General features: G+C 47.0%; 1 protein-coding gene across 7 annotated transcripts; it reads right to left on the reverse strand.

Annotated features, from left to right (window-relative positions):
- Window positions 1–24597: 24597 nt before the first annotated feature.
- Window positions 24598–120268, reverse strand: LOC139361431 (disco-interacting protein 2 homolog C-like). Of its 7 annotated transcripts, none has more exons than XM_071090025.1 (7): window positions 114235–120268; window positions 106351–106600; window positions 104846–104994; window positions 86813–88149; window positions 41342–41468; window positions 30316–30570; window positions 24598–27894 (listed from the first exon to the last, which is right to left on the reverse strand). In XM_071090025.1, the coding sequence occupies exons 4-7, from the start codon at window positions 86876–86878 to the stop codon at window positions 27749–27751; spliced, it is 594 nt and encodes a 197-aa protein (XP_070946126.1). In that variant the 5' UTR covers window positions 86879–88149; window positions 104846–104994; window positions 106351–106600; window positions 114235–120268; the 3' UTR covers window positions 24598–27748. The 7 variants fall into 7 exon arrangements, 6 of the variants coding, with proteins under 6 accessions (XP_070946126.1, XP_070946125.1, XP_070946124.1 ...); XM_071090024.1 differs by having other exon boundaries at window positions 106420–106600; window positions 114211–120268; XM_071090023.1 differs by having other exon boundaries at window positions 114211–120268.
- Between the last annotated feature and the right edge of the window lie 5772 nt (window positions 120269–126040).

The following is a 126040-nucleotide window of genomic DNA, read 5'->3' on the forward strand; positions in this document are numbered from 1 at the left end:
CTTCAGGTTCGCATGGTGCGCACTGGGGCCCTCGTCTGTGAAGTGAGTCAGGAGAACTAAGAGGCATAAAGACTTGGAAGCAGGGAGATGCTTGATGTACAGAAGACACAGGGCCTTATTTAGAACATTTTAGGAAATGTACAAACAACCAGAAATGATGTGAATTTTGCAAGCATGCAAGATGGACTCTTCGCAACAGATGTATACAGATGCCCGGTGGCCCATGAGAAGTGCTCACCAGGGAGTCATTGAGTAAGTACAACTTAAACCCACGAGGTTCCCCTTCACAAGAGTGGAGAAGGGAGGACAGTAGCAGGTGTTGGTTGAAGATATGACAGACTGGATCTCAGACTGAAGGAGACTTAAAATGGCACAGCCACTTCAGCAAACTATGGCAGTTTCTTTAAAATGTGTACACTTACCATATGGCCCAGCAGGTATGCTGTAGACGTTCACCAAGGAGAGCTGAAAATGTGTGTCCTTGTAAAAGAATGCACATTATCTCCAGAGTAAATTGTCATAGCCAAGAACTGGAAACAACATAATTCTCTCTCATCTGGAGAAACATGAGGAAATTCTGATATGTTCATACATTGTCCTAGTTCCCAGCAGGAAAAACGTACAAAATACTGAAACCAAAACAGACAACGGGGATGAGTTCCAGATGCCTTGAACTGAGCAGAGAGTGAACACCACGCCGTGGAGTCCATGTGACAATGGAGAATCTATGCGAGTCTCGGGTGACGGAAGAGCGCCAAGAACACTCCTCGAGAATGAACAGTGGCTGTCTCTTGAGGGCTGGGATTGACTGGGAGGGGACTTGTGGGAACTTGGATGCAAAAGATTTGATTAGGGTAATAGATTTCCATTTATCGAAATGTGCCAAGTGTACTCAAGATCTGAACATTTCACTGTGTATACTTTGTACTCCCTACCTTCCAAAAAAAACAATGAAAACAATAATTACAAATGAGCACTGAAGTCGATCGATTTTTCACAGTGGTATTAGATAGCAATTCTGAAAGCATTTCTTTATCTCCAGGCTTAAGCAAATAAGCTTAATAAATCAGTGAATATATTGAGTGCTACAGGTGCCAGGTTTCTTTCTTGGTAAGAGGTAGAAATAAGAAAAGGCCAAAGCCTGGAATGGATCACGTGGGATTAGGTTGCAGCAGGAGGTACAAGTATAAGCTGGTGGCTCCCGACAGATGTAGACAGGGATAGAAGTGCCTGTGGATGGGTGTGGGTGTTCTACTTGCCGGCAATGCCCAGCAGCACCCGGTGCCCACTCTTAGCTTCCAAACACCGTTCTTCACTAGAAGGAGCCCTGGCCTAAGGGCTGGGGAATCTGGTGTCAAATCTGGGACCAGTTGAGCAACAGAACAAACCATTGTAACTATGAATCATAACCCACCAAGCCAGACTCCGTGAGTACATATGGACATATGTAAATGAATGCTGAAAGATAAAATAATTATTTTTCAGTGAATATGGAAGATCTAATGATTTAGAAGGAATGACAGGAAATCAGTGGTTGCTAAAACTAGTAGTGAAGAATTCATGGACAACAGAATATGCACATAGTGTCAGGGTGTCTCCTCCCAAATCTTAATTTCAACGCGAGAAGTAGCATCTTTGCTTTGGAGGCACTTAAGCACCACCTTCACTGAGTTGCCGATGTTAACATTGTCACACAGGACAGACTTCTGCGGTGTCCCGGGTAAAATGCATACTCGTGAGTCTAGTCCGGAAGATAGCAAAATAAAGGACAAACTGTAAAATAACTGACCTGTATTCTTTCACATTTCCAATTTCAAGAAACACAAAAGCTGAGAAACTTGGATGCTGGACTGGTAAAAATCACATGACAATTCATGATCCTGGATTGGATCGTAAAAGAGGACGACAAAGTAAGAAAATTATGGAGACAGTTGACAGCATTTGAAAGTGAACTTCGTATATGACAGTTAAATTTCCCGATCTTGAGGAAAATGAATGTGAGAGCATATCCTTGTGTTTAGGAAATACATTGAAACATTTAGGTATGGAGGGGACATAGTATCTGATATTTATTTTCATTTGACTTAGAAAATTCATGGGGGAGGGGGGAAAGCAGTGATGTAAGATAGGAGCAGCTGGGCCTAAGTTGAGCCTGGTAAGTTATGTGGGAATTCACTACGCTGGTCTTGCAGATTTTCTGTGTCTTTGAAATTACATTCAAAAAGTTTAAAACGGAGAATACGCAAAACAAAAAGCGATTTGTGCAAGTGAGTGGACTGTCACCTCATTGATCCCTTCAGTTTTCGGCCATGAGCCAAATCAGTCACACAGTGGTTTTTGACCTGGGAATTAGAAATAGTGGCCAGATGACCAGGCTCTATATCTAGTTAGGGAAAGAAGTGTGCACAAAGGCTGACCAAGACCAAGCAGTGTGATGAGCTGCTTGTGGGCGTGATGCTGAGGGTCTGGGTCCTGTCTCAGGTGGCAGCTTGGGGGGTTTAAGCCAGAAAGCCACGTCCGATTCCCTTTCAGTGGGATCATTCTCGCAGCTTCAGAGAAAACTGCCCCAACCCGTCTTCACTCACGCTGGCCATTTTTGGTGGTGGTGGTTTTATTCTGCTAACACCGTTCTCACTGACAGTTTAGGGCCTTTGAGCGGATTTTTGCCTGTGTCTCGAAGATTCTCGTCTTGACAGCCGGTATGTTTCATTCCTGTTGTTCTGATTCTGTGTTAAGAGGGTTCTTCCCTGGCTTCACAGTTTGGAGTTGCTGCTGCATCTGTCTCTGCTTTAATTCTCTACCCCATCTATCACTTGTCTCATCCCTTAACAAGTGGCCAGCGTGAGATGCCATGAGACTGTCTGCCTTATCACCACTGCGACCCCAGACCATAGGGACTTACAGAGAAGGCATTCAGTGAATGTGTGGAATTAATGTAATGGGTTAATAGCCACAAAATGTCTTCATGGTTGTTTTAGTCCATTTCCATGCTGCTGATAAAGACATACCCGAAACTGGGAAGAAAAAGATTTAGTTGGCCTTGCAGTTCCGCATGGCTGGGGAGGCCTCAGAATCATGGTGGGAGGCGAAAGGCACTTCTTACATGTCAGCGGCAAGAGAAAACGAGGTAGAAGCAAAAGCGGAAACCCCGATAAGCCATCAGATCTCATGAGACTTATTCACTATCACGAGAATAGCACAGGAAAGATGGGACCCAATGATTCAGTTACCTCTCCCTAAGTCCCTCCCACAACACATGGGGATTCTGGGATGTAGAATTCAAGTTGAGATTTGGGTGGGGACACAGCCAAGCCATATCCATAGCCAACACAGTCCTGGCCCATGGCTGGTGTCGAGCTGAGCTGCGACCGTGGCTGTGTGAGTTGGGGTGCAAGGCGTGCACACGCCTCTCAGCGGTACAGTGAAAGGATTTGGAGGCTCAGACGTGTGACCTACAAAGAATCTCCAAAGATCAAGGTTCATTCACCCTAAAAAGAAAAATCTCAGTGCAGTTTACACCCAGTGTTTGCTTGCGGATATGGATTCTAAAGTATTAAAATGAAAAAGTCTGTGAATAAATTTTAATGTCTTTACTGGAACTGTAACCACTGATTTTCTTTCCTCACCCACCCATCTGTTGGTGAGTTTCAGAAGGTGGATGAACCGTGCTGCGGGGACAGAGAGGAGGGTGCAGCTTGGCCTCTGGGACCTCAGCTGAGCACTGACTGAGCTCTCTCCGTTTCAGACGTCCACACGGAAGCTGTCCAGGCGGCTCCAGACACAAAGAGCAGAAGATGGCGGTGCCTATGCCTTCCAAACGCAGGTCCCTGGTCGTGCAGACCTCCATGGACGCCTACACCCCTCCAGGTAAGGGACATGCTCCCCGACGCTGCCTCCTGAACATGCTGGGTGCCTCAGAATTGACCACTAGCCCAGTAGTCGGGTTTCTGCCTTCAAAGTCATGGTGCAGAAATGCAGATTTTGTGAACCAGAAGTCCGAAAACAGTGTATGAAAAGTAACATTATGTATCTGTATAAATACACATTTTTAAGTTTTCATCAAGATTCATACATACGATACATACCAGTAAAATCTCACACAGTTTTATTCATTTAATTCCTTGTAGGGAAAAGGGAAGAGTTCAAACCCTCTGGGTGGAATTGGACTTTTCTTCTGATTAGGCTGGTGCATGCGTGTTCTCATATTTTCAGGTAAGTGTGCTATATTGTTGGATTGTTTTAGAACAAGTGAATTGGACAGTTTCGGCAGCTACCCGAATCAGGTCATAAGCTTTGCCTGCAAGGTGCCAGCTAGTATTTTAGTTCCTGCAGGCCATAAAGTCTCTCACAACCACTCAACTGTGCCCTCATCCATGGGTGATAGCAAATGCGTATGGCTGTGTACCCAGAAAACTTTATTTACAAGAACAACGGACCAGATTTGGTGCACGGACCTGCCAACCCCTGATCTAAATTACTGAAGGTAATAGCCAATTTATATTTCTGCTATATAATACTGCTTTTCTTTAATCTTGAATTTTATGTAACTACCCCAATTCTCTCTTTTCTCTGCCCAAATAATTATAAACTACATTTCATGATCTTCACACCCAAGTAAAGCAGAAAGTTTAGTTATCCAGATACTTGTTAGAGACACGGATTGAACCTATGCTATTTGGTGTTTAGTTTCTGTGATTTTGATTCCAACATTATTCATGCCGTTGTTGCAAGCTTGTCTTTCAAAGGACCTGAATCACCTTACATCCCACGTTGAAGCTACATATACAATATTTGGGGGAGTATTTTTACTTCTGAAGTTTAGCTTAGTCTCGGCAAGCAGTGAGACAGAAGGACGTGCTTCAGATCAGAGCTTAGGTCAAGTGTATGTCCACATGACTGCAAGCAGTTCCTGAGTTTCACCTTTACATACCTTTACAAATGAAGGTACTGGAATGTAAAGGACAGAACTTAGAGTGCATCACTTTGGGTTTTCGTTGCTTTTTGTTTTGAGACAAGGTCTTGCTCTGTCACCAAGGTTGGAATTCAGCATCATGATGGCAGCTCTTGGCTCACTGCAGCTGCGGCCACCTGGGCTCATGCGGTCCTTCCACTTCAACCTCAGGCAGCTGGGACCACAGGTGCTCGCCACCACACCCAACTAATTTTTAAGTGTTTGTAGAGACAGGGTGTTCCTATGTTGTTTTTGTTTTTCATTGACACATGACGTGTTCTTCATCTAAAGAACGCAGTGCCAGCCAGGCAAGGGAGTGAATGCCGTGCTAGCAAGTTGTTGACAAGGGAGCCCTTTCTGCCAACGTGCTCCCTTGGGCTCCTCCATTTCCTTATTTTAATATGAAGCCACAGCACATAATTAAGGGCTGGGCACGAGAGCTCATGCCTATAGCTCCAGTAATTTGGGAGTCCAGGGCAAGTGTATGGCTTGAGCCCAAGGGTTCAAGGCCAACCTGGACAACATGGCAAACTGTACAGAAATGCCTTTTGTACATCTTGTCTTCACCAAAAGTACAAAAAATCAGCTGAGCCTGGTGGTGTGCACCTGTAGTCCCAGCTAGTTGGGAGGCTGAGGTGGGAGAATGACTTGAGCCCGGGAGGCAGAGGTTGCTGTCAGCTGAGATGGCACCACTGCACTCCAGCCGGGGCAACAGAGCAAGACCCCCATCTCGATTAGAAAAAAATAACGATAATAAATACAGACTCTTTAGAAATGATTAGGCCAGGCATGGTGGCCCATGCCTCTAACCTCAGCAGTTTGGGAAGCCAAGGCAGGCAGATTGCTTGTGTCCCAGCATTTGAGACTAGCCTGGGCAACATTCCAAAGCCCATCCCTACAAAACGTACAGAAATCAGCCAGGCATGGTGGTGTGTGCCTGTGGTCCCAGCTGCTTGGGAGGCTGGGATGGGAGAATCACCTGGGCTGGGGGAGGTTGAGGCTGCAGGGAGCCATGATCGTGCCACTGCACTCCAGCCTGGGCAACAGAGCTAGACCCTATCTCAAAAAATAAAATGCTTAATCCTGTTTCTTTAGTTTATAATTTGCAAAAACTTATGGAAAAATTGCATTTGTATGTGTTCTTTGTGTAACTAACAACATGGACGTAAAAGGATAACCCACTTGAAATATTTTAAACCAAATTTTTGGCACTAACCAGTATGTAAGGCAACAGGCATTTTTCTTGACCACTTTTTATAAGAGAAATGACTTTGAAATGGAAGAAGCATTGCGGTTATTTGCTTATTTCTCGTATTGAATCCAACCGCTGAGAAATGTTACTGGGTCATGCATGATGAATAACTTAATTGTCTGCAAAATATAAAAGAATATTTGAATTGTTATTTTTGTGAAATGTTTGGATTTGACATTTTAATATAAACCATAAAGCATCCTTTGTAAATTTTCATCAGGAGTCCTCTTGATATCACATGGGGCAGTTTTGTAAAATCATAAATGTCAATATCATAAAATTTTTTTACTCCCAGCCTATTTTGTGCTTAGCGATAGTTTGCATGTTTATTACCGTAGTTACTAGGTCCAAATCTTAGCTGCATTTTCTTACCTAGTTTTCTTGGTTGCTGGTAACAGTGGTTAGATCTTACTCAGTGTCATTGCCCTTCAGAGAATGTTCTTGAAGTTTATCCTCTATGAAATGACTGGCTGCTGACCTGGCTTGTAGTTTCTGGAGAAACACTCATTAGGATTGTGGCAACACTAATATTCTATGGGTGAAACTTTCCTTTAGTTTTCACATGTAAAGATATAGGAATAATTTGCCAAAACTTGTTCTAGCCATGATGAGGGAACAGGGACCGAAGTCACACATCTGCCATAAACAACTGTAAAGCTGCATAAAATGAATGAGGTGGCTGTTTTTAGTCTGTGACCACAGCTGTGCCAGCCAGAACCTGAGGGCAAGGGCAGGAGAATGAATGAGACGCACCCACAGTACACTTGTCCTCTGGAGTACACCTGCAGATCGTGGCACCGAGAGCTCAGGTGTGGGCGGGGCATGGCCATCCTACCAGGTCCAGGAGGGGGAGATTGGAGTGGGTGCAGGATTGGAGCTCTCCACAGATTCACACCAACAGCGAATCCAACCAAGCCTGCCCATGTCACGATGACCCAGCAGTGCCTGTGCTAGCTGCTAGAACAGGAGCTGCAAAGCTTCAGAGGAAGGTTAGGGATCCTGAGTGTGCTCAACAAGTTACCCACGTGTAATATTCAGCAAATCATCACTGCATACACAGAGAAACAGGAGGTAGAATCTGTGGTCAAGAAAAAGGCAGTAAAATAGCGCACACACATGCAGGGTGGTCTCTGTCACTCACCACATGCGGCGGCTGAGCACATGAAGTGGAAAGACATGCCAGTTACTATAAAAAATAGAAAATACTGTATTTGTGTATGTATGTATATTATATATATATATATATATATATATGTAGATTTTTTTTTTTTGAGACGGAGTCTTGCTCTTTCGCCCAGGCTGGAGTGCAGTGGCGTGATCTTGGCTCACTGCAAGCTCCGCCTCCCGCGTTCATGTCATTCTCCTGCCTCAGCTTCCCAAGTAGCTGGGATTACATGCACCCGCCACAACGCCTGGCTAACTTTTTGTATTTTTAGTAGAGATGGGGTTTCACCGTGTTAGCCAGGATGGTCTTGATCTCCTGATCTCCGCCTCGGCCTCCCAAAGTGCTGGGATTACAGACTTGAGCCACCGCATCCGGCCTATTTGTATTTCTTATCGAAAGTATAGTATGAGCATTTTGAGTTAAAAATATACTAGTTTATATATTTATATGAGGCTACAAGGAAGGTTTCAAGTTCTATAACAGGACTCTCAATTCTGTTGGAAAGTGCCAGTCTACATGGCTGATACAGCAGAAAACTGAGTTTTTAAATCTATAATTATAAATATTTAGGGAATCAAAGTACAACGTGTCAGAGAATGAAAACCTTTTAATTCTTGAGCCAGAGGAAGGGCAAACACTTTTCACTATAATGGAGTTGGGGAATTTCAGGTTCCGTACACGATAATCTTGAGAATTGTCACTCCTTCCTCACAGGTAAAAATCTGAGCAAACTGAAAAATCAGCAGTTCTTAAACCTGCAAGAGACGTGAGGTCACCGGCAAGCCACTGTCCCCAGATTGGCTGGACAGGTAAAGCAGATGAATCACCATACACTGGAGCACAATGCTCCAAGGAACCAACGCTGGGATTGGAAAGCCTGAACTGGAATTGACAAATTGCTGCAGTGAGGTGCGGCCACGTCTGAGAGTTAAAACCTCCAGGAGGCCTGTGCCTGTGGGTCTCATGCTTTTTGTGAATTGTATCATCAGAAGCTCAACCAGGTTCTCGAAGTGTAAATATCAGAGAAAAATCCCCTCATACTTACTACAGGGGAAAGAGAAGAAGAATCATTTTTCAATAGGTGGGTGCACTCTTCACTAGGTCTACCTTCCAGAGAGACTCACCTGGTGGGATTTTGTCAGAGCCTTCTGACCTGGGGGAAAGGCAAATACCCAACTCCAACCTCCAGAACTGAAAAGCAAAAAAGAACAGAGTATCCAAGCACTATGGGACTTCCACAGAGGCAGAAAATATGCATAACGGTAATACAAGGGGGAAGAAAGAGGAACAGAAGAAATATTTGTAACAGTAATAGCTGAATTTCCTCCGATTAATGCCAGACACCAAACCATAGATCCAGGAAGCTCAAACACCTAGATTCTCTAAAATATTAATATTGTAATTGTAATATGTAATATTTAAAAGTTATAATTACAATGTAATAGTACATTTGTGATATTAAATATTACAATTACTTAAAATGCAAACTAGAAACAAATGGTTTCTAAAAACCAAGACGTGTGGATTCTAGGAAGCTGATTTTTTATTCTCTCTATTCTTAATTCTAAGCCTTTCAAAGAAGAAAGTACTCACACATTAATAAACTACAGCAGGTGAAACAAATACAAATGAGGCCGCCCTCTGTGACACGGAAGGCCCTATGACCTATTCCACCTCTTTTAACACCAAGTGTACGGTTTCTCACCCTCTCTGGACACCAACTGTGTATTCTACAACTGAATTCAGGTCTGAAATTAGGGCAGACCGCACAGGTCAAGGTCTCAGACCCATGAGACGGCCCCGCTTCACCAATGGCAAGTTTCAGGTCTCCCTTGCTTCTGACCGACCACCTAAAAATCAGGCTTGCCATGTGCTCCTACTTAAGGTCAATAACTTGCCAGACTGGCTCATGGCACCCAGGGCAACACCTTTACCTACTGTCACCAGTTCACTATGAAGGACCTGTGAACAGCCAGATGAAGAGGTGCATTGCTCCAGGCCTGGGGGGCGGGGGCGGGGGCGGGGGCGGGTTCCAAGTGCAAGCGCTTCTGTCCCTGGGGAGTGGGAATGCTGCCCTCCCAGAACATCAAGGTTTTCCCCAACCTGCAAGCTCTCCAACCCCCACCATTTAGGGTTTTCTAGAGGGGTCACTATAGACATGGTTGATGACATCTTTGGCTATTGGGGATTGACTCAGCTCCAGCCCTCTCCCTCCAGGTGAGAGATTGGGTTGGAGACTGACAGCTCCAGCCCTCTAGTCCCGCCTTGGTCTTTCTGAACCCTAGACCCACCCTGAGGCTGCCTAAGGGTCCCCAGCTCCCAGGCCTGTCCTGAGTAAACAAAGGCACTCTGACACTCTACAGATTCCAAGGGTCTTAGACCCTCTGTGCCCAGAACCAGCCGAAGACCAAATAGCTACGTCTCCTTGGATGGTACAATCACAAGCTCTCATCAGCTGACGGTCCGGGACAGGTGTGCTGAGAGAGCTTTGCTGTGGCCCTGTTGCTGGGAATCTTTGTTTTCAATCCTTGCTGGGGCAACAGACGCTTTCTGGTCATTCCCCAAGCTGGCTGAATTTACAGTCTTTTCCGTTTGATTCCACTGTTCTGGCCCAGTTCTGCTGAAGCCTCTTTCAACATCGTTGCCTCACCTGGGTGCTGAGATCCTGTGGCCCTCACCCAGCAGGAGAGATGGATGCCAGGATCCGGCTACCCTACTTCCAGTTGGATTGTGAAGCAGCCAGCCCTAAGCCTGCCCTTCCTAGGTCTCTTTCATGCCAGAAATGAGACGTTTTATTTGTATTTCATTTTAGGTCGATACGAGTGACATACAAATTTGAGTTGGCCAGTTCACTTGCCAGGCACCTGACTCTTCTGGATAAGAAGAGTCTGGATAAGAAACAGGCCCCACACTGCCAGGACCCCACAGGGTCTTGACAGAAAACCACAGCTCCCGCAACGACAGGAATTCTACAGATTTTCACTTAGAAGAAAATGCCACCCAGGAGTGCCCACCCCGATTAATTTTCTCAAAAGTGGTTTTGCAAAGGCTCAGAAGAAAAGTCAGGACACAGGGCGCCAGCCAGCCCCACCTTCCCAAAATCACTTGCCCCGGGGCCACCCACCTGCAATCAAACTGTTAGAGATGGGTTTTTCTTCTCAGCTGTTACCAGAGCAAATATTCCTGGAGAAGCATGCATTCGAGTAGGGTGCCTCTCTACAGAGGTCCTGGAGAGGGAGGCTTCAGCAAGTCACTGGCCAGGGACCCCGGGAACTTCACAGTTGGGGGGCTGGAGGGTAGAGGGGGCAAAACCCTAACGGTGGGTGAGTTGAAAATGGGAGAGCATTCTTCACCTCAGAGTCTCCTGGGGCCTTTCCCTTCAGGAACTGAAGGGGTGAGGAGGGCTGTGCAGTCTCAGACAGGTGATACCTGGGCTTTGAGAGCCGATGCATCTGTCCCCAGAGCTGGGCAGCCGCCTGCCCAACCCACCCTGTAATAACTGGAGTCTTTTGTCCCCACCCAGCGCCAGTCTGGGGGTCTGGTGCACACTGTACTTGATCGACCCATCCCATACATGAAGTGCTGATGTCACTTTCGTACTTCAACTGCCCCCCCCAAAGTATACCTTCCGGACATTGGAAAAAAGACAGCCCTTGATGTAGCCCCAAGGCCTCTGCTCTCCATGAACCTCCTGAGGGCGACTGCAGCATGGCGAGCAGGGAGCCACGGGCTTCTTGATAAAAGTGTAAAATGAAACTCTGTCTGAAAGCACCCCCATCTGTTAGATTTGGAAAACATCTAAAGGCCGTTTGCTTTTCACAATGAGTAGACTCTTAGGAATGTATTCTAAGGAAAGGCAGAAGATATGGAGAAACAAATTCAACAAGAATATTCTTTGCAGCAATAGCCAGGGAGGAAGGGAGGGAGAGAGAAGAGAGGAAAAGGGGAACAGAGAAACAGGCAGACGAGACAGACAAGAGAAAGAGAAACAGAGAGAGCGAGCGCACCTAGCTCGTTTTCAACTTGACCTCCTGGGAGAATCTAGCAGGATAATAGAATCCTCAGCACACTCTTGTACTGGGGCAGCAAAGTTTCCCAAACTACAAGGTAACAAATGCTAAGACTGGAGAAGCTGTGCACGTTCTTTTCCAGCTCCTTTTTGCAGCATCAGCAGAATGGGGCAGGTTACTGCGTTCATTCTAAAAATCAAAACTGCAAGAGGAACCAGCTGCAGAGATGGGGGTGGGAAGTCAGATGTTCTCTTGCTGACTGAGCTCACACCCCGGAGAGCGCCAGCGCCTAACGCCGCCTCCACAGGTTCCACGGAGGACACAGGAGAGAGTGCGGCCATGTGAAGAGCAGCCTCACATTTCTATGGTTCCCTCTCTCTATGAGCTGTATCCCATGAGTCCTGCTCGCTCCCCTCGGTCCCGATGCCCTAGCCGTCAGCATCTCTGCCAATCTTCATGAAAGAGCCTGTTGCACCGCAGTCCAGCAGGGCCACAATATTCAGAATGAAAATTATAATGATCACTCTTCTGACTGCAAAATCCCAAGAGTCAGAGAACTTCTCTCACTAAAGGAGAGGGGCGGGGTGGGGCGGGGTGGGGCGGGGTGGGGCGGGGCGAGCTGGACAGAGAGAAGCTGCCCTGGCTGTTGGGTGCTGAAAACTGTGACACTGCCTGGCACCAGCGATGAGGGACTCACGCTCGACCCCAGAGGAGGCTCGTCCAGGAAGAATAACAAGGGGCCACCGTGGGTCTCCCCCAAGCTTCCAGCTGTCGGGAAATCTTATCCAATCACCCACCTGGCCATGCTACCTGCTCACCTGCATTCTGTAGAAGTAGTAACGCATCATTCACGTCCCAGCAGGCCAAGTGCGCAGGAAAATGGGGCCAAAAAGTAGAAAACCATGACCGTAGAAGGCAATGGCACGTGACTGAGCTTTCTGGGTTGTGCGTCCTTGTGGTGATAAACACAGTCCTGAGCTGAACACCAGAATGAAAACGAACCATCCTCCGTGCTGAAGTCGGAAGAGGTGTACTTGGCTATCCGCAGTGCCTGCCTGTTTGGGTGGTGATTACTGCAGGTCACAGGTGCTGTACAGGAGGAGGGCAGTGAACTCTGGAGCCAGGCTGGCTGGGTGCAAGTCCCAGCTCCATGGCCAGCTCTGTGATCTGGGACAATTCACCTATGTCCTCCGCCTCTCGATTTCCTCCTCTGTAAAATGGGGGTAATAGTCGCATCTATCTGAAAGGGCTATGTGAGAATTAAACGACCTTGTAAATGTAAGGGGCTGAGAACAGTATCTGTTCTTGGTGAGCAGAAGGATGACCAGGAGGTGACCAGCAAAATACCCCTTTCGAAGCCTCAATACTGTTCCGTAGTGAGCAAAGACACAGCTCCTCTACTGACGAAGCCATTAATAGTCGATCCTGGCAGGCAGAGGGCAGATTCCTTCGAATCAGAAATTTGAACTCTGGCCAACGACTGCTGTACTGATTGAGTAAATCTTAGGATTTGTTGTTAATGGTAAAGTAGTCCACAAAAACAGAAACAGTCTGAAGGAGTTTGAGAGGGTGTGGGCTCAGCTGCAACCTCTCCTCCCAAGGCTGTTGGTCAACATCTCCAGCCCTGTGGAAAGACAGAAGCAGTGAAGAAAATGTCGGACAAACATTTGGTGTGTTTGTACACTTCTCCCAGAAATCCTCAATGCTTTGCATGTTTCAGCTAATAATTCATTAAAATGGATTATGCTGACCATTTTATAACCTACTTCACTGCTCTCCTGTCTAAATCCATCCCTTTGTGACAAATTTTTTACACTTGGCTCATTTTTTCAATTGTGTTTGCTGTCTTACCCCCATGTAAAGGATAAACGTGCATGTTTATGTTGATTTGACTGAGACAGCTAATGCTACATATGTCTCTGTTCCTTGAATGTTGACTTGTGAAGGTGTCATTTAAGTCTCTTACTTCTTTTTCACCTTGAGTCAGCAAAATATTCCATGTTACTTTGAGCAAAACTTGCTCACTAGTGTTATGGAGGGTATAAAAGCAAATGGAATAAGTTTCCTGCCTTCAGGAGGATTGAAATCTCAAAGTCGGTATGACAGCATGGATGGGAGTCAGGTCAGTTTGCAGCTTTTAAAACATGTTGGAATCTTTCCTCTGCCACTTTTGATGGTGAGACCCTGAGCCAATCACTTCCACAAGCATCAGGCACTCCATCTATGACATGGAAGTAAAAAGAGCAATCTTGACAAAATTGTGATGACTACAGACATGTAGCTAACCTCTTATTTACCACCTCCCGATAGAAGATATTGTAACTCATCCCATTTGAGAGCTGGTGATGATGACCCCATCCTGTGAGATTCAAGTATAATTATCTGGAATCCCCCCCATCTTCAGGTGAGGAAGACCTAGCAGCCCTCACAATGTCTTCTGGAAACTGGATTTTGTTTGAAGGGTGAACTGACTCCAAGTTTCTTCTGTTTTCACGTATTGTCCTTCCTACGTGTCTCCTGGGGTTTTTCCCTACCTCCCAATCTACATTAACCTGATGGTAACAGCCAGCTATGTTTTCTAGAATTCCCCTAAATTGACTCATGCCAAATACTGAATACAGTAGATTGGGAGGGTTCATTAAATCACGATAGAGCATCCTAAAGAAGGAAAGTAGACACCTTTGTTCTTAAAGGGTCTTCAGCCATCCCACCCTGGAGAAGGTTGCTGATTGTCTCTTCTCCTCAGGCAGTCTTGTTACTATGCATCACTTTTTTTTTTTTTTTTTTTTGAGATGAAGTCTCGCTCTGTCACTCAGGCTGGAGTGCAGTGTCATGATCTTGGCTCACTGCAACCTCCATCTCCCAGGTTCAAGTGATTCTCCTGCCTCAGCCTCCCGAGTAGCTGGACTACAGGTATGTGCCACCACACCCAGCTAATTTTTGTATTTTTGGTAGAGACAGGGTTTCACAATATTGGTCAGACTGGTCTTGAACTCTTGACCTCGTGATTCATCCACGTTGGCTTCCCAATGTGCTGGGATTACAGGCGTGAGTCACCGCACCCGGCCTGCATCACTTTTTATGCCTCGTCTTCATCCTTACAGCTTCTCCTTCCTAGGGGTCTCAACTCCCAACCCCGGAGGTAAGGGTCACAACTGTCCATCTTCATGTAACACAGCTTAGTTCCCCTTCTTCTCCTCCCCACCGTGCCCTATGGGCTGCTTTTCTACAACCAGAATGGGGACCCAGGGAGAGCTGCTAAACTAAGACAGTTCTCACCCCTGGGAGAAAAATCTACTTCCCAGTTCTCAGTCCTGCTAAACTATTGTTGAGATAAAGAAGAACCATGATAAATCCTATTGGCTAAGAGAAGAACGTTCTCCAGGTTGCCGTAGGATAAGAGAGGAGGTGACAGAATCTGCAGCCATTTGGTAGAATATGTGATATGTGAGTCATTCTGAGGAATACGTTAAAATTCTGTAGTCAGATCTGGGAAAATGATATTTCCAGTAGAGGGAATAATGTAACAAAAAACTCAGGCAGAAAACAAATAAGTGTGTGTGGAGAAGAACAATAATGTGATGTGAATGAAGGGTTCGGTGTCATGAGTGAGAAATGGCTGACCGAAAGTAGGGAGATGCAGAGAGGAAAATACCACGGGAAGACTGAACATCATATTAAGTGATTTAGGTGATTCTGCCTGCAGTGCAAATATTTTGGGCTCTGAAGTGAAATCATCAAAAGGTTTACGTCTGTAATGGAGGATTGGTCTAGATAGCCTCTCGGATCCCACTCGGCTTTGAGATCCTTGATTCCGGGTCACACCTGCGGGTCTGGAGGGCAGTTCTGCAGGGTCATGAAGGAAGGATTCCAGGAGGCTGGAACACGAAGGACATACAGGTGACCACATCAAGAGATCGAGTGGGGTAACAAGAGCCTGAACTAAAAGGAATGCAGTGTAAACATGAAGAAGAAAGAGGAAATGGGAAACTGATTAGAAACGATAAGTAGAGAAAAAGGGGAACGTGTGATTCCAAGGTTTAGAACAGTATTTGTAAGTTATAGTCCCACAACTTCTCGCATAAACAGGATCTAAGAGAGTCATTTTAAAAAGAAGAGCAAACTTCCAAGTTCCACTGAAAGACACCAGCATCTCTGTGGAGTGAATTGGGGAAAGAGAATGAAGAGGTCTGTTCAACTTTTAGACACACAAAATGTGAATTGAATTGCATGAGTGACACCAACAATGTGAAGATCTTTAGCAGGAGCTCTTTTTTCTCTTTTTGGCCTATGGTATTTAATCCTTCTATCATCATTGTCGTCCTTTCTCTCATTTAATGTCTCTGAACCTTTATTCAAAAATCCACTATGTATGTGTAACATGTTTGTGAGATTATTACTAGACCCTCTAGGAGGTTTCATTAACCCGGTTTTCTCTTATTATAGCAATACCACACTATCTTGATAGTTCAGGTAAGTCCTCCACCGTTTTGTTCCAAGTTGTCTTAGCTCTTTTGGGTTCTTAAAATTTCCGGACACATTTTGGAATCCGCTAGTTCATTTCTACTTAAAAATAAATAAATAAATAAAATCATGCTGGGATTTTGATTGGAATTGCATTAAACCTCTGATCCTCAAGGGCAGAACCAATATCTTAACAGTATTGAGCCTGCTGATCCATGAACACAGTATATCACTTCATTTATTTAGCTCTTTAATTTATCTCAGCATCACGGCCTGCTTTTCAGTGTATAGATCTTACACATCTTTTCTCAGATTTAGTCTGAAGGATTTCATGTTTTGATGTGCTATAAAAAATATTGCTTGGTAAATTTCCATTTCCAATTATTTCTTTGCCAGTGTGTAAAGAAATAAATATTGCTTATGTGTTTAGCTTGTGTCTTGCAAACTTTCCAAACTCACTTATTAGTAAGTAATTTATTATTATTAGTTTTAGTGGCTTTTTGTGATTTCAGGAGATTTTCCACACAGGTGATCACGTCACCTGCAGATACAGATAGTTTTAAATCTTATTTTCTAATAAGCGTGCATTTTATATATTTCAACTTGCCTTATTGCACTGACTAGACTCCAAAAAAATGCTGAAAAGCAGTGAGAAAAAAGTCATCAGGTGGGATGGTAAATACAGCCCTTGTTCTTCCATTTTGACCTGAAGCACCCAGTGTGAGCATTTTCTCATTTGATTTTTGTGAGGACTTTTTGTTTCCTTTTTTTACTTTATTTTTTAAAAATACACTTTATCTTTTAGGCAGTTTCAGGTTCACAGAAAAATTGAGGGAAAGGTGCAGAGAGTCCTTCTATATGCCGCCTTCCCTTCCCCCACGTGCACAGCCTCCCCCACGTGCACAGCCTCCCCCACTAACAACACTCCTGCCCAGAAGGAGTATTTGCAATAATTGAAGAACCTACGTTGACATATTGTCACCCAGAGTCCACAGGTTACATGAGGGCTCCGTCTTGGTGCTGGTTCTATGGGTTTGAACAAATATGTCATGACATGTATCCACCGTGATAGCATCGTACAGAGCAGTTGCACTAAAATCCTAAAAATCTCCGTGTTTCACCTCATCATCTCTCCCTCTTCCCAACACCTGGGAACCACGGATATTTTCACTCCCTAGTCTGGCCTTTTTCGGAACGTCCTTTAGTTGGAAGCTTACAGTATTTCAGAATGTCCTTTAGTTGGAAGCTTACAGTATTTAGTCTTTTCCGATGGGCCTCTTTTGTGTAGCCGTGCATTTTTTAAGTTCCTACGTGTCTTTTCATGGCTTGACAGCTCACTTCCTTTCAGTGCTAAAGAATATTCCATTGTTTGGATGTATCACAGGTTATTTATCCACTCACCTAGTGAAGAACATTTTGGTGTCTTCGTTGCCTCCAAGTTTGAGCAATTATGAATAAAGCTGGAATAAAATGAGCAATTATGATTAAAGCTTCTATAAATGTCCATGTGCAGGTTTTTCTGTGAACACAAGTTTTCAACTCCTTTGGATAAATACCGAAGAGTGCAATTGCTGGATCACATATTAAGAGGATATCTCGTGCCCATCAATGATACACTGGATACACAAAATGTGGCATGTATATACCACGGAATACTATGCAACCATAAAGAAGAATGGGTTCCTGTCCTTTACAGGGACATGGATGAAGCTGGAAGCCATCATTCTCAGCAAACTAAAAGAGGAACAGAAAACCAAACACCACATGTTCTCACTCATAAGTGGGAGTTGAACAATGAGATCACATGGACACGGGGAGGGGAACGACACACACGGGGGCCTGTTGGGGGGTGGGGACAAGAGGAGGGAGAGCATTAGGACAAATACTTCATGCAAGCAGGTCTTAAACCCTAGATGATGGGTTGACAGGTGCAGAAAACCACCATGGCACATGTATACCTATGTAACAGACCTGCACATGTATCCAAGAACTTAAAGTAAAATTTAAAAATAAAAAATAGGGAGTAGAGTTTGGTAAGACAATGTGATAATTTTACAAACACAAAACATGTCATACCCACTTCCCCACCTCCCTCAAGTGCTTTCAACAGCATCCTATTGCTGTTATTAAGAGAATAAAGCATCTACCATCATCTCCCAGCCCCTGCCTGCCTTCCTTCATTCTTGTCTTGTGCCACTTTCTCCGGTGTTTACTTCCTTGAACGTGCCTGTTTCCTGCTGCAAGAGGCATTCTGCACGCACCCCCATCTCTGTTTAGACCGTGCTGTCCCTACACTCCACCCCCCTCAGCAATCAACCTCTACTTCTCTCCAGACTGCAAGGGGATCATACCTTCCAGAATGCATCGGTTTTCTACCTCTCATCCCAAGATACGCCAGATTCTTTTACAGCATAAATTTAGAGAATCCCGCTTCCCTTTCTTTGGTGCGCTTCTCTCAATTCTTCATCAGAAACCCATTAGAGTGATTGTCACATTAGTGCCCATTCTCCCCATCAGGCCGCAGGTTCGTGAGAGCAGGGGCCACGGTCATGTTGGTGAACCACGGTATTCTCAGTGACTATCCATGTGCTTAGAAAGTATTGGCTGAATGAGTAAATGGGTCTGCAGTTCCAACCAAAGCTAGAAGCTTGACTTTGGAAGAATGAAAGTAGATAACATCTCCAAAGCAGACCCCATAGCATGAGAAAAGAAGGGAAGAAGGGAAGAATGGAGGCAGAGCTGAAGGATGAATATCGGCACAGGAGTAGGTGAGAGTTCCAGAAATGCTGGGTTTTCACGTGTTTTTATTTACCTCCTATCTGTGTTTCCATCTCTGTGTAGCGTGACTCTCACATCCCTCTCAATTTCTACATTTCTTTACTGACAGGGACAGAGGTGGTGCATTGGACACACTACTAACCAGCATACTCTCTCGGACTTGCAAGAAAATGTAGAGAAAACAATGTAGAAATGATATCTCAGAAGAAAAAAATATCAAAAATATGAGAATAAATGTGGGAAAACAAAATCAATGTTGAAAGACAACTTCTCAACATATTTAGGTATCTCTGGGACCTAAAATGTCATCAGGACTCCCCACACTTCTTTTTCTTTACATTGCTCTGTGTGTGTGTGTGTGTGTGTGTGTGTGTGTGTGGGTGTGTGTGTATTCAACAGAAATCTACAAAAAAAAAAAAAGAATGCTATTGCTAGAATAATGCTACTACAGGGGAGAAAAATGTAATCTTTTCTTCCACCCATCTTAGCTTCATTGGCTGGGGTTCCTATAACAAAAGACAGATGAACCCCCAAAAAAGCAAACGGAGGCTTATTAGCATGTGTATTTCATATATACATGGGAGATACACAGGGAATGAGGGAATCTCAAAGAGACAGCTCAGACCTTTCTTTTATATAACATCTTCAACAAGGATAATAATGTTTATAGAAGTGCCAAGACAAAGTAAAAGGACTTTGGGTCATTGGGGGCAACAAATTGTGGGAAGGCCAATAAATGATAGATTTTTGTGTAAACTCCTCTGGTGCTGTTTCCTGAATGATAAGAGTCTGAAGTTGTGTACAGAGATTGACCTGCGTCCTTTCTGGCAGAGAGGGGAGAAAGGGCACCTTTGTCTTTGTATAATATGATTATGTTGTATGCTTTTCAGAAAATAGAGGGAAGGCCAGAGTGCTTCTTAATTGCCTTCAGCTCAAAATATTTTAGCATGGCGTGTTGTATTCTCTGCACTGTTCCTGCTGCAGATATCCCCAAAGGCATCAGTCACATCCACAGCACTACTTGTGGGGAAATATTGAGCAGAACTGGAACCAAATGTATAATTCAGCCCCACAGAGTCTCTGAGCCACAGGACAGAGTGAACTGCCCGGGAGTCAAAGCAGACACTGAACAGCTGACATTCTAAGAGTCTCCTTCCAGTAGATCGGCACAGAAACTCAAGTTCTTTTCACAGATTTGTCTGTGTTTCTTTTGTGGAAAAAAACATAACCCTGTAGCTAAAATGTCTACTTCACAGTGCACGAAAACATCTAGAGCCTTAGCCAGAAGCAGCACAGACCCAGGCAGCCTGGTAATGTCTGGCGGGGGCAGCCCACAAAATCCATCAGCATGTGGCCCTGCGAGCCGCCACCAGTAACATATGTTTACATGCTAATGATTGTCAGGCTCATTTAGAACAAATTTGCATCCATCAAAGTCAAACAGCGAGCAGAGCAGCACATTTTCCTGTGTGTCAGTGGCCCCTGAGATACCAGGGAGAACTTGAATTGCCTGACCCCTTCAACTTCCAAGCATCCCAGAGGGAAAATGCAGACCCCAGGAAAGGACTGTGCTGGAAACCATTTGTTCTTACAGATGTCCAGAGTAGTCTTGTGACTGACCCAAAGACTCCCCTCTGAGGGTGGGGGAGACCTAGGTTAGGGGAGGGTGAACCGTGCTGCCTTCTAAGACCTTCCTTCTAAGGGAGGGTGGGGAGACCTAGGGTACGTGGAGGTGAGCCATACTGGCAGGAGCTTCCCTCTAAGGGAGGGTGGGGGAGACCTAGGGTAGGTGGAGGTAAGCCATGCTGGCAGGACCTTCCTTCTAAGGGACGGTGGGGAGACCTAGGGTACGTGGAGGTGAGCCATGCCAGCAAGACCTTCCTGCTAAGGGAAGGTGGGGAGACCTAGGGTAGGTGGAGGTGAGCCATACTGGCAGGACCTTCCTTCTAAGGGAGGGTGGGGGAGACCTAGAATAGGTGGAGGTGAGCCGTGCTGGCAGGACCTTCCTTCTAAGGGAGGGTGGGGAGACCTAGGGTACATGGAGGTGAGCCATGCCAGCAAGACCTTCCTGCTAAGGGAAGGTGGGGAGACCTAGGGTAGGTGGAGGTGAGCCATACTGGCAGGACCTTCCTTCTAAGGGAGGGGGGGGGAGACCTAGGGTAGGTGGAGGTGAGCCGTGCGGGTAGGATCTTCCTTCTAAGGGAGGATGAAGTGTGCTTTGCTAGACTCTACACTTGAGTCTCAGCTTGGCCGACCCAGATGGGAGCAACTTACTTTTATACTATGATTCTGGGTGTCCTCATCTGTCATGGAAGGTTTGGTTAAATGAGCTTAAAGTCACTCCAGTTGCAAAGCTGTGTGACTTGTAGATACATGCCAGTGCGAATGACTCACTTCACTTTTACAAGTTGCACAGATAGCCAGGCTTCCCCTTGTATCAGTCAGGAGGTCCCAGAAGACTTTGTCACAGGCAAAGAGGTGATTAAAAGGAGTCACTGACGGGATTCTTTGGAGATCGGTGGGCAGGGCCCAAGGGAAGTGAGAATAGCTCTCCCCAGATCATGGGCAAGGGATGCCTGGGGAGGGGCTGCTAACGTGGACAGGCATGAGTAAGAGAGGACTGAGGACAGTTCCTCTCCCTCCTCCACCTTCTACCTGCTGCCAGCAATGAATCCAACCAGCAGCCCTAGGCCAGGCCAGGCTCCCAGAGTCAGAGCCAGGAAGAAGCCAGGCACATAGAGAAGCCACTGGTCCCCACCAACACCAAGGATGCAGTAAGAATTTTGATGGAAATATTTAAAAACTCATTCAACAACTTCCTATCTCCCCAACCAGCCTCTACATATGATTCCACCTTTTCCAACTCCTGAGCCATCTGCAGGGATGTCACAGGGGTGGGGCTGCCTGCTCTGCCCAGGGCTCGGGACCCTCCAACCTTCAGAGGTCTGGAGTCCCCTCTCCCATCCCTGGCAGCAATTGTCTTCTCTGCTGTCAAATTACCACTTCCATCCTCCCACAACACATGAGAATTTAAGACAGGATTTTGGTGGGGACACAGCTAAACCATATCAAAGGGGGGGGCCCCCTCATGGGGCTCTGGCATGAGCTTGGGTGACACAGGTTATAAGACCCCATCTGCTTCAGGTTTAATTGCATACCCCAAGATTCCCAGGTTGTAGTCCTAACCAAGGACCTCAGAATGTGTCTGTATGTGGAGATCGGCCTTTTAAAGAGGTGATTAAGGTAACGAAGTCATTAGAACTGATGCCCTTGTAAGAAGAAGAGATCAGGACACAGACATCTATAGAGGGACAACCGCACGAGGACACAAGAGAAGATGCCATCTGACAGTCAAGGAGAGATGCCCTAGGAGGAGCCAGTCCTGAACTCACCTTGACCTTGGACCTCCAGACTCCAGGACTATGAGAAATACATCTCTATCTTTTCACAAAACTGCCTGTGGCAGCACAACCAGAGCCATGCGCCATCTTTGGTTCTCAGAAATTCCACTTGTTTTTATACTCCTGGATTTTAGGAGGCCCCTGGATGACCAGCATGTGGCTAAAGTTAGAGAAGGAGTTACCTGTGTAAGAGAGCCCCACACATCTCTGAGCGGACACCGTACAGCCCATGAGATATTGGGTGTAGTATCATCCTCTCTTCCCTAGGATATTAAGAACAATATCATAGGAGGAGTGTACAGCCACAGCCCCTGCGTTACTGGGAGCAATAGCATCTTCTCCCCCTCTCAATATAAGGAACAATATCCCAGGGTGGGGGTACATCCCCTGTGATATTGGGCGTAATGTCATCGTCTCCCAATGCGGATATTAAGTATAGTGTCACAGGGGGTGTATACCTTCTTCGCTATCGGGAATAATATCCTCTCCCCTCAGGACTGTATGCAAAATATCGAAGGGGTTTTACAACTCGTGCGATATGGGCAGCAATATCATCCTCTCCCCACCTAGATGTTAGGAACTCTATCACAGGCGGCCGTACATTTCTTGCGATATTGGGAGTCATATCATCCTCTCCCATCATGGATATTAAGAACAATATTACAATGGAGGTGTACACCCACGGCCATATTGAGAGTATTATGCTCTCCCCTTCGGGATATTAGGAACAATATCGCAGGAGGTGTGTACAACCCCTGCGATATTGAGAGTAATATCATCCTCTCCCCCTGAATATAAGAAACAATATCACAGGAGGATGTACACCCCCTGTGATATTGGGAGTCATATCATTTTCTCTTCCTCTGGATATTCGGAACAATATCACAGTGGGTGTGTACACCCTCTGCGATTTTGCCACTAGTATCATCATCTCCCTCCCAGGATATAGGGAACCATATCACAAGGAGGTGTACACCCCCTGCGATATTGGGAGTGATATCGTCCTCTCCCTCCCTGGATATTAGGAACAATATCACTAGGGAGTGTACACCTCCTGCAATATGGAGACTAATATCATCCTCTCGCCCCCTGGATATTAGGAACCATATCATAGGGGTGGTGTACACCCCCTGTGAAATCAGAAGAAATATCATCCTCTCCACCTTTGGATGTTAGGGACAATATCACGGGGGAGGTCTATGCCCCCTGTGATATTGGGAGTCGTATCATCCTCTCCCACCCAGGATATAAGGAACAAGACGACCGAAGTGATGTACACCCACTGCCATAGTTTCAATAAAGTCATCCTCTACCCCCTGGCTGTTAGGAATCACATCACAGAGGGGTGTACACTTTCTTCGATATTGGGAGTGATATCATCCTCTCCCCGCAGGATATCAGGAACAAGTCTATTAATTATTAATATTAATAAATATAAGAAAAATTAAGAGTAATCATCGATATTAATAATCACAGTAAAGATAGTAAAATACTAGTTAAAAATGTTAATGATTAGCATTAATCAATAGTAATATCACTATTAATAAAATAATGATATCAGCAATTAATGTTACTTAAATCAATACTAAGTGATGCTGGTAATAAGAATTAACATTAACAATTATTTTAAGCATGTATAATCGTATATTTAAAATAATTATCCATAATAATGGTATCCTATCAATAGTATCATTGATAATTGTTAATATCGATCATAGATGTTTAATAATTAATCATATTACTCCTAATACCGCAGGGGGTGTACAACTACCTGTGATGTTGTTCCTAATATCCAGGGACAGAGAGCATGGGATGTTGTTCCTAATTATCAAGGAGGGGAGAGTGTAATATTACTCCCAATATGGCAGGGTGTATACATCCCCCCCAAGGCATTGTTCTTGCCATTCAAAACGAGAGAGAATGACATGACCCCAGATATCGAAGAAAGTGCAAACCCACGTATGATATTCTTTCTAATATCCAGAAAGGAAGAAGAGGATAGTAATCCTCATATGGCAGGAGGGGTACACTCACTCTGATATTTTTCCAAATATGCCGGGGGGAAAGAGGATAATTGCATTCTCAATATCGCACCAAGGGTTATACACCCCGTGTGAGATGGTCCTTCATGTTTCAAGGCGGGAGGGATGATATTATGACATATATGGCAGAAAGCGTACACTCCCCAGGGATATTGTTCCCATGATCCTGGAGGGAAGGGGATGATATTACTTTAAATATTACAGAAGGTGTACACGCCCCCAGTGATATTGTTTCTAATTTCCACGTGGGAGAGGAAGATATGACACCCAATAATGCAGGGAGTAGAAACAATCCTGGGATATTCTTCTTAACGTTCAGGGAGGAAGAGGATGATATTACTCCCAATACAGACGGGTGTACACCCTCTGACGGTGTACACACTGAGGGTATACAACCATCTGTGAAAGAGTTCATAATTTCCAGAGGGGGAGATGATATTATTCGCAATATCATAAACAGGCTGTGAGTCCACCATGGCCCCTAACAGCCAGTGGGATAAGGGGTGGCTATTAGTCCCCACCTTGTGGGGGGTGCCTCACCCCCCTGCGAGGTGACTCCTAATAGCCAGAGGGGGAGAGGGGGTGGTGATTAGTCCCCATCTCGCGGGGGGTGCCTCACTGCCCTGCGATGTGGCTCTTAATATCCGGGGGGGAGAGGGGGTGGCTGTTAGTCCTCACATCGTGGGGGCGGTCCTAAAATAAAATGCATGTTAACTATTTAAAGGTGTGAATTTTATTACATATAGAAAAATGTGTGTTTAGCGTACAAATGTGTGCATTTATGTCAAATACATGAAAACACATAATCCAGGTGTTTCGGTTCATACCACTGTAGAGACTTTTCGGTTTCTTTTCATACAACTGCCCAACTGGGGCCCAGAACCAACACCCACCAGCTGTGTCACTGCATCTGTTGTTTTACTGTCACACACCGGCCCTACCCCACAAAAAAAAAAGGAAAAAAAAAGCCATGGCACGTAATTAATAACTAATTTTACAACATTATTAGAGATGACTTGTGGTCGTCTTTGAAGAGATTGCAGCATGTGAAGAATTTCAAATACAACTATGTTCTGGGTCTCCTGATCTAAGGACCTGTCCACACTGGTGGCTTTAGCAGTGCTTCATGCAAACTTCCAGAAGGCATGTGTGTCATGTCTAAGAGCAAACTAGAGTTCACGCCTCAGCACTGTGTGCCTCCTCTTTCTTCCGTCCCACAGGCACCGTCTTCTCCCAAGGAGCTGGTGCTGTGCTCTGAGGCTCTGTCCCACCAGTCCCTGCCAAGTCCCTGGTGCCATTGTGGAGAACCAGTCTCCGTCTGTCAAAGTGTGTTGTGCAGAAAACAACTCATCCAAATCTGTTTAAAAACCACACATTTGCGACGCCTATAGGCCTCAGAAGGTGGAGGCAGACAGGTAAAAGCAGCTGCCATGGGGGCTGAAGATCAAGCCGGTCTGTCTGGCGACTGATGGGCACTGTCGGCAGTGAGCCACTGTACATTTAGCGAGGCTGTCTGGCCCCTCACCTCTGCCAAGCCTCCACCCATCGAGTCTGGCCTGGATTCTCACACGCCTGTACAGCCTTCATCTGGTTCATAACTCAGCTCACAAAGGGCCCCATACAAAGGCCCCCGTACCGCGGCAAGGATGGCGGTAGTCACGCCTGTGGCCGTTTATCCTCTCTGCATCTAGCTCCTCTTCCTGAGGCAACAGCACCTCTGAAGTCACAGTCTGGCCTTCCAACTCTCCCCCGTCCAGGGCTTCTTGGCATGTTGCTCTGCTGCACACACCTCAGCAAATACTGCTGATTAGCCAGAATCACCCAGAAATCTCTTAACCTCGATTCTGACTGCTTTTATAATTTGTAATATTTGTACTTCTGGTGTGATTTGAGGAACAACAAATTTTAAAATTAGAGAAGATGTGGTTTTTATTCTCTCCTTTCTACTTGCAACCTTGAAAATTCAAGTAGCAGCAAGGGTTTGTTGAAAGTAACTTCCACCAAATAGAACCTATTCCAAATGTACTACAGAGTGTCAAATAACCACATAGATGTAAAATAGACATGCAGACACAGATATCAAATCCAATGGTTAAACCAAACTGAGAAATGCTTGCCAGTTTGATAGGACTTCTGAAACTTGACAAAAATGTTGGCTAAGGGATACAAGATGCTATGAGATGAGTGAAATGTTTGGCCTAGAACCACAGGCTCTCTCCTCTTTACAGCAGAAAATCCATAAGGAAGTCAAATCTAAAAGAACCAGGTACCATTGAACGGCATAATCAGTCATCCTTCCCATCCCTGGGCCAGCTGCGGTGAGTACAGCCAGTCGTTCACCAACATCCATCATCCATCCTCCAGGCCATGGCTACACTTTACTCCCAGGCTCCCTGCCATTATGTAGATTAGGTAAATCATGGCCACTCTCGCCTTAATCCTACCCCCGCCAGCGTGGCAATCACTCAGTCCCAACCACAGCCAGGACAGCCGTGTCCGTGGGAACACAGAGCAGGGGTCTGAAAGGAACCTGGATCTCTGAATACCTCATGGAGCAGTCACCAGCCTGGAACATCCTCCCTGACAGGTTTGCAAGAGAGAAAAACTCCTTGGTTCCTCAAGCTACAATACTGCAGAGTCTCAGGTCACAGCATCCTTACCTACCCTCGTCAGGAACCGTTCATGCTCATCAAGATATGAGAACAAAACTGGAGTGGCACAGTCACACACACCCAGAACGCAGACCACCTGCTGCTCACATTCATCGTATTAACACCAAAAAGCCACCGTGGTGGATATCCTGGATGTGGACACTCGGCGGCTTTTTGCTGGAGATGCGCTTTGTGCATTTATCGCATGACCATCTTGGCATCAGGAGCTGCTGCGCAGATGGCAGCTGTGCACGTCACAGGGAGTCTCACTCGCTGGACTCTCAGCCAGCTCCCACTATCAGTGCCCGCAGAGTCCTCTCCTCTGGGAGAACGTGCTTAGACGCCACAGTGTCCTGTGGATCCACACAACCGCGCTGTCCTCCCTGGCCACTGTGCCTCTCCACTGTGTCCACACAGGCCTCCCTGTCCTCTGTGCTTATCGCGGCTCCAATAGTCCTCCCTGTCTACCTGTTGGGGCTCGGATAGGCCTCCTTGTCCACCTGCGAGGCCCGTGCACTGCAAGATTACACCATTCCAAGGCTGCTCGATGAGGCTTCACACAGGGACATTGTATTTCATTCACTGCTAGGTTCTACACTGACTTTTATGACCCCAGGGAAGGACTAAGACTTAAATAGAACAGGGGCTAGGTGATACAAACCGCCGCTGTAATCAGCACATAACAAGACCAGGCCACAGGAAGCAAGAAGCAGCCCTCGGCCACAGCCTGTTACACAAGTCGCTGACATCTCTGTCCAACATGGATAAAAAGACCTTCTTTCCTCCGAAGTCTAAAGCAACATATCCCCCCATCTGACAGTAATTCTGTTGTACATTTAACTTCATCTTGCTCTTCTAAGTGACTGTTCACGGTCTTAACACCTGTACAAGAATTTCTCAGTTGCTGAACCACTGTTAGTTATTCAGCAGATAAAATGGCAGCAGATTGTACCCCAGGAAGAAACACACCCAGTCACGGGCGCAGAACGGGACATCAACACAAACCGTTTCCCAGAAAAAAACGCATCTCTGCTTTAGGACATACCATCCCCGGTCTCCATGAGCTCCGCGTTGCCATACTTGTGCGCTGTCCGGGACCCCGTGGAACCCTGTGGTCGCTCCATCTGTATGGAGTGCTCTGAGGTGTACGTGGTTACGTCAGGACGTGCAGAATGATTTTCTGTAAAGAAGCACATCATGAGTGTTTCTGGTGGTTGTGGCATTTGCTCTGCAGGTTGAGCAAGCCATAACTTAGGAAGAGACCGGAGCGCGGGCGCTCACCCTGGGGGTGCCGTGAGAAGCCAAAGCCGATCTCAGCCATGTCTGCCACACACATCCGGCACAAAGGGGGACCCCAGCATAACTCATGTTGCCGAAAATGGAGCAGAGTTCGGTGAAACCTCAATTTCCTAACAGGAGCCACGTCAGCGGCATTTTAACTAGAATAACGTTAGACCGGCAATGGCAGGGCGCCAGGAAGCGTGTGTGTGTTCATGGAAGGGTCCCGTTTCCTGTCGGCCACCGTCCACACAGCCCAGGGCTTTACTCGCCCTTTGGAGCCCAGGGCCTGGAATTGGAAACCCAGCTCTGGAAACTTCTGGGGATTTGGGGATGTCCCTTAAGCTCTCCGTGCCTCAGTTTCTTCATCAAATGGGAACAGTAATGGCTATGACCATGTAGGGTCCGGGGTGGGGTTTGGCCAGTGTGACTATGTTGTGACTGGACTCCTTAGAACACTCACGCACACGCACGATCACAGATGCTAAGTTCTCGTTCACAGGCTTCTGATTATCTCAGAAGGTCAAATGCATACCTGACTTTTTAATTCTCTTGTTTTGCCACACAAAATATTTCTCCTCTTCAAGTTTCATTATTTTGTCATGGCTTTTCCAAAAGACTCCCAAACTTATAGAAAATTTCCAGATAGTCTAGGAGGATTATCTTTGTGCCCAATTAGAAATTACCGGAACGCGATCACCCGAGAGTTACATTTGGGTCACACTGAGCCCTGAGGTACATGAGTTAGGAGCCCCTCATAGTTTGGATAAATTAATTCTTTGTACTAAAACTTCCTCCAGTATTGAAAGGGTAAACCCACAAAGGGAGGCCCAAGTGCAGTGATTCATTTATTCAAAAGTACGTGTTTTCCTTGGTAAGATTCTGTGTATTTTCTTAAAATTGAATGAAATCCGAGGATACAAATGCTTCCACCAAGAGGCAGAGGTGGTGTCTGGCCTCCCCGTTCACGTCTGGCAGAGCCACTATCCTGCGATCCAATATACACATGGAATTTTATTATGGAAAAATATGTAGCAGTCACACATTTCTGTTCAATGTTTAGCCTACTGTGATTTCAGGTAGGGTTATTAATTCACATAAACGAGTGTATATGTTCCTGAAACTGTCAAACTGAAGTTTAATACTGCTGTGCATTTGAGTACTACTTTGCAAACTTTTAGAGAGTATTTCTGTTTTCTCCTTTATACTCACAACAGTTGAGAGAGAAAAATTATTTTTTTCAATTTTTTTTCCCTCACTCAAAGCCTAAAGCAAGGACAAAGGACTTCAATAACCCAGCAGCAGTTATTGGGAAAAGTGAGACAGACCCAGCTCTCCTGACAGCAAACTCCTGTTCCAGACAGAAAACAGCTGACGCTTTCAGTGTCAGTGAGCACCGAAGGGGCTGGGACCCAAGTCAATCCGAAACGCCTCTGGGTGTCAAGGAGTCAGTGATCTAGAAGTGAACATTCTGGGGTTCTGGGGTGTCTGTCGGCTGTCTGATCACACGTCACGTCCACCTGCTTCCCACTGACGGTTTTGCAGAGATCAGGCTTTCCTGTGGTAGCTGGTGCCGGGAGGGTCTGAGCCTGTGGCTCGTGCTCTGTTATCGGCGACTTGGTTCACAGTCGTCTCCGGTTACTGCTTTAATAGAGACACACACCAAATCCTATTCAACCCAAGTCCCATACTTGATGGAAAACATTTTCTCCTGAACCATTCAAAGGCAGAGCGACGCGAGGCTCATCATGGCTCCCCTACGCGTGGGCTCTACCTCTAGTAATTCTCACTTCACTCCTTTTCCACGGCATCTTCAAACGTTGTAGGGCAGTGATCCTAACTTCGTTCTTTTTCTAACACAGAGGATCTCCCTTGTCATAGAACCTACACAAAACAGTGCGCCACGCCCAAGAAATCTGAACACCTGTGGCAGACAGCAGCGTAAAGCAGCCGTGGTTAAAGCCCTCGTTTCCATCAATGACTCCCGTGGTCAGGAGGAGCACACTTTAAAACCCTGTCCTATTGACTGGGACTGTTAAGGTTTCACAAAGGAGCATAAGTGAGAAGAAAAGATGGGAGTGGATATGGCTGCAGGATTCCCCAGTAGAAAGGCCCCTGGAATTCCAGTTGTGGGAGGGACCTGGGCATGAGAAGCAGTAAAGGAGCTTCCAGAAACAATCCAACCAAAGCACCCCAGGGGCCAGAGGGGCTCTGCGCTCTTTCCACCAAGGGATTCCACAGCCATGATGCAAACAGAGGAAAACCTGCACCCACAAAGGCATTTAGACAACAGGCACAGAAAGACACGGTGAAGCGTGCTCACCTATGTGGGTTTGGGCCATGACCTCCGCCAGCCTGTGGGCAGCCCCGCTGCCCCTGCTCTGCATGGAGGACGAGGAGGTCGAGGAGGTGGAGGAGGTCGAGGAGGTGGAGGAGGTCGAGGAGGTGGAGGACGTGGTGGAGCCATGGATGGCCTGACTGATCCAGTGCTCCATGTTGATGCAACCCTGGCTGGAGGTCGGGGTGCCTTGGGAGTCCCCCTGCACTGAGTGTTCGTCTTCTGAGCCAGGAGAGGTATCTTTGTAAGAAGAAAAACGATTTGCTATGTATTGCAGCAGAAACATGCACCACAATCTCAGTCCCTCAAACACAGATTTACTTCACGCAAGTCTGAACAGTTGTTCAATGACTTTTTGCTGTAGACACTGTTGAGAATTTAAACCACTTTTCAGACAATGAACCATTTAACTTTAGCATGATGAATTTTGCTTCCAAAACACCTTAAACAAACGTGCTATAAGATGATTGATACTGTCATCTCAAAGGTGCACTGACACATTTCCTCTACACAGTAGTTTGGGAAGAAACCAAGTGTTTTCTTGTGTCAGTCAGAAAGTGAGAGGGCAAGGGGAGGCGGAGGGCCTGTGTGGCTCTCAGGAGTCTCAGTGTGACTATGTTTACCCCTTGTTAGTCCTGAGATGCTCTTCTGGGCTCTGATTTATTTCTACATTGGTGTATGTGTTACATACTCATGCAGGTGATTTCTCCGTCTGTGTGTTAGTTACCATACAGCTGATTTATTTGTATGTCCGTGTGTTAGATGCCCATGCAGCTGATTTATTTCCACATCGGTGTGTTAGATGCCCATGCAGCTGATTTATTTCTACATCAGTGTGTTAGATACCCATGCAAGTGATTTCTGCGTCACTGTGTTCGATACCCATGAGGGTGATGGATTTTCTACGTCTGTGTGTTCAATACGAATGCAGCTCTCTAAGGATCAAGACGCTGATGATGGTAACAGGAGAGAAAGCAGAATATGCCTCACATGGAGCGGCCCCTCCACCTCCCCATTTTCCTCCGGGGCACACGACAAACCCTCATGTCACATTTTACACTCTCATCTACTCACTTTTACAGAATTCGTCTCTTATACATTCTCATTATTGATTTTTCTATCTACAAATTGAGTATCTTGGATTATGATAAAATACATCCATTTTTTCACTCTAATTCAGGAGAACATTTTTCATTTAATAACTTTTCATGCAGTACCAAGGTTTTTGGGAATAAATTGCTGGTGTATTTGTTAAACTTCAACCTAAGAATGACACTCAGAATCCTACTTACAGGTGAGTGATGGGAGGTGCTGGCTCACGTGAGCAGCTCCAGATCATTGGGTGAGAGGAGGAGTCACAGCAAATAAGCTTAAAACACAGGTTTGCTTCTTAAAAGACACTAATAGCAAACAATATTCACACTTATTACCACTGTCACATGACTTATGCTGTCTGGGAATTTTTAAAGTTTACTTGTTAGACAAGCAATGATATTAGGAGCCTGAAAATTCTCTATCACCTTGCTTTTTTTTCTTTTGAGACAGAGTCTTGCTCTGTTGCCCAGGGTGGAGTGCAGTGGCATGATCTCAGCTCACAGTAACCTCTCACTCCCAGGCTCAAGCGATTCTCCTGCCTCAGCCTCCCAAGTAACTGAGATTACAGGCACGTGCCACCATGCCTGGCTCATTTTTGTATTTGTAGCAGAAACAGGGTTTCATCATGTTGGCCAGGCTGGTCTCAATCTCCTGACCTCGTGACCCGCCTGCCTCGGCCTCCCAAACCGCTGGGATTACAGGCGTGAGCCACTGCGCCTGGCCCACCCTGCCTTTTAAGAAAACTTACACAATTTATATCAAAGTAAAAGTAAAACTGACACAGCCTTGAGACTTTTGAGAAAGGTACACAACCAGGTGTCCATATGGCGCACAACCATCTCCCCAGAACGTCTTCTCACAACCCTTTCCAATCTTTCATTCCTCACTCCCACCTACCTTTTCCAAGAAACCTGCAGAATAATGTGATATAGACACTCGACAGAATAGCAGCAAACCAAGCAAGCAGCATATGAAATGCAAGCAGCATGACCAGTGATGACTAGAATTACACAGCATGGGGACAGGAAGTTGATTTAACATTCAAAAGTGAATTAATGTCATACACAATATAGAATTACGGAGTAGAACCGCAAGTTGGCCTTAAGAGACATAGAAAAGTACTGACAAATTCAAGAGAATGAAACTCAACAAACCAGGAATAGAAGGCAATTTCCTCAACCTGTTAAAGTATATTCGTGAAAAGCCACAGCTAACGTTGTATTCAATGGTAAACAATAGAATGCATTTTCCCTAAGATGGAGAACAAGACAAAGATGTCCCCTCTTGCCACTATTATTCAACATTATCTGGTAGGTTCTAGCTGGAGAAATAATTTAACAAATTTAGTAGTAAAGACATTCCGATTAGAAAGGAATAAAAGTGTCTTTATTCATAGATGACAAGACCTTGAGATGTAGAAAATGGCAAGAAATACACCAAAAATGTTTGCATTACTAAAACAAAGTTTGATGAGGTCACAGAAGATAAAGATATACATACACTAGCAATAAACAACCTGAAAATAAAATTAAGAAAATCGTTCCATTCACAATAGCATCAAAAGCATGAAATACTCAGCTGAACTTCTAACAAAAAGGCGCACAATGACAACTATAAAACATTACTGAGAGAAATTAAAGATCCAAATAAATGGAAACTAAATAAATGGAGGCAGATTCATGATCGTGAATTGGAAAACTCAGCATTATCAAGACAATTCTTCCCAAACTGTTCCATTAATTCAAGGCACTGCCTAATAAAATCCCAGAAGGCTGTGTGTGAAATGGAAAACTTATTCTCAATTTTATCTGGAAATATAAAGGACCTACAATAGCCAAAATCATTTTGAAAAAGGAAAACAAAGTTGGAGGACTTCACTATCTGATTGCAAAACTTAACATAAAGTCATGGTTATCAAGGCAGTGGTATTAGCACAAAAATAGACACGTACATCAAAGGAACAGAATTAAACTCAGAAATAAAGCCTTATATTTATGGTTAATTTATTTTTGACAAAGGTCTCAAGACAATTCAGTAAGAGAAAGGTAGTTTGTTTTTTCAACAAATGTTGCTGGGGCAACTGGGTACCCACACACCAAAAAGAAAAAGCGTGGGAAAAAAAATCCCCCAAACCAAACCAAAACAAATAAAAATCCCACTTAGATCCCTACTGCACACACAAAAATTAACTCCAAATGGATCACAGACCTAAAGGAAAGAACAGTAAGACCATGAGACTTCTAAAACTTCCAATAACACAATCCATAAAAATCAGTAAAATGGACTTCATTAAAACAGAAAACTGAAGTTTTAAAGGATGATTATCTCCCTATAGCTAATGTAACAAATTACCTTGATCTTAGGGGCTTATAACAAGACACGAATCTATTATCCTACTGATGGAGAAGACAAAAGTGTAAAATCTAAGTGTCAGCAGAACTACGTTCCTTCTGGAGGCGTCAAAGGAAAATCCATTTCTTTACCTTTCCCAACTTCTAGAGGCCACCTGTGTCCCTGACTCCTGGCCCCTCTTCATCTTTAAAGGGCATCACTCCAGTCTCCAGTTCTTTTCTCTTGTAAGAACCTTCTTGATTACAGTGGGTCTACCGACTTAAACCAGGATAATGGTCCCATCTCAAGATCTTAAATTAATCAGCTGCAAAATCCCTTTTGCCACTTCAGGCAACAGGTTCATAAGTTCCGTGGAATAGGACCTGGGTATCTTGGGGGAAAGGCTTTGTTCTGTCTGCTACATAATAGTTTGTTCTTTCACTGAGAAACGTTACATCTGTAAAAGTCTTATATTCAGATTGTATAAGGCACCTATAACCCATAAGACGACAACCAACCCATTTAAAACGTGAGCAAAAAGCCTGAACATTTTACCAATATATACAAATGGCTATGGATAGGAATTAGCACATTAAAAGCTAATAAGCACATTAAAAATGCTTAGCATCATTCATTGTTGCAAAGTAAATACACAATGATATACCATTTCACATCAATTAGAATGGTAAAAATCAAAACATCAACAATAACTATCGGTGGTGATGATGTGGAGAAACTGGGATGCGCATATGCTGCTGGTGGAAGTGTGAAATGGTGCAGTTATTTTGTAAATAATTTGGCAGTTTTTAAAAAGCTAAACCTAAACTTACAATAAGACTCAATCATGCTACTTGGCATCCACTTCAGATAAAGGAAATTATATGCATACACAAAGATATGTACCTAAATGTCGACAGCAGCTGAATACTGGAAACAATGAATAACCAACTGGTAAATGAATAAACAGAATGTATCATATCTATCAAATAGAATATGAATAAATATTAAGGAATAAACTACCGATGGATGGTACAGCAAGGACTTCAAAACAGGTAAAGGAGGCATAGAGAAGCATGTACAATTTATGATTTTATATCATAAAATTGTAAGATCATTAAAAAACAAAAGCCATAAAATCATAGAGTAAAATATTCTATGATTTTATATGCTACAAAATTTAGAGCGCACTGTTATGATTTCTAGGGTTCTTTTTCATAGAGCTAACCTTTCATCTGATATCGTTTGCAATCAGCCAAGTACATTCTTTAGCACGTTTATAGTGTAGTTCTGCTGATAACACATTCTCTCAGCTTTCATGTTTGGGAATGTGTTGTTTCACCCGTTTATAAAGGAGATTTTCCCTGGATATGAGTTGACAGGCCTTTCTCCTGCTTTTAGTGCTTTAAAAAATGTCTTTCCATGGTCTTCTGGTCTCCACTGTGTCTTCACAGAAGTCACGCGTTGTTCAAATGCTTCTCTGGTGTGTCACGTGTCTTTTTCTTCTGAGTCCTTTCGGGATCTCCTCTTCATCTTGGGATTTCAGTACTTTGGCTATCATGAACGTGGATGTGATTTTTGTTATACTTGTTCTGCTTGGAATTCACTGAACTTCTCAGGGCCGGACACAGGTGGTTTGACATCAATCTGAGAAAATTTGGACTCCTTTTTTTCAAAGGTTCCTGCTCTTCTCTCTCTTTTCCTTCTTGTATTACAAGTATATTGACATATCACAGGAGCTTGAGGTTCTGTTGGCTTTTCTTTCATTTTGTTTCTCTGGGCTTCACCTTGGTTAATTCCTTTTCATCTTCCTTCTCCAACCTGTTAAGCCCATCAGCGCCATTTCATCTCAGTGTCATATTTTCCAGCTTTACAGTGATGTCTCATGTATACCCTATATAGGTACACCATCTCCTATCATCGACATTGCCTACCAGACTGGTACATTTGTCACAACTGATACTTCTACAGTGAAACATCATTACCACTCCAACTCCATCATTCACATCAGGGTTCATTCTTCGTGTTGTACAATATATGGGTCTGGACAAATGCATAATATGTATCCACCATTACAGTATCATACAGAGATCACATGATATTAAAAATTCTCCTGCTCTGCCTATTCATCCCTGCCTCCCCCTGGCAACCACTGATCTTACAGTCTCCATAGTCTTGCCTTTTCCAGGATGTTGTAAAGCTGGAATCATACAACAACCTTTTCAGATTGGTTCTTTCACTTAGCAATATGCCCTTTAAGTTTCCTCCGTGTCTTTTTATGGATAGCTCATTTATTTTCAGCCTCAAATAATATCCCATTGTCTGGATGTACCACAGCTCACTTATACATTCACCTACTGAGGGGCACTGTGGTTGCTTCCAAGTTTTGGCAACTATGAATAAGGCTGCTCTAAATATCTACGTGCAGGCTTTGTGTGTAGACATAAGTTTTCAACTGCTTTGAGCAAATGCCAAGGAATCTAATTGCTTTATCATATGGTGAGAGTATATTTAGTTTTGTAAGAAACCACCAATCTGTCTTCCTAAAGGCCGTTCTATTTTGCATTAAGACCAGCAATGATTGAGAGACAATTCCCACAGCTCCACGTCTTCACAGGCTTTGGTGTTGATAGTGTTCTGGATTCTGGCGTAGTGATATCTTACTGTTGCTTTAATCTGCATTTCTCTATGACACATGATGTGAAGCATGATTTCATACGTCGATTTGCCATCTCTATATCTTCTTAGATGAGGCATCTGTTAGTCTTTGACCCATTAATGTGATGAATTACGTTAATTGGCTTTTCAATGTTAAACCAGCTTTGGATATGTGACATTCCATGTGGTTTTAGTGCACAATTTTTGTTAGATTTAATTTGCTAATATTTTATTGAAGATTACTGCATCTATGTTCATGAGAGATGTTCTGTAGTTTTCTTGTAATATTTTGTTATTAAAATGGTATTTGATATTAAAATGATGCTGGCTCTATAGAATGAGTTAAGAAGCATTCCTCAGCTTCTATGTTCTGAAAGAGATTGTAGATAATTGGTATAATTTCTTCTTAGATATTTGGTAGAATTCACCAGTGAACCCATCTGGGCCTGGCACTTCCTGTTTTGAAAGGTTATTAACCACTGATTCAATTTAACAGATAAAGGCCTATACAGATCGTTTCTTCCTGTTCAAATTTTGGCAGATTCTGTCTTTAAAGAAATTGGTTCATTTCATCCACGTTATCAAATTTGTGGCCATAGAGTTGTTCATAATTTTTATTATCCTTTTAATGTCCATGGGATCTGTAGTTATGTCCCTTATTTCATTTCTGATATTGGTAATTTATCTGCTGTATTTTATTTTTTCTTGTTAGAGGCTTACAGATTTTCTCTCAAAGAACCAGCTTTTGGTTTCATTGATTTTTCTCTACTGATATTCTGTTTTCAATGTATTGATTTCTGCTCTTTCATTATTTGTCTCCTGCTCAGAATTTAATTGGATGTTCTTTTTCTAGTTTTCGAAGGTGGAAGCTGATTGATTTTAGATCTTGTTTTTTTTAACGTATGCATTTAAAATCTATAAATTTCCCTAAAAACATTACTGTCATTGCAGCTCACAAATTTTTAACAAGTTTTCATTTTCATTTACTTCAAAAATTCGAAGAAATCTTCAGATTTCTTCCTTGAGCAATGTATTATGTATAAGTGTATTTTTTAATATCCTAATATATTTTCTCTTCATCTATTATTGATTTCTACTTTACTGTGGTTGAGAACATACTTGTTTGATTCCTATTTTTTTAAATTTGTTAAGGTGTGTTTTATGGACCACAACATGGTATTGTCTTGGTGAATGTTGTGTATTCTGTTGTTGTTGTTGGAGGAAATAGTCTATAAACGTCAGTTATATACAGTTGACTGAGGATGCCGATTTCAATTTTGTCCTTACTGATTTTCTGGCTACCGAATTGGTCCATTTCTGATAAAGGGGTGTTAACGTCTCCAACTATAATAGTGGGTTAATTACTTCTCCTGGAAGTGTATCAGTTTTTGTTTTGGCATTCTGATGCTTTGTTAGCAAAAATACATTTCAGGATTGTTATATCTTCTTGGAGAATTGATCCCTTTATTTCATAATAGTTATCTCTGGTAACTTTCCTTGATGTAAAGCCGACTCTGTCTGAAATTAATATCACCACTTCCATTATCCAAAATGAGTGTTGGCCGGGTGTGGTGGCTCATGCCTGTAATCTCAGCACTTTAGGAGGCCAAGGCGGGATGATCACCTGAGGTCAGGAGTTCAACACCGGCCTGGCCAACATGGTGAAATCCCATCTATACAAAAATAGGAAAAAAAAAAAACCAATCACCCAGGCATGATGACAAATGCCTGTAATCCCAGCTACTCAGGAGGCTGAGGGAGAATCACTTGAACCTAGGAGGCAGAGGTTGCAGTGAGATGAGATCAGGCCATTGCACACAAAAAAATTAGCGTTAACATTTGTATCTTTTTCCATCCCTTTACTGTTGATCTATATGTATGTCTTTATATCTAAAGTGGATTTCTTATAGACAATATATAGTTTGGTGCATTTGGACTGACACTGAAAGTAATGATATACAGTTGAATTAACATCTACCATATTTGTTACTATTTTCTATTTGTTGCCCTTGTTTTTTTTTCCTTGTGGTCTTAATTGGGCATTTTCTATGATTTATTTTCTTTCCTTTTTTAGCATATCAGTTACTCTTTTTTTTTTTTTTTTAAAGTGGCTGCCTTGGAATTTGCAATATAAATTTACAAGTAACCCAAGTCCACTTTCAAACGACACTACACTGGTTTCTTGATAATGCAAGCACACTATAATAACAAAATAATCCTAATTCCTAATTGCTCTCTCCCATCCCTCCATCCCTTGGGCATCACTGCTCTCCTTCATTTCCCTTATATTTAAGTGTGTGTATATGACATATACATAAGCATGTAATATACTGTCGCTATTATGAATGAACTGTTATGTTAGATCTATTAATAAAAATGAAAGATTTTCTACTACCTTCACTATTTCTTCTTTGATGCTTTTTGTTTTTCTATTTATTTTTTTAAACAGACAAGGTCTTGCTCTGTTGCCCAGACTGGAGTGGAGTAGCATCATTATAACTCACCGCAGCCTTGAACGGGATCCTGGGTTCAAGAAGTGACCCGTCTCAGCCTCTCAAAAGTAGCTGGCACTATAGGTGTCGGCCACTACGTTTGGCTTTTTTTTTTAAATGAGACAGAGTCTCACTACGATGCCCAGGCTGGTCTAAACTAAGCGGCCTCCAGCTGTTCTCCCATCTTTGCCTCCCAGAGTGTTAGGATGACAGGTGTGAGCCCCTGTAAACAGACTGTGCTCTTCCTTTCCTTATGTACAGCTGAGTTACTGACCTCTACTATTTTCTCTAAAGAACTTTGAACAGTTTTTGCACGGCAGGTCTACCGGCAACAAATTTTGCAATTTTTGCCGGAGAAGGTCTTTACTTTTTCTCCACTTTTGAAAGATAATTTCACAGAGTATAGACTTCTAGGTTAATGGAATTTTTTTCCTCTCAATAGTTTAAATACTTCACTCCATTTCTTGCTTTCATGGTCTTTGAGGGGAAGTTGAATATAATTCTTATCTTTGATCCTCCATAGGGAAGGAGATTACTCTAGTTTCTTTGCTTTTTAATCTTTGATTCACCATAGTTTGAATATTTTATGCCCAAGTAGAGTTTATTTTTGTTTTGTTTTTGTGGTCCTCGTTTTTACATTTATCCTTCTTGGTGTTTCTTGAGCTCCCTGGATCTATGGTTTGGTGTCTGGCATTAATCTGAGGAAATTCAGCTATTACTGTTACAAATATTTCTTCTGTTCCTCTTTCTTCCCCCTTGTATTACCGTTATGCATATTTTCTGCCTCTGTGGAAGTCCCATAGTGCTTGGATACTCTGTTCTTTTTTGCTTTTCAGTTCTAGAGGTTGGAATTGGGTATTTCCCTTTCCCCCAGGTCAGAAGGCTCTGATAAAATCCCACCAGGTGAGTCTCTAGTTAACTAGCTTCTCTGGAAGGTAGACCTAGTGAAGAGTGCACCTGCATATTGAAAAATGATTCCTATTCTCTTTCCCCTGTAGTAAGTATGAAGGGATTTTTCTGTGATGTTTACTTCGCGAACCTGGTTGAACTTCTGATGATACAACTCACAAAAGCATGAGACCCATATGCACAGGCCTCCTGGAGGTTTTAACTCTCAGACGTGGCCGCACCTCACTGCAGCAATTTGTCAATTCCAGTTCAGGTTTTCCAATCCCAGTGTGGGTTCCTTGGAGCATTGTGCTCCAGTGTATGGTGATTCATCTGCTTTACCTGTCCAGCCAATCTACGGACAGTGGCTTGCCTGTGACCTCAGGTCTCGTGCAGGTTTAAGAAGAACTGCTGATTTTTCAGTTTGCTCAGCTTTTTACCTGTGAGGAAGGAGTGACAATTCTCAAGATTATCAAGTATGGAACCTGAAATTCCCCAACTCCATTATAGTAAAAAGTGTCTTCCCTTCCTCTGGCTCAAGAATTAAAATATTTTCATTCTTTGACACGTTGTAATTTGATTCCCTAAATATTTATAATTATAGATTTAAAAACTCGGTCTTCTGTTGTATCAGACATCTAGACGGGCACTTTCCAACAGAATTATGAGTCCTGTTATAGAACTTGAAACCTTCCTTGTAGCCTCATATAAACAGGTACAATTAATTTTACTAGTATATTTTTAACTTGAAATGCTCATACTATACTTTCAATAAGAAATACAAATAGGCCAGGTGAGGTGGCTCACATCTGTAATCCCAGCACTTTGGGAGGCTGAGGCGGGTGGATCACGAGATCAGGAGATCGAGACCATCCTGGCTAACACGGTGAAACCCCGTCTCTACTAAAAATACAAAAAATTAGCCAGGCGTGGCAGAGGGCAGCTACTTGGGAGGCTGAGGCAGGAGAACGGCATGAACCTGGGAGGCGGAGATTGCAGTGAGCCGAGATCGCGCCACTGCACTCTAGCCTGGGCAACAGAACGAAACTCCGTCTCAAAAAAAAAAAAAAATACAAATACAATATTTTCTGTTTTTTATATTAACTGGCATGTCTTTCACGCAGCAAGTCCACTTCAGACCGGGCGCACTTTATGTGCTCAGCCGTCTCATGTGGTGAGTGACAGAGACCACCCTGCATGTGTGTGCACTTTTTACTGCCTTTTTCTTGACCACAGATTCTACCTCCTCTTTGTCTGTGTATGCAGTGATTATTTGCTGAGTATTACACATTGTAGGTAACATGTTGAGCACACTCAGGATCCCTAACCTTCCTCTGAAGCTTTCCAGCTCTTGTTTTAACAAGTAGTACAGGCACTGCTGGGTCATCGTGACATGGGCAGGCTTGGATTGATTCGCTGCTGGTGTGGATCTGTGGAGAGCTCCCATCCTGCACCCACTTTTGAAGGCAAAAACTCGACTACTGGGCTAGTGGTCAATTCTGAGGCACCCAGCATGTTCAGGAGGCAGCGTCGGGGAGCGTGTCCCTTACCTGGAGGGGTGTAGGCGTCCATGGAGGTCTGCATGACCAGGGACCTGCGTTTGGAAGGCATAGGCACCGGCCATCTTCTGCTCTTTGGGCTTGGCCAGAGCCGCCTGGACAACTTCCGTGTGGATGTCTGAAACGGAGACAGCTCACTCAGTGCTCAGCTGAGGTCCCAGAGGCCAAGCTGCACCCTCCTCTCTGTCCCCGCAGCCCGGTTCATCCATCCGATACTCACCAACAGATGGGTGGGTGAGGAAAGAAAATCAGTGTTTACAATCCCAGTAAAGACATTAAAATTTATTTACAGACTTTTATTTATTCATTTTATGACTGTAGAATCCATATCCAAAAGCAAACACTGGCTCTAAACTGCGCTGAGATTTTTCTTTTTAGGGTGAATGGACCTTGATCTTTGGAGATTCTTTTAGGTCACACGTTTGAGCCTCCAAATCCTTTCACTGTACCGCTGAGAGGCGTGTGCACGCCTCACACCCAAAACTCACACAGCCACGGTCGCAGCTCAGCTCAACACCAGCCATGGGCCAGGACTGTGTTGGCTATGGATATGGTTCGGCTGTGTCCCCACCCAAATCTCAACTTGAATTCTACATCCCAGAATCCCCATGTATTGTGGGAGGGACCTAGGGAGAGGTAATTGAATCACTGGGGCCCATCTTTCCTGTGCTATTCTTGTGATAGTGAATAAGTCTCATGAGATCTGATGGTTTATCAGGGGTTTCCGCTTTTGCTTCTACCTCGTTTTCTCTTGCTGCTGACATGTAAGAAGTGCCTTTCGCCTCCCAACATGATTCTGAGGCCTCCGCAGACATGCGGAACTGCAAGGCCAACTAAATCTTTTTCTTCCCAGTTTCGGGTATGTCTTTATCAGCATCATGGAAATGGACTAAAACAACCCATTTTGTGGGTGAAGACATTTTGTGGCTATTAACCCATTACATTAATTCCACACATTCACTGAATGCCTTTTCTGTAAGTCCCTACGGGCTGGGGTCGCAGCGGTGATAAGGCAGACAGTCTCATGGCATCTCACGCTGGCCACTTCTTAAGGGAGGAGACAGGTGATAGATGGGGTAGGGAATTAAAGCAGAGACAGATGCAGTGGCAACTCCAAATTGTGAAGCTAGGGAAGAACCTTCTTAACACAAAATCAGAACAACAGGAATGAACCATACTGGCTGTCAAGACGAGAATCTTTGAGACACAGGGAAAAGCCCGCTCAAAGGCCCTAAACTGTCAGTGAGAACGGTGTTAGCAGAATAAAAACACCATCACCACCAAAAATGGCCAGCGTGAGTGAAGACGGGTTGGGGCAGTTTTCTCTGAAGCTGTGAGAATGATCCCACTGAAAGGGAATCGGACGTGGCTTTCTGGCTTAAACCCCCCAAGCTGCCACCTGAGACAGGACCCAGACCCACAACATCAAACCCACAGGCAGCTCATCGCACTGCTTGGTCTTGGTCAGCCTTTGTACACACTACTCTCCCTAACTAGATATAGAGCCTGGTCATCTGGCCACTATTTCTAATTCCCAGGTCATAAACCACTGTGTGACTGACTTGGCTCATGGCCAAAAACTGAAGGGATCAATGAGGTGACAGTCCACTCACTTGCACAAATCGCTTTTTGTTTTGCATATTCTCCGTTTTAAACTTTTTGAATGTAATTTCAAAGACACAGAAAATCTGCAAGACCAGCGTAGTGAATTCCCACATAACTTACCAGGCTCAACTTAGGCCCAGCTGCTCCTATCTTACATCACACTGCTTTCCTCCCTCCCCCATGAATTTTCTAAGTCAAATGAAAATAAATTTCAGATACTATGTCCCTCCATACCTAAATGTTACAATGTATTTCCTAAACACAAGGATATGCTCTCACATTCATTTTCCTCAAGATCGGGAAATTTAAATGTCATATACAAAGTTCACTTTCAAATGCTGTCAACTGTCTCCATAATTTTCTTACTTTGTCTTCCTCTTTTTCGATCCAATCCAGGATCATGAATTGATTTGTCATGTGATTTTTACCCGTCCAGCATCCAAGTTTCTCAGGTTTTGTGTTTCTTGAAATTGGAAATGTGAAAGAATACAGGTCAGTTATGTATCTTCCAGACTAGACTCAAGAGTATGCATTTTAGGAGGGACACCGCAAGTCTGTTCTGTGTGACAATGTTAACATCAGTAACTCAGTGAAGGTGGTGCTTAAGTTCCTTCAAAGCAAAGACGCTACTTCTCACGTTGAAATTAAGATTTGGGAGGAGGCACCACGACCTTATGTGCATATATATTCTCTTTTCCATGAATTCTTCACTACTAGTTTTATCATCCACTGATTTCCTGTCATTCCTTCTAAATCATTAGATCTGCCATATTCACTGAAAAATATTTATTTCATCTTTCAGCATTCATTTATATATGTTCATATGTACTCATGGAGTCTGGCTTGGTAGGTTATAATTCACAGTTAAAATGGTTTGTTTTGTTGCTCAACTGGTTCCAGATCTGATACCTGATTCCCCAGCCCTTGGACCAGGGCTCCTTCTAGTGAAGAACGGTGTTTGGAAGCTAAGACCGGGCACCGGGTGCCGCTGGGCGTTGCCGGCAAGCAGAACACACAACACGCATGTACACGCATGTACACCCACACCCATCCACAGGCACTTCTGTCCCTGTCTACATCTGTCAGGAGCCGCCAGCTTATACTGGTATAAGGTCCCACATAGACATTCGGCATTTGTGAGGATCTGGCACCGTGACTCACTTCTACAGATTTAACATGTTTATGTATAAATTACAATGGCTCAACTATATGAAAACTGATAGCAGTAATGGATCAATTCCCTCATTTCTCACTTGGGCCACACTTCCTGTTTCTGCAAGAACATATCGCTTGGCTAGAAGACACGATGTTGACATTGAAAGGAAAAAGGACCTTGTATAAGAATAATGCAAAGAATTCTTCTCAAAGGCCACTGGGACACACACTGTGTTGCTGATCAGCTGTCCACCGGTGCAGCAGCGAGAGAGATAGAGCTCCACGCGTGAGCAGTCACGGCTCCCGTGACCCACACAAAGACCCCCAGGGTGACGACAGGCCAACCAGCAGCCTTGGAATGGACACTTCCTTCCCGAAATAGCTTCCTGAGAGACAACAAACAGTGATAATGGCAGGCATTTCTATGACTGGGAAGCAAGAAACCCTCCCAGTCCTGTTCCTTCTACACCACATCCAGAACAGGCGTACACCCAGTGTAGAAAGCTCCCAAGGCCTGAACATCATTCAAATCTACTTCACACTGACCTAATCTCTGCAGTGCAGTCCTACAAACAGACTTTCCAAAAGTTACCAAACCACTACCTCAAACCTCATGCTTTCTCTGCTTCGAAAGAGGACATGCGGCTCGGTTTATACGGCCACCGGAACACACACAGGGTATTATCTTATTGCCCTTCAGTGCCAAGTAGAATCATGTGGTCTCTCGCGGTAAAAGCAAAACCACATCCACCACAACCCAGCTTTTCACGTTGCAGGGGGTTTTACAGCCTCTTTCTATGTCGTCTTCCTTTTTGCCCCAAACTGGATATTCTTTTTAATTTCTCCTTATTTCCTGAATATAATTTGATCAATACAATTAAAGTGCTTGTGTTAGAAGTAACTTTACTTAAAAAGAATTGAAAGAACTACATCAAAATATTAGGAGTAGCCATTTCAGGATGACAAGAGAACAATATATTGTTTTTATTCATTCTTTTCAACATTTGCAAAGTTTTTTGCTTGAGTGCAGTCACTTTTGCAATCAGAGGTTACAGTGCTTGACGGAATGAGGCCAGGAAGCGCACACACCACCGAGTTTCTGACACAGAGCAATCTATGGGGAAGGTTGGAGACACAGGAAAGGTTCATTTTAAAGCAATGCAGGTGGTTTTTTTCATTAAGGCAAAAGACATTTTTAAAAGTCTTTGCACCATACACAAGTCTGCTAAATTTGGTCAAAAAACAGAGAAAACAGTAACAGAAGAACACTTTAGCCCAGAAGGAGACCAGCACACCCAGCTCGAAGCCACTCCAGATGAGGACGGAGAGTGGTTTCCTCACAGCTGACCCGTAGGATCGGGTAATACGAGCAGGAGGGAAACGTGGGGACCACAAAGACGTCAGACTGTGGACTGCACAGCAAAAGACAGCAACACAAACTAGCAGAGTAATTAAAAACTATTGTGAAAACATGTCCACATTCTATTTTAACCTGAAATCGGTGGCACGGTGACACTTCAAAACATCTATAAACAGCACCCCTGAAGATTCTGTCAGACTCTACACTGAACAATGTTAAGACGAGGAACAATAACAGGATAGCCTCCCCACATTGTATGGTGGAGTCTTAGCACAGACCCTTAGAGCATGCTAACCCCTCCATGTGCTAAGTTGTTGCTGTGTTTAATAATTCCCGTCCAACTCAAAATATCCAAGGCAGAAAGCAGCATCCAACCACGAACACCTAAAAGAACGATTAAGTGGGCAGCACTTTATGGACAGACTTTTCCCAACGTGACACCTGGAGGGGACAAGAAGGCAACGCATGCCACGATGGCCCCCCTGTTCCACTCGCTGCTCCTCCTGCATCCTCAGCACAGCCAGGTGCTTTGCTAGTGCCCTGCTGCAGAGAAAACACCCCAATGCAGCTACTGGGGAGGTCTTCTCCTATGACATCCAGCTTAAAAGCTTAAAAGGCAGCATGTCCACTGGCCAGTGGCCCAAATCCCACACGTGAGGGGAGAGATCCGAACACCGGACACAGGGAGCAGGATGGACCCATCTCCCATGAGAGCCAATGCCAGCGGGTCACAGGGAGTCCTGGCCAGTCTGAGGCCTGGGTGCGAGGAAGGGGGCAGTGTTGGATGAGCACACAGTGCTGGAAAGGGTATGAGCTGAGAACAAAGACGTTTACAAAGCTCTGCATAAAATCCAGATCATTCTGAGAAGAGCTCAGAAGATGAAGAACTTTTAGGAAAATATAACATGGGTAAACAGGTTGCTATAAAACAAATATTCCCTTGAAAACACAACATCCTTTTCACAAAATGAGCCACTAGATGAAAGCCAGCACCTGTGCAGCATCAGAAATCCATGAAAGCATCTGACCAAGTGCCCTCCAAAGCCTTAATTACAAATGCCCTGAATACAGTTTTACCCAGCCACGTCAACGAGACATCAGATGAGAGGTCATGGACTGGAAACCATGAGAAACGGAAACATCCGGGGTAAAGGTACCAAGCAGGATTGCAGAGGAGTCAACAGACATGTATGCGGACGGCACGAGAGTGACAAGATTCGCTGGTCATGCTGGACACACAGACAGTGTCACGGACTCCAGCAAATGCCTGAAATGCAAATGCTTAAAAAGATAGGAGAAAATCATCTGGAAGCTCAGCAGTTAAGACAGAGAGCAGTGACTTTCTAGTATTTCTAAGTATCTTTGAGGATAAGCATCGAAAATGGTCAAGGATGTTTCTAGCTACGGAGAGGCCGAGAAGTAAAGGCTTGCAATTTCACGTAAAGAGAAAATGATTTTAGCCCTGGTGCGGTGCCTCAAGCCTGTAATCCCAGCACTTTGGGAGGCTGAGGGAGGCGGATCACAAGGGTCAGGAGATCGGGACCAACCTGGCTAACATGGTGAAACCCGGTCTCTACTAAAAATGCCAAAAATTAGTCAGGCATGGTGGCGGGTGCCTGTAGTCCCAGCTACTCAGGAGGCTGAGGCAGGAGAATGGTGTCAACCCAGGAGGCGGAGCTTGTAGTGAGCCGAGATCAGGCCACTGCACTCCAGCCTGGGTGACACAGCCAGACTCCACCTCAAAAAAATAAAGATACTGATTTTAGCTTGGGATCCTAAAGCAGCATTAATGTCTTATCACAACAGAGACAAAAAGCAGGTGCATAAATACTGAGTGAGAAGGGGATGAGGGAACGAAATGGGTACTGCTGGACTCGGGGCTGTTGGGGCAGACACAGCAAGGGGGCTCCATGGAGACCAGTGGCCTGCAGCTGTCTCAGGCAGGGAGGGCTCTTGCTGGAGAAGCTCCTACAAAGCTGTCAGGGCTGGGGGTGAGCTGCTGCTGCCATGCAACACAGGGGCCAGAAACTCCAGCAGAAGCAAGACCTGCTAGAGCGTGTGTGCACGGCCCTGGGACTAAGAAGTGAAACCACTGTCCCGACATGCCTCTGCCACACTTCACCAACACAACTGAACAGAATTTGCAGGACTCAGATCCATGGTTTCTGAAGAAGGTAATAAAGGGTGAATGTGGAGCTGAGAGGCAATAAGTTGATAGAGGTGCATTTGGTGACCCCAAAAGAGGCAGATCTTTCTCCTCTTTTCTCTCTGCTGTGGCTGTTTATGGCTCATTCCCTTTAGGCCTTTAAGAACCCAAAAGCATCCATCTATTAAGAGAAGGGATTATTCAGGATCAGCTTCATGCAGCATTGAATAGATCACTATTGTGAGTAAAGAATTTGTTGGTACTTCTTACATTTATAGCGTTAGGTAAATTGGTTAACTAAAATACATTTATTTAACGACATTTCTTAAAGTACTAAAAATGGCAATAAACTACGTAGTATGTCACACGATGTTGGAGAAATAAAAAATACCGTCTCTGGCAAGAGTTTATTAAAAGTTCAACATCACAGTACACACATTACGTAGCCATTCCGTATGTTTCCATCTTCTGCAAGCACCCCTTCCTAAAATAATGAAAATGAAACATTCGTTTTTCTTTCCGTTTAATTCTGCAAGCTGCGATTCCGTCTCGCTGACAGGAGGCTTCGAGGGACTGGCAACACCCCACGTTCCTGCATTCCAGGGAAACAGAAGAATAACTGGATTAAGAGTCCAGGCTTTGGCATCAGAATCCCAGCTCTGCCACTTACTCACACTGAGTAAGTTCTCAAATCCCTCGAAGCCTCCTCCTTGCATCGTCTGTAAAATGGGAGCAATACTGGAGAGCTGCCCTGAGAGTCACATATGACGAAATATACAAAGCAAACTACTAGGTCCTGGGCACACAGCCACACTCAGTGATGGCTGCTTTTATAAATACCTTGAAGCAACGGATTTGTTGCCAATTTCCAAACCTAAAAAGCCCGAAAGGATTAGACTGTTGACACATCCCACCTCATCCTCCGGTGCGGACGACACAGATTCCTAGAGCGGCAGGACCACGGAGCACACATGTCCTGGAGCCGCCTGGGATTTAAACACACCCATTTCACACAAAACTGCTGTCATAACTTGCTAAAATCTCTTTGGGCAAGCATAATTTCTCCAGTGTGTCCTGGGAGCTAGAAATCCCTCCTTCACACAAAAAGGAAAGAAGTCCCACCCTGTAAAAAGACAGCTCTGAGAAGACTATGCCTTATTAAACACAGCTACTTTCCTTTCCCATGACATTCTCAATGTTGCAGATCTCAGGCCTCAGCAGTAAGTTGGTTTTACTGGATGCTGTATTTACATTTTTTGGTGTTGTGGGGAGGGAGAAGGGGCAAGGTAGGGACAATGCAACCCAGCTACCGTTATTCCCAGCTAGACATTGAGATTGACATGTAGAAGAGGACCTGGTATGGCCTGGCGCCTGCTGTGGGCCTCATGGCTTGAGAGCAAGCCTCTCACTCTCCACCCCCTGCTCCCTGACAGACAGAGGGAGAGGTCCCCTCGGAGATTTTTCTTCAGATTGGGAAGGAACATGAGCATGAGGACAGAGGGACAGGGGAAAGGATGGAGGACGATCATCCACCTACAAAGTCGGGGTCTTACTGCAAACTTTATAGACAACCATGTCATTTAAGCATTCCACGAGCACTGTCATCCTCGTTTCACAGATGACAGCCTCAGCAAGTCCCAGACGCCTGCCAAAGGGCTAGACTGCTGGCAACAAAGTCATAATGCATAACCACCTGGCCCAGCGGTGCCAGCCCACCCCTGACTACGGGAGACGCTTCAGACTCCCCAGCAGGGAGAATGTCACAGCCCTGCTGAAGGGGGAGGACGACAACTAGAAGAAACCAACGTCCACGTCACTTCCAGGATCTGAACAGTCACACTGGACCACCCCTAGGTGAGAAGTGGACGGTCTATCTCGGATGCCAGGCCACAGGGAGTGGTTACAACCACGTACCACGTACCACGTGCCACGTGCCCTTCGGCATCAGAAAGTGCTTTTTAGGAAACAAAACTGCTAAGGCATTGAAGATGGAATCGCTTTGACAGCAGAAAGAAGTGGGCTAATCTCAGTCAACACAAAAGCTCATGCAGTCCAGAGTCCTAAACCCCAGGAGGAGCCCATCTCTGTAATCAGAGCTTCACGGTCACTGCGTGTTCATGCCAGAGCCAGAGGCCTGCAGTGAACGGGGGCCAACAGAGCCTCCACTTTCCACAACACATCAAGCATTGTCTTCCTGTTTTAGAAGCACACACTCCCTCACCCAGAGTCTGACTTTAAGTCTTTACAGAATCATTTAAGCAGCTGCGTAGTAGCTACAGCTTTACTGCTCAGTTGCCTTTTTACGTCAAAACTCCCAAGAGTCAAAGTAATCCAAGAGGCTCCTCAGCCAGTCTGTCTGCAGCGTGAGAAAGCATAACTCAGAGGTGGCAGTAAGCGGTCAGGCCACCTGTGCCCACGCCAGGAAACCCAAGGGATATAGGAATGTAAATTCTGCAGTGTTGGCAGATGTGGAGCAAAGGAAACCCTTGCACGCCATTGGTGGGAGTGCAAAGCAGCACAGCTGTGAACTAGTATGGAGCATCTTCCAAAACTAGAAACAGGACTCTGTGATCCATCAGTCCCACGTCTGGGTAAATATCCAAAGGAATATTGAACCATTAATGGAGAGATGCCTGCATGCTCACGTCCACCACAGCGCTATTGACAGTCACTTAGACGTGAAATTGACCTACACACCTGTCAGTGGATGAACAGATAGAGACATTGTGGTGTATGGACACAAGGCGTACAATTCACCTTAAAGAATGACATTCTGTCATTTGCAAAAACATGGATCAACCTGGAAGATATTTTGCTAAGTGAAATAAACCAGGCACAGAAATACAAATACTGCATGATCCACTTATATGTGCCAAACTTTTCCTTTAAAAAGTAGCATTTGTAGAAAGAGTGGAATAGGGATTAGCAGGAACTGGGATTGGGGAAATGGGGAAATGCTAGTCAATTCTGGAGACCGAATGTACAGTGTGGTAACTACAATTAGTCACAACATACCATCTGCCTGAAATTCAGTTAACAATGTAACATCTGCCTGAAACTGGGTAAGAGAGTGGATCTTCTGTATTCTCACCACACACACAAATTAACTACAAGGTGAGGGAATGTGTTATCAATAGCTTGAACTGGGAGATGAAAAAAAAACCCTGAAACCCTTTCCCTCCTCCTAAAAACTATTTGAAGATTTTGAACATTGGTCTGTGTGGAAAAAATTCTGTTTTTCTTCCAGTGAGTCTCTTAAAGAAAAATAAATAAAGCGTGTTAAAGTACAGTCACCCTCAGTGTCTGTGGGAGCGGGTTCCAAGGGTCAGAATCCCAAAGTCTGCGATGCTCAAGTCCGCGATAGAAAATGGCGCAGCATTTGCATAGAATCCACGTGTGCTCTCCCGTGTACTTACAATCTCTACATTACTCGTAATAACGCAAACAATGTGAGTGCTGTGTTGTACTATCTTGTTTAGAAAATAATGAAAATTGCAAACTCTACATATGTTCAGAACAGGTTAGGACATTCTTTTCCTTCTGAATATGTTCACTTTGAGTTTGGCTGAATCCAGGGCTATAGAATCCATGAACATGGAAGGCCAACTCTGCATCTCGGAAATTTTTAACATTCAGCAGGTTGGGGAAGGAATACAGGCTCTCCCCTCCCACATCCCTCAGTACTTCCTGGTCCTTCTGCTGTCTCAGCTGCTTCTCTTTTGACCAACTTCACAATCTTCATCAGCAACGGGGCAGCTCTGGACACGGAGAAGCAGACATCCTTCACTTGCAAACTGTGTTTGCCGTGCCAGTGAGCTCAAGACCGTGTCTTCTTCCAGACACTCACCCGAGGAATCCGAACCGTATGTAGTGAGGATCAGTCCTGCCACACACAGAAATCTCTTGGACGCAGTGAAGCTGAACAAGTGGCCAGGTCTCCTCTGATGCACACGAGGCCATGTGGAGAAGCATCCGGTAACGTTACGGCACCTGGCTGGTTCCACCATAAAGATGGGACGCAGAGCAAGAATTTCTTGAAGCAACATTCATACGTTTGGAGTTGAAACGCAAGCGCCAAAAACACTAGCTATTTTGGAGTAGGTTGGGACAGGGAAAACATCTGTCATGAGATTGAAAACAAATTTTTCTTGAGACAAGCCTGCCTCTGTCACCTGTGCTGGAGTGCAGTGGTGTGATCATAGCTCACCGCAGCCTTGACCTCCCTGGGGCCAAGTGATCCTCCCACCTCAGCCTTCTAGGTAGCTGGGAACACAGGCAGGCACTATGGCACCCGGCCGACTATGTAGTTTTTGCAGACATGGGGTCTCGCTGTGTTGCCCAGGCTGGCCTCAACCTCCTGGGCCCAAGTGATCCTCCCTCCCGGGCTTCCCAAAGTGCTGGGATTACAGGCATGAGCCACCAAATCCAGCCCCTGTCATGAGAGTTATAAACACAGTACTTGAATTTTTTCCAACCTCTTGCTATCCAGCCAGCTTCCCTGGCTGTGGCGAGGGTGATGTTACTGCTGTTGTGTCTTCACGAAGGGCGGGGCAGCAGATGACAGGCACACGCCGTACCCAGGGAACGACTCGGCTCCAACAGGAGATGCCTCAGCTGAAGGAAGTCCTCAGAGCCCCTCGAATCTCCACACCTGAGAGAACCGATCTCACTCACAGTCAGCAGTTCGTGCCACAGAAGCAGGCACCAGTAGAGACGCTTGCCTCTCCTCTGGGGTCCCGGCTGAGAGACCCCACACCAGGACGTGTAGAACAGCGGAGAGTCACGCTTTCTTCTTTCTCCCTGCTGCCCTAGGGTCTCTCTCAGAGGGCACGTCAGAGATGCACCTCTGTCAAGGGATGACTGACTTCCCTTTCATTTGTCTGAAATGAAGTTTCTGCCCGTTCCTTCTCAGCAAATACAATTTTTCAATGAAGAAGTCAGCTCACCCCAAGACTCTGGGCTCAAGCATGTCCCGACCTCCATCCCTGAGTACAAAATCTCCTCTCACCTCCAGGGTACCTTGGAAAGAGCCAGGACCCCACTCACTGCTCCCCAGTAACACCCCCGGCCTGAAAAAAGCATCTGCAGTGTGGGCAAATTAAGGAGGCAATGTGCATTTGTTGAGTCCTGCCAGCTAATTATAGATAAAACACGCTTTTTGAGAGCTGTGAATGTTACTTATCTGCAATGCTGGCATTTCTCACCAATGTCCCTCTGTGCCGCGGAGCACTGCTGAGTTCTGCGAACAACTTCTGCTTTCCTTGAGGAATTCTCAACCACCAGTTTTCATGCAAGGCACTGACTCTGAAAACTTTAGCACTGTTAATATTTTTTACCCTTTTTCAGACTTTGAAAATGGGCTGCTTAATGAGAACAGCACGGCTAAACCCCTCGACGGCCACACGGCTGAGGTTCACCGCACACGATGCTGATTGACTCCCTGTCAGCATCGCAGGTGCGACCCCTCGATGGCCGCATGGCTGAGGTTCGCCACACGTGGCACGTGTTGGCATCACAGGCCTGACAGCAGCATTCACACTGTCACCTCCTCTCTCTGTGGATTGCTGGGCTGCATCAGTGTTTTCACGCTGATATAAAGAACTGCCCAAGACTCTGTAATTTATAAAGGCAGAGGTTTCAGTCACAGTTCCACATGGCTGGGGAGACCTCAGGAAACTTATGATCATGGCAGAAGGTGAAGGGGAAGCAAAGGCACGTCTTACACGGTGGCAGGCGAGAGGGAAGTGTGCAAGGGGGAGGAGTCCTACACTTAACGAAAAACCAGATCTCGTGAGAACTCCTCACAATCGCGAGGACGGCAAAGGGGAATCAGCTCCCAGGATCCAATCACCTCCCAAGGTTTTGCCCTTGGCATGTGGGGTTATGGAAATTACAATTCGAGATGAGATTGTGGTGGGGACACAGAGCCAAACCATATCATGGGCTTTACTGACACCTTTTAAAGGAACTCTGAAATGTCCAGTTATCATCTGCCAAATTGCTGACTTTATCATAGAGCGAGCATGGATATACTAAGCCCCTCGAACCTGTGAGTAGTCGAGGTGCTGACTAGGACTTATCTCCAGTAACCTGGCCCTGCCACACTGGGACCGGGGAAGTGGCCCCAACCCTAAGCCACCCAGCTCTCACTCAGGTGGATTCTGAAGGCAGACAGGGCCATTGAGAGCAAGTTCAGACTCAGGGAATAAAACTAGGGACCCCTCAAGCAAGTGCTGACTCCTGCTAGCCTTCACAGGAGATGTGGGTTCAGCCAGGCACTCCCTCCATCTGTACATGCCGGGGACCCCTGCAGGCAACATGCACCTGCTTCCCTGACAAGCGCCTCCCTGCTCATGAACATCTGGGGCAAAGGTGGGCTCACAGCCAACACCTGCCCATCTCAGGAGCAGGGCCCACGACTGCTTCTGTGTTCTCGTCCTGAGACCTGTGGCCACCAGCCCTTGGCTGCTCCGTCAGACATTATACGGTACTACTTCACAGCAGGTCCCGTGACCCCACAAATCCAGGATGGATGAAGAGAAAGTGACTGCTGCTTAGCAATCACATAAATACTGTAGCTTTCACTTGGGCCTTGTTTGGTAACACCGTATGTGCCTAGGCTGTACGTGAGAATCTCCAAATGCCGTAGAAATTATCCTGAACTTTGTTTCCCAGTTCATTCATTCATCCCCCAAATATTTAATACCTACTGTGTGCCATGCAACGCACAGAGTACATAAAACAGAAATCCTACACAAAACAGAGAAAGCGCACAGAGAACACAGACATAATATCGCCAAACGTTTGCTGCATAAAAGATTTACAAAGTTATATTTTAACTTAAAACCTTTTAAAAGCTGGAAATAAAGGGATGCTTAATTCAATGACTCCAGTGATTTTCTTTAATCACCATATCTGGGTAAGCAATGGAAAACAAAACGGGACAGGCTAGGTACCTTCAGGACAGGAATGATTGCGCTGTCTCCTGCCACAGATTTCAGGCTTCAGAAGATGCTAAGATCTTTCTATCATCCTTAAAGCTGTATTTTTTCTCTGACAATCTTGCTTTCTGAAATAATGGCTCAGTCCCGAAAAGACTTACGGTTAATTTAAGACGTCTGAGGTTTTCTTTTGGAGAGTGGAGGGGGCAAACGACCTACCAGAAGATGTATGTAATAAGCTTAAGTTATTCCAGAGAAGTTCGTGCACACGTTACGACTTTCTCTGAGGCCAGTGAGCTGCGGGCATCCCTCCAGGAAACACTGAGGCTTCCTGTGCACTAACTCAGATCGCGTCAAAAATACCGAGTTGCAGGGAGGAAAGCAGAGATGATTCCTGGTGCAACATGTAAATGTGATAAGATTTTGAAGGTTTCACTAGCTATTTAAATAACAATGTTGATAGTACAAACTTTGATTTGTGGAAACATCCTTTCTAAAACATCTTGCCCAACGTTTATTAAGTGGCAATGATTAAGAATATTCTTTATTTAGAAGTCAAATAAAGTAGAATGTATGCAATCCTATACTCACTGATATATTACGAGAAGTAGAACTTGTCAAGATCTCTGCTTTGCAACACCAACTCTTAATAAAAGAAACGTCTGTCTATGTAAGCACCTGCGTATTCAAGGATTTTTATTATAACATGTTTATGAAGAGACATGTGTTGGTACCATACATCCCAATGACCGAGGGAAGATGAGAATATCTTAGAGCGAATGGGGGGGAAGGGGGATTTCTTTCATTTAAAATGAAAAAAAAAAAAAGGTCAATAATCAAAGTGCAAAACCACTTGAAGAACGTGATCCTATTACAAGGTAACTTGTAGAACAAAGCAGTCCAGAGAGGCAAAAGGACTGACAAAGAGAAACACGAGTGAGTGAAATTAAATTTAATTCAATACATAGGCACTGCAGTATCCTTTCACTCAGGAATATGCGTTACGCACCGACTGCGGGCCAGGCAATGTCAGGTATGTGGCAATATCAGAACACAAAACATAAAACCTCTGTACCCTCGTGGCACTTCAATTCCCAGCCAGGTACGCTGGCTCACGCCTGTAATCCCAGCACTTTGGGAGGCGGAGGTGGGAGGACCACTTGAGGCCGGGAGTTTAAGACCAGCCTGGGCAACAGAGTGAAACTCCATTCCTACAAAAAACAAAATTAATTAATTGGGTGTGACAGCATGCACCTGTAGTCTTAGCGACTCAGGAGGCTGAGGTGGGAGGATTGCTTGAGCCTGGGAGTTCGAGGTTGCACTGAGCTCTGATTGTACCACTGTACTCCAGCCTGGGCGATGGAGACCCTGTCTCAGAAACTTTCAAATTCCCACATAATTTTTACAACACCAATATACCATGCAACCATCTCCCTGATAAGCTCAATTATTTACTGGTCAAGGCACAAAATGTGAAGATATTATGAGGCACACGCAGGAACTAAACCTGCATGAATTTTTATCTTTTGCTAAAATGAGATTTGAGTGAACTAAATAAAACCACCATGAGTGTTCAAAGGAAAGTAATTGTCAACTGAACTGACACAAAAATTAAAATTTATGAATTGCAGCCAAAATCATGATGGGAACTAAGCTTATAGCACGAAAGGCTCATATTTGAAAAAAAAGTAAGGTCTCAGGTCCATAATCTAAGCTGCCATCTTCAACTCAAAACCAGTAAAAGTACATCACAATGAGCACAAATAAAGGAAACTGAAAACAGAAAGGAGAAAACTCTAGTCACACCAAAAGCCTACGTATAAAAATTCCCAAGGAATCTACAACCGTCAGTCCTAGATCTAATAACTGAGTTCAGCCAAGTCACAGCACACAATCAAATCTTACTCTACATACGGGCAAATTAATATTTGGGACCTAAATTTTAAAAACCACACACTCACAGTAGCTATATAAAAATCGCGTAGGTATAAATCTAACAAAGCACACAGAGGATGTGTATGAAGAAAACCACAAAACGCTAAAGAAAGAAAAGAGCTACATCACCTGAGCCACAAGTCCAAGGAGAATCGGCAACATGGTCAAGACGCCAATTCTCTCCACATTGACCAATAAACTTAACGTAATTCCAGCATAAATCCCGGCAGGACACTGACCTGCAGATGTAAAATTCCAACATAAATCCCGCCAGGACTTTCTGTAGATAAGGCAAGCTAAAAGTTACATGAAAGGGAAAGAAACAGAGGACAATAAATATTCCAATTAAAAAAATTGGCAAAGGTCAGACAGACACTTCAACGAAGTGGATGGACGTAAGCACTAGGAAACTAACAGAACTGCCCACAAAAGAGTGGCAGTGCTACTATACATAAATTTAAAAAACAAAATAAAACTGCAAGGGAGAAACAAATGGAACCAGGGGCTACAAAGATTATCTTATAGTTGGCAGAAAACCATGGAAGCGTTCCTTGCATCTTTCTCTGAGAGCGCCACCTGACCACCCAGGAGACATCGCTGGCAGACCCAGAACCGGTGGACACTAACCACAGCTTCCACGCTGAGAGGAAGGAGTCATTTGAAGAACATCCAGAAACATTCCTTCGGCTCTTACCATTCTGCTGTGCGAACTACCGAGTTAAGTTTGATGGCCTCTATACGAACACCGAGGTCCGCATTTATAATCCACTTTTTCAATCTTTCAGGACAGGACAATCCTCCTTTATCCCCTACCGTTTTCATCACATTTCTATACATACCTGAAAAACTCTGCCACCTACATCAGATGTTTTGTCTAAACACGTTACTGTGACTTACCCTAAATTTACAACCGTTCATTTCAATTCCAAGTCCAAAGACTCATTTCCACAGTAATTATTTGACTCAGAAATTAAATTCCAGCTCCTCATCACACTTAAAATCAACTGCTTTCAACTTCTGGGTTAGAAATACAACTGATCTAATTCTCTAAACACAGGATTTCATGGAAATACTCTCTCTTCATCTCACGACACGTGCGGGTGTCACTTGCAGTCTTCAATCCAACTCCCTGCCACCCAGAGCATGAAAGAGCAGCAAAGAATATTTATCCCCATCTCCTTGGGCCGGAGACCCACAGCATATCAATCACTGTCAAATCACTATTGCGCAAAAATCAGTTCCAACGCCCCATGGAGAATAAAGGCCATGCTGGAAGCTGAGGCCGGCCACCCGCTGATACCCTGGCTACCACGGAACTATTCCAGGCATGAACCACCTGCAAGTCCTGGGGGACAAAGCCAGCATGCAATGTTGCCATCAGACCTGTGAGTAGGATCCCTGGCATGGCCACATTAGCCTGGGAGAGTGAGGACGGGACACGGAAGCTGCAGGGTGACCGTGTTGAGAAGTACCCACGGGCTCCGTGACCAAGTCACAAGTAAAAAGATGAGACGCTTCCTGTGTTCCCATGTTGTGTCACTTTATCACTAAAAATTTAGTGCCCCTTCCTTTTTCCTAAGAAAGCACAAGGCCTGAGTAACAAGTGACCACTAATCTGGTTCTTTTCAGCCTCAACAGAAGGCAACAGCTGCATAAACCAAATCACTAGAACATCACACTTTATGGCTACATCACAGCTTTTATTGCATGTCAAACCCCTCAGCTCCAAGCGGCACTGACCCCAAATTGGACTCCAAGAGAACAGGTGAGCTCTTCAATCTCCATTTCTCAACACTCAAAGCCTTTTCTGTATGAGCTCATGTGACTCTCAGTGCTAAGTTCGTTCGTTCATTCATTCATTTAGCAAAACTGCCGTGAACCCGCGGGATCCCCACCCTGCCCTCCGAGGGATACTGTTCTGCTGGGACCTGTGTCCACACCCACATAATTGCAGCCCAGCACCCTTCCCGGAACCGTGCACACCTCCCCAAAAGAAAACTGTACAGAGAACGGCAACACGTCCAGTCATGCTCGGAGGAGCAATTTCAATCGCTGATGTTTTAAGGCAACAGACTGATAACTGGCACCTCATCAATACAGAGTTACTAACTTTCCAGCAGTGTCTCTAGTCCCTCTACAAGGATATACAGATATATATGCAGGAGCTATCTTAGGAGTTAAAAAGACGCTGTTCAGGGAAACAGGAGAAAGCAAAACGTTTGAGGAACGGTGGGGGGAACGTCCACCTTCTACTGCCACAATTTGTGTTTCAGTGATCAAGCCAAGGTTCTCAACCTTTCCAATCTATTAACCCCCTGCCTGAGGCTCTGGGCTGAACCCCAGCTGCACTTCCTGGCAATAAACAACCTGCCCAACTGTGATTCCTGTGTGCACCTGGCACCAGTGGAGATGGAGCCACCTGCCCAGCTGTGCTTCCTGTGGGTGCCCCTGACGACACAGGAGATGGGGACCACCTGCCCAGCTATATTCCCTCTGGGTGCACCTGAGACTAGTAGGATCCTGCAGCATGTGCCTATACTGACAGCTGCTGCATCACCTCCTGCTGTAAAAGCCCCCTTTCAGAGGTAACAGGACAATGGGGCAGGTTTTTTTCCTGGAGAAGTAAAGAACCTGAGAAATCCAGAGATTTGAGAAATCCAGGGGATTACCAACACAAGTGACAAAGAAAAGGAGGCTGTGACATCTACACGACATGACATTTGGCAACACGAGAGTGTACTGGTATTCCCAGAACCACCTCACACTGCATGGCATTGACATGTTTCCCATGCTTGTTACCTTCGGACGACACATTCAGGTAACCTTGACTTGCTAGGTTGCAGGTGGAGAGAGACTCCTGGAGACCACCAGGTGGAGCCAAGCCTCCATTATCTCCTGCTTGCAGCACTTCTGCATGAAGCTAACGCCTCCAAATATGCGTAAGATTTACGAACAGCAGACAAGCTCCATGACATCTTCTGAGAGGGAAGCTGTGCCATGTCAGGGGTTGAGACAGCAGCAGCAAAGGAGATCAGCATGAGTACTGGGGAGACTCAGCCAGGAAATCTCGGTGTGTGTAGCCCTGGGGTCTGAGGCCTCCAACTGTCCATGTGGCTCCCACAGCTCAAGTCCAGCGTGTGGTCATGACCCAGGGCAGGGCCACTCACAGAGCACAGTTCATCTCAAATATGATGGGGATGCTGAATGATCCACCAACATACCGGAAGAGAATCGCCAGAACTCACATGCAGAAGGCATGGATCAGACCACTCCCAGCAATACACACGCCCTCACCACCCTGCAGCTGCCTCCTCCCGCCCCCACACACAGCAGCCTCCTGGGACAACATCCTACTTGCCGGCCACAGCCTGGAGCCCCCAAAGCATGGAGGGGTTTAGCGAGCCACACAACATTCCCCCTTCACACCTGGGAAGTCAGCCCCTCACTGAAGTGGGTCCTGTACCCGCCAGCTGTGCATGATCAGAGGTGTGAGGTCATGGACCTGGTCACCCGCTGTGCACGATCAGAGGTGTGTAAAGTTCCAGACCTGGTCACCCGCTATGCACAATCAGAGGTGTGAGGTGATGGACCTGGCCACCCACTGTGTACGAATAGAGGTGTGTGTGATTAGCGACCTGGTCACCAGCTCTACACAATCAGAGCCATGCGAGGTTACAGACCTGGTCACCAGCTACACCCAATCAGAAGCTTTTGAGGTTAGGGACCTTGTCACCTGCTGTGTCCAATCAGAGCCAGGCAAGGTTACAGACCTAGTCACCAGCGGCGCCCAATCAGAAGTTTTCGAGGTTCCGAACCTGGTCACCCACTGTGCGGGAACAGAGGTGTGCGAGGTTAGGGTCCATGTGCGTGGTGATGGACCTGGTCACCAGCCAAGACACTTGACATTTCCAGGGTCATCCCGGCTTCCTTCAAAACTTGAAAAGTCTTTAGATATTTCCCAAAAGCTCATCCATCTTTGAAAATGATATGCGTGTGCACAGGTGATACCGATGACTGAAGATTGAAGGTTAGAGCATTCCAACCCTCTGCCCATGTCCCATTCCATCTGCGAAAACTTGAGCATAAACATCCCCCTCTCTGAAGCTCCCTGAATCCCGTGGCAGGCCTGGGACTCAGGTCCAGTGTCCTGTCAGTTACACTGAACAAAATGTAATTCAACACTGGCCATGTGCCTTATGCTTTAAACGTCTAAAAACCACATAGAAACCTCCCAAAGAACTACAATCTATGAAAGCTTTCATGGCTAGTATTTTAGGAAGACGGACCAGTCTTGATCTAAATCAAAGCCGACACTGCCCAAATTAACTCTGACCCCAGCTTCGTGCAAAGACAGCCATCGCCTGGCCGTCGGTGTGACCAGCAGCCTGGGCACAGACAGGACCAGCTCCGGTCCATCCCTGCACCTTAAGTGGGCTTCTGAGCTGCTGTCCATGACCAGTGATGGTGACACCCAGAGCAGCTTTCCAGGAAAGCAGTAAACCTTTCAGGTCCTCACCTCACGAGGATGGCCATGTATAAATCAACCGCCTTTGTTACTGCCCTGCCATTCCCAAAGAGGGAGTGGGTTAAACTTCTTCCTCCTCCACATGCCCAACAAAAGGCACACCTGCCCCAGCACGAGGCTCATCTACTTATTCCCGAGAAACTCACACAACCCACAGAGGCCGTGCGCAATCAGAGGCCGCAATCAGAGACTGAGTACAATTGGAGATCACACACAATCAGAGGCTGCACAGAGACCACACACAATCAGAGACCACACACAGAGGCCACGCAGAGGCCAGAGGCCATAATCAGAGACCACACAAAATCAGAGGCTGCACAGACAACACAATCAGAGGCTGTGCATAATCACAGGCCACGCACAATCTCTGCAACCTCATCAGAAACTGTTTCTGACCATTCACCTGAGGCCACCAAGTTTAAATGAGAGGCCCAGGCTTTAAAAGACACAAGGAGTTCTCTGAAGGCAGACTCCGTGCATTCCACTATCAGCACCATTTGTGCCTGTCACTGTCAGGAAGAACCACAACCACGTATCGTTGCCCTTGCAGTGCAGGGCGCTGCGTTTCTCCCCCTTTCCAAGCCCGCCGCAGCTCCTGGCGACCCAGGGCCTCTGCTCAGCCAGGCGCCCCCAAGGCCTTCCTCCCTCACCTCACAGGGGAGCTGTTGCAGCCGGGCTTTCTGGCTCATCACTCCAATTCAATCACTTACACCCTCATTCCAGGCTGAAAGTCTCTTCTGAAAATATCCAAATCTCACCCACGTCAGGCTCCATCTTTTCCCTAGAGCTGCTCCCCCTCTGCAGAGCAGCAACTCTGGTGCCCGTGCAGCCGGGGCCTGGGGGCAGATCCGTGGGTTCAGAGTGCCCAGCCCCTCAGCCCCTCTGTGAGTCCCCTTACTCCCTGCTCCCTGGCATTAATGCCCTCCATCCTCAATTTCCTGATAGGCAAAAGGGGGTTAATTTTAAGAGTGCTAACCGAATTGGATCACTTAACACCACGTCCGGCCCAGAACACCCTTTGATCAATGACAGGTATTGCTACGCTGTTACCACTGCGCTGCTTCCGGTTTTCCTGTGAGCCCTTTAGGCTCTTTGCCGTAAAGACCACTCAATGGTCCTGTCCATGCCTGTCTGTGGCAGATGGACAGGCGAGTGGCCGATGCACACGTGTGATGCTGAATGGGATCGTTCAAAGCTGGCCCCGCGTATTTTGGTCAACGTAAGGAAAACGCCGCCCGTGCTTGCTTGCTGTCGCCCTGCGGTATCCAGTAGGAGACGCTTAAAGGCAACTGCGCCACACCTACCTTCTTGGAAGGAGACGGCAAGACCAGATTGGCTGGAGCTGGGAAGTTGTGCGCTACAGATCAGGGCTGCGTGACCCAGGGAAGGCATCACTCGAAATACCTGCTGGAGGGCGGCCAATCCGACCCGACCGTCCACCTCCAGTGTCAGCCACGGGGCTCCTCTTGATGTGTCATCCTGATCACCCCTCACAGAGCAAATGAGCCTTTGACTTCAGCCTGTCCTAGGTACAATACCGACTCCCACCTCCCACGTCCTGAACCAGCCTGTCCCGGGGATTGCTGTGGACATAGAGGAGCAGGCCCAAGACATCTAGTGGCATTTCCTGGCAAGGACACTCACGATGCTTGACCGTAAAACTCAGGGTCAACTGGTTTTTCGGACAGACTGGAATTTACTTGTGGCACGCATGGCTTCTGATTGACCCAGGGATGGGCAAGGAGGCTGACGGAAAACCCACTGTGACTGCGCCAGGCATTCCTGCACACAACGACATCTTCAGACTCGGGCGGCGTCCTAGTCTTACAATCAAATCGAAGCCCACAGAAACGAGGGAGCTTGTCCAAGACCTGCAAAAAGTATGTGGACAGCTGGCATTCAACTAAGTCCTTCCCTGGATCCATCCATGCTGCTCCCGGCCCCTACTCCCACCACCCCGCCATAGCCCCCGATAGACACAGCAGGTCTGAACATCCGGCACCCCAAAAGCAGAGTAGGGAGCAGAGTCGGCTTCCGCAGGGGGAACTCACATGCAGCCCACTCCCCTTCTTGCCGAATGCCTGGGGACTCTATGCGCTAAGGTCTGCAGATGTGGCCTCACTCTGCGCCAGGAGATCCAGGTGGCAGGCAGCGTTTTGGAGAGTGCGCCTCTAGACAGGAGAGAGGCATCTGACAGGGCTCGTCGGCTGATCCATGAGACACAAGACACCTGAGAGAAGGGCCGACAAACCCCACAAAGTCGCTGCCCACGCTTCGGACAGGTCTTGCTGCAGACTGTGGTTCTCGTCAGGCGCGAGGAAGTTTCCCAGGGCAGGAGCTCTCGTTGCACAGCAAAAGCGGCACAGGCGATGCAGCAGGGCGTACTTCAGCCCAGGGCTCAGGAACCACGGGGTGCAGCGCGGCCTGCAGCAAACCAGACACATCAGAAGCGAAACTCCCACCTTTTACATTCAGTGACATTGAACGTAGCGAGTTATCTGTAGCAATGATCCTCCTGGGGGACCCGTACAGCATGCATGACCACCAACACTGACCACGAGTACTTCCTAGATCCTGGGGGCTACCCCACTTTACATGCACGGTTCCATTCACAAATCTATGTGGGGCAGTTGTTAGCCCCAGCTTAGAGATGAGAAAAACGCTGCTGGAAAAGTTAAGTGAGAAAATCAGACTTCAGCACACCTGCCATCTCCAAGCCCCCTACTACTGTATGTCCTAGGGTCTCAAGGTTGGGTGTGCGGCATTTTAAGTGACTAATCATAGGTGGTTTTCTTCTCTTCTACACTTGTTTAGCCTGTACGCGCAGGTACATGCTCTGCTGCAGGTGCACTGTCGTACGTGGACCAGCAACGCTCTTTTCTGCTTCAGGTTCTCGTCACTGCCTTCCGGAAAGCTCTCGCCTGCTTTACAGCCATGCCAGGTAGCCCTGGTCAGCTGCACAGTCAAATTCCTGCAGTGTCAGAGCTAAGTGCTGGCTGAGACTTTAACAGCGAAGACAGCGGAGTAATGGGGATAAACTGAACAAAACTGTATTGTAACGCAGATGTAGGTCTAGAAGCAAAAGAAGCTGACACCCCTAAGAGATCAGGCCACTGCGTCTCACTATGATGTTAATAGCAGCTTGCTGTTTCCAGTGCCTCCCTGTGCCAGGGTTTCCAGTCAGCGTTTGTGTTTAACTGCTCCTGGGCTACCTGATCAAAGCTCTGCAGAGATCAGGCATATCTAAATTGACCCGGTATTTGACCATAGCAAAGTCATTAGCCTTCGAGATGCATTTGAAACATCAACTTGCGTTCTTCAAGAGGTTTAAGACACACATAAGTCTTTCTTGCCATGCTCAACACACACAGCCGGCTGTTTCTGAAGTCAGTGTTTCTGGAACAAAAGCCTTGGCCTGCCCCAGTGAACATTCACAATGAGCACACTGTCGCGAGGCTGCTTGGCCAACCAGCAGGGGGCAGGAGAGAGCCACAGGGGCCACGTGGGGTCTCTGCAAACCCCTCTCACTCCCTCAATCGAGGGCGGTGCCTCCTGCCAATCCAGCGGCTTCCTCCAAGGGGAAGAGGCCTCTTCAGCTGCCACCGCACTGATTTCAGGCGGCTCAGCCAATGGGGCAACAGATTCAACAGAGTTCCATGTTGTTAAAGGAAAACTTGTGTTACCAGGCAACCTTAGGGTCAGATTCAACGAAATATAACCAACAACATTGCTTCCAAAACAACATGCTACTAGTGTCTTATCCTTCAATGCTGCTTAAACACGGAAAAGTATGAGGAAAAAAGAACATGGCACTTACTTCTTAAAAAATAACCCCTCTTCCAGGTTCATTTTACCCATATCAGAAAGACTTAGAACTGTGGATTGCCTACAGGAACGCGGAGTGAGGGTGGATCCCCACGCTGACCCAGCCTCACCCCAGGTCAGTCATCCCCCCACCATGGGGTTCACACCTCTCCAGGCCCTGTCACCTCATGAAGGAAAGGTAGCGTCTCTGAGCTCTCTTCGCAGGAAGCACCCAAACACGAGCTAGAGACACAGACACACCCACAACTGCTTTGAAATCCTGAACATATTTAAGGACTTCATTATAAGTTTTTTAAAACGGTAAGAACAAAGTGAGCCTGGTTTTAACGTCTCAGCCACAATAACACCGTGTACATCTGTCTTTTACTGCTTGTTCCTTCTCCGGCAGCTGCTGCCTGGCTGGCCGACTGCAGAAGAACAGCCTCTGGTACTCCCAGGAAGCCCTCCGTAAAAGCGTGACCACCACGATCACGTCTCAGGACGCCGCACACGTTAGGGTCGCCCACAGACCGCCATTCCCACTGCCTAGAAGGCACTGAACGGGCCTCCTGCTCTTTGTCAATGTCAACCTTCCTAAGCTATGTTGTGTTGAAAATTTTTAACCGCAGTCCACACATACTTCTTTGTGTCTTGCTTTTATCGTAGAGGAATATTTTTATGGAAAATTAAGCTTGCAAAGTTGAAGGGTTTTCTGAAAGTCGACTCCTGGAAGGAAAAAAAAATGGGCCAGATGTGGTGCTCACGCCTTTAATCCCAGCAGTTTTGTAGGTTGAGGCCAGGAGATTGCTTGAGCCCAGGAGCTCGAGACCAGCCTGGAAAACATGGCAAAACCTTGTCTCTACTAAAAATATCAAAAAAAAAAAAAAAAAAATAGCTGGGCGTGGTGACATGTGTCTAGTCCCAGCTACTCAGGAAGCTGAGGTGGGAGGATCACCTGAGCCCAGGAGGTGAAGGCTGCAGTCAGCCAAGATTTCCATCACTGCACTGCAGCTTGGGCGACAGAGTAAGACACCGTCTCGAAAAAACAAAAAGCAAGAACAACTGTATAAATCATTATAGAAGGGAGCTGGCCGGGCGAGGTGGCTCACGCCCTGTAATCCCAACACTTTGGGAGGTCGAGGTGGGCAGATCACCTCAGGTCAGGAGTTTGAGACCAGCCTGGCCAATATGGGAAAACCCCATCTCTAATAAAAATACAAAAATTAGCGGGGCATGGTGGTGGGTGCCTGTAATCCCTGCTACTGGGGAGGCTGAGGCAGGAGAATCACTTCAACCCAGGAGGCGGAAGTTGCAGTGGGCCGAGATTGCGCCACTGCACTCCAGCATGGGCAACAAGAGCGAGAGTCCACTTCAAGAAATAAAAATAAAAATGAAGGGAGCTAATGTTTTTCATTTAAGGGAAGGAAAAGAACATTCAGTATTTATACCTCTCACGCACACATCTGCAGTGGTGTCCTAAAGTATTCAATATACACACTCCTACAAATATAGCTCAAAACTACTCACCAAGTTACATGCTAAAAGCACATGCATTGTAAGAATGCTACATTATATTTTTTAAGCATCTGTATCCAATATTTTAGCATACTGGCAGTTTTCCCTTCAGGTGCTGTATGCCTAAATTATTACATGTTTAGTCATTCATTTTAGAATTTATGACTTGCTTTAGGCGAAAAATATGTTTAAACATAAGCTACTAAATTAATGACTTAGGGGAAAAGTTACTAAGTTAACTTGGAAGTTAAACTTTGCAAACTGAATTTGTTGGACCTCATGCAAGCTAGACGATCAGTTTTTTAAATTGTTTGTTGTGTGTTTCCCTCGAGGATGGAAATCTCTTTACTCTCATCCACTGTGCACACTGCAGCCCCGCCTCTCATCCACCGCGCCACACTGCAGCCTGCAATTCACCCTGTACCACGCTTTCCACACCTTACCTGAAAGTCACTAAGTATAACCAAGAAGGAAATGAAAAGCAGATAAATGACCTCCACCCCCACATTTAGCATGCAAATGTTAAAAGTTCATCAAAGTAAAACCAAAAACCCACGTTAGCTCACGACTGTAACTGGGAGAGTTATGTACATGGCAATTTGAAAAGTCTAGTTAAATAAAAACCTAATTGAGACTCTCAATACATACAGTTTATACAAAAAGACATCTGCAAACATTGACAGTGAGGAGAGGACTTCACTCTGCATCCAGCCTGTCCTGGAAGCCACGGCCAAATGCCAGGTTGTATGGATCCGAAAAGCAGAGAAAAACAAGTGTTGAAATGTGTACAGTCTCAGCAATGTACAGATTCGATGTAGGATGCTCAGAAACCTTGAATTTTCAATCAGAAAACAACAATATGAACAAGTTTCCCAGCAGTGCCCACCTTCTGCCTACGGCACGTGTAACAGGAACGCTGGCCACCTCCGGGGGGACAGAGGCTTCCTGGTCACATTCGCTCTGGCAGCCGCACAGCTGGCCCACCACAAACACCTGGCTAATACTGAAGAACCACTCGCTCCCTGGGCTTTGCTCACTCTAGCCGGGAGAGCATATTCACAGAGTACTTTATCAACTGAGTCCTCGTTCAATGCGTCAAGCTTGTAGAAGGCAGGGCAACCCCATTCCTCGCCCAATTAAGTGAACTGAGCAGAGCAACTGCCCCCAGTTGGACGGCACTCAGTCACGACAGCAGGAGCCACTGTTCACAGGGCGCTGGCTTCGTGCCGGGAACAGTTTCAAGCGTCTTTTCTCTGTCCGAGGAATATGCACTGCAACCCTGTGGGGCCGTTTGCAACGTCCACCAGAGTTCTGAGGCAGCCAAGTCCATGCTGTCTGTGGGCCTCGCCACGTGGCCGTCCACATCCCCTGCAGACCAGACCTCACTACAGGGACGGCGGGTTCCAGGGCTGCCTTGAGGCACATGCTCCCTTCGCCACCTCCTCCTGGCCCCTGACATCAACCCTCACCACTGCTGCCAACACTTGATTTTCTCATGGCTCCTGAGGGGCCTGTTCTGCTCTTCCCTGCTCCCTGCGTCCGGCTTGGAGGGTGCCCACATCAACGCCAATGCCAAAGCTCACGTAATCACCAACCCTTCCACGGGGCTTGATGCCTAGGAGTCTCAATATCAGAAAGTCAGATTTCTGTGCTTGTTGGAGAATTGCTTCCCATTGTAGAAGTGAAGGAGATAAAATTCTAGGTGCCTGCAATAACATCATTTCCACAACGAAGCCACTTCTGTAGCACAAAACAAACAAAAAAAAAGCTTTTTTAAAAACTTCTTTTATATAAGCTAAATACAATTTAATTTTTACATCCACGTTCTCATCAGCTCCCACCTGGCGAGCAGGCAAATAGTAATTTTCAAAGAAACAAATTGTTCCATAAATTTAACACTTAGCATTTTCACTATTAAGCAAGAATTATCCCAAAAATACACGAAGATCTTGTTCTCACCTTCAAAAATTGATTGTCACACAGTGAAATAGCACTTAATGCAAAGGAATTTTCTTTTCAGGTTTCTGTTCTGGAAAAGAAAAAAAAAAAAGATTTCTGGCAAAGAGATAAACACTAATTATGTCATAATCCAAAATGTTTCCGGGAAAAATAATGTCATCCAATTAGTTCTTTGAAGTGTTACAAATACAGCTGAGTTTTAATAGTAATTTGTCCATAATTATCAAAAGAATCTTTTAAAATCTTAATACTGAAAGAATAACCATAAACGGATATAAAACACAAAGCAGAAGGGTTAAAATTTTGGGGTAGATTTTGGCCCATATTTTTAACATATGCATAGTGATTTACCTAGCTGAAGCTTATCCGTCTCCTCCTAGGCTCTTCAAGACTGATTTTCAAACATAGACTGGCTTTTGGTACATGAAGGCAGCTTTAAAAGATGTCAGGATCAGGCTGGGCACAGTGGCTCAAGCCTGTAATCCCAGCATTTTAGGAGGCCAAGGTGGGCCGATCACTTGAGGCAAGGAGTTTGAGACCACCCTGGACAATATGGCAAAACCCAGCCTGTATTAAACATTTTTGTAATTAGCCAAGTGTGGTGGCACACACCTATAATCCCAGCTACTTGGGAGGCTGAGGCAGGGAGAACAGCTTGAACTCAGGAGGCGGAGGTTGCAAGTGAGCCAAGATCGCACCACTGCACTCCAGCTTGGGCCACAAAGTGAGACGGTCTCAAACAAGAACTTAGCCCTCAGGAAAAGCGTTGAGCACCACCCACCCCAACCAACCCAAGGAAACACATGGCAATCGTTATCATCTGATTTTGACACAATAAAGTTCTATTCCCTTCTTTAAACACAATGGTAAACACCTGCCGTCAGTCCACAGAAACTGCCAGGACCCAGTAACACTGGACTAGCAAGATTAATGGGCCACGTATGCAGGGTTCAGCTGCAGAAAGTGAAGACACCAAGAATGGTGTGTGCTCAAACCAGATTCCTTGCTTTCGGGGTGGAGGGGCTTCCCAGGAAGATCTAGTCCAGCGGGATGGTTTCCACTTCCACCGAGAGGAGGAAACAGAGGGTTTCCTGAGGGCACTGACAGGACTTGGGTCTCTGCCCCTTTGTCCTCTGTCCTATTATGGGATGAGGGTGGGCTGAAGGCAGGTTCTCCCTACATCTTCCGGGCAGGAGAAATGGAGCTGACAAGAGGACGATGGCTTTTCCAAAACATTCTCATGTTTATAACCTGTTATCAACCTGTTTTCCCTGGAGATCAGTGAAGCAGCATCATTGATTCTCTTCCATTAGGGACAACCCGGTGTTACGGGAGGCAGGAGACAGCATGCAAGCTGGGTCAGCCTCTGTGCTGTTCTGAGTCAGTCACTTGTGTCTGATCCTCAGCGTGCTCGTCTATCAAATGCACGGCCCCACAGACCCAGTGACTTTCAACCAGAGTTCCATGGAGGTTGCCCAAGGACAGGGAGGGGGAAGAGGAGGGAGGCGGGGGGAAGAGGGGGAAGAGGGGGAAGAGGAGGAAGTGGAGGAAGTGGAGGGAGGGGGAAGAGGGGGAAGTGGAGGGAGGGGGAAGAGGGGGAAGTGGAGGGAGGGGGAAGAGGAGGAAGAGGAGGGAGGGGGAAGAGGAGGAAGAGGAGGGAGGGCGAAGAGGAGGAAGAGGAGGGAGTGGGAAGAGGAGGAAGAGGAGGGAGGGGGAAGAGGAGGAAGAGGAGGGAGGGGGAAGAGGGGGAAGAGGAGGAAGAGGAGGGAGGGGGAAGAAGAGGAGAAGGGAAGAAGACGAAGAGAAGGGAAGAAGACGAAGAGAAGGGAAGAAGACGAAGAGAAGGGAAGAAGATGAAGAGAAGGGAAGATGAAGAGAAGGGAAGAGGAAGAGAAGGGAAGAGGAAGAGAAGGGAAGAGGAAGAAGAGGGAGGAGGAAGGGGAGGAAGGAAGAGAGGAAGGAAGAAGGGAAGGGGAAGGAAGAAGTGGAAGGGGCGGAAGTGGAAGGGGCGGAAGTGGAAGGGGCGGAAGGGGAGGGGGCAGAAGGGGAGGGGGCGGAAGGGGAGGGGGCGGAAGAGGAGTGTGGAGGGAGCAGTGTGCAGGGAGGAGTAGAAGGGGGGTTCTCTGAGGAGGAGGACCAAGTTTCTGAGGTGTCTTGGAGTCAGAGTTGGCAGTGGCTTGGGCTCTAGGCCCTCTCTTGCATAGTTTTAGGCTTTAACTATTTGTATTTGTGGACTCTTTAAAAGATTTAATTTGAAGAAAACCGGAGTTGGGGATACCTTGCTTCTAAAACACAATTTCTCAAGCCTGAGACTAAGTGCTAGGAATTGCTCATTCTGTTTCCATCATTTCCTCCTATTTAAAATCAGCTGCACACCCCCAATCTCCCTTCAGTGTAAACACCACCTTTTCCGAGGATCTCAAACGGCAGAGCGAGCAGCCCGTGACCCCGGCCGTGGGCACGAGGAGCGAAGAGCAGACGTGTGGTGAGGGCTACGGACGACATGAGAGGCAGAGGCCCGGCACCTCCCTGCACGGGCTGTGCTCCTCCAGGCCTAAAGGACACCCTCGCCTCGGGTGAACAAGCAGCACAAACTATCAACACTTATTCCAAAAGAATAGGAAGAAAATTCAAACGAAGTTAACACAGTTATGCCAACACAACGCTGCAGCAGCCCAGAAACAAGAGGACCAGTGAGCCTGAGGTGGGTGGTTCCAATAGCGGGACAGTGACGTTGGCATTAGGGCTTTTTGACAAAAAAAAAAAAAAAAGACACAAAAGGTAACATGGGACACCCATTATTTCCTGCCAGTGGAAAGACACCCACAGGCCTCCAGATGCCAACGGCCCCCTGGGAACGAGCTCACGCAGCGCCTCGGGTCTTCACACAAGTCGGCACGTGGTGTCCTCAGCAACCCCGCCCATGACACACACACCACACTTGACTCCCTTACCTGAGGGTCCAGGGGAATGGCAGGAAGTTCTCGGAGGACCGGGCATCCTGTGAGGGCACTGCACGACTATGCATCTCAGAGGGGCCCCCGGGCAGGTGCTCTCTCTCCAAAGGATGAGCCGGATCCTGACCACACGCAGATCGCGCTGGCCTCCAAGCGGAGCGCCAACATCTCACGTCCAAAGGGATGCGCAGGTGCCTGCTGCGCGTGGAGCCCAAGCCCCTCCCAGAGCTCAGGACGAATCCAGTGTCCAGGCCTGGGGCCGTCACCAGCCAGGAGAGGCGTCCAGGTCACTTCCCAGCGATAGCAATGGGAAGTAACAACTCAGGCCCATCAGGGGCTTCCTCACTATGCGGGTGTTAGAAGTAGAGACAGAGGTTCAGGTCTAATGCCACAAACATCGACGGATCCCATGGAAATGCGGGCGCAGCCCCTCCATCCCAACAGCACGCCTGGCTGCTCCATTCTGCTCCCACACACACGTCCCCACCCAGCCAAGCCCCTTCTCCTTTTCCCCACTGGATTCATCAAATCACACCTCACTGTCCTTGGCAAATGTACCATTAATTTACTTACTGCCCAGTAGAAAAGCACACTTCTAGTTAACATGACACCCCCGCTATAATAGAACAAGCCACTCAGGCAATGGTGTTTCGTTACAGCAGCCTGAGCTACCTGAGATGACGATGCTCACCGTCCTACAGAAACGGCTACTCCCCTCTCCCAGAAAGAGGGGCTTAATTAAAATCCCTGTCTCTCCTCGCGGCCACCACAGATCTCACTCCCCCACCCCGTAAGCCAGCAGTTGCTAGGATTAAAGGAAACAGAGGATCGTTTTAGACCAGACCATCCATGTCGGTCCGAAGCCTGTAACTTTGCCCACTTCCATGGCGGCTATGTCACCGCATTCCCCATGCCAGCTCTGTGTCTGCACTGTGTAACAGGCTCTACACAGACTCCTCTAGCTGCCATCTAGCACAGCCATTTCCCCTTCTCCTTTGCAGGTTGTCCTTCGATATGCAACCCCCAACCTTTCTGCAACCCAAGGCCTTCCTGGCATTCGGGGTGAGCTCAGCCATGTACTGGAGTCCTTGACTCAGGTAACCCAGGCCAAAGGTGTTGGCACCAACGATCTACTGGCTGTGGGGTCTGCACAGTCACTAGCTGCCCCAGCCACATCAGGGCCCGGGAGGGGAAGCAGAGGAAGCTGTGAAACTTCCAACAGTCATACGGGAACAGGGGCCCCTGGAATGAGGAGGATGCCATGGAAGGAAATTCAGAGAAAGAAAGAGCCCCAAGGCTGGATGGGTCATGCCCAAAGCCTGCAATGCTGAATTTTCTAGGTTTCTGAACTCAATCACTGACCCACACAGCACGTGTTTCCTGAGTGCTGACCCCGCATGGCATTGGATATGGCAATAAAGTAGGACCCCCACTTCCCCCTTCCCCGACACATACACAGGGCCTCCGTCCTTATGGGAAATCAGGCCTGGGCGCCCAGCTGGCACCGTGAGCCTGGGAAGGGGACCGATTCAGACGGACAGTGGGTGCAGCCTTGCCAAAGCCCAGCAGTCACCTGCACTGCCACAGCCAGGCTGAGTCCGGATCAGCCGCACAGAAACCTGACCCTCTCAAGGGCACGCCTGAGCTCATTAGGGACAGACACCGTCTCTTGCTTATCTCCAACACTTTCTCTGCATGTCTGCTTACACACGGATGACACAGTCTCGGAAGCACAGTTATGATTCTGGAGACAGATCCCAAGCCTCCCCCTGCTCCTCTCCGTGGTGCCATTGATGGGGAGGGGCCGGTATGGCCACGAGACCACACACCCACAGTCACCCTGCCACGGAGACGCGGGCCTTCGACGGTTACTTCTGCCAAAGAACCCTGCTGCGTCTTGGAGCACACCATGGTGGACGGGAAGCTCCACCCGGAGAAACAGCGATACTTCTCCCCAGAGCCAACGGAGGGCACCCCCCACCCTGCATTCAGCAGATTACTTACATTCTGGAAAACATCTGAATGAATGGGGAACACTAAAATGAAAAGGTCACGCTAGAAAGGTTAGAAGTCTGTGTGAAGTCTCAGGAGGTCCAAAGATTTCTGAACCAAGACTGCTGTGGTCAACAAGCTTACAGGGAAAGTTTCCACATGGGCCTTCAACAACCAACGCTCAGCAGGGAGGAGCCACGTTCTGCGCAGAACCTCAGAACCAGAACGTCGGACACCACAAAGTCACAACAGAGCCAACAGCAACTGAAATACAGCGCTCTCCTAAGATGTGTGCGTTACCTGCAGAAAGTCACTACACATTAAGACGGGGGAAGAAAAGGATAAGGTTAGAAACACATTTGAAGTAATTTCTGCATACAAAAAATTTCTACATCGACTGGCTTTCTTTCTGGGAGTAACAACTTTTACATGAGATGCACATCCCAGTTGGAAGGAGTTTGGGTTTTCCGTGGGCAGAGACAAGGGCTCTCCAAGAAATGTGAACCTTTTCTCAATCACTGAGCCGCGTATCCTGAGGCCACCCTGGCCTCCCTGATCACCTCCCTGCTCTGCCTCCAGCCAGCTCCTTCCAGCACTCACCCTGCTGCTCCCAGAGCCTGCACTGGCCCTGCTGTCAATCTTCTACTGCTGTCAATCTTCCATTTTAGGGCAAATAAGTTGGAGACTAGAAAGTTATAAGACCCCTTGACTGTTTAAAAATTTGTCTTCTCAGAAAACAAAGAATACTAATTCTACTTTTATGGTTTAATGTGTTGCCGCCATCTGCATGTCGATGGATATGTGTTTTTATATATATTTTACTCAATATTTATAAAAGCATTCACTGTTGGCTACATTCAGTTTAATTATATTTGATGTAAGAAGATTTAATTTCAGTGAATTCAGGCACTCAAAATTTAAGCCTTCTGACATCTATTAATCAAATGGAAAAATGACAGGTAGATACTACAAAAATCAAGAAGTGTTTAATATAAATCCTGGACTTTTAGATATTTCCACAAATGTAATGTATACATTAGTACACGACTTTGAGCATTTTTACAACTCTCTGAACTCAAATTCTATTCTTAACTTTTATTGGTAAATCGACATCCATATGTGATTTTAAGCAGCTCAAACATCAGCTCTTAAAAACAACCAGAAATGCTGCGGGCAAATCCCACCGAGCAGCAAATAACGGAACTGCACCCAACAACCCAGGTACCTCCCCTGAGGCATCTGGAACTTGAAGATTACGAGCAGCCTTTGGTTTCTGAGGTGCCCAAGAGTGGGGACTCCCAACTCCCCAAGTCTAAGAAGGTCTCAGCGATAAGGACAACTGATCAAAAAGTCATCCCTGCCGGCTCCCTGCCATGGGCTCCTCCTTGCCTGCCCTCAGCCACGTGCTTACAAGATCTCACTTCCTCTCTGTCCCGCAAAGCCTGACTCCGGAGATTCCAAGCCCTACTGCTTTCTGGGATGTGGCCATGGATGTCAACTGCACCTGTAAGGGGAGAAGCTGGTCAGGATACAGGATCCTGGCCATCCTGGCAGCGCTCAAGCTGATACTGTCACTTTGTAGTGAGTTACTTAATGCAAAGGTTTAACTTTGAATAATTTAGATATGTGTATTCTAACAGGGAAATTCTGAACGTAGAACACAGGCCACACCCTCACACAGATACTGTCTGGCCAGTACTCTTTTGTTTGCCTTTTCAATAGACGTTTTTAAAAGCAATTTTCGGTTCATAGCAAAATCAAGAGGAAAGTACAGAGAGTCCTCACGTATCTCCTTTCCCAGCACAGGCACAGCCTCCATCATTCTCCTGCCCTCGCCGGACCAGCATGTCTGTATGACCGACAGACCCGCATCAACATGGTACCACCACCCACAGTCCACAGCTCACACGAGGACTCGGCCTGCTGCTGCTCACTCTGTGGGTTTCACAGACGTGGAACGGCATGGATCCCCCATGAAAGCCCCACCTGGTGTTGTTTCCCACCCTACACATCCCCTATGCTCCTCCCATTCATCTCTCCCTTCCCCAACCCCTGGCAGCCTCTGACTGTCTCCACAGCTTTACCTTTTACAGACTGTCCTGTGGTTGGACTCAGACAGCAGGCAGCCAGTCCAGATTGGAGACTCACTTAGCAACATGTGTTTAAGATCCTTCCGTGTCTTTTCATGGCTTAGGGGTCCAGTTCTTTTTAGTGCTGAGTTTGATTGCTCCTGTTGTCGGAGAGCTTAGTTCCAAGGAAAACCACCACGCTGCCTCCCACAGCCGCTGCCCCACTTCCCCCAGTGATGAGGGAGGGTCCTGATGCTCACACACCCACCAGCACATGGTGGTGTCGGAGTTTGCATTTTGGTCAGGCTGATGGGTGTACTCTGACGCCTCACCCTATGACATAAGACGTGGGCCATCTGTTCACGTGTAGATTTGCCATCTGTGTATCTTCTTTGTTGGGGTATCTGTCCAGGTCTTTGGTCCATTTTTAATCAGGTTATTCATTTTCTTGTTGAGTTTTGAGAGTTCCTCGCACGGTTTGGATAACAGCCTTTATCAGATGAGTGTTTTACAGATATGTTCTCCGCGTCTGTGGCCTGCTCTCTCATGCTCCTGAGACACTATGTTTTTTTATTATTAAAAACACTTTAGACAGAAGATGGACCTCCCAGCCCACCACGGTTCTTATTTTGGCCGTGATCACCACCCACCCAGCCCTGGTTCCCACCTTTCCACGATCTGCTGGTCCTATGGGTGTCAATCCATACTAAGTCCCTAACATATCTCCAATGATGGCAACGTCCAAGCAGGCAGTTTGCAGGTAGGAAGGAGCTGATGGAGGCCGGAGACGAGTGTGAAGGCCAGTAGATTCATCCCTCGGGGACTGGCAGGCCTCTCAGATGTCTCCCTGTGTCACCTCCCAAATGAAGTACCTGCTTTGGCTGTGAGCGGAAGCAGGACCTGGCCCAGATCTCAGTATATTTGACCTGGCACGGCATTTACAGGTGAGCCTCTGTAACCAGAAACTCTATTCTCTGGGGAGAATGCGTTTTCATTATGAAGGCTTTTAGGTTTTTAATTAAGAAACCAAAGAGCAGTGCCTGGAGTGAGGATGCAGGGACTCTGGGTGACCGACACACTCATTTCCACCTGGCGCAAAGGACCCTGGAGTGAGGGTGCAGTGCCTGCTCTGAGTCACCAGCACACTCATCGTTTCTACATAAAGAACCCTGTGAGTCTGTCCCAGGGCTTTTTAGCCTACACCTAAAAATTCGCAGCTCAGGAAACCCTAATCATTTTAGGAACCTGAGAGGTGGGCCAAGGGGATCTCACAGAGTTTGGTGCTGGCTGTGGGATCAGCAAAGGGCAACTGGGGCTTCCCGCAAGCACTTCCGGGAGGCCATGCACTGGCCCGAGGCTGGTTCCGCCTCCTATCCTCTGTTCTCATGCCCAGCCGTGAGGGGAGCCCCCTGCTTCAGGAGCAGTCCCTGGCTCCAGGCCCTAACGTCCATGTCCAGGCCCCTAGGGAAGCTTCTACCCCAGGGAGGCTGGGACTGGAGATAACCTGGAGCTCTAGGCAATCCTGGCAACCACGTGCTTCCCGAAGTGGCTGCAGACAAACTCCTGCTTCCAAAATCTGGCACGGGCTGTGTGAGGCCTGGAACGCGGGAGGCTCATTTCTCAGGGTCCCCGCTCACATACAAAAGCAAGGCTAAGGGCAGGTAACTTATTTAATTACCCTCTCATGGTTATCAAGTCAAGTCATAGTCGCTTAGACCTATGTGTGACTAGAAGTATACACATTATGCAAGTGTATGTAAATGTGAATACAGACACGCTTATTTTTTTATATATACCTTACGTATATGTATACACGTGCATATGTATAAAACATGGATGAAAAAACCATAGTTAATATTTCAAATCTCAGTCACAAAGATCTCAGAAGCAAATTATTATCCTTAAATTCTAAACAAAGACGTAACGTTTTACATACTTACAAACAAAACATTCTCTATTAGCATTTTATTTTAAAAACTAAGAATGCATTGCACTCTCTCAATCTCTATTTTGAACTCAGCTCACAAAGGCCCCTGTACCAAGGCCTCTGTACCGCCGGAAGGACGGCGGTGGTCACACCTGTGGCCATTTATCCTCCCTGCATCTAGCTTCTCTTCCTGAGGCAACAGCACCTCTGAAGTCACAGTCTGGCCTCCCAACTCTCCCCGCTCCCGGGCTTCTTGGCGTGTAGCTCTGCTGCACACACCTCAGCAAATACTGCTGATTAGCCAGAATCACCCAGAAATCTCTTAACCTTGATTCTGGCTGCTTTTGTAATTTGTAATATTTGTACTTCTGGTGTGATTTGAGGAACAACACATTTTAAAACTAGAGAAGATGTGGTTTTTATTCTCTCCTTTCTACTTGCAACCTTGAAAATTCAAGTAGCAGCAAGGGTTTGTTGAAAGTAACTTCCACCAAATAGAACCTATTCCAAATGTACTACAGAGCGTCAAATAACCACATAGATGTAAAATAGACATGCAGACACAGATATCAAATCCAATAGTTAAACCAAATTGAGAAATGCTTGCCAGTTTGATAGGACTTCTAAAACTTGACATAAGTGTTGGCTAAGAGATACAAGATGTTATGAGATGAGTGAGATGCTTGGCCTAGAACCACAGGCTCTCTCCTCTTTACAACAGAAAATCCATAAGGAAGTCAAATCTGAAAGTACCAGGTACCGTTGAACGGCACACTCAGCCATGCTTCCCCATCCCTGGGCCAGCTGCGGTGAGTGCAGCCAGTGGTTCAACAACATCCTTTACCCTTTACTCCCAGGCTCCCTGCCATTATGTAGATTAGGTAAACCATGGCCACTCTCACCTTAAGCCTCCCCCGCCAGCATGGCAATCACCCATTCCCAACCACAACAAGGACAGCCGTGTCCCTGGGAATGCAGAGCAGGGGTCGGTAAGGAACCTGGATCCCTAAATACCTCATGGAGCAGTCACTAGCCTGGAACATCCTCCCTGACGGGTTTGCGAGAGAGAAAAACTCCTTGGTTCCTCAAGCAACAATATTACAGAGTCTCAGGTCACAGCATCCTTACCTACCCTCGTCAGGAACCGTTTATGCTCATCAAGACATGAGAACAAAACTGCAGTGGCACAGTCACACTCACCCAGAATGCAGACCACCTGCTGTTCACATTCATGAGTTGTGAGCCAGCCACGTGGCCTGGACAGCTCACTTAGCCACTGAAATTACATCATCTAAGATTTTGTGGCAGTTACTTTGATAAATTATCCCTCCTGTTATGAAGAGTAAGGTTTGGCATTTTTTTTTTTTTTTTTTGAGTCGGAGTCTCCTGTGTCACCCAGGCCAGAGTGCAGTATGACAATCATGGCTTATCGCGGCCTTGACCTTCTGGCTCAAGCAATCCTCCCGCCTCAGCCTTCCAAGTAGCTGGGACCCACAGGCGAGTTTGATTTCTTTGCTAACGAATTCCTAATTCACCTTGCAGCGGGCCTGTCAGGGCCATATGCCCGGACATCCACCTTGCCGACCGGCCCTGTGGTCTCTAAGGTGGATGCACTCCGGTTGCCCGGGCTCTGCACGCGATGCTGAGGCTCCAAGTCTGCCGCTGTATAAGGGACTGACAGCCCTGAGCGTCTCGACGTGCCACCGTGAGCTGGGCTTTATTCCACAGGGCAACTCTGCTTCCCGTGACGAGATGCAGCATGTGAGCACAGATCAAAGGGTATCAGCAACTAACCCATTCCCCAGGTGCTAAGCAGAGGACCAAGAGTTTAGTTCCTTACTTACTTGCTCCGAGCTTGATTCAAAACAGCTTTCTGGGATCCTGGGGACAAACATCTCTAACTGGTGAGAATTCTGGCTTTAGTAACGGAAGAATCACCTAATGCCCATTTTGTAACTGCTGTTCTCATCAGAACTTGAGGTCGAAGGGTAAAATAAAAGGGGAGCCAAGATCTTGACACCCCAGTTTGCACAAGGCTAACCAGCGTGCTTCAGGGGTGAAAGGAGTAGGATTTTTAAAGTGCTGAGTTTTAAAAACATGGCTGTAGGCTGGGTGCACTGCCTCACGTATGTAAGCCCAGCACTTTGGGAGGCCGAGGTGGGAGGATTGCTTGAGGCCACGAGTTCAAGACTAGCTTGAGTAACACAGCAACACTCTATCTCTTTCAAAAGAAAAAAATATTAAAATAGTAATAAAAAGGATAATACAATAAATTACTATATCAACATGGCACCCCCTGCTGTCAGACGAGGTGCACTCTCTGTGGCTACGATGAGGTCCGGAGAGAAATGTAACTGGCATCATAGGGAAGGTGGAACCAAAGCTCCATGGCACTACTCCTATACAGTCTGTTAACCAGCATGAAGTCTCCCCCACAATCAGAAGCCCCACGCTAGGACCCTGCCGGCAGCCCCAACTGGACAGAATGGCCTCGTGAATGTCCCTTCCGGCCACAAGCTGCAGACCCTGAGCCAGTCCTGGCTGTGACTGAGGCTGCGCATAAACGTCTGCGCCCAACAGCTCACCTTTGTACATGACATATCCAGTCCACCTCATTTCAAATGTTACACTTGCCCCAAGGTGAACATGGATGTTACAGGTTAACTCACTGCATGTGTGCTAGACTTTCCCTATAAGTGTTCAGACATTGCACGAACCAGATGAACAAACCCCACTTTCCCTGTAAACATTCCGACATTCCATGAGCCCGATGAACACACACAGCCAACAAACCCCGGAACGTGTAATGCCGCGGCCTCCTCCCCTCCTGAGGGGCACGTGCTTACAGCTCCCCCGAGACCACATTTCCCAAAGCACAGAGTGTTACTCGGAAAAGAAAACCTCCTTTTTCCTTCCTCTGTACATCTCGTGGTCATGTTAACAACTATTGCTACAAATGCAGAGAAACGAGGTATCATCTGTGCCGGTCACCGAATTCCTAGCACCAAAGCTTCAGGGTTCAGGTGAAGCTTCTATCACCCTAAAGCCAACTCTGGAGATGAAGGCCGAACTGGGGAAAGGCTGTGTCACCGCAAATCCACACCACGGGGCCCTCTGCAGTTGTGTGTAAGCAACTCTTGGCCTGTCCTGGGGTTTGGGGAGATCAGGATGCAAGCAGATACTGTACGCTCTGCCACGGGACCGTGAAGTCTGCGAAACCTCAGAGGAACACAGAGACAAATGGCTGCACGAGTCCCACAGGCCGAGCCTCGATGGGCACCAGTGTCAAGAACATAGACACGCCAGGAGGGGCAGCTGATGCAGGCAACGCCTGCAACCCCAGCACGCGGCAGCGTACAAGAAGGGGGTCTCTGGCCAGGCTCCACCACAACTGCCATATTCTGTAGCAAAATTTTAATCATAGGTTGTAAGTAGTTATAACTCTAACTTGTTTTACAGATAAACAGAACACAGGGTACCAACAGACTCCAAAGTACTTCGCCTAGAACCAAGTCTAGAATGCAGATGGCTGCTGCTCCGAGTGTGATGAGTCCCCTGTAGTGCCATAAATCCTAGATCTAGGTGACTAAGTGCTCTGCCTAAACCAGATGGCACCCTGAGGCTCTGAGGGCACCCTCTCTCCCCAGGCCAGTCCATCAGCCCCGGCAGAAGCTTCTAGAGTAAGAAACTGTGGATTTGTATTGGACAGATGTAAACCAGGCCAAGTCACAGGGACTCATCCTGGAAGCCCGTCCGTTTACCCACTCATGCCCTGAAGAGCCCTGCCCCCAGCTCCACATCCGCAGTCACGCTGAACCACAAGAACTGGCTTCTAGGCCCTCAAGCCACTCCCTCTCGCCCCCGGACAGACCCATCTAAAACCGTGAGGCCCAGAGGAGCCTTAACAGGTGGTCCCAGCAGAACTGGCCTCTGCATGTATTGATACTTTGTGTGTGTGTGTGTGGGGGGGGGGGTGGTTCTTGTTCTGTCACTCAGGCACAGTGCACCATAAGTACAGTGGTGCTATCAGGGTTCACTGCAGCCTCAACCTGCCAGGCTTGGGTGATCCTCCAGCCTCAGCTTCCCGAGTAGCTGGGACCACAGGTGCACATCACCACTCCTATTTAATTTTTTGTAGAGTCAGGGTCTTGCTATGTTGCCCAGGCTGGTCTCGAATTCCTGGGCTCAAAAGTGAACTGCCCACCTCAGCCTCCCAAGGTGCTGGGATGACAGGTGTGAGCCACTATGCCCAGCCTAGAATTGGTTTTTCTTAAACCTGAGTTTGACACATGAACCCCACTTACATAGATATCAGCACACTCTCACAGCTCGAGGGTTTTTCTGAATCCCGATTCTGTCCGTTCAAAGTCAATATCTAAGATAGGGTCAGAACTGACCCTCCCTCAGTGAAGCCTAAGGGCAAATGCAGCAGCATCTCAGTGTATGAGGAGACAAAGTAAGAAGGGTGGAAAATACACACTGAAATTCTAGTGTTAGAATCATAATCACCAACACTTTAAGAGGTAATCTGCTTTCCAAAACATGTAGCTGCTGGATTAACTCCAAAGTCACCAGATTCCACAGGCAGGAGCTCAGAGGGGCACAGCTTTCTAAGGCCGCACAGCCCAGGGCAGAGTAACAGCCTCGGGGCAAAGCAAACTAAACAAAGGCTTGGTTCTCTCAAGGATGAAGGTGCTCAAGTCCTTCCAAATAGATTCTTCTTCTAAGTAAGTTAGATGCCTCCTACAACACTGTTTAGAGTGCCAGTGTGTTCAGAAACATGCCGTTGAAAATACATCTCAGGACCCCAAAATCACTAAGCTAAAGGGACGTCAACGTGAGGAACAGCTTAGGGCAAACCTACCTCCCATGCTCTTCCGAACAGAGACAGCTACTGGGGGAGAAGAAAAAAAGCCATGTACCTCCCTCACAACCGATCCACAAGGAAATTCCTCATGACAGAGGAGAGAACCCAAAGTCCCCATCTGCACACGGAGATAAATGCGGATCTGACTGCTTCCTCTGGAAAGGTTCACCAGAAACGCTTTTGTCTGATCTACCTGTGACCCGGAAACCCCTCCCCGCTTCGAGCCGTCCCTCCCTTCCTGGACCAAACCAACGTACATCTCACATATATTGTTGTCTCACATCTCCCTAAAATGTGTAAGACCAAGTTGTGCCCCAAACACCTTGGGCACGTGTCCAGGACCTCCTGAGGCTGTCGCAGTGTGTCCTCAACCCCTCGTGAGGCTGTGTCTTTAACCTTGGGAAAAGGAACTCTCTATGGGCCGAGAACCGTCTCAGAGATCCTTCTGGTTTACAGGAAGCATTCTCTCCTGCGAGTATAACGATGAAATCATGTGGAATTACAAAGTGCCACTTTAGTAAAGGCCAAAGGAATTAGGGTTCGATGTGCTTAAAAAACAAACAAAAACAAGTAACGTTCTGTCAATGGACCATGACGGCCACACCCCCTTTTGCAGTGAAGATGTCAACTGGGACGAGAGGCCCCTCCTGCGGATGCAGCAAAGGCTACCCTCTGACCCCACTTCCCAGAGTCTAGGTTCCCACTGCTCAGGGAAAAGCAACCCCAGCTTCACGGGGCTCAGGCCTCCAAACCCAACTCCCACCCATGCTGGAGAATCACCCCCAGGGACTAGCGAAATGGCAGGTGCAACTCTCACCTCATCCCCTTAAAGGGGAAAAGGCACCTTCCCGCTCCTCTTCCTGCTGGTGGGAACAGGGGCAAGAGCTGGAGGGGCAGGAGCTGGACGGGCAAGAGCTGGATGGGCAGGAGCTGGACGGGCAAGAGCTGGAGGGGCAGGAGCTGGAGGGGCGGGAGCTGGAGGGGCAGGTGTCGGGCAGCAGGAGGGAAGCAGCCTGGGTCCCTGCTAGTCACAGATGGCAAATGCCAACCATCCCCGACCTTCACTTTGAAAAGAAATCCTTCTCTTTTGTCAGGTCCCTGGTTAGAAGTTTGCACCCATTCCTTTACAACAAAACAAAAACAAAAACAAAAACAAACATGAAAAAAACCTCAGATACAAAATGGGTGTCTTCCTGACAATATTTCAATTATCTGGAGGCCTTGGGTCAAATGACGGCAAAACAGGAATCTGAACACTTATTCAGGAAACTATCTTCCACAGCCCCATCTACCCTCCCAGGCTATCACCTTATGGTGTTTGTCTGCTAGATGATTAACAATAATTGGTTTTAAAAACTAGGTGTACAGAACAGACAAAAGTCAGCTCGGGTTGAGGGGAAGCAGGATAAGACCCCCTTCCCCGCAGGACGGTGGAGGAGGAACCTTCAGCACCTGGGTTTTCAGGATGCTGGCTGTCTGAGAGCATCTCTCACAGCTCAAGTACGGCCAGACCCTCCTCTGACACAGCCTATTCAGGCGAAGGTGGCACCTGCCCTAGAGATCCACAGCCCTGCGCGGGGCTCAACTGGAGCTGAACTTTCCTCCCTTGGTAAGAGTCAGGGCCAGGGGTGGGGAGAGGAGAGAAGTAGCAGGTCTGAGGGGCACTGTGGAAACTCCATGCCACGCTAACTCTCGTCTGACGTGCTCCGGCCTAAGCCACGCTTCTCGGAGAGCATTTCCCTTCACACATCCGGAAATCATCAACGTCTAGTCTCCCCACAGAACAGATCCTTCCCCAGGAGGCAGACACTTGGCTGTAACACGGGGTAATGAGGGACGCGCCTTCGTGCCCATTCTGTAATGTTTCCCGTTACCTATTTTACCTTAAGCGACAAATGATTCCCATTTACACGGGACACAGTGACACAGACAGCAAAACACATGAGATTCAGTGTGATCCCACACCCGTCACTGCTGACCTCAAGTTCTTTGTTCGTTTTGCTTCTAGAGTTTGTACTCTCTCCCGGGGTTCCAGGCCTGTGGATTCAACCAATCATGGATCAAGAATATTTTTTAATGTGTTTGTACTAAGCATTCAGAATTTATTATTCATTAAACAACTACTCCCATGGCATGTCCATGGTATGGCTGTTACGAGCAACCCTGACATGACTGTCTGCAGGAGGATGTGCGTATGTCATATGCAAACACCATGCCATTTTAGAGCAGGGACCTCAACACCCACAGACCTCGGATTCCATAGGCAGTCCTGCAGCCCACCCCCATGGGCACTGTGGAATGCCTATAATAGAAAATGTGGAGGTTTTAAATAGTTATGCACTAAATCTAATCTTTTATAAAGAAATTACTGTGTATCATGTGTATTATTTGGAAGTCCTTCATGGCCCAGAGACTTGACATGTTCTTCTCTTTTTGTCCACTGATCATTTCAGTAAGCTTATTGAACACAAATCAATTTTACAATTAAATTCTTACAGGAATCACACTCAATCTGTAAGTTGCTTTGGTTTTTAAAGGGAAATAACCAATAGTTTTGCAAACCAGCTATATCATAGAATAATAGGACAAAGCAGCCCCATGACATGCAAAAACATGAGGTTTCAAAGCTAACCAGTATAAAACACGTTACAAACCCCTCAATATGAAAACGTTTCACACCACAACAGATATTCCAGAAAAAAAACAAGATATTCAAAAAAGGCCTTTGCAGAAAAGCACTTTCCCCTTCATTTTTCACACGGTTTCCAGAAGCTTGTGTTTGGCAATGACCATGAACCAGAAGCAGCGTCCGCTGCAACTACTGCTACCGCAACACAGAATATTAAGGCAAAAAAAGAGAACACATTGATGAGAACAGGTAGAGTGTTATACAAATAAGTGTGTTCTAAAGTCAACAATGTTCAAATTCTAGGTCTCCCGCAGACACTAGACGGTAACCGCCAAAGCTTATGTACTTGACAACGTTCAAGGAGACCAAGTTCAGAGCTGTCACAAGGCAGCACCATCCTCATGCAATTATCTCAGGCGGGTTTGAGGACAAGTGCCCCCGTCACAGCAGGAAAGCTGCCCAGCCCAGCACTTCCTGTGGTCACAGACCTTCGCCCTCCCATGTCTTCAATACGTCCTTCACACTGGGAACCAGACAGCAAAAATTAAAACACTTCCTCAAATCTCAAGACAGTCTTTAGAGCTCTTTTCCTTGCCCTTTCTCTTACTGAAAAAGCCTATTATGTAAGCAATCTGTAGTGCTTACCAGAGCTGGGGCAGAAAGAGAGCTAGTGTTTGGTAGATCGAGTTTCAAGCATGAGGAGACCAGGAAGTTCTGGAGATGGATGGCGGTGATCGCGGCACGACAGTGTGAACACACTTAATGCCACCAAACCATACACTTAAAAATAGAGTGCTATGTAATTTTATCACAATCAAAAGACTGAGAAAAGCCATCTATAATTACTGTCACTTCTAATATCTTACATCCTGTAAGTTTCATTTGCTTTTGGAAATCCTCAGAGCAATCATGAAAAACTAATACCCTGTCATCTCTGAAACGCAGGCAAAGTCGTTCAAGGGTTTTGATTATAGGAAAGTAGCTGGAAAGCAAAGCGCCCGTTAGACACGGCAGCTGTGGTAGGACAAACACATGGTAGGAAGGTGGTGGTCATGCTACACACAGATGGGAAGGGTTTGGGGAGCCAGAGCACCCGATGCTCGGGAGGCACCTGGGCAGGAGCTGAGAATGAACCAAACACGTTCGATCACGCAACATTCACGGACCCTGAGTCCAGCCACCGCCGCTGACATCCACTGTGGCTGGGGTGTCCTCTGCCACAGAGATACACACCCTGCCAAGGATACTGTACAGATTAAATGTCAAAGCACAGACACGCTCAGGTCCAGCTGTTCAGATAGAAGCAAACACAACACATTTCCCAGACACCAGCAGCAGGACTCTCCACCTGACTGCGTTCGGAATAACGATCTTCTTTGCCAGGGCTGAGCCATGCTTCCCTCTCACCTGTCCTCTGCCTTCACCAGCTTCGTGCGCGTTTCCGGGCAAGTGTTTGTGCAGGTGCTATCACTTATTTCTACAGCGAGAATATACACAGACACCACACAGAAATGGGCGACCCCGTTAGGAGCTGTGCAGGGACATCTAACTCATCAGATGTGCCAAATTCCTGTTGCCATGGAAATTAGACTAACTAAACTAACGTTGCTATGACCTCATCTCTTACTGCACCACTAAAGATCATCCGGGTAAGAGGAATGTGTCTCTGCATAGCATTCAGCTCACGTTTACATGTCGTTTTTCCCTGAACATGGTTATGTGAGATAGAAATCAGTAAGATGGGGTGTAACATCTAGTATAGGATCGTTGTGTCTCCTAGGCTCACACACTTCCTTTAAGATCCTCAGAAAATGAAGTTTAACTCTGGGGACGTGAGTTACATAGTAAATTGTTTTGGATACTGTCTCTTTCACAATCCAAATATCAACACCAAAGAAGTTCTTGAGTTCCTTTTGAAATTGAAAGGAATTTACAAACCATAAAAGCCCCAATATTAAAGGATACAATTCAGTCTTTTTAGCATATTCTCAAAGCTGTACATCAACCACTAGTATGTAATTTCGGGACTTTTTCACCACGGGCCGAAGAAACCTTGAACCCATTAAGAGTCAGCACCTGCTCCTTCCTTCCACCAGCCCCTGGCAATCGCCAGCCCACTTCCGTTTCTCTGGATTTGCCCATTCTGGACACCTGTTGTGAGGAGAATCGTACAGTGCGTGACCTTCGGTGCTGACATCTTTCACGTCCAAGGAGAGTGGAATCTCACAGTGAGTGACCTGTTGACAGATATCTGGACTCTTTCTACTATTACGAATAATGCTGCTATGAAGACTCTTGCATAAGATTTTTTTGGCAAAAATATTTTCAATTTTCTTGGGCGTATGCCTAGGAGTGAAATTGCTGGGTTGTACGGTGATTTCATGCTTCACTTTTCTGAGAAACTGCCAGACTTTTCCAAATCAACTGTACCATTTTACTTCCCCTTCCACTAGCAATATATCAAGATTTCAGTTTTCCCAAATTCATCACCATGTCACTGTCCAATACTGGGGTTTTACCCATCCCGGTGGTTGTGAAGTGGTGTCTCACGGTAGTTTTGATTTCCATTTCTAAGATGATGAATTCTGCTAAACATCTCATGTGCTTTTTAAGGCATTTATATGTCTTTCTTTGGAGAATGTCTATTCAAATCCCTTGTCCATTTTTAAATTGGATATTTACTAAGAGCTTTTAAATATATTCATGATATCAGGTCCTTATCATGATAATGTATCCTGTTCTGTGGGTTGTCTTTTTACTTTAAGAGTATCCTCTGAAATGAACATTTTTAATTTTGATCCCGTCTTTTTCCCTTCAGTTGCTTGTTACAGCTTTAGACGTCTCAGCCAAGGAAACATTGCCTAATCCAACGTAGCAGTTTCACCAGGATTCTTCCCTAAAGGTGTCATGGGCTGAACTGTCCCCCCTTCTCAAGATTCCCATGTTAAAGTCACAACCCCGGAAATTCAAAATGTCACTGTACCTAAGTGTACAGGGCCTTTAACTTGGAAATTTAGGTCACATAAGATCTTGAGAGTAGGCCCTGATCCAGTATGACTGGTATTCTTTTGAGAGAATTTAGACACAGTCCTCAGTGCTGCATGCACATAAGAGAAACCTGTGAGGACACAGAGAGGATGCCGTCTACACAGCACGGGGTGAGGCCCCAGAGAATCCAACACTGGCCGCACCTTGATCCCAGGCTTCCAGTCTCCAGATAAAAGGAAATAAGATGCTGTTGTTTAAGCCGCACGGTCTGTGGTGTCCATTATGGTACCCAACAGACTGACAGAATGGGTCTCACAGTCGACTCCTTACGCTGGATCCATTTTCAGCTTTGCGTGTAGGGTGAGGAAGTGTGCAGTCCATCCTTTTCCATGTGGATACCCTAGTTGTCCCAGCACCATTGAGTTCTGAAAGGAAAAAAGTAAAGCAACCCTTACCGTCCTTTCTCCATCAACAGATTAGAAGATACACTGAAAAATCGTGGACAATTTTCTCAGTTTAAGCCAGTAGTTTTCAAATTTTTGGGTCTCAGGAACCCTTTGCACTTTATTCAAGATCACAAAAAAGCTTTCTCATCAGGCCGGGAGTGGTGGCTGCTCATGCCTGTAATCCCAGCACTTTGGGAGGCAGAGGCAAGTGGATCACTTGAGGTCAGGAGTTCAAGACTGGGCTGGCCAACATGGCGAAACCCCATCTCTACTAAAATACAAAAATTAGCCTGGCATGGTGGCGAACACCTGTAGTACCAGCTACTAGGGAGGCTGAGGCACAAGAATCACTTGAACTCAGGAGGCAGAGGTTGAAGTGAGCTAAGGTCACACCACTACACTCCAGCCTGGGTGGCAGAGTAAGAATCTGTCTCAAAAAAAAAAAAAAATAGTTTATTTTACAACGATAAAGTCATTACATCTTAACACAGTCTTCAAGAAGAAACCATTTTCCAAAATAAGTAGCAGCGAGGCAACAGTTTGTGCTGCTGTGAAAACACCTAACATCTCTGCACCTCAGACAGCAGGGTTCTCATGCCTGCATCTGCATTCAGTGGGCTATAGAGCCGTGGCTGAAGTTTATGAAAGAAGTCCGAACCCACGCTGATATACAAGTAAGAAGCAGTATTTTCATTGTGTTTTCAGATCATTTTAGGTATTCTCTGCTGCCAAATGTAACAAGTGGCACTTCCGTACAGGCCGTCTACAACGCAGAGACTGCGCTCTGGTCGACGGGCCTTTCTGCCCCAATTCCTTCTGAGTCGACTGGTCCGTCCTGCACTTGAATGGTTTCTACCAGCACACGATTTTGTAATCACACATTGGTTAGAAAACACTGGTTCAGAATTATGAGCAACTTCCACATTTCGTTCTATATCAAAAAACAAACAAAAACACATCAATATCACCATTGATCACATGAGAAAGTGGTGGACACAAGATTTTTGTATTTTAATACTCATTGGAAAGCTCAAATGTCTGTCATTGGTAATAATGTAAGGTACTTTCCTTGAGATGAAAGTCATTTTGTTCATTTTTCAGGCCACACCTGCAAATACCTCCATCTGAAGTGGCATAGTTTGCAAGTCATTCTTTCTATAAAGGCGGCCGTTAGTGGAAGAAGTGGTTCTGCAGGTTCATAGCTCAGAGGCACCAGTGCTCTCTCAAGATAACCATAAAATCCGCAGAAGACGCACCTGTGCACACTTCCTGTTTCTCACTCAGAACATTCCAGAAGGAACCCAGAATCCCGATGCCGCAGTGGGACTGAAGTTTGCTCTCACCCACACAATAAACCCAGCGAGCTCCCCCAGCCCCCACCCCGAGGCCACAGCCTTGGTCCTCTGTCTGGTCTAGGAGGGCTCCTGCAGCTCCAGCCTAACAGGGAAAAGCAGGCACCCACATGTCAGAAAGCCCTCCCAAAGCCCGGCGAGCACTTCTGCTTATGTGCCAGCTAAGTGCGTTTGAGACGGATACAACCAGCTGTACGGCAGGCAGCGAGGTACCCAGCAAATACTCAGGGTTCATGTTACTGAGGAAGGAAGGTAAACAGCGAGATACCCAGCAAGTACTCAGGGCTCACGTTATGGATGAGGAAGCCAGGCAGATAATGAGGTACCCAGCAGGGTTCACGTTTCCGAGGAGGAAAGGAGGGTGAAGACAAGGGGGATGGAACAGCCTGTCATAAGCTTTAGCATTTACAAGGCTCACTGAAGATTATCCGATTTGATCTTAACAGCTCACAAGATAGGCAGAGGCACGGCTCTTTCACTTCATAAAGAGATCCCGAGAACTGATGTTGACCGCGTGCTCTTCCCACAGGCTCCCAGAAATCATTCTCAAATCATCTCTCAGTTGTATACATGTGATAGTATCTCAGTCACGTCCCCTCTCTGCAGGGGAATTTTAATGCCGCCCTGCTGTTCCTTTGCACCCCTGCCCTCTCCTGCATGTCAGCCATGCCCACCATCCATGGGGAGTCTGCAACACCCCACCCCCGCTGCTGCTGAGGGCGTGGATCACCCTTATCTTTCATTTCTACCTACAGGGACCTGTTCTTCCTTCAAATGCAGCTCAAACTCTCTCATTGTTTGAAGCCTTTTCCAGCCATCACAACCGTCATGTGTAAAATCAGTCTGTGGAATGCTTCATTCAGGAGGTACTTATGTTGACTCATCGGCTGTGATCAGGACCAAATTCTGAGCAAACCAGGTGGTCCCCGCTCCCCAGCTCTGCTCCAGTGCACTTAAAACAAGGATTCCTGGAAGCACCTTTTTAGCCCAATTCACGCATGAGTCTGCCCCACACCCTGCAGAAAAGCCCTGGTGGTCGGCGGTCAGGGCTCGGGGCCCCCAGGTGGGTAAGGAGAGCTTAGTGCCCTCTCTGGACTTGTCGCTCAGAGACCCGTGGCTGGAAGGGAAGAACTTGAATCCTGTGAAACATCCAGGACCCGAGACCCACTCAGGAGCAGAAAATGGGGAAAGAGCCTCGAACACACCCCCGGGAGGGCAGACAGCAGGAGTCACGGAGGCCACCAGGAGGGAGGGAGGCAGGCAGTGAGGCCAGAGGTGATGTGGCCAGGAGGGAGTTGATGTCGCCAGAGGTGACGTGCTGTGGGGAGGAGATGTGGCCAGAGGCAACGTGGCCAGGGAAGGAGACACAGCTGGAAGTGACAAGAGGGGTCTCCAGGCCTCAGACTGTGCCTCATTTTTAGATGACATTTTAATTAAGATGTTATATCTAACTTTAACGAAAAATAGCAATTTAGAACCGTTGTGTACATTTAAAGCACGATACAAATAGACCACATTTCCCAAACCAAAGAACAGTGCATTAAAGGAAAAAATAGCAGCTCACCAAAAAAAAAAAAAAAAAAAAAAAAAAAAAAAAAGGTGAGTAAAAAAAAAATTTATTTAAGATCAGAAATAAAGAGATCCTACAGCTCTTCTAGTCCAATCCCCACCCTAACGTGAATGGGGGGAAAAAGAAAGTAGATCCTAGTCAGTCAGAATTAAAGACAAAACCGATCCAATTTACCTTCCACTTGACAGAAAGCAAGAAGCTCATCAAGGAATCCCTACAAACAGTAGCTTTAGTAGTTCCCAAAATGCAAAATTCACCTACAAGTTAAATCAACTGCTAAGTGTGTATAGAGTAATTCTTTTCATTATTGCCTTCCTCATCCCCAGGGACTTTTTTAGACCTTTTTTCCCCAATTGCCTCCAACACCCAGGAAATTTAAACCCCACAAGTAAACCGTGTCTCGATTCATCCACAGCGTCCTTTAGAGCAGACAGTCCGTTGCTCTAAGACGTTCTTGTCACCTAAGCACCGATTACAGCCTGAGAACGCACAACACCGTACTCACACGAACTCTGACAGACAATAGGTAAGATATGGCACATGAGGAGGAAGACAAGATAAATGAGCTTCACCGACATCCCAGATCCGAGAAGTGAAACAGGCAGCCTGCTCGGGTGCAGGTGACTCCTGGAAAACAGCCAAGGGCAGCATTTGGAGAAGCAGCACCGCAGGCCAGGAGGGTCTGGGGGCTTTAGAAGGGAGGGGCGCCCCAACCAGGTACTGGGGGATTCAGAAGGGAGGGGTGCCCCGACCAGGTTCTGAGGCCTCAGAGGGGAGTGATGCCCCAATCACTTGCTGGGGGCTTCAGAGGGGAGGGCCACCCTGACCTCGTGCTGGGACTTCAGATGAGAAGGCGCCCCGATCGGGTCCTGGGGGCGGCAAGACAAGCCCAGGGTTCCGTCGTCACTTTTCACTCCCTACTTCCGAATCTCATCCTGAAGTTGCAGCCAGTCCAGATCTTCATTTACCCATAAAATTATGTATCTGCGAGTAACACAAGTCACTAATCCACACAGATCTGAGTCCACAGATACCTCCCAGAGATGCCACCATCCCTTCTGGTAGAAGAGCAGCCCAGGGGCCCACGCTGCTAGGAAGGGAGACTGTCTCCAGCCTGACGCTGCAGAGTCCTCAACACAAAGTCTACCTTCGGGAACATGCCGTCTCCTACAGAAGCAACTAGGGGCATGTAGGGTTTTTTTAAATCTTTTTTGTTCTTATGACAGAGTCTCCCTTTGTCACCCAGGCTGAAGTGCAGTGGCTCAATCTCGGCTTGCTGAAACCTCTGCCTCTCGAGTTCAAGTGATTCTTCTGCCTCGGCCTCCCGAGTAGCTGGGATTACAGGCGCCTGTCACCACGCCCGACTAATTTTTTATATTTTTAAGTACAGATGGGATTTCACCTTGTTGGTCAGGCTAGTCTTGAACACCTCACCTGACCAGCAGTGAGGGTGGAAGGGGCGCCATGTGAGTGCCCCTGAAAACACACACAAGCCTGGCTGCTTAAAAGGAATGAATATAGCTCAACACTCCTATGTGAACATTGATGTGTCTACTGCCTTACAGAATCCTCCTAGCTGAGCTGCAGGAATCTTCCTTGGAGCCTTTTCTCACCTACACTGCCTACAGGTGTCCACTGGGCTCCCTGGGCAGTATCGTGTCTTTGTTTAGAATATCACAGTATTTGGAGGCCTGTTTAATCCCAAGTCAGAGCCTTATCATAACTCAGACACCATCCCTCAGGGCTTGTGGGCCAACTTCGGCTAACGCAGGCTGCTCCACAGTGCCCTGCAGATGGGCTTGGTGCATCCACACGATTTTAAGATTTAGGGCTGCCGTGTTCTGCAGTCACAGATGCGGACTTACATATTCATCATGACTGAAGGCAGCACGTGTTTTTATGTTCCTTCTGTAATGGTAATAATCATGGCAACATTTCCTTGATCCTTAAAAAAGCCTCCTAACAGCAGTTGCATTCCACCCCCTTCCTTAAAATTAATAGAATTTACCAAACTAGGTGAAATCAGTCTTCATGAGAAAGTGACAAATCAGTGTTCACTCAATGGCATAGTAGCTGGGCATAGAGTGTACGTCAACATCCCAAACTAAGCACCCATCACAGTTATTCCTAACTCGCAGGAAAGCTAGAAAAATTAGAGGGCTTAAAACATACTTATAAATGAAAATAACAAGAAACCAACGTTTCTGAGGAGCATTTGTTAGCCCAGCAAGGAAAGCCATTAACCAGTGCTGATTATATTGCATTTGATTACAGCAGCCAAAGACGTGTCCAGAGGAAGAGAGTTTTAAAGATTAGTCTTGCGGTAAGAATGGTTGCTTAACAAGTTCACACTACTGGGCTACACCAATCGTCAATTACAAAGCAAGGCAAACGAGCGTGAGTCTTTTTCCTTAATCCTTAATGTGTCAAAAATTACCACATTGGCCAAGCTGGTCTCCAACTCCTGATCTCAGGTGATCCGCCCGCCCCGGCCTCCCAAAGCGCTGGGATTACAGGCATGAGCCACCACGCCTGGCTGAGAAGTGTTTGACAGAGGCTGAGTGGAGGCTCCTGTCCCTTCCTGGGACATCCACATCCCACCCAGTTTCCCATATCGACTAGGACACTCGAAGCATCACAGCAAGGGCAGCTGCATCCCCGCAGTTCTCTGCACTAATGCCACAGTTGCGTGAGCAGCCACAGCCCTGGAGCTGCCACTCAGCCTTATCGTGCTGGCACAAGCACAGCAGAAACTACCAAGCCCCCAAAAGAGGGAGGAGTGGGGACCCAGGGGAGTCAACCAGGAAGGAGGAATGCGGCTCAGGAGAGTAGGGAGGTGTGGGGGCCCAAGGCAGTGAACCAGGAGGGAGGCGTGGGGGCCCAGGGCAGTGAACCAGGAGGGAGGCGTGGGGGCCCAGGGCAGTGAACCAGGAGGGAGGCGTGGGGGCCCAGGGCAGTGAACCAGGAGGGAGGCGTGGGGGCCCAGGGCTGTGAACCAGGAGGGAGGCGTGGGGGCCCAGGGCAGTGAGCCAGGAGGGAGGTGTGTGGTCCAGGGGAGTGAGCCAGGAAGGAGGACGGAGGAATGAGGTCCGGGGAATGAACCACGAGGGAGGAGTACAGTCTATGGGAGTAGGGAGGAGTATGATCCAGGGGAGTGAACAAGGAGCCTCTAGGGGTAGCAAGTTCACACACCACAAATACCTCCCAATCCATCCGCGTGCAGGGAGGGGACGGAAACCACGCAGGACCTGCAGCGCTTTCTCCTCGCAGAAGAGGAGTGAGGATACCGACTTATGCATGAAATCAGAGCTAAAGTTCTACCACGGTGGGGAGACGCTTCACAGCCCAAATGGGTGCAAAAAGAAACCAATCATACAAGATCAGTGGATGGAACGGGATCAGAAATTTAAGCCTGTAACAAGCTTTCAGAAAAATCTTCACTTGATCTGCAAGATGACTCCAGCTCTGCTTGATCATTTCTGCAAGTGTCTAACTTGTGATGAGCCATCTCAGAGCCGTTCAAGAGAAGTAACAAAATCAAAACGCCAAGGCATGCTCCATATTTTAGATAGCCTGCGACAGTATGGAAATGAGCAGCGGTGCCAGAGCTTTCAAGTTTGTTTGAAGTAAATTCCAGCATGAGGGGCAGCATCTTCCTGGCTGAAGCAATGAGGTGGGCTCCTGCTCACCGCATGGGAGATCAGCTTTCACCTCAGCTGCTGTCAAGGGTCTGCAAACCATGATCCCCGACTGAGCCTTGGCCAGGGAACCAGAAGTGGTTTTTACACTTTGAAGTTTTAACAAAAGAAATATATGCAGAGACTTCTGTGACACACAAAACATAACACGTTGCCTACCCTGCCCTTTACAGGAGCTTCTAGTTTTGGAGTCAGTTACAAAGTGTTTCTATAAAATAATGTCACTGATTCTCAAGCATGTCAGGAAAAGTCACACTTCTCAACAACCCTCAATGGACATGCACCATCCTGTGTGTTTCACACAGATTTTAGTTTTTTAAAAGCCAAAATAAGGGAGGTAATTCAGCTAAGTATTATAGTAACACAATTTGAGATACTTAATGATGTGTGACAACAGAATAATTGGCATTCCTGTGACACAATAAACTAGCTGAAACAAAAAATAACAAATCAAAGCATGTTTTGGCATCTCAGAGTGATCAGTGAAATTGGCAATAACATTCAGTTAAATGATACTTTAAAAAACAAAAAGCAAAAGCAAAACAAATACCACTAAACCATCACTCCTTAAATGTATTTACCTACTGCTGCAAAATAAAGTGGAGAGACTTCTTAGTGCAGGGTAATAATCAGCCATCATCACCATGAAATAGACCACTGTGCAGGCTCAGGCCCTCCAGCCCACAAAGGCAGGGGGAGGGAGCAGAAACGATGGCCAGAAAGAAAGGGACAGGGCAACCATGACACTCAGCAATTGTACCCTCCCACCTTTCTTCTGGACTTACACTTTTGGAGCCATCTGGGTTTACCTTCCTATGTCCATAAGTCAGCAAGTTCTCGAAGCCAGAAATCTACAATGCTTCTGGCCGCCAAGTCCTCTCGGCCTTCCCCCATGTTTTAGGGCCCCATCAGCTCACCCCTGAATAGTATCAATGGCCACAGAGATCCAGTCAACCTTGCACTCCACAGACTGAAGTATGCCAAGAGCCACTCGAGGCTGCCACTGCCATGATTAAAGGTTTTCAGAGACAGTCGCCAGCACTGCACAAGTCCATGTGGCTTCACCGGGCGCAAAGCGGCTCCAGCATTCCATCCAGTCTGTCGCTGCTACCATAGCTGTGAGTCTAGGATGTGTCAGGAAGGGAAGGAAGACACCATGTAGATGATCTCATTTAAGCTTCAATGTCACAAGGTGGATTTTGCTGTGTCCGTTTTATGGATCGGGAAAGCTTTAAGGAGGGCAAGCACAGGGCTCTGCTGACACAGCAGCAAGCTCCTCAGAGGCCTGGGCATGACCCCCGCCCCACGCTCCCTGGGTCCTGATGTCCACTCCTCCCCCGTGGGAGCCTGATCCTGAATCTGCCTGAATTGCTACCATTCCTAAGACACGACTCATGTCTGCCCACCTCCTCCTTTATCTGTTTCCCCCAGCCCAGAGGCGTGTGCTCTTCCATCCAGCCAGACATCACGCTTCAGCACCTGCACCTGACACCACTTCAGCCAAAAGCTTCTCTCAAACCTCCCCCAACACCTGCCGGTCACACAGGTCTGCACCCATCGCCTTTCTCACACGAATTCTCACATATTCCTGTGTAGCACCATCCAGCTGATTATAGTCTGAGAGGAGGAAGCTTCGTAGAGAAGTCCACATTCTACTTTGCTCCCAGCATTCCGTCTTGCATGAGGCAACCGATTAACAGCAAATTCATTTCAGCACAACATTTCCATTTGAAGAAAAGCAGGGCATAGAACTCTGGTCATAATTAAAAGCTTGTTTCGTTCGTCGTTTGAAATTCCATGTACTGCTGCAACAGCAGCACCCCCTCCTCGCCAGGCTCTGCCTAAAGGACATCATTCTTCCAGCGCACGACTCCCATCAGAACCCCCGCAACAAGAGCCACGCAGGTTTCCCAGTGCCTCCGGCTGTGGCTTCCATGCTAGGCCAGCACTGACACGATGGGAGTGGTGTCCCTAACAACTACAGGATCGGAAGCTGGCCGACTGCTCTGTAGAATGCAGACATGTTCGTAATCACTGACAGTTCCACTGACAGGCTGCTCAGCTAAACTGGGAAAACTCCACAAAATAGAAAGAACCCATGGGGAGCACTTCTCTCTCCAACCTGGCAGCAAACGGTGGCTGTGCAGATGACCTCTTCGGGATAACCATCGACTGCATCTCAGGTCAGCAACAGCCCCGCTGAGGGCCAAAAAATCAGCTCCCCCCAGCCCTAACTTCCTAAGGGTCAGCCCTCCCAGGCCACCTCTCCTGGAAGACCAGCTCTGACGAACCCATGACGGTCAGGAACCGACTCTGGGACTCATTTCCCAGGCTCCTGCCCACCGCCCTCTCTCTTCTTCCTCCTCCTCCATCTCCCTCTTCACTCCCATCCTCCCTCCCACTTTCACTTCCCTTCTCTCCTTTCCTCTCCCTCCTTCGTTTCCTTTCAGTCCTCACCTTCCTCACTGCACTTCCCCATCCAACTCAGCTGACGCATTCTCAGGTCAGTAGAGGGTTTTCTTTCACTCTATGTTTTTATTGCAACGATCATTCTTAATGAACAGAAACCTGTTTCGGACCATGTGGATGCCACCTCATGACCAACTGCTGCCCCGCGGCCCCGTGTCCACTCAGTGTCCTCACGGCACAGGTGCCCAGTAGTATGGCTGTGACCAGGGGTAGCAACATGGGACATGGGAGAGGTATCCCAGCCAAAAGGCTCTGCAAAGCCTCCCCAGCAAACGGGAGCAAGGCCCAGGGCGGTAGGGAGAGCGCTGTGCTCATGCTGTAGGCAGTTCAGCTTCTGCAAACTGTCCATGGACTGCAAATTACTTTGTTTCCATGGTTACAAAAGAACCATAAGCATTCTGAAATATGTTCTTGGTTTCATGTTTGCGAAATCTAAGCAACATCATAAGAAAAATCACTGAATTCTGTCCGAGGCTCTAGGGGTGTTTTCCTCTCTGAAAGGAGCCCCTTCCGGGACTTGGGATTGAGTGACAGCCTTCAATCACGGTTCTCCTGGTGGTAACAGGGAACTCCTCAGCCTGCTGGGAGCTGGGGCCCTCGACAGCCTCATGGCTCCACACGCCAGGGTTCTAAGGATCACACGTGTGCAGATAGCAAAGCTTGCTGCACACACACCAGGTGCTAACAAGCCCCAAACTTCTCACTCATACTTGCTAACTACATCTCTTCTCTCAGCCTCCATGGCGTTTCACACTCTGCCTTTATATAGAGATGAACCATGCGTCCTGAGTGCTACAAAGATTCACCTCCTTCCTGGCAGAAGGGTGCATCTTTCCATCACGGGGTCTTCACGCGAGCCGGCCCAGGATTTGCAGAGTGGGTGAGTCTAACGTTGATGATACTTTCTCAATATTCCCTTCACACCCTTCCAAAAACAAGAGTACTGCCAGCTTCTTACCGAGGTTGTAATGAGCAAAATATTTTTCTCTTATTTGTCACTTTTTAATGTAATACTAGTGAAGAATGTGACTCTACATGTACACTGTAAGCACCCACACCGTGAACATTCTGCTCTCCCGTGACTGTATTCACAGGTCACAAGGACAAAACTTCTCCATAGTAGCCAAAATTTATTTATTTATTTATTTATTTATTTCTGTTAACATGACTTCCACTCATCTGAAAGTCACAGAAGTGGCTTTTCCTTCATAAAAAGATCCAAAGGATCCACAAGCCAGGTTTAATAAACATGTTGGTCCAGGTAGGAAAATGACCCCTCAGTCTCCCTCCCCTCAAAGACCAGGGCAGCCAGGAAACTGCGCTCTCCAGTCAATGACAGCCGGCAGGATTCCCTAAGTAAGCAACCGGAAGATTCCCATCTCGCAGAGCGCGCCTTTCAAGACAAAGAACATACTACCCAACTGAGGACTGAGGCAGTAAAGAAACATGTTTTCGGCCGGGTGCGGCGGCTCACGCTTGTAATCCCAGCACTTTGGGAGGAGGAGGCAGGCGGATCACAAGGTCAGGCGACCGAGACCATCCCGGCTAACACGGTGAAACCCCCGTCTCTACCAAAAATACAAAAAATTAGCCAGGCGTGGTAGCGGGCACCTGTAGTCCCAGCTACTCGGGAGGCTGAGGCAGAAGAGAGGAGTGAAGCTGAGAGGCAGAGTTTGCAGTGAGCCAAGATCACGCCACTGCACTCCAGCCTGGGCGACAGAGCGAGACTCCATCTCAAAAATAAAAAATAAAAAAATAAAAATAAATAAAATTAAAAATGTGTCCTCATGTTTTGGCCTTTGAGACAAAGCCTCTTATTTAATCGAGTTCTGACTGAATTTGACTCACAGTACTCTGGCAGATTCTTCATTCTCTGGTGAGATAGACGAATGTTGCAGGGTGAGGGCAATGCCAGCCCTTTCAGGGTCAACTTTTTGAGGAGTGATGTCTGGCAGAACACAATCCAACACCATAGTAGGATCCCCCACCCAAGAACTTAGACGCTTTCTGGTACTTACTCTGTCTGCTTGTTTCCCTTTCTTGAATTCAGCTGAGGGGAAAAAAAAAACAAAAAAATCAAAACCAGAAATGAACAGCCCATGTGTTTTTGTGTCTGAAAAGTTAATACATCCACATCCAACTTTCTAAATGAGACCACGGCAGGTATGATGGTCACCGAACAGTGGCCACTGTTGACAAAATACAAAGTCTTCTACAAACATGAACGAGTTTCTAGCAATACAAAAGTCAAGGGAATTTACTCCACATATTAAAGCTGTCAAGGGTGCTCATCAAAAATGTACTTAGAGGTTTTCCTTTAAAGTTATTTTTGAAGATTTTTAAGTTGCAATACTTAAAAGCCTCTGGGAAAAGAAAGGATACAGCTATCTGGAAGATTTATACTAAATGATTTTCATGTCTTTTTTGATAAAGTTAAATAAGATCAGCCTTGAAGTAATGGGTTCCACTACTCTGAGGCTGTGGATGGAATCCATACCACGAGACAATTGAATAAACAGCAAGGCTGCACACACAGGACGCAGGCAGTGAGCCAGCCTGACTAGTCATGTTCTGGGTCAGTTCTACCCAGTTCTGCCCAGGCCCCACTGGAGATGAAAACCTGCGCTGTAGAAGCCTTCAATCCCCACCTTTCAAAATCTAATCCTCAACTGAGGCCCAAGTCCAAAAATCTACTGAAATCTTAGCCCGCGTTAGACCAGCTGTCCCCCAGCCTTTTTGCACCAGGGATGGGTTTCATGGAAGACAATTTTTCTGGGGGCTGGTTTTGAATTGCAACTGTTCCACCTCAGGTCAGGTATTGGATCCTCATAAGGAGCACCTCCGAGATCCCTCACATACAGTTTACAATAGGGTCCCAGCGCCTAGGAGAACATGCGGCTTACAAGAGGGTCCCAGCACCTAGGAGAACACGTGGATTATGATAGGGCCCCAGCACCTAGGAAAACATGTGTCTTACGAACAGGTATTATATCTAGGAGAACAGGAATGAAATGAATTGGTAAAGCCAAAATCCACCGGATCTACCACTTCAAAACAAACACCACTGTCCAATATTGATGTGAGCCAAAAACATGGAAGTCCTGAGGGCCCACACTGACCACAGCCAGACACCACTTCTACAAGAAGCAAGCACGCGCCTAGAGATCACCCGTGATGACCCAGGAGAGCAGTTTGAGCAGAGACAAATGTGAAGGAGAGGCATATAGGCCAGGGTGCTGGTTGTGCCCGTCTTTGTGACCTCACTGAGATTGCTGACCTCTAGCCCTTGGTGTCTGTCCTATGGAGGAGATAGCCCCCAAATCCCTGCTTCCCTTCAGCACTGACTGAGGTGGCCCTGAAGTCTCCCCAGGGCTGAGACTGCTTCTAAATCCTGTTAACTGCACATCCACATAAAAAACAAAAAACAAAATATCAAGTATGCAGACAGGAAAACAAAAATACGTGAATCCTCCCTTATTCAACAGGCATTTAAAAAGTATCAGGAAAATTGTGATAGGCTTTAAACCACCACCAGCTATCACGTCCTGTTGACATGTTTTAGCTAATCAGGAACATCTTTACCAAGCACCTGTGTGTTCAGGAAATCAGTTGACAGGTCCCAAATAACCTCGGAGCCTGCGACCTGACCCCCACTCACGCACATCACTTCCCCAGAGGAACGAGCCCTGGACACCTTTCAAATGGTGAGGAACAGGAACAAGGGTAGCTTTCCCTCAACACCACAAAACAAGCTCGACCCCGAGGAGCCCGGAGAACAGCGACGTTTGTTTAGATGCTTTCCCACTGACCTTGTCAGAGGGAACGTTCCCACCCCACACCGCCCAGTGTTTTACTCTCCCTGGAATACCAGCAGCCATCAACTCTCAACAAGCTGGAAACAGAGGCCAAGCTGACAGGAGGCCTCTCTCCATTCCCTACTGAATTCGCTCAGGACACGGATGTTCCCAAACACACACGGCCCCGAGTATTCCACACCTGGAGAACATTCAAACAACAGACGCTGCAAAGACGTTCCCCTAAAGAGAAACTCAGTTTCTAACTTCCCTTAGGGAAAAATATGAGATCCAGAACTTTCCAAAAAATCAAGTGTGGGATGAAGCCACTCACCTCTGGCACTTCCTAACCTTGCCTTCCCACAGGTGCTCAGGCATGGCCCCGTGACAGCCCCGTCCACCCAGAATGGCAGCAGAGCTCAGGCAGCCAGCACCTGGGCAGCTGGCGAAGCAACCCCAGGGTGAAAACGGCATCCCAGGCACCACTTCCCGGAGCCCCTCAGCAAGAAAAACAGAGGCGGGACAGAACTGAGGGCTGACTTGAGGCTGGGGAGCCACAGACCCGCACAGCTCAATCATCAGACATGCTCTTCTGTGGACAGAGCCCAGGGAGAGGCCAGCACAGAGACCCAAGTGCTGGCTCCATGAACCAGCGTCCTCCAGGGCTGCAAGTTTGTGATCACAGCTTCAGAATTTGGTTGCAGAATCTTCTGGAATCAAAGACACACCAAACTGTAAAGCTGCCAGGACAGCAGGGCCCAGGAGCAGGCTCAGGGGAGGACCACGTAGAAACCCCACACACAGCACACACGTGTGCATGCTTACTCCACACATGCCACCCCTTCACCCAATACTAGACGTGCAAACGCATGTATGCACTCCATACACAACCTCAAATACACTCACCAAATATGATGCGTGTACACACTTCACACACACCCTCAAATAGATACGACACACATGAACATGCTCACTTGACCCACACCTGCTAAATACACTCACCACACACGCACAAACGTGACACACCTGCACACTCATTCCAGACATCACACCCCTCACCAAGTACACAGGTGCACACAACCCCAAGTCCAGAACCTGCAGACTCCACAAGCTTTGGTTTCCCCCACTGTTTCTCTCATCACATGAGATCCACACACAGGTGTCATTTACTGACATCTAACACCCGGGGAGGCCCTTAGACAGAACTGCAGTCACAAGTCGACTTCATTCAGGCATTCATCACCAGCCTCTTGAAGCCATCTCCTGTCCCCACGGGGAGCGGGGGCCGAGACCAGAGACGTTACTGGGCTTACAGATCCCCAGGCTGGAAACCCAGCAAAATCAGGAGGGCTCGGCCACGGCCCTGGAGGGAGATGGGTACTGGCTCAGGTATGCGAAATATGAGTCCTCATTTCCATACAGTGTCACCTATGGCAGCATCAGGTGAAAGCCAGTGGTTTGGCATTCCTGGGATAGACAGTCCTGGAATTACAAGGGAAGCTTTTTACTCCTCCCCTCTGAACACATGAGGTCCTTGGTCCCCTCATATCTAACACTGGGAATCCGAATCGGTGACTCCTTGTCCACCTGAGGACCACCCAAGAGGATCCACACACTTGCTACAACAGCAGCACTGCACCTGGTCTGCAGGGGAGCAAAGCAAATCCCACCTTTATGACTAAAACTGGATTACCCCGACACTGGCAGCCTGCAGTGTGTATATCGTCAAGCTCCCACATCTGCGCCACCTGCAAGAGGAACACAAGCCCTTAGTCCCAGGTTCTCAGGACGGCCTGTGAGGTGGATGCTGGCACCCTTCTCATCTCCCAGTGGAGAGGAGAGAAGGCCAGGGTCAGGCCTGGTGTATCAGGAGGGTTGGGGTTCAAACCCCATCTGCCTCACAAAGCAGCCCTTCCCGTTCAAGTGACTTCTATCATCAGCCTTAAAATGTACCACAGTTACCAGCAATTCTGAGTGCTGTTCCTTGGGACGTCAGAAGCAAACATTTTGTTAGAAAGATTTTGCCAAGTCTGCTTTCAAAATCCTGTGTTATGAAATGACTAATGAAAATTTGAGCTATGAAATAAAGCACATAGTTAAATGAATCCCAAAATGACTATCGCGAAGGAAGTTTTAATTTGAAGTGAAAAATATCCTCTAAATGACATCAGCCAGAATTATCATCAATCATTACTGATCCCATATGCTTCATGAATTATACAGCATCATCTCAGATATGAACTTAAAACCGTTAGCTGAATGCACATTTCACCGCAACCAAAGTTCTGCTATTATAAGTAGCACAGGCGTCTCTGGAGAGGATTTTAATTGAGACTACAAACAATGCGCATGATCGTGGTAAGAGGTTTCATGCTGGCTGTTCTCCAAGGTGCAACACAGAGAAACACCACTAACCTCAAAGAAACCTGCTGCTCTGTAATGAGATGAGAGATGAGAGATGATGTGGACGGACTACTGTAAATATTTGAAAAGGAGAAACAATGCAAGGAAAGAATCGTATCAGTTACCCTTCACATTCTTAGAAAAAAAGGTTTTTCTTTTGGGATGATTTAAAAAGAAAATGACATTTCTGGATTTTTTTTTTTTTTTTAACTTTTCTTTGAGACAGGGTCTTGGCTCTGTCGCCAAGATTGGAGTACAGCAGAGCAATCGCAGCTCACTGTAGCCTTAAGTGATCTTCCCACCTCAGCCTCCAGAGTAGCAGGGACCACAGGCACGCACCACCACACTCAGCTAATTTTTCTGTTATACAGATGGGGTCTTGCTATGTTGTCCAGGCTGATCTTCAACCCCTTCACCTCAAGTGATCCTCCTGTCTTGACCTCCCAAAGATTTAGCCTAAGCGACCACTTCTTATCGGAAAACAGACATTAGAGCAAATGCATTTCTATAAGATTTTCTACCTCTTTTCACTGGGGAAAAAGGTAACTTGCCTCCAAGGGTTGGAGACAAAGACGTTACTGCAGACAAGAGTGCTATGCATCCCAGGAACCACTACACCACGAGGCACGGCCGTGCACCCTGGATGCCGGAGTAGCACATGAGGCTAGCACAGGCCGACGCCGGCCCTCTCCAGAAGCAGGCCTATCCTTCCCTCCTCTCCTCAGCCCCCTCTCCCTTCAGGCCTCAGTGGCTGCTGACAGGGGAGAGGCCACAACTAGAGGAGGCTCTCAACTCCACCAGGGACAGGAGCCCCGGACGCTGGGGACTCAACTGCTGCCCTCCGTGCCCACCTCCTTCTGGTTCAGCCTTCTCAGGAGTCAGGCATGGCCACTTTGGCCCTCTTTCCCTTCTGTGGCTCCTACAAAAACCAGTCCAGCGAGCCCAGGCTGCCTCACACACCAGGGACACCTGCACAGGCCCCCTCCATGTCCTTATCCAAGCTCCTGGGGCCAGAAGGGTCTTGCAATATTTCACTTTCCAGTTGAGCATCCCCAGCCTGAAATCCAAAGTGCTCTGAAGAGTATTTCCTTCAAGTGTCATGGGAAAGCTCGGAATGTTTCAGGTTTCAGAGCATTTTGGAGTAGGGACTCTCAGCCTTAATTTGAACCTCTTCAAGGAAGCCACACACTGAAGCCCCCGATGTCCACCCTACACAATCCCAGCACACCCTCTGAAGTCCTCAGTAGCAGATTTTCTTTCTTCAAAAATAACCACAAGTCACAAACTCACACGCAATCACAGAAGGGGGTTGTGGACACCCGCACAGACGATGAAATTTAACTGTCACATTTTTACCTGGGTAATTTAAAGTCATTCCTCAAAACACACCTGTTTTACTAAGTTGCATTTTAAGGTGAACACACACAAATCACTCCAGGGAAACAAACGTCTCTTTGGGCTGCGTGTGGTTTCTTGACTCCCGTGAATAACTCAGCATTCACCCTCACTTCTGGATAAGGGAGACGATGCAAAGAAATCTGTTAAAATAAAGACATGAATACAAGTTTAAGAAGGGTTTGAAAGGTTCCTCCTGTCCCCCCGGAGGGGAGAGGAGGACGCCTGGAAAGCTCATGGGGGACAGGAGCACAGCCTCCTCGGTGTGCCATGGACGCCACCTCACCAAGCCTCGGAGAGGATGATGCCTGGAAGACTCACAGGGGTGGGAGCACAGACTCCTCAGTGATTTCTACACTCAGCAGCTTCAGAAATTCCCGTAGCAGAACACATGAGAATTGAGACTGGAACACCCCAAAGAAAGGGGACGAGGGGTCAAAAAAAGCATTCGATCATTACCAAGGAGCGCGGGCATGAAGCCGCTTCAAAGACCGTGTGAGAAGTCACTCATAGGCGTTTCAGAAAATAAGGGTAGTGCGGGATTGCTCGATTAGCTCAAACAGGCTGCTGTCCCTCAGGTCATGAAGTCCCTGAGATGAGCCTCTCACTGAGCGAAGTCACTCGCATCTCTGCCAGAGAAAGTACTACAAGCCGACACATAACGTCATGAAACCTGGGCTTCAGCCCGTCGACAACAGTGAGTCTGACACGGTACATCCCTCCAGATGGTTCAAGACCCCAGGGGTTCATCAGACAACCTCGAAGGGCTGTGTCTGTCCTTTTCCAAGTTCTGGATTTTTCCTAATGTACTATAAGTAGCATGTTCCAGTAGAGACGCAATTAACTGACTCTGGGTCCTCTTAATTTTGAAATTAGAAACACACTTGGCCAGGCACAGTGGCTCATGCCTGTGATCTCAGTACTTTGGGAGGCTGAGGCAGCTGGACTGCTTAAGTCCAGGAGTTCGAGTCCAGCCTGGGCAACATTGCAAAACTCCATCTCTACAAAAAATACAAAAATAAGTCAGGCATGAGGACACGTGGAACATGTGCCTGTGGGTCCTGGCTACCCAGGAGACTGAGGCAGGAGGATCGCTTGAGCCTGGGAGGTTGAGGCTGTAGTAAGCTGTGCTCACACCACTGCCTGGGCAACAAAAAGGGTTTTTTTGCCTGTCTCAAAAACATCAAAGAGATAAAGAATTATATACATGACTAGGCCAAAATAAAAGAGGCCTTGTGGAACGACCTGAAACACAGCTGCAAATTCTGGCAGGGCCTCCCCTGGCTTGATTTGTGGTGAGTGTAGGACCACTCTGAAGGATAGCACCCCAGGCATCTTCCGATACTAGACCTTACAGTACAACTTCCCATCGCTGGACAGAACACTGGCCTTGGAGCCTGGGACACCCTGGGGCAGTGCCACCATCCGGAGGCCGCCATGGCACAAGGAGCCCCTACCATCATGAAGCCTGGGACGTCCATCAGAGCAGTGCCACCCACCTGAGGCCGCCATGCCAGAGGAGCCTGGACATCATGAAGCCTGGGACATCCTGGGGCAGTGCCACCAACCTGAGACTGCTGTGACACAAGGGGGCCCTGGTGCCACTGAGAGGCTACACAGCAGGTCCAGGCCCAGGCCAAGAGTGAAGAGGCTCCATATCCTTTCCATCCCTCTAGCTGAGTCCACAGACGTCTTGGAGCAGAAGTGCATCACCCTCAATGTCCACGGGTAAGTTTTTGGCCACAGAATCTGGAAGCATAAAAGATAGTTCTGGGCTGGTTGGTTGCCAGCTCGGACCTGTCCTCTTTCTACACAAAACCTGGCTCACACCAAGCAGCGTCTAAGTCCTGGAAGACCTGCTAAACACAAGTGCAGCTACAAAGCGGAGAAACTGGAGGGGGCCGGGCTGTGCTCCAGTGGCACCAGCGTTTCTCAGGAAGACGCCGGGGGTTACAGGGTCCAGGACAAAGGCTTCCTGGGATCCAGGACATGGAACAAGAACCCATTCCCTGGTCCTGTTGAATGTGAATCGTCTACGGGCCAATTCCCTCCCTCGGAGGACTGAGCACCGCCCCACAACACATACCAAGGTAATAACAAGCCCGTTACCAGCAAGAGGCTGGTGATGAAAACGTGAGGACCAGTTGAGCATGAGGGATCCTGACCGATCATCCCTGGCACCGAACAAGGGGCAGACAGCACCCCCTGTTCCTGACGCATCAGTCCTGGCACTGAGCGAGGGATGGAAGCACGGCCTGTGCCCCTGCAGATGCAGAGGGATGTGAGGGGGGCGCAGGCTGGGCTTGGAGGCTACCTCAACCACCTGCGCTTGCACTTCCGTTCCTCAAGGCGGGGAGGCGAGGCACAGGCAACATTAGGGCTCACCTTGCACCTGGGCTGCACTTTTTTCTGCTTATGCCTTGTGCTCGCTTTACATGGACAGGCATAGCTATAATAACGGTTCCCTGATTATTTCGCTGCCTACATAAAGGGCTTTCAGAATTCACCTCCATCCTTAGGAAAGGAGGCCAACACCAGGCTGTCTCCCTTAAGATGCAATGTCTCATATGGGGAAAAAAAATCAAGAGAAATCAAATAAAGGCCATAAAATACATCAGTTTCAACATTCAAATTTAATAGTACGCTTTAAATTGAAGATGAGTTAAGTCACATTTCCAAACCTCTGAAAGCACGGTTACTGGGAGGGAGTGATTTGCAACACACAAAGACAGCTCTGTAGAAGGGCCCAGGCTGGATGAGGGCTCAAATGTCAGTGCAAGGAGAAAGTCTGAACAAACTCGCTCCTGCCCTGCTGCTGTCCTCTTCCAAAACACACTGTTTATCTGTCAGTTTAGAACAAGGCCTAGGGAGGTGGGAGGCAGGCCTGGGAGGGTCACCTAGCAACCAAGCTCCTCACCCACACAACGGTACCAGGCTGAGCTGAGCAGCACACACAAACACGACTAATTCTCCCCAGAAGCAAGACGGAAGGCAGCACACTGCCACGCCAGGCGTCCTGCAGGTGAGAAGACTGAGGGGAGCCAGAGGTACCTTTAATCTTACTTGCATGGTGGAAGGAGAGGAATAATGCCACTCACTTGAGTGTTGCACAATGCTTTCTAGCAGTGAGTGGCAGAAAACAAAAATTATAGATGCTTCCTCAGACAAATGTTTCTGAAGAACTGAACATAAATTATGTTCAGGAAATAGCATTATGAATGCCTCAAGTGCTTTTGTTTTTAATAATCCCAGAGTAATTCTATAAACCCGGGAATCAGTCTCACCCAACTCCAGGATCACGGCCCAGGTGACGTGGGCACACACATCCTGAATCTCTAATGCTCAACTAAAGTGGGGCGAGTGAAAATGATCCTGGGTATAATTTACACAGACACAGGAAGGTGGCTGAGCCCCAAACCCCTAAACCAGGAAGACCAGCGTCCTTCAGGGGCCTCACCTCTGTCCTTTCCCAGCCTCTGGGAACCACCACTCTGCTCTCTACTGACACAAACGCCCCTCCAAGGTACAACCATCTGACCTGGCTGGAATCCAAGTATCCAAGTGCAGGATTGTACGTCAGCCCCGTGAAGCCAGGATTACAGCCACTGAATGGCAGTTTTCCATCCCACGGCAACCGGCTTTGCTAGGGGCTTCCTCGGGGACCACTGACCTCACGCCACTACCCCTCAACTACTTCAACTAACGTGCATCATGGCAGAGGCCTCTCCAGGCAGACCAGCCCTGCCCGAGTCCTGCTTCATGGCAAACCCTCCAGGCAAACGTCCTTGGCCTCCTCCGGGAGGCTGTGTTCGGAAGGTGTCCTCATTTACTTCTGTGGCTCTCAGACATTTAACTGGAGCCCAACACACTTCTTCTGTTCACATAGTATTGAGTTAACAGATTTTTATGAGTCAATTTTCACTGGGAAAAACACCATTTCAGGAGCCCCAATGACCACAATGAAAATGTTTTTACCTCCCCTTACATGACATCGGCAACGCCAGGTCCAGGAAACGTTCTGGATCTCAGATAATGGCATATCCACTCATAGTAAGTCTCTGTCTTGTTTCACAAGGTATCAAATGCTGCCCAGAAGCAGGAAAAACCCCACAACGTGGCAAGGAAGGGCGACCAGCGTGAGTTCTAAGGCCAGACCACCCGGGTCTGCTGACAGCGTGGCGAGGGGCAAACAGTGCAGGGTCTAAGGCCAGACCACCCGGGTCCCGCTGACAGTGTGGCTTCAGGAGTTTCCTAAACCCTCTCCTCTCCAAGTTTCATGTCAGAAAAATGTGGTGATAACCGTGTCCACCTCGTGGGATGACGGGAACACACACAGTAACAGTGTCAGCAGGTGGCTTGCTGGGCACCTGGTGAGGCTACACTGCTGTAGGTTGCCCCACGTGAAATCCAATTCGTTTAAAAATATATATACATATATATACCCCAAACCTACAACCGTATAAAGCTCATTAATCCTAGTTCTCCTCAAGGCATTGAGCTATCAATAATGAGCCATCCCCCTGCTGCTGACCTGCCTCAGCCCCACCCTCCGGAAACCCCGCATCCACACCAGCCACACAGGATGAGGCCAGGGAAGGAGCAGGACTGTGTCTTGGGAACTTAAACTCTGGAAGCTGAGTTAAATCAGTGTCGCTCAAATCTTGTCACCAACTATCTTGTTAAATTGGGAGATTCCATCTCTGGGGATCTTGAGGGAACCTGAGGCTCTGCATTGAGTGAGGTGAGCACTCATGCTGGAATGAGACGGCAGAGAAAGTAACAGAATCTGGGGTCGCAGCTGCCCGAGACTTGGGTCCCACGAGGAAAGTGGCATCAGGGCCCTCAGGACAGTGGCGGAGATCCCAGGAGGCAAGTCCCCGTGCAGAGACTCATGGACCTAAATTTGCTCCAGGGCCAGGAGGGGCTGTTGCGCTGACAGCCCCGAGGCAGGCAGCCTTCGAGCTCCTCCAGCTGCCGTCCGGCAGGCAGGGAGGACAGTGCCCAGACCACCCCGGGGCTTCCCCAGCCTGCCAGGCTGGTACTCTTACTCCAGCCACTGACAAGAGTCCCCATGTTCCAAGCTAGGTTGGAACAGTGCCTCAGGCCTCGGGGCACATGCACCCCCCTGCAGGGCCACTCCTACCCAACACCTGGGGATGGCTATTCCCACACATCCCCAACTCACAGCAAAACTTCAAAATGAAAGTCGGAAGATACAGCCAGGAAACCAATGCTCAAGAAGTAACTCTAGGGTGACTCTTCCTACAGCTATTGCTACTGAACATCTTTAAAAACATTTCCAGGGTGACTTTCTAGAACTATTGTTGTTAAAAATCTTTCAAATTCTTCATTTCAAAATTAGCTTTTATTACACTGTCTTCCCTATTCTACCAAGACTCTAGAAAACAAAACCGTTATAAATTCCAATTCTATCTTATAGGAAGTTAGAACACATGTTTCTTCAAAGGATTCTACATGTTTCCTTGGCGATATCCTTTTCATGCCCCATGCTACTGCCCACAATAGGAAATGCTTTTCCAACCCAACAAAACTCAACCCAACCCAACCCAATCCAACCCAACCCAACCCAACCCAACCCAAGGGCCCTGAGACAGGCCCCTAACGAATCGTCTACCAACTCCTGAGACAGGCTTGCCCTAATGAATCATCTGCAAACTCCATCTTCCATTAAAAACAGTACTGAAAATGAGCATATTACTGCTTTTTAAAAATTGCTGTAGAGCGGACAGTGTTCAGTTCTGTGAATTTCAGCACAAATATTCCCATAATCATCATCACACAAACAGAACAGTCCAACAGCCATCTGCCATCTCCATCACAGATGATGCAATCAGGTTTCCATTACCGGGTTTTTTTGTTTTTTTTGTTTTTTTTGTTTTTTTTTTTTTCTATTTTGAGATGGAGTTTCTGCTCTGTCGCCCAGGGTCGAGGGCAGTGGCGCGATCTCGGCTCACTGCAACCTCTGCCTCCCGGGTACAAGTGATTCTCCTGCCTCAGCCTCCCAAGTAGCTGGCATTACAGGTACCTGTCACCATGCCCGGCTAATTTTCATATTTCCAGTACAGACGGGGTTTCACCATGGTGACCAGGCTGGTCTCAAGCTCCTAACGTCAGGGGATCCACCTGCCTCCTCCTCTCAAAGTGCTGGAATTACAGGCGTAAGCCACAACGCCCAACCATTACTGGTGTAATTTCTAAGCCACTCTCTCGCACCCACTCCCTTTTTTTTTTTTTTTTTTTAAAGAACCAGCTTTATGGCTATATTTTTTCCAAGAGAATCAGTTACCCATTTGAAGTACAAATAAGACATCGTGTTTAAAAACCAAAAATGCTCATTTGCACAGAAGTCTCCAATTACCCAGTCGATTTGAGCCTTGAGAATAAGATCAAGCTGTTGGCTGAATACAACTTCCCTTTTCATCTGTCTGCCTGTGAGTTAGACACAAGGACAAAGCCACGAGCTAGGGACATAAAGGCAGGAACCAACAAGGCAGCCGAGACTCCAAATAAAACCTCGAAGGACCAACACAAATGCACCACACCCTGTACGCCCTCCTCTCCTTCCTTTTCCGAATTTCCAGAGGATGAAACAGGGACCTCCTCAGACGTCCCATGATGCAGGCGGCCAGAGGGGAAGGCAGCGGCAGCCTGAATGAGGTGATCGGGAAATCACATTCCACAAACAGAAATTTTCCATGTGCTTTACATCCTCTGTCTCTGAAGAACTATGCCAGGCTAACAGTGGCTAGAAAACCGCCTTCAAATGTCATTTCCCATTTCAAGCAAAGAAAACAGTGGTGGGCCATGAGGGAAAAACATAGCCATGTGTTCTGGAGTATTAAATAAGTTTTTTTTCTGTCATAAACATATAATTTTATATTCTCAGATTTCTGTATAATTGATATGCTTCCTAATTAGCAGACATAGTAATAAAAAGTGAATTCCAAGTGTAAGATCGGAGGACCCGTTCACATGGCTTCAGGTTCTGCTACTGTGTTTCAACTTAAGAAAATGGTTCTGTGCGTTTGTAACAAGGCGTGAGAGTCTATGTGGCTGTAATCAGGGTTCGTGTTGGCTCCGTAGCAGAGGATGTTACACTGTTACATTATCTTCTACAAAAAATCCTGAAAAAACGAAGGCTGAATAGACATACACACCCTCCCGAAATAATCCAAATGTCCACCGATATGAAAAACAGATGAATTACAGTTTCCATCATGGAATATTCCTCAGCAGTGAAAACAAACTATAGCCACAGGTGCCAACTAGGATAAAGAAAACATTTTAAACAAGTTTAAAGTGAACTGACTAGGCGGAATTCCTCGATTACAGGCGTCTGCTCCAAAATGGTCCTGTTCTGAATCCTGTGATGTAGAATGATAGTTAGCAACCCTGTTTCAGGGCATATCTAGAAAAAAGCAAAATAATGACTACACAATTTTAAATTCTTTGTAAATTATAACTATTACTATGAAAATTCTAAAAATGTGAAAATCTTCCCAACTGTTATTGGACAAGCTTCAAAATAAATACCCTGGCCTTGCTTGCCACATCCACAGATGTGCCAAAATAAATGAAAATATAGCCCAAGTTAGTAGAATCGAAACCTGAAGATGCACAAGCCGTCCCTGCCTCGCTATCTATACATCATGTAGAAATTTAAGAGCAGGTAGTGACACTGCAATGCAAGGCTCAAACCAACTGGGTATTTGGAAACTTCTATGCAAATTGGCATTTTCGGTTTTTAAACACGGTGTTATTTCTACTTCAAACAGGTAACTGTTTGGTTCCCTTGGAAAAAATATAGCCATAAACCTAGTCTAAAAAAAAAAAAATACTGGAGTGGGTATGAGAGAGAGTAGCTTAGAAATTTTAAAAGTATTGGCAGGGAGCAGTGGCTCATGCCTGTAATCCCAGCACTTTGAGAGGCAGGCCCCACGGGGCCTTTGAGGACACCGGTCTCCTCTGCTGCCTTCCTCCTGGACTGACCCCACGACATTCACTGGGTTTCCACCCCTGTCTCATTCAACATCCCAAGGGTGGTCTTCATCCTCATCTGGGGCTCAGCTCTGCCCCAATTTCCTAAATCTTTGCCTTCAGAGGCTGAAAATACCCACGCCCAGGGTCACCCTAAGTCCACGTTTACCCCAGAGAGTCCCAATTTTATGTTTTACCAGCATCGCCTTAGTGATAATTTACCCTGTCAATTCCAACTGCCTTCACACCTCACCCCTGCTGTCTCCCAGCAGACCCCACTCAGATGCACATGCCCCAGACCCCACACCCAGGTCTGTGCATGCTGCCCTGCTCTGCCCATGTGGGGACCACCTCTCTTTCTTGAGGAATCAGCTGGCGATCATCTCCTTGTGGAGGGCTGCCCTGACTTCCAACAATCTCCAGCAAAGGTAGAAGCCATCCTCGGTGCTTCCCCAAAACTCAGGCCAAGTATGAAGATGGCGCAGATGCTAGCTGTACCTGGGATGCCATGGGCAGTGTCCCCAGATGCTCTACACATGGCCCGGGGCACCGCCTGAACACAACAAGTGCTGAAGAAATAAAACTGACGTGCGCTGACCTCTGATAGGGCCCCCTTCACCGTCCACATCTGTCTCCCCTCTGGACAGTAAAATCCACAAGACAGGGAGGGCTTGTCTCACTCATCTTCAAACTCCCAGGGTCACCCTGGTAGGTAAAGGGGACTCAAATGTCTTCTGAAGGAAGCCACTGGTTAGCTGCCGAGTTAAAGGGCCTCTGAAATTCAGAGCTCTGCATAGGAGTCCAGCACACTTTATTATGAATGACCCCAATCACGGCAGAAGTGGCCGTGGAACCAGTGCTAACCAATTCAGGGTACGTCTACACAGAGTGGGCCGATGGCGCCGAGTCACGTCAACGTCCTGTTGCAGACTGGGAGACACCGGTCAGACACGGACCCAGGCAGAGCACAGATCTCGTGTTAAATTGGCTCCATGTAAACAGCACTCCCTGCCAGGCCCTTTCCTATCCGCACAGCTTCTACAAATTCAACTCTCGCACCTGACACCTAAGAATACTGCACACCCCCATGTGAACCCCCCATTTACCTCCCAAATGACCTGGCATGGCCAAGTACAAAAAATTTCAACATAAGGGAACTGGAGGGCATGTGCGGCTTTCTCGAGTCCCTCCTGCCTCCTAATGGGAGGGCCCAATGCTTCACACCCCGAGTGAAGGGCGGGTCCCTTCGGCCCCCCGGCTTTGACCTGGAGCTAATCAGCATTAACTAATTTCACTTTCCAGGACCAACTTCAAAGGCCTGCAAAGCCAGAGAAGCGAGAGGAGATGGAACACGCCCTCACCTCAGACCTGCTGCAAGCACGTACTTCTCAGATGCGTCCCAAGGTGCACAGCGTGTCCGTTGCCTGTTTCACATGCATCGACCTGCAGGTCTTCTATATGACATCAGCATCCTGGGCACTGGAAACAAGAGGAATAATGGCAAGTCCCCTCTGCAGCAAAGGTGAGGAAAAGGGACCCAACGCAATGGAACTGTCCTTTTTCTGACAGTCTCAAAACAGAAGGAAAATACTGTACAGCCAACTTCCCCTCACGCAGGTTTATTTACCTGTGACTCAGAGGCCATGACAGACAACTTCAGGTTCTCACCGATTCCTATTTTCCCCATCCAGGAAGCCTTTGTTTTTAATATCGTACGAACTTGCCATTTTGTAGACCAAAAACAGCAAATATTGGCAGTTTCCTACAGTTCAACCGAATAAAATAGGATCATGGCCTTTAGTGAAACCATGAAGAAAAGGTGGGTATCTCAATATGTGTTTCCAGACGGGCTTTGTTCCTGAAGCACTAACTCTGTTCACTCAGGATTTTAGACACTGAAGAATAAACAGCAATATCCCACCAAGAAAACCAAAAGGATCAAATAATTTTGCATCCACCTTGGAGCCTTTTTAGGACAAGGCAGGACACAAACTTTTAAAAAGCTGCAGTTGTCCCTCTGTATACACAGGGACATGGATTCCAGAACACTCCCCGAGTTTACCCAAATCTATGTATCCACAGGACCCGCGGCCACCCTATGGAACCGCATGTAGGAAACGTCGGCCCTCCACAAAGCCAGGTTTTTTCAGTAAGGGTTGGTTGGAAAATAATTACCATAAGTGATCCTTCGAAGCTCAAAACCCATGTTGTTCAGGGTCAGCTGCATTTACTACTTGTGTCATATCTGAGGCCTGAAAGCCATCATTCTCGATACCTTAACGTGATGGTTAACAAACTAACTGTTCTGATTAGAAAGAGGAAAAAGCTTATTTTTAAGCTGACCATGAGAGTGGATGTGCTACGGTGAACGGAGAACAGACCTAAGCAAGCACCAAGGCTGGGGTGACTGCCTGTGCTCAGACGCACCAGGGCGTGTTCCTCCATCTCCCTCTGCTGAAAGGGGTAACGGCTTCTCCCCCACGAGTAAAGGGCCTTTTTTAAATATTCACACGAGAAGTGCTATGAAAAGCTGAAAGGTCACAGATAACATTTTTAAAAATAAACATTAACGTAAGCATTTAACAAGCCCATTATGATTAAAAAAAAAAGGTATTAAGTTCTTGGGTGTGGTGGCTCATGGCCGTAATCCCAGTAGTTTGGGTGGCCGAGGTGGGTGCATCACCTGAGGTCAAGAGTTTAAGACCAACCTGGCCAACATGGTGAAACACCGTCTCTAACGAAAATATGAAAATTAGCCAGGCATGGTGGCAGACGCCTATAGCCCCAGTTACTTGGGAGGCTGAGGGAGGAGAATCACTTCAACCCGGGAGGGAGAGTTTGCAATCAGCCAAGATCATGTCATTGCACTTCAGCCTGGGCATTGAGTGTGAAACTCCATCCCAAAAAGAAAAAAAAAAAGTATAAAGTTTTCCTTCTAATGAACCTATCATTCAGCCACCGAGGTATACTATAGCTACTTATTCAACCATGAGATACACCACAGGAGATATAGGCGAACAGGACACAGTTCTTCTCTGAAAGAAGGCTGCACCCTCAACAGAAGGGAGGCACACCCTCCGAATGGAATCGGCATAGGGAACAGATGCTGCTGCAGGTGGAACTGGCTGCACAGAGCACCCGCTCAAGTGTCTGAGAAACAAGGAGCCGTTGATGCCATCACCTTCCATACCTGAGCTGGGGTAGTGGGGAGCCTGTCATCACCACCACCACCACCCGGACAAAGAGCCCCAGAACCACACAACGAGCTTACAAACTCACCGAGGCGATGACCGAGCAATGTGCGTGCAGTGATGCGAACACGCAGACGTCAGGGCCACGCGCAGTGTTGGTTTTGTGCATCAACCTGAGCGTGCCCGGGGTGCCCAGATGGCTGGTTCTGCATTATTTCTGTGTGAGATGCATGTTTGCCTCTGGACTGAGTGGAGACCCATCCTCGCCGGTGTGGGGGACACCACCCCATCCACCCAGGGCCCGAGTAAAACAGCAAGGCGGGGAAAACTGGGTTCACTCCACCTATCTGGCTGATGGGCCAGTGACATTTGTCTTCTGCAGCCCATGCTCCTGGGTCTCAGCTCCTCAGACCCGGGTGGGATCTGCACCCTCCGCTTCTCAAGTCTTCAAGCCACACCCTCCCAGGACTCTAGCTTGCAGGCTGTGGGTCCTGGGGCTTCTTGGACTCCGTACCCCTGCAACAGCCCTCCCGCTGGAGACACATGCACACCCGGCTGGCTGGCTCTCTGGAGAGCCCTGACCAGAAGCCGCCCCTAAAAGTGGTCTTCAGAGTTTCTTTCTAGCCCTAAGATCCTAGCGCCCCTCCTACAATTCTAGGCGGAAAGGTGAACGGAGACCAATGGACAGAGTTGTGTGCGAGGACACGCCAGGCAGCAGCACTGGGCAGGAGGGCACTAACGCTCACTAAACAAAAAATCAATGTTGCTTGCCACAAAAATGAGAATCGTCAAGATTTCTTCAAACAGAAATGAGTTTGTTTCATGATTTGCTCTTAATACATAAGAAAGCATAAAAGTAGGCCTATTAACAATTACGTAAATCTTTAGAGGCCCTTGAACTACTTCTGTCCCTTTGTGTTTTTATACAAAAATAAGCCTGAGGTTAAAGAGAATATCATCACTGGCCACAGCTGGGGCCACGCGAGGACACAGCTTATACCCCCTGAGGTCCCTGGGTGCCCCAAGTCCTTCCCTTGCTATTTATGGAAATATGGGAGAAACCAGGAGGTCTGAGCATGGACCTGGCCGTGCTCCCAGGGGCCGAGGAAAGCACCCATCTGTTCAGTCTTCCCTCCACCCCGCGGTTCCCTCCTACCCAGCCACTTGGGCTGACGTGGCTCATGCACTCAGCAGCGCCATCATTAAACGTTTAGCTTCGCATCACGAGGGCCTCCTCTGACCACTCCTGAACCTACAGTCAGCACTAGTCTACAGGACACGCGTGGACAAGGTTGATGGATCATGGCCTCCAACGAAGAAGATGCCAGGCAAGGAGTCGGAGAGCCGGGGATGGAGCAATACTCACCCACGGAGGCGAAGGCCAAAGCGGCCACCACCGAGGACCTCCCTTCCTACCCTGAGGGCAGCTCACCCAGGGAAACGAAGGCCGACACCGCCCACCACTGAGGGCCTCAAGGGCTCTCCCCACCCTGAAGGCGGCTGCGGTCACATTTCTCATCGCACCAAGAGACCCGTGTATTGAGCACAAACCTTTTCAACCTTCAAATCAATAAGGAATCACAACACGGACATTCCCTCAATCCAAATGGCCAGCCCACAAAACAGACATGCAATCATACCCATTTCCTGTGGGAAAATCAGTCAGTCCCTGGGGCCTTGCGCCAGGGGTGGGGGAGCAACATGAGGAGATGCCGCAGCCCCAGCCTGGCTCTTCCCTCTACAGCTCCTTTTCCCTTCTCTTCCCACCGCCCCTTCCCACCCTCTCCTAGCCTCAGAGGCTCCTTCCTCAAATTCTTTCCCCTTGATGAAGTCATTCATGCCCAAAATACAAGGCAAAGTCATGGGGGCTCAAGAGAAAATCCATACCGTGGCTCGCGTTTTAGATTCTCATAAGTTTGAGAATAACCAAGCAAGAATCTTTGGCATCTGAATGTGGTCTGAATGCATCTGAGCTCAATGTCCGGCACTGGCCCGGAGTGGATCATGGGTGTCTCGGACATCTTCGTAACTCTACACCAATTATTTTGAAACACCCTAGCAGAATAGAACCATGTGAATAGCTACTTCTCAGTTAAAATTAGGAAAAGACTCCAAAAGTTGCCCTCAAGGAACATCCTTCCCACGAGGAGTTTCTGCGAGGAGTTTCTGCATCGGGCCCTTCAGGCACAGACAAGGCCCCCGGGCCCAACTTCCTCATCCCTGCATTATAAAGCAACAAAGACGGTGGGGAATAAAGCAAGTGAAGGAGTCAGTCCCGCACAAAACGGGCTCCAGAAGCCACAGCCACTCTCCCAGTGTGGGAGCCAAGTTCAGAGACCTGGAAACACCAGCATTCCCAGGGAGGAGGGCAGAACAAGTCATTTCCCCCTAGTTTAGGGAGACACCACCCCATGTCCTCCGGCCTTAATAGAAGAGAGACTTCACATAAATGATTTCAATGACTCCACCACACACAGAAAGTGGGCTAAGGGCTAACACACCCATTTAAATGCCTGGCAAAAACACATTAAATGAACACACAGATAAACAAGGTTCTCCTGTTATCCACGAAATATTCAGAAACAAATCCAGTAAGCAATCTCTTTGCAATCAAAAGACCAATTCAGAGGTGCAGATTAAAAAGAAACATACAACTGAACCATTAATACACACCAAGAACCAAGTTCTAAGGAAGTGTTATCACATCACCACCTCCAAGCTGCAGGAAGAAGCACTGCCCATGGACCAGCTGTTCACTCGTGGGTCAGTGAATGAATGGCAGTGCTGTCCAGGACAACGATGAGATGTTAAACTGAAAAGGGCAAAATGGCAGAGGCTGGAGGGACCTTCCAGGTAACCCGGCCCCTCAGTGGACAGAGGACCCCCGTAGGGCCACAGAGCCCAGAGCCCCAGTGTGTTCGGGGCAAGCACTCAACTGCAACCCTGATGATGCCCGAACGCCTTCTGCCCTTCTGCATCTCTGCCCCACTAACAGAGAATCCATAAATGCTAAGGAAATGTAATGCATTTCACAATACCTGTAGATTTTTAGCAAATTAAAGATAAACAGTGACAAACTTTGAGAATTAACCAAAATATAGTTCCAGTGAATGCCCAAACTCAAAGCTAGTCTCCAAGAGGTGATAAGCTGTGTGTGGTGGTTAACGCCTGTAGATCCCAGCAGTTGGGGAGGCTGAGGCAGGAGAATCACTTGAGCCTAGAAGGTTGAGGGTGCAGTGAGCTGTCATTGTACTACTGCACCCAACCTGAGAAACAGAGTGAGACTGTCAAAAACAAACAAAAACAAATTAAAGGAGTTCAGATGAATTCGCCCATACCCTTTAAATTTTCATTTGGGTACATGGGGTGATCGAGTTCCTTTTTCCCTTGCAATAAATGAATAATCTAATAATTAAATATAATCTAACAATTACATGGGAAAATTTAATTATTTTCCCATTTCATTATTTCCTATCTCAGGGAAAAAGTTAAAATTATTCCCTGTTTCAGGGAAAAAGCTAAAAATCATTTTAAACCTTCCTTCCACAAAACAGTATACTCAGTCATCTCTATCTGCTTTATCATGTGGAATTCAGCTTCACATGTCTACAATACAGTTTTTGTTAAACAGCGTTTATGTAGACAGGCAAGAGAAAGAAACATTTTGTCTATGTAGAAGCAGCAGAAGACACGTTTTAACAGAAAAGGGAGAAGACACCACCGTGTGAATCTGGAAATTCTGTCATCTTGTCCTCACACACAGAAAACACCCAAGCACGTGCCTAATGTCCAACAGGAGCACAGAAAGGACAGGGGTCCCTCCAGTTGTTTAATGACCAGCCCCCACATGTCACCGCCACATAACAAAATCCACACGGCAACTTCAGCACGTTTCATTCACGATTCGATGGAAATCAGGCTGAAGAACATACAGATGTTTTGCCCACATTTAAAAATCCAAGTGTGGGACTCATAGAAATAAAACACATTATGGGTTCACTTAACTTTTCCAAATTTTTACTTGGAGAAACCTATAAAGTACTTGTCAGTTACATCCTTAAGTTTTTCAATAATTTTTATATGCAAAGGTCAGGCAAGACTTGTAAAGAGGTACACACATACGGCCCGGTGCGGTGGCTCACAACTATAATCCCAGCACTTTGGGAGGCCGAGGTGGGCAGATCACGAGGTCAGGAAACCGAGACCATCCTGGCTTACACGGTGAAACCCCGTCTCTACTAAAAATACAATTGGCCAGGCGTGGTGGCGGGTGCCTGTAGTCCCAGCTACTCGGGAGGCTGAGGCTGGAGAATGGCATGAACCCGGGAGGCAGAGCTTGCAGTGAGCTGAGATCGTACCACCGCACTCCAGCCTGGGTGACAGAGGGAAACTGTCTCAAAAAAAAAAAAAAAAAAAAAGGAGGTACACACACATCCACATTCTTCTCTCAGGGAGACGGGCCCTTTTTTAAGATTCCACATGTAAATGTGGTTGTCACCCTGCCTTTGAGAGGATGGGCTGTGTTTTAAGGGTGAACACACTTTCCTACGTGCACCAAGGATGCATCATGGGGGACAGTGCTGCCACCGCCTGCCCAGTCTCTGCTCAGGGTGGGGCAAAGGGAGCTCATTTGTCTCCCGTGTACACCATCAAAAAAAAAAAAAAAAAAGAAAAAAGATTTTGCTGCTTCATACTAGTAAAGTGGGCAGATTCTACATGCCAACTCTTATTCAAGGTCGCCTAACACTGACTCAGGAACTCTGGCCCTGATGTGCTTGGAGTTTTAATGCTAACAGTGTTAAAGACCACTCCCCCAGGAGCTCTGAACAAGTACTCCAGGTATACACTGAACAAGACCACACACTCTCTGACCGAAATCTAACTTCCCAGACCCAAACTACAGAACCACAGAAGACACTGCTTCTGTCCAACTTTGTGTTCTGCCGTCGTTTGTGTCCATTATTTCCTACAAACCATCTCATTAGAATTTAGGGCACACAAAAGGCCGATACAACAGGGTTACTTTTCAAAGGTTTGGAGGTGAAGAACAGATACAATGCATTAACTTCCTATTGCTGCTGCAACAAATTACCACAAATGCAAACCTCCTCTCAGCCCTGGAAGTCAGGAGTCCCAGGGCTGAAGTCAAGGGGTCAGTAGGTTGTGTTCCTGCCTGGAGTCTCCCAATTCATAGAGGCCACCATGCAGCTTGGCTCACAGCCCAACACCCCTTCTCCCACTGCCCCGGCCTCAGCCCTGCACCCCTCAGGCCCCTGTCCCACCCTTGGCCCCATGCCTCTCTGGCCCCCACCCCACACCCGCCCTCAGCCCCACAGCCCTCTGGCCTCTATCTCATCCTCAGGTCTCCTCCTCTGAGATGGACGACTGGACCCTAGACGGAGCGATGAACATTCTGAACAGAATCAACGTAACTCAACATTTGAGTCGGAGAGGCCAAGCAATAAGACTTTCAAAAAAGCTATCACAAAGTATGTACCGTGCCTGTAGTTCACAGCTGAGCGTGGCGTCATGAGTACGAGTGTGCGGCCACACACACCAGGCCCAAGTTTAAGATCAAATATAAGGAGCTTTCCACTGTGGTATTTAACTAGATCATATTACAAAATAGCCTCCTGATTGCAGTTTTTATCCAAAAAGTTCTCTGTAATTAAAGAAATTAATTTTTCCCTAAAAGACATTTCTCTATCTATCGTCCCATAAAAACTAAATGGGCATATTAAAGAAAAAAGAGAAATGTTTGATTTAGGGGTTTGCCTACGACTTGGATAAGCATAATTTTCTTCTGGCCAAGCAGGGAGCAGCTGGACCAGACTGGAGGGAAGGAAAAACAAATTTCCACTCTGACCTCAGTTGGGCACCAGAGTCTTTCCTATCAGAATGTGGGTGTGGTGCTTCCCACACACCAGCCTCTGACAAAACTCAGCCCAAGGGTGTGGGAAAAGGCCGTCTACTTCTGAAAAATCTATAAAGTCCAGACACATCAAAAGCTTCCGAAGACTGTAAAGCACCAAGGAGACCACTACACCCTCGGAGTTTACAGAAAATGGTCAATATCACACGTGTCTGAGGTCCGGGGTCAGCTCCCAGCTGCCGCGACGCCGTAAACACAGTCCTGGCTTCCCCTCTGACGCAGAGAGCTGGTCACTCCTCCGGCAGCACTCAGAGCTTAGAACATTCTAGATGAAACCAACGTGTTCCTTTTAAATTGGGGAACTGGGGCAGCACAACTGAAGCTCCACGACTATGTCTACTACTGGGTTTCGGGGTAGCATTAGGAAATCGTGGGAATCCAAATCTCAATTTCATACAGATTCACTGCAGGTTCCAGAATTTCCTGAAACATTCTTCCAATTTATCACTCAGGATTCCCTTGCCAAAGCTAATAAAGTCTAAATTCCTTACGGAAAAGCCATCATAAGCACCACCACAAATAAGATCAACTGACTCCCGCCCTTTGCACCAAACATATAAACTGTTACTCACACAAGACTGTGCTGGAGGCAGCTCTCAGCTGAAGCCGAATCCGTGAGACTTCATTATCCCATTTTGGATCGAGTATGAAGACTGTCAGCAAACCAGGGCCCCAGTGTGTAGCAGAGAACAGATCCTCTGACGCCTGCCTGAACATTTCCTTCCCACCTGTCTTGGATACTGAACACCCTCAGAGCTATTGAGTCACCCACATTTGCAGGTCATTAATCCAGCCACCAGGATAACATAATTATGCAATAAAAATGTCTTCTCAGGGCTTTGTCATACTCAACAAGGCAGCTCAGAAGGCTAGGTAAGCCCAACAAAGGGGGAAGCGTCCCTCAAATAGACAAAGACCAAGGAAAACCATGCAGAGACTCTTTCAAGAGAGAGCAGAGACAGAGCCTGCTGTAGCCTTTCAGGCCCTGCTGGCCGCAGCCCTGCGTTAGGTGGCACCATTTCCACGGATGCATCCTGCTGGGCCCATGTGAAAAGTCCCGCTGGCGAGAAACTCACGCCCACTTCCAGCTCCTGCAAGACCTGCTACAGCCCCACTCCACCCTGGGGGCCGACTGTGCAAGTTTTCCTGGCGAGACCCCTCAGAGCCTGCACAGCGTCTGAGACTGGGAAGCGCCAAGGATCCAGAAACGCACAAACCCGTTCTCCTCGTGCTGCTTTCTGGGTTCCAAGTTGTCTTCAGAACGAGTCCTGCATAAACCCCAGGCTGGGGAGCCAGCCACGGCCCAGCAGCACCCAGTTCATGTGCTCCACCCACCCCACAGAGGACCACGGAGGCCCCAGCACGCTCTGTCCGGGGCAAGACACCAGATACAGCCACCGTTCAGGGTTCTGCCACCCGCCCGGCTGCCCTAATTACCTACTGGGATCTGAATTCTCATTGGTTGGAAAGGTGATCCCACAGCTCCGCTGCCCTAATTACCTGTTGTAATCTGAAATTGCATTGGTTGGAAAGGGGATCTCACTGCTCAAGCGCTCCCTGCTCCCTCCTTGCAAACATAAAAAATCCAAAACCCCTCTTAAAGAACGTTTACTATAACCTCAAAACAAGACCAATCCTGAGACCAGGGAAGATACACACACACATGACAGCTGGTGGGCATCAGTGACTGACCCCACGGCTTCCATGTGGCATGTGAAGTGGGAGGCCTGTCATGGTGACTCAGGCCGGGGTCTGAATAGTGGTCTTCCAAGCAGCTAGGCAACCAGGACGCACACCCCAAAACCCAAGTCCCCGCAGTCATGTACCTGGAAGAAATGCTGCGTGGCCATCGACACCAGTTGTGAACCAAGACTGATCTGTGTCCTGTGGTCCTCACAATGTCCGTACACGTCTGGGCCCAGCACAGGCACGCACTGCACCCTGCTCGCCTCCAGTGGGGCTCTCTCCTGCCAAGGGGGATGGCCCTGAAGTCCGTTGAGATTTCCAAAGCTCTACAAAGTTGCCCTTCCTCCTGCTTGTTCAGAAGGCCTAAAGCCCTGAAGACACCAGTGAGCGCCCTAGCCTCTTAAGGCAGCTCAAGCACCTAAACACAGGAACGCTGGACCTCTCTGCCCTCGGGAGCAGCCAATAACCCACTGGGCTAAGCAGAAGACACAGATGTCACATCCAGAAGGCAGTGGCACTCACGTTTGCATTCCAGGAGCTGCCCTTGTGAGTCCCTTCAAGGCTTCCAAGTCCCACTTGATTGTTTTCATCGTATCTCTATAACATCAGAGACATATCTCATGGTATCTATGAGATCCTCTCTACTTTTATGAGCATATATGCTCCCTGACTTACCATGGGATGAAACTGTTCCAATAAACCCAGTGTAAGCTGAAAATATCCTAAATAGTGCATTTGACATAATACTTTCAACTTACAATGGGTTCATCCAGAGGCAGCCCATCTCGGGCCGAACAATGCACTGAGTGTGACTAGTTCACACCATCACAAGGTTGAAAAAAAAATCACAAATGTAACCATTGTGAGCCAGGGACCATCTGTATTACGGCTCCTGTCTTCAGAGACAACACAAACCTCTTCTTAGACAAGAATCACAATTTATAATCCTCAAAATGTTAAACTTAGTTTAACAATCTACAGGTTCAAACAAAGCCAAAGTAGGCCCACAAGACCGTTTGTGTCCTTCGCTAAGATACACGACTCTGTCATAACCCTCACCACAGCCCCTCAGGGTGGGTCCCAGAGGCAGGTGAGGTTTGTAGCTACGGACACTAATAAAACCAAAATCAGACTACGCAGGTGCAGTCAAGTCATATGACTTCTCCACTAGCATATGCACAAATGTTTATCAGCAAATCTGATCTTTGCTTTATACCTCCCTCCCATGACCTAAAAAGGAGTCCACCACACACACACACACACACACCCCACTTCAAAAACATAATTCGTACTTACATTCAATTCTGGGCATTTGGAATAGACCTAATGGGTGATTAAACGTCTCCTCCAACCCGTTGCTTAGTCTTCTTAGAGGATGAAGGATTTTGCATAACACAAGTCAGCATATAAAAGATCTGGTATAGAAACAGACTTTCAAGTGGTCCTCATTATAGTGATTCAACTAATATACAAAGGACCCAACACACAGCACAATGTCTATTAGAAGAATGATTAATTGGTTCCCCTCAAAATCCTAATATCTACACAGAAAAAATACCCTATACACATTTTATCATTCTTTACCAGTCTAGTCATACAAAGGAGTATCACAAAAGCAAAACAACAGATTTGGTTTGACTCGCAGTTCTACATTTAATATAAAATTGCTAAAACCACCAAGACAAACATGACTATGAAATATTTAACGATCTTCACCTAAATTCAAGTCACCATTCAACCACCAATACCTCTGCTCTCCTTACAGGAACTTTCCAAAAGTAAATTCTGGAATTAACAGGACAAATTTTTCTGGTGATAGAAATGAGGAAGAAATTGGTTGAAGGCGGTTCCTTGGCTGTCAAACTTTTTCTCAATCATATTTTGTAAAATAAAAGCATCAAACAGATCTTTACATTAACTTACAATCTATCAAGCAATACTGGAGCAAGCTTTAAATATTAGCCACATTCTGTCAGGGCTGACTAATATGAAATCAGCATCAGTCTCATGTCTTGCAGCATCCACAGCTCATCTTCTTAAAACCACTTAAGATTTCATAATTAACTCAATTAAACAATGTAAGTCATCTCCTTGATCTTTGACATGAAGGGGTCATTTTCCCCCAAAATAGTACCTCTTTCCTTGACATGATTTAATCTGTGGTTAGAGTATTTAACAGGATTTCTTTCCTTCTTAGAAAATAAAATATACACCTTTCCAATATGAAAAACACTAACCGATAATGCTATAGCTTAACCAGGTCAAAAGCGTTTTTTGTTTTTTCTTTTAAAGTTAAAAAAAGAACCTAACTGCATCTTTGGACCTTATATGAAGTAGTGTCCAGGGTCACTGGGATCCCCACTTGGCCAGTGCAGCTGGGTA

Source organism: Macaca nemestrina, unplaced genomic scaffold (assembly GCF_043159975.1).
Source record: "Macaca nemestrina isolate mMacNem1 unplaced genomic scaffold, mMacNem.hap1 Scaffold_49, whole genome shotgun sequence".
Taxonomy (NCBI): domain Eukaryota; kingdom Metazoa; phylum Chordata; class Mammalia; order Primates; family Cercopithecidae; genus Macaca; species Macaca nemestrina.

What these genes read in the sequence shown, in the direction of transcription:
- LOC139361431 (XM_071090025.1), bottom strand. Translation starts at nt 86,878, where the DNA reads ATGGGCAAATCCAGAGAAACGGAAGTGGGCTGGCGATTGCCAGGGGCT. An exon ending in CTGGTGGAAGGAAGGAGCAG is followed by an intron (nt 41,469 to 86,812) that starts GTGCTGACTCTT and finishes TCTCCGTTTCAG; the next exon opens with ACATCCACACGGAAGTTGTC. An exon ending in GGACGCCTACACCCCTCCAG is followed by an intron (nt 30,571 to 41,341) that starts GTAAGGGACACG and finishes CTTCTTACAAAG; the next exon opens with ATACCTCTCCTGGCTCAGAA.